Source organism: Eubalaena glacialis, chromosome 14 (assembly GCF_028564815.1).
Source record: "Eubalaena glacialis isolate mEubGla1 chromosome 14, mEubGla1.1.hap2.+ XY, whole genome shotgun sequence".
NCBI classification, from domain to species: Eukaryota; Metazoa; Chordata; class Mammalia; order Artiodactyla; family Balaenidae; genus Eubalaena; species Eubalaena glacialis.
The window spans coordinates 31,192,852-31,337,030 of record NC_083729.1 but is presented as its reverse complement, the minus strand read 5'-3'; the positions used below and the strand labels follow the sequence as shown (position 1 = coordinate 31,337,030).

The following is a 144,179-nucleotide window of genomic DNA, read 5'->3' as shown; positions in this document are numbered from 1 at the left end:
CATGTTCGTGATCATTTCTGAGATGTCTTAGTAAAAAAGTAAAAATCCCCCCCCCCAACCCTTCCTTTTTCTCTAAGCCGGCATTCCAGCCAGGCTGGGAGGGGAAAGGTCAGCGTTTAGCTGCCTCTCCCCTCTGGGACTTGAGATTTTATTCATTTCCCCTCCTTTTCAGGAATGCTGCTCCCCCATTGCACTTGTGGCAGCAAACAGGTTTTATCTGCTTCATTTCTCCGGCATTTATTTAACTTGTCTCAGCCTTCTCTGTCTTCTCACTCTGTGGGACTGTTTTGTAAATTTGCATTTGTCATGCTTATCCCAGTTATTAAAGAAAAAGGACGTTAACTACCATCCAGTGGATTCCCAACCTAGTGCCCTCCTGGTCACCAGAAATGACCTCTTCTCCTCCTTTGGCTTTTAGTGAGCTGCGGACTAATGACTACATGCAGCAACAATGCAGATTCTTCTTCAGACATCTTTGGTGAGATAATTCACATATTTTAAGAAAAAGGCACCTCCGAGGACACAGTTATCTTAGCCCTCGGTTCTTTCAATAGTTATAATATTTTTAGCAAGATGATCAGCTTTTCAATGAACTTGATCCTTTTCTGAAGAAATTGCTCAACACGTGCAGCGTCCGCAACGCCATCTTCCACGGGAGGGCAACAACCGAAGACGGACCTCACAACCTGTTTTTTTGTGGGGTTTTTTTGGCCACTCCTCATGACAAATTTTTTCTGTTTGTTTCTGTCGTAAAAGCTTTGCTGAATCTAAAATCACCTTTGCGATAACATAGCTCTTCCTTATCTCTCTACCACTGTGTTTAAAAGCACTGCACCTAAACTTCTCTTAATTAGGCTAACGTTTCGAATCCTCATTCATCTTAAAATGAGAATCAGGTTTTCTGCAAAATCTCTACTTAGTAAAAACCAAGGAATTTGCTTTCAATTAGAATTTACGTTCAGTAAGGAAAGACAAACCCACACAGAACTTGATGCCTCCAAACAGGACTTTACACCAAAGGCAACAAAGGCAAAGGTGCATTCAAGGGTCCACCGTGGAGAAAGAGTAGGGCAGATGGAGATGTTCAAAAGAAAGTCACCATGTGCTGGAAGAAGGAGGAGTCTGGGCAAGTACAACTAAAGAGCAATTTTTTTGTAAGGTTTCAGAAAAGCTCCCAAGTAATTTGAGTTGGGTGCTATTTACAAAACACGCTGACAGGAGGGTCACCCGGTTGGTTCTAAGCCTGGCTAAAGAGAAGGGAGTGTGCAGCCCCTCTTAGCAAGTGAGGCGAGACCAACTTTGCCCACCAGCAAAAAGCCAGCTTTCTCCTGGGACCCTCAAGCGTTCCCCGGGCCCTCAGCTTCCCTCTGGTCATCAGCCTAACTGGGCTTCCTTGGGGGATGGGGATCTGCGCTGCTCGGCTCTGGCTGTGAACTTCTAACCCAAGGAGCATTCTTATCCCATTATGATGAAATCCACAGGGTTCCACAATTTAATTCCTCTATGACCACTGAATGTATTCCAGGTGCTGGGGGAGGGGAGGAGGAGAGCAGGGAGACTGGGCTGTACACGTGACCAAGTCCCCACTTTCCAGGTCCTGAGGGTCTAGCTGAGCAGAGATATATTGGATATGAAACCAAAAATAACACCACATAGAATAAAGTCAATGGAATAATAGTGCAAATTGCTCAAGGGATCCAGAGGGGAAAAGAATTCGTTCCATGTTGGGGAGAGGAGGAAAAGGGAATGAGAATTTTCACAGCAGAGAAAGGGAGAGGGCATTTTTGGCTGAGAGAACAGCCTTGAAATGGAGTCTGTATTTAGAGACCACTTTTTAATAGTCTGGCATGGCTGTGGGGGGAATTCGATAATTCGATGGGGGGTGAGACAGACACAGAACCTCCATATCAAATCCTATGGGGGGTGGGGTGGAAGGCAGTGAGTATCCTCCATGGGACTTAGGCAAATAAAAGTTTTGTTTTTTTTTTTTAATTTAAAAGAAGATTTGCCTGGCTAAGGAAATCTTTGGAATTAGAGAAGGGAATCTATAGATAATAATAATAATAATAGTAATAGTTATAATAATAATAATGGCGGTTATTTGGTCAAACTGGAAGTGATTTAGGACACACATAGTCTTTTAGAGCTGAAGGAACTTTGAAGCCCATCTCCTCCAGCTCACTTATTTTAAAAACAGATGAGGAAATTGATGCCCAGAGAAAAGTCCCTTGTCTCAAATCCACAGCTAGTTCGGGGCAAAGCAGGGTTGGAGCACAGATCTCTTTCTTCCTAAACCAGATCACTTTGCACTATAATGTGTCAATCTGCACCCTGCCAGCTATTTTTCAGAGAAGGAAAAGCAGTGAAGCAGGCATTGGAGTTTAAGAGGGCTGCCTGAAGTCCCACAGCCACTGGTGGCTCAGATGGAACTCAAACCAAGGACATTAGAGTCATCAAGCCAACACTCTCCTGTAAACATTCTTACTAAAATTAAACCCATTCACGAGGGATGAAGCACGAGACAGAAGAGTGAGTGTGGTGATTAAAGCCCAAGAATGCACGTTTCTCCAATCACGACCTGGGTGAGAAAGACAGGGGCTGCAGGAGTCTGCTTTGCCTCAGCTGCCATCCGGCTCCACCACGCACAAGCCAAGCTGCAGGGAGCTCTCTTTCTCCATCAAAGGCTTAGCTGCAATATGGTTTAAATTAGACATTTCTTGCCTGAGTAGAACAAATCACTTAGGTTATACGCTGACAAAAAAGGAACAGTCTGCATGCTTGGAAAGCTTAGGGGGAATTAAATTACGTGCTGTCACTTCAGAGTTGTTCCTCTGTCCTCTCCACCACCACCTCTCAATTGCCTGCAGGAGTCCTGGAGCCTTGCGTGCAAGCTGAGCCATAACCCAGGGGCTTAACATAAACTTCGGGCTCTCAGGTCATTGGGAAATAACAGGTATATCCGGTTGGGTCTTTTGTGCTTGTCTGCACGCAAATTAAAAGCTCGTGCAAAGCTGAACTCCTCGGAGCCGCTGGTTAGGGAGAAGGTATGATGCCCTGGAAGAGAATTCTCACACAATCTCTGTGTTTACTTTTTCAGGAATGGGGGTGGAGGGTTGAGCTTCTTATGGGAAGTTCGCACCTCTGGGCAGCTGAGCTCAGAAGGGGCAGGATGTGGAGGTGGCCTTGTGCCAGATGATCTGCTGGGAGCAGGGCTCTGCAGGACTCCAGGTCGGAGCTTTGAAGGGGTGTAGTTCTCGTAGACCTTCAGGGAGGGGAGTAGAGGTGGGCATGCCAATGCCTGCACTTCCTGGCTGGTGGCAACAATGGCAAGAAGGCTTGCGGGGGCAGAGTTGGATGGGGAGGGGCATGGGATGGGGCCTGAAACTAAGGGGAGGGGCCGTGCACCAAGAGCTGTCACCTTGGCTCCCCACCTCCTTCACTCTTTTGAAGACCCCACTACAATTCAGCTTTGAACCCTCCAGAAGGCTGGTTGGAGTGGGAAAGGGTGTCCACTCTGTCTCCATGCTTCCTCTAATGGGAAGCAGTAATGTTCACGTCTCCTGCCCTTAGGATTTTGCTTACCTGGTCTGACTGGGAAGTAGCAGAGTGTTTCTGGAATCCGGTAGACCTGAATTCAAATTTTAGCTCAGCTACCACAGGAGCTGTGTGACCTTGGTTGATAATGCCAACTCCTCCTGTCTTGCTTTGTCTGTAGAAAAGGGATTATGGTTAATAGTTACCTTAAAGGTTTGGTTGTGAGGGATTAATGAAATGATTCATGTCAAGTGCTTGGCACACTGCCTGGCTCAAAGTGTTCAATAAATGGTAGTTCTTCCATTATTAGCTGTATATTATTACTGTCACGCTTGTTATTATTGGCAGAGCTGCTAACAAAAGAGCCGCTGCAATTTCAGGATGTGTCTCAGATGCCCTCCTGGCCCTACGCCTGAGCAGGATCTCTCCAACCTCTTCCCCTGAGCCATGCTCTCCCAGCCACTGACTCAGACGTTGCCTGGGCTCCGGGCAGCAGAGATGTGGGTACCACTCTGCTTGCCTCTTCTTCCTGGCCCTCCTTGGGGGTTAAGGTGCATCATCCCCACCAGACCCACCATCTGGGGGTGGTACCTCTGTGACAGTCCAGCAGGGTTGCAGCACTGTTTGAATGTGCCCACATGTGTCTAAGGGGCTTTCCTCCTAAAATCAGTCGCTGGGGCATGACTGCCTCTGAAATCTGCCCTCACTCCCACCAACTTCCTACATCAAGACCATAGCTCTTTAAATACTTCTGGAAGGATTTTTCTCAAAAAATCGTTCTCAAAATGTGGTCCAGGGACTTCTTGGGAGGGTGGGTGGTCCCTGAGACCCTCTCAGGAAATCCACAAGGTTAACACCATGGTCATAAGATATTCTTTGCCTTTCTCCCTGTTCTTCTCTCACAAGTTTACCAGGGGTCTCACAGTAAGTGATTAACAAGAATAATTAATAATAAAAATAGAACAATTATAACAATATACTGTAATGAAAGTTATGTGAATGTGAAAAAAAAAAAACAAAACAAAACCAAGTTTACCAGGGGTCTTTCAGGGGCTACATGACATTTGATATCACTACAGATTGGATGCAGCATCGGATATGAGTATTCATCTGTCTTCTGTTAAATCAGAAATTAAAGAGATTTGTAAAAATGTAAAACAATGTCACTCCTACTAAATATTTTTCGTTTTGGAAAATTTAGATATTTTTCAATATGCTATTTCTGTTAACATGTATTAGGTTTATTATTTTTTAATGAATAAATATTTAAAACTTTGTTCCATTTTCATTTCTAAAATTGTAAATACTGTTAGATATAACTTAGACTAAGCAATAGCTCTTTGGGTTCTGTAATAATTTTTACGAGTATAAAGAGGTCCTGAAAACAAAACGTTTGAGAAGCACTGAGCTAAGATTTTGGCACTGGGCCTGTGAAGTCATCTCTTTGCTCACTTACTTCTAAATAAAACTATCATTTCTGGGAGTTTGGAATAGTGTGAATTTTATAGTAAGATCAATATAATGCATTTGAATGTAGCAGATCTAGTCATGAAGCCCATGTGGAGGCTGCATTCCAGCTCTCTGCATGTTCCAGCCACTGTTTTAAAGGAAATTTTTCGAAACCCTCTCAAGACTGGATTGTAAATTACAGAGATTGAACTGTGCAGGACAGATACCAGAGGTACTCTCCACCGGGAGGGGAGAGGGCAGGTTTGAATCGCATCTCTCACTGAAACCAAGATGGCTTTGCCTGTTGGGGTCCTGGCCTCCTGGGGAAGTCGGGGAGAGGGGGAGAGGCTTGGGATCACCCAGCTCCTTAACAGGCATGCTAGTGCCAGAGAAGAGTACACTTAGTGTAGAGTTAGAAGGGAGGGGCTTCTGTACAATTCATGACGATAGGCAATCAGTTAAGGAGTGTTTACCGCTGTGGTCTGGATAGGCTTTGGAGCCTGTTGACTTGAGTTCAAATCTTGACCCCTTCACTTGCAACCCGTGAGACTTTTGGCAAATAGTTCCTTGTCCCTGAACCTTAATCGTCTTATACATGAGGTAGGCTAACAATAGCAATACTTTTAGGATGATCAGAAGTAAATGAAGCAGTAGATGTAAAGCACAGAATACACTGCCTGGCGCTTGGAGGGAATATCAACTCCTTTCCTCTCTCTGTCCCAACTTGCTTTGTGGTGTTCGGTGCTTTAAGAGGGTAGAGGAGTAACATCCGAGGGGAGGATCGTCCTCCCGTTTTGCTGGGCATGGCGCCCTGCACGTGGCACTCAAAATCGTTGGAGTGGTTATTCCTTGTTAAATGAAATGATACGTGTAACCTGATTTTCACCTCTCTGATCTGCCTCAGGGAGCCTCAGGTATCGTACTCAGAGCCCAGCGGTAGGAGAGCCCAGAAACGAGGATTCCCGCTAGTCCGGAGCCTCTCATGTGTTCTTGCTGGGGAAGTAGATTTCCATTTTACCCCAGAGCCCCAGCTATTCCACTGGGTAACCTGGCAGCCTGGGAGCTCAGGTGACTGCATCAGATGCTCCCTGAAACAGTGGATAGAGAGCAAGGGGTCTGGTAAGAGGCCCCAGTGCGTGCTTCCACAGCTCAGAACCTGATAAGCCCCTCCTTTCTTCTGCAATCAAACCCTTAAAATAAATAAGCCACCAGGGACTGAGCACAACGTGTAAAGGAAATAGGAACGTTAGTCACCTCCAAAAGTACACACGATTGAATTTGACTTTCCACAGCGGATAGGGGAGCATTTCCTCCCTGGCAGTTAAGAAAGAAGAGCCCAGAGGCTCCTTGCCCTGCCTTCTGGTCCAGGCTCCCCAGATGGCCTGAGCTTCTTCAGTTATTAGCTGTTCCGGACGCCCCTGGTCTGACCCACAGTCCACTTTCACCCAGACTTGTACTGGGAGGAAAGAAGGCGGTATCTTCTGGGAAGCGAGGGAGCATTTCTTCATTTGTAGGAATCCCCGGGAGGTCCCACGACAGCACTCCCTTGGGTCCTCTCCCATTTGCACTCTGTAGAGCGGTGTTTTCTCAACTCTCCTTGGCAGGGAGTTGCATGAGTGCTGTCCCGGAGCCTCATTCCTGCAGGAGGGACTGGCCCAGAGCCTGGCTTGGAGGAAGGAACCCAGCAGGGCCTCACTCAGGATCTTTTGGGCACATGGCATCTTCCTGCCTAAAGAGCTGCCTCTGTACTGAGGGTCCTGAAGTGGAGCTTGTCCAGGTGAGGTGAAACGAGGTGAAGAAGAAGTACTGTGTGCCTGCCATCTGGGAGCTGGAGGAAACGCACACTGGCTGTTGGTGCTGAGGTCGACCTTTTAAAGGCAGTAGCAAATGGCCTCCCCCAGAATAATGATCATAGCTGACACCGTCTGAGCCCCTCCCGGGTGCCAGGCACTGTTCTGAAATCTTTACATGTATTAGCTCGTTTAGTCCTCAAATAGGTCCCGGTATGGTCTCCGTTTTACCTAAGCGCAAACTGGACCCAGAGCTTTGCAGCGCTGGAGTCACTCAGTCGTGGGTGGTAGAGGCGGATTCAGACCCTGGCAGGCTCTGGAGTGGTGCTACTAACCACTCAAGTGCTGCCTCAAAAACACAATGAGTAGGTGGTTCATGTCACCTCAGGCTTCCAGGAGCTGGCAGGTGGGTGAGGGCGTGTCAGCCCAGGGGCCTCACACGGAACCAAGCAAACTATGTTTATTCCTGTGAGGTCCAAGTCCTTGTGTGACTCTAATTTTATTGGACAGGAATAAGGGTGCAATAGTAGTACTAGCCCTAGTAGTAATAATAATTACAATAATCATAATGGCTAACATTTTTCTTTTAACTTTTCATTTTCTATTGGAGTATAGCCGATTAACAATGTTGTGCTAGTTTGAGGTGCACAGCAAAGGGACTCAGCCGTACACATACCTGTATCCAATATAATGGCTAACTTTTATTGAGAGCTCAATCTTTGCCGTCAACCATGCTGATTGGTATCCTCACAATATCTCACTTAATTCTCACAACAACCCTATGTAGCCTTATGCCTCTTGTACAGATGAGGAAGCTTGGGCTCAGAAGAGTTAACTAACATGGCCAAGGTCACTGCTGATAAGTCAGAGAGCTGGGCCTCACACCCAAGTGTGCCTGGCTCCAGAAGCCAAACTCCTAATGATGTGTTATGCTGGCTTTACTGCTTTTAATCTCCTCTGGAGGATTAGACAAGCCCAGAAGGCATTTGGGCCTGGGCCCAGGGGCCTGTAAAGGACTGTCATCCTCTCAGAGAGGATATCAAGGCAGGCTGAGGTCACTCTCCCACCTTGGCTTCTGTGATGTCTTCCACAAGGATGTGAAAATCCGGAATGTTCCCCCCTAATGTCTTACTGGCTTTAATCTGGGGATTTCCCTCATCTGTCAAGAAGAGGAGACGATCTGAATACAAGCATACATATTCTTTAAAGTAAGGTACAGGTCTGAAAGACAAGTAATATTTTTGTTTTGTTTTCATTCTCCATTTGCAAAACTAAATTACAGCAACAGTTCTTTATAGAAGGAAAAGTATTTTGGCACGTGCTACTTGGTACAAAACCCCAGGTTCAAGATGCAAACTGGCCACCTTCTTGGAAGGCAATGAGGTGGTAGCAAGACACTTTAAAATGCACATCCCCTTGGTTCAAGCATCTCCACTGGGGAAACACTTGCAAATGTATAGAGAATTTGCAATGCACGGAAAAGTGAAGTCACTGCAAAGGAGTCTACAATAAGTTGGAAACAACACAAAAGGCCATCGAAGAGAAATGGTTAAATAAATTATGTTACAGTCATATTACGCAGTAGTTTAAAAGCATGCAGTAGATCTATACCTTCTGTTGAGGTCACCAAGACAATTGTTAAGTTGAAAAAAAAAATCACTGAACAGTAATTTTGGTATGATCTCACTCGTATTAAAAATACATACATATGTACAAACATATGCTGTACATAAATGGAAGACACATGGTTCCTGTGGCTACATCTGAGAAGGGGTGGGAGTATGGGCTTTCCTATTTTTCTGTATGTTCTTATATACTGATTGAATCTTTTGCAACAAGAGTCTGTTTATATACTATATGTGTGTGTTTTAAGAATTTACAAAAGAGAAAAATAATATATACAAATTGTATAATATATAACATTATATATTAAATATTTAAATATATGTAATACTGTGGATGTATAATAATGTGGATATATAATATAAACCATAGTCCAAAGATTTTTGGCCTAGAAGTAGTCCAGAGTGGGCCAGTGGTCACCTGGCCACTAGACTTGTTTCTACATATTGTTTTCCTGCTCCTGTTCTGGTCTGTGGCCCTCAGAGCCCATGACAGTATCAACATGGCCTCCATGGGCTGGAAGCTTCAAGATATGTTTAATAGGAATAAATGTAAAATCTCATATTTAGTTTTTTTAAATCAGTTGCATACGTGCAATTAAAGACTCAGAATGGTATTAAGTCTTAAAAGATAAAGACTTTAGTTCATCACAAGTTTGGTACAACAGTGGATGCAGATACCTTAAAATAGTCCCCAAACTTAGTCTGCATTAAAAGAAACACTGTGGGGCTTCCCTGGTGGCGCAGTGGCTGAGAGTCTGCCTGCCAATGCAGGGGACACGAGTTCGAGCCCTGGTCTGGGAAGATCCCACATGCCACGGAGCAACTAGGCCCGTGAGCCACAACTACTGAGCCTGTGCGTCTGGAGCCTGTGCTCCGCAACAAGAGAGGCCGCGATAGTGAGAGGCCCGCGCACCGCGATGAAGAGTGGCCCCCACTTGCCACAACTAGAGAAAGCCCTCGCACAGAAACGAAGACCCAACACAGCCAAAAATAAATAAATAAATAAATAAAATTAAAAAAAAAAAAAAAAAAAAGAAACACTGTGGGAAGTAACCACATCTCTCTGGGCTGGACAGGATGTCACCTTTTGGGTATTGTGTTTAGTTTCAGGTACACACTTAGGCATATTGAAGAACTGCTTTGTCTAGAAGGCACAGATAAGCTGGGTTAAGTACTAGAAATCAAGTTATTCAAAGAATGATTGAAAGAACTGGGGCATTTCTTAGTTGATGGGAGGATGGCTCAGTGGCAGCACAAGAGCCATCTTCAAACACATGAAGGGCTGTTGCGTGAAAGGGAAACTAGTCTTGGTTTATGTAACTTCAAATGGAAGCTTTAAGTTCAGCAGAAGACAAGAACATTCACTCCAGATTCTTTCTTAATGTTGGAAAGAACCTCCTAACATCCAGAGCTTTCTAACCAGAGCAGTCCAACAACATGACAGAACAGTGTTGAGAAATCAACACTTCAATAGTAGGACGGAAAAATCCTGCTGGGGGTTGATGGTCAAAAAGCCAATGTATAATTATCCAGCCCTCATGTTCTCTTTCGGGAATGTGTAGGGTAGGAATAACTGCTTTTGCTATTTAACTACCAATTATTTTCTCAAGCCCTGGATGTGACTACAGTTTTTGACCTGAATTTTTGTCCTTTTGTGGAAAGAGAAGAAAACCTGTAAGGGAATATAGATCTAACCCTAAAAAATAAGAGTTAATGGAGAGAAAGAAGACTGGAATCTGGACCCTCAACCAAGAATCCATCCCAAATCTGGAAGCTGTACCAGTCAACATGTCCTGGCTAGATACTGTGATTTAGCTGAACCCAAATGTATATTCTGTTTATTATTTTTTTTTCTGGTACTTATTGTTGCTTTATGCATTTTCTTGGTAACCTGGTAGATATTTATTTTTGTGAAATAAAATGAAAAACAACATCCTTTATCTGTGTAAAGATTTTCTGTGCTTGATCAAAGAATTACGAAAGTAAAGTTTTTCTCTGTTGACCAAAGTAGAGGACAGCAGCCCCTCAGTTCCACTGTTACAAAGGTGAATTTCAGGAAGTGAATGGGGGTGGTAGTTGGAGCCTGTGGAACAGATTTGCAAAAGCAACCACAGACTTGGCATCCCCTCCCTTCCTATAGAAACAGTGCTGTCTATTATTATTATTTTTGAGTGTCATTGATGCCTTATTTACATGTGTCACCATCTTTTTACAAACTAGATTGGGGTTTTAAAGGGAATACATATGGCAATATCTACAAACACCAAGAATATTAAGTACTGCATCTCTATTTCATTTGGAAAGGAAAAGATTCCCAAATCAAACCGGTTTTGATTCTTGAAAGGAAAGGTGGGAGAGTTAATTCATGGCAGCATATGGTTAGACAAAATCCTCTGTAAGAATGCAATATGATGGTGTTCGCTTTGAAAGAAGGGATGAAGTGCTTCAAAGCAAAGCATCAACTGAGTTAGTGAATGCTTCATCCACAAATATGGAGCAGGAGGGACTCAGATGGTGGCTGAGAGACTAGACTAAATGATCACTGAGGTTGTCTTTCAGCCTTGGTGTTTGATATTTTGCCCCCTTTTCTTTCCTTAGTTGTTCTGGCTCCCTGACCCCTGTTCTTCCTTTCTTCACTCCCACTTCTCTTGTCTCCTTTGCCCCTACTCTTTACTCTTCTGTGAGAGAGAGAAGGTCAGCAGGAGGATGGAGAGAGAAAGGGAGACAATGGAAAGCAGAGAAAAGAGTGGGGGGTCTCCCAGCCAGTGCAGGTGAGGAAGAGGTAGAAGTGGACTCCAGGAAAGGGAGAACGAAAGAGAATGGGAGACAAGAAAGAAGGAAGAAGGAAGAGCCAGGGGAAGACAAAAGGCAGGGAAGGAAGGAAACTAAAGGAAGCAGGAAGAAGCCATTAGAGAACAGGACCATTTGCTACATTGATGAAGCACCTCAAACTGGAAGTGGATTATCTCCTTAAAACAAGGACACAATGAAGCTAAAGGGCAGGTACTGTTTGCATCTTATATTCCTCCTCTTCTCAAAAGGAATTGAAGGAGGCTTACAATAAAAGACAGATACACTTGAACCATTCCAAGAGCAAAGGCAACAAAGAAGGTAAAGGTGCTACCAGGTAGTGCTGCGGAAAACTACTGTTAACTGAGCACAGACTTTTTCTTAGCCTTGAACTCTAACAGCAACATATCGTGGAGACATTGAACGACATAGCAATCCAGATTCTTTCCATGGTCCTTTCTTCTAAGAGACTCTCAGTAAAAGGATAATGAAAGATCATCATGTTATGAAGATATTTCTTTCTTACGCTCTTATTTTTTTATTTTTAGTAACTTTAATTTTGATATAGTTTCAAACTTACAGACAAGTTGCAAGAACATCACAAAGAACTTTCATTTACCCAAATTCTCCAATTATGAACATTTTACCACGTTTGCTTTATCATTTTCTTCTCTCTCTCCCTACCCCCACTTTGTCTTTTTTCCTTGAACCATTTGAAAGTACGTTGCAGACACTGATGCCCCTTTACTTCTAATAAATACATATGAGAGTATTTTGGTGGGAAACTACAATAATACAATATAGCTTTGTGGCTTTCACTAATACCAGACTATATGGAAAGAGCTTCATGGGGCAATCAGGTTGGAAGGGGAGGAGGGCTAAGAAACTTGTCTTAAGCTACACTGAATTAGCAAAAGACTATCTTCTTCTTAGATTTATTGGGTTGGCCAAAAAGTTTGGGTTTTTTCCATAAGATTATGGAAAAACCAGAAATAACTTTTTGGCCAACCCAATATTTAGGTTGATAAAATTAGCAAAATCTTCCAAAGCTACTTCTACCCACACTTTACATAGGATTGAGAAAACATCAATTATCCATATCAAATAATATAAAAGGCAGGGGAGATGGCTTTGGAAGGTCACGCTCCTGGGACTACCCCATCTGAGAAACCTCAGGACCACCACTGCTTAATACAAAGGCAGAGAATCCAGAGGATCATTGCTCGCATGCATTGTGCTTTGTTGACTCTAAAACACACTTTAAAAAAAACCCATTTTAACATGTCTGAAATCAAAATATGTCTTACAATCAATGGTGTGATTACAATTGGCAGTCCTGTAGCCTTTATATTAGTACAGAAAATAATGGTGCATCCTATAAATGATGGCTCCTTAGATTAGATGAAATAAGATGTATTTTTAGCTCTGTGGTTCTCAGCCTGCGTATTACCAGGAAGAAGGATGCAGAAGCAAGTCAGCTGGAGCACAGAGTTTTGGTATCAACTCCTCTATCCTCTCAATTCCCCTTCACATATTTAAGCTGCAGGATATTGTAGCTGTGCAGTATCCTACAGCTCTCCCCTCTGCCATGTTCTTAGTCACTGCAGCCACTTGGTGTGTCTCCTTATTCCTGTTTCTCTGCCTACTAGCATGTGTCTGATTACTGATTCTTGCCCATCCCACATGTCAGACTTGCCAGAGATTGCTGCTTCTACTCCACTGTAGAGCACATTGCTTAGCCATAAAATCGACACAGGGATTATGCTAGAGAGAAATCCCATGAAGAAAACCCATAAGGCTGAGCTTTCTTGGCTATTGGTTCCAGGCACAAGGTACCTGTCTCATATGCTAATTTATTATTATTTTGGGTTATCCTTCAATCCAAAAGGGACTGATGGACAGAAGTGGGATGCATGAGAACTGAGGGTACTCTTATCTTTGGTTTCCTAGCATGTTCCCCTCACCCCCATCTCACCTTTTCTGAAAACAGAACTAGCCCTTTGGCCACAAGGGAGGCCTGATGCCAACCTGGCACAACAGAGCTCTTCCAGGGGCCTGGGTCATGACCTTGAAAGAGACATATTCTCTTTCTCTTGGGGTGGTTAATTTGAGGCTGCCCATGGCCAGCTTTCCCGCTACATGAAGAGAGTATCTGGAATGAAGCCCAAGCAGAGACCAGCATACTAGACAGTGGGGCGAGCAGCCCCAGGTCCTTCCATCCTGTGAGGTACCACCATTATCCTTTCCTGCACATGAGCCAGTACATTCCTGTCCTGCTTAAACAAGCTTCAGCTGGATTTCTGTTCTATGGAATCAATACAATACAAGGTATTTTAAACCTCTGCTTTGAACTATCTCTCTAGCTTAGCTGTTCTTTTGAAAGTTATTTGTACCAAACAATTCAAATTTGAGTTTTGGGAAGGCAAAATCCCCGTATTGTGTGTTGTTGACTGAAAGGAGATCCCTAGGCCTTAGACACTGGCTTTGGTTGAGGAACTGAGATAACTTAAAAGCCTGGTGTGGATTTTCACTAGAGTGAGGGCTCCACCATGAGCTGGATCAGGGGTACCCACAGGCTGCTTTGGATTTACCCTGCGTTTTCATCAGGTACCAGATGGACCCTCCAACAGAAGTCTACACCGCAAAGCCTGGGAGAACCTGAGGCCCGGCGTTACCATAGCCAGTCATTTTGGCTTCGGCTTGTCATAATTGATAAGGTCTATCTTTCTGACAGAATTTGCCCAACTGGTTCCTCTGTCTTTTGAAGGCATGTCCTACAAGAGCTGAGCCCAAGGCATTATGGTTTGGAGGAGGGTTTGCTTGAACTATTTGCTGTGGCAGGAAGGTATGTATCTAGTTTACTAAAAACTATATGACATTACTCAGGAATTAAACAGGAGATCTTAGGAACAGCTTTGTTTGTACTTTTTAAGATAGAAATTTACTTGGTTTAAAAGCACCTCCATCCGTCTGATTCTGGTAGAGATACTGTGATAAAAGCATTCAGGAATGTTGATAGCTCAAAATTGGCATTAGCCCATACACAGTTCTTGTCTACTAAAGTCTAGTAAGAGACTGATACATTGCGGCAGTCTTGAATGATTAGACAAAGGTCATACTAAAGCTGGATATTGTAAGGTTGCTACAAAATTCATTTCAAAGGATATATATGCCAGCACAGCCCTGGGAAACCAATGCTTATTTACTCAGTTGCTCAAAAACTAACTTCCTTACGGAACTGAGTACCCCATCATGAAGTGTAAAATCATTTCCAGAGAACCTCTCAAAAGCTACTGAATGGAGAATTTTACAAAAAGTCATTTTCTTATCAGATAAGATATTTTAATGTTGGTTTCAACCTTTCAATAAGTCAGACTCTTAAGATGTCCCTTTATTTTTCTTTAAAATTTAACCAGTTATTCCAAACTCAGCTATGAAGCACAGGCCGTAGGCCTCCCTTATTCAAAACCAATTTACCTGCAGAAGGTTAGCATACTATTTCTTTAGGATCCTCAGAATCCTCAATTCTGTAAAACAAAACAAAACAAAACCCCCCAAAAACTATTTAAAAAAATCTGCCCAGCTGATTTTTTTTTTTTTTTTTTTTTAAGGCAGGTAGGAAAGAAGGCATTTGTGCCTTTTATCTGAGGATTTCCTTCCGCGTAAACTTGTATGATCGATCTGGAGTGCGACTTCGTGGGTTCAAATTCTGGCTCCACTTCTTACTAGTTAGCAGGAGGGAGGGTGGGAGGGTAGAAAACCGCCCCACTTTGCCCATGCAAGCATTTCAATCATTTACTTGGAAAGAGAAATCATTTAAGATTATATCGTTTGATTGTAAATGTATTACTATAGTGCGTGTGATCTTGGGTAAGTCATATAATCTCTCTGAACCCGTTTCCTCAGCTGTAAACCGGGAAACAATAGAGATTCGCAGCGCCGGTAAAGCTCAAAGAGCACAGGGCTGTCACGTGGTAAACGCCCAACTTCTTTACTTACACTTGATAACCCCGGAGGCTCGGAAGTACACTTCCTACCTGGGTAACTACTATACATCCCACCCTTTCTCCGGGCTCGTCCTTTCCCCAGCCTTGGGGAAAAGACCATTTCTCTCCAGGGTCTTTAAAACACTTTGTACTAGCCGACTGGAAAGGGCGCCGCGGCCGGGGAAGCTACCGCGGCCCAAGCGCCTTGGGCTTCCCCTTTGACAAGACAGTCCCCACTCCGAGAGCAACGCGAGCCCAGATCCAGCCTTCGGGTGGCGGCCCGGGCGGGCGCGGCTGTGCGTGCGCCGCGGAGGGTGGTGGCGGTCCGCGCCCCACCCTCGGCCACCGCCCCCGCCGCTGCCTCGGCGTGTGAGGTGCCGTGAGAAGCGCCGAGGGATATGAGTGGAGCCGACTTTCCAGAAGCGGCGCACGCAAGGCACAGCTCCGCACGCAAGGGGGAGGCGACAGCAGAAGAGATTTTTCAACCCAATAAAGTTCTTAGGCGCGCGGAGATTGGCCTCCTCCTCTTCTACCCACCCCCCCGCCTCCTCCCTCCAGGAATCTTCAGAGCGCCCTCCCTCCCCTCCTCTCTCCAGTGTTCGTCCCAGCTTGGCTCCCGGGCCGGGCGCCAGGGCCTCGGACGCGGCCAGCGTTGCCCCGCGCTCTCCAGTGGGCGGCGCCACCTGGAGGAGTTTCTACGCGGGAAACCTCGGGGCCAGCTGCGGTGCGCCAGCGCTGGCTGGCCTTTGTGTGCCAAGGACACTCTGGGCCCCGGGGCGGGGGAGCGGCGTCCTTCAGGGATTCTCGATCTCGCCGCGCAAGGTGGAAGGAGAACTTTGCTCGCCAAAGGGCCTGACATGACCGGCCGATTTGCTTGCGAGAACGTTAAAATAAAAATAAAACAATTCGGGATGCAGTAAGGCAAACCGCTACCACAACCGAAATTTCTTTTCCAAACTGACAGGTTTCCTTTCCAGGTTCTGGCGCCCAAGGATCTCGAGCGGTTTTCTCTGGGGGAAGGACGCTCAAGCCACGGAGGGAAGGGAGGTCGTACGCTCGGGGCGTGGAGGCGATCCCACCGAGAGCGCAGGGAGGTACTCAGGTTGTGTCCCAGGGAAACTGTGCGGCCTCGATCGGGGGTGACTGCGAGGAAGAGTGGTTTTTGGGCAAACGAAAAGTTCACACCGCTGCTTCCAGGAAAGCCGCCAGCTACTGCGCCAAGGCCGTCGGGGCGCTCCGGGGCCGCCTCGCGTGACCACCCGCGCGCGCGGCGACCCAAGCTGGAGTCCGAGAGGCTTGGACTGTCCCGGCGCGCCCCGCCCCCCGCAAGCCCCGCCCCCGTCAGGTCCCGCTGCCTCCTCCCCCACACAGACCTTAAAAAAGAGAGAAGCGGGATGGCGCGTTTTGACTCTCCCGAGTGACTGTGCAAACGGGCCACGCCTGTGCGACGCCAGCTGTCAGAGCCGTGCGGGGGGCGTGGGGGCTGGGAATTGACTCTATTCATCGACCCGCAGTCGCAATCCCCACGCACTGAGAAAACCCTGACTTTGCCGAGGCCCAGGTGCAGCGGGGCTCTGCAAAGAAGGCACCTTTCTCCGCCCCCATCCCAATCCAAGCGCCTCTGGCTCTGACGACGCCTAGAGACTCCAGAGTGGGCGCTAAAGTTCCCAGACCTGGCAACAGGTGTCCAGGGCGGGCCTCCGACTTCCTGGAGACACTTAGGTTGCGGTCTTGAATCCCACAAAGGCCCCAATCCGTCCTCGGAGCCGGCCGTCTGGCGCTGCTGGAAACCGCGCCGCCTTGCAGGTCAGTCTGTCGGCGGAGCCGCCTTCCTGCGGCCTCTTGTGATGGGTTCTCGCAGATCAGGGGTGACGGGGGGCGCAGGGGCCGGGGTGGTAGGCACTTAGAGGGAACTGAGCGCCACAGCCTTGATGCCCGCCGTGTTGCCCTTGAATTGCAGGAACCGTTACGCGGCTGGGGCGGGGTCGGGGGGAGTCTGGGTCACAGAGAGGTAGAAACACGACCCTTCCCTTCGCTTTTGGGGAATGGGTTTGGGATGGCAAGAGGCGTCTTCAGCGGCTTCTCCAGTGAGCTAGCCCTGACCTGACCTACGCACGACCCCCTCCCTACCCAATAGTGCACGGTAGCCCGAGGCCGGGGGTAGGGGCGTAGGGCGCCCGCTCCTTTCTCTGCCTACCTGAGTGTCACGCCTTCGCCCTTCTCTCCCCAGCATGGCCACCAGCCTCAGCCCGGACGAGCATCTGCCGCCTATCCCTCTGTCGGCCCAGCAGACCATGCTCCTGTTGCTGCTCTCGGTGCTGGCCGCGGTGCACGTGGGCCAGTGGCTGTTGAGGCAGCGGCGGCGGCAGCCGGGGTCCGCGCCCCCGGGTCCCTTCGCTTGGCCGCTGATCGGAAATGCGGCGTCAATGGGCCCGGCGCCTCACGTCTCGTTCGCACGCCTGGCGCGGCGCTACGGCGACGTCTTCCAGATCCGCCTGGGCAGCTGCCGGGTGGTGGTGCTGAACGGCGAGCGCGCCATCCGCCAGGCCCTGGTGCAGCAGGGCGCCGCGTTCGCCGACCGGCCGCCCTTCGCCTCTTTCCGCGTGGTGTCTGGTGGCCGCAGCCTGGCTTTCGGCCAGTATTCGGAGAGCTGGAAGGCGCAGCGGCGCGCGGCGCACAGCACGATGCGAGCCTTCTCCACGCGCCAGCCGCGCGGCCGCCGGGTGCTCGAGGGCCACGTGCTGGGCGAGGCGCGGGAGTTGGTGGAGCTGCTGGTGCGCGGCAGCGCGGGCGGCGCCTTTCTCGACCCGCGGCCGCTGACCGTGGTGGCCGTGGCCAACGTCATGAGCGCCGTCTGCTTCGGCTGCCGCTACAGCCACGACGACGCCGAGTTCCGAGAGCTGCTCAGCCACAACGAGGAGTTCGGGCGCACGGTGGGCGCGGGCAGCCTGGTGGACGTGCTGCCCTGGCTGCAGCGCTTCCCCAACCCCGTGCGCACTGCCTTCCGTGAATTCGAGACGCTCAATCGCAACTTCAGCAACTTCGTCCTAGACAAATTCCTGAGGCACCGTGCAAGCCTTCGGCCCGGGGCCGCCCCCCGCGACATGATGGACGCCTTCATCCTCTCGGCGGCAAAGGAAGCTGCCGCGGGCTCTGGCGACGGCGGCGCGCGGCTGGAGGAAGAGTACGTGCCGGCCACCGTCACAGACATCTTCGGCGCCAGCCAGGATACTCTCTCCACCGCGCTGCAGTGGCTGCTCGTCCTCTTCACCAGGTAAAGCCTCCAGGAGGCTTGGGATTGCCTTCCTCCCCTCCTCTGTAAAAGGCAGAGTGGAATTAGAATATGCTGAGGTCGCGCGACTAGCGCGCAGGGAGGGTTTGGGGTTTCGCTCAAGGTCCCAACCTCCCAAATCTGAGACCGCTTCCGGAAAGCGCGACTCAGGAAAGCACGGTGCTGGCCGAGATGGGCGCGCACGCCCGCCCCACCCAGCGGCGCCCGGATGGCTTCGCATCCCTGATCTTGTCGCTACCCGCTCCGAGTGGGGACAAATTTGTGTGAAACCCCTTGGAAAAGCAAGATTTTTTTTAAGTGCCCGCTGATCATCCCCTATCTCCCGCACTGGCACAGGAGAAGCAAATTTGGAACGGTTCCGAAGGAAAGGGCAGCGCAGTAGAAAAAAAAAAAAAAAAAAGTTAAATAAACACAGCAGCCTAATCGGCTCGGCCAGTCTTCAGCGCGGATCGGAAGCCGCCCGGCCCTGGAGCCAAAAGCCAACCGCTCGTCAGGGCTTTGTACCCCGGCAAAGGTAGCGATTGGCGGTCGGGCCTCACGGACGGCTAATCCGAAACTTTAGGAAAGCGGCCAGAAACCAGCGGATTGCGCTAGGTTTCTAAAACCGCCGCGCCAGAAGTGTCAGTGTAAAGAATGGGAGAAGCAGTAACTTTACCGAACGCAGAGCGGCATCTAGAAAGGCAAACTGGGTATGCGGGAGGCACCTGCAGCCCTCTAGGATCCTTGGGCTCGGCTCGGTTAGTTGGACCCCAGTCGCGGACCTCTGCTAAATTTGTACACGCACGAATTAAACAGGTCCCCGGTATCCCCAAGATTGAGCAAATAAAAAGTAAATTTTACATAGAACATAGTTATATTAAAAGATTAGCCGTTGTTTATCTGAAATTCACGTCTAACTGGGCAGCCTGTATTTTATCTGGCAACCTTACCCCAGGGGCAAATGTCTCATTCAAGGCAACTCTTGATTGCCTTGAGAGACCAGAAATCCTGGTTGTGCAATTTCTTGGCGCACAGGTAAGCGATAGGAGAAGCTGAATTTGCTGGCCCCCTAGAAACTGGAAGGTTAAAAACAACTTCTTTTGTTGTTAGAATCCACTGCATTAGAATCCTATATTTCCTTATGTAATGTACAACTGCTTTTCACAAATCCTTTTTCTTTTTCTTTCTTTCTTTTTAATTTTTGTTATATTTAAAATCACTTTTCAGTATTAATATCATGGAAACACATATGGGGGAGGGGCAGAAATCGAATAAAGAGAAGTCAATAATAACAGGTCAGGAAGAAGACAATTCCAGAATGGGATCAATAAGTCCTTTGCATCCCCAGAAAAGCATGTTATCTTTTGAAACAGCCTTTCTTTTTTTCTCTTCTTTTTTTCACTAGAAACCGAATTGTAAATCGTTCTCCAGGTACTCCAATTGGGCAGCAAAAAGAAGTAAAACAATTTTGGGATCACTTTCAATTCGGTATAGCTGATGAGTCCTTTTTTCTTCTTTTTACTGAAAAAATACGACAGGGGTTGACAAAGTACATTACCTGTTTTTGTATGTAAGTCTTATGGAAATACAGCTATGCCCATTCATTCATGTATGGTCTATGGCCGCTTTCACACTACAGCACAAGGCAGAGTTGGATAGTTGGGAGGCAGTGGGTTTGATCCGCAAATCCTAAAATATATACTATCTGGTCCTTTATGAAAAAGTTTGCAGACCCCTGAAGTATGAAGCTAAAGAAGCAATTTTTTAAATCACCCATAATTTCACCACATGTGTGCTTAATTTTTTTTCAGAGTCACAAGAATTATTTACAAATTTTTTGACTTCTGACATTTCCACTTACTGTAGTGGACATTTCCCTGTTTTTTAAACTTTATTTTAGTAATTTTTTATGGCTACATAACATTTTGCCATAGTAACGGATTGTTATATACAGTCATTTCTTCTGTTTTAATGTTGATTGCATTTTTAAAATTTCAGCTATTGTGGTTATGTTTTTGTACCTGCTAAGTTATTTCCTGAAAATACATTTCTAGATCACTGGGTTTTAAAAGGGTGGGGAGGAGTTACCCTTATAGATCTTGCTTTGTTTTCCAAAAGGATTGTACTGGTTTTATCGGCAACAGTGAATAAGTATTACAATCTGTATGGTAATCTCATGAACATTGGGGATTTGCTTTTAAATTTAGAAGTTGTGCAGCTTTATCTCTCAGGATACCAATTATCTTTGTATAAAATGAGAACAGTGTGTCTGCTGGAATTGTCTAGGGAGATGAGGAGAAAAGAAGAACTCACTTTGAGGGTTGCATTTTAATTTTTGTGGACCCCGGTGCTTTTGCCTTTGTAGACATCTTACTCAATAAAAATTTTTTAAATTAAATTTTATGACTACATTGGTATAAAGCTTAATATATTAAAATTATATATTGAAACATTTTCATTGACCTAAAAGTTTATTTTCTTCTGATTTTAAAAGAAATGAATTTTCATGAGTCCCTCAAAAGTACTGTGGGTCCTAGGCACTGTCCCTGCTGTGCCCAATGGAGAAGTCGACCTTATCCATTGTTGTGCTTTTTCAGGCTGAGAAAACTTAGACCTTTTTTTGACTTATGATGGGAAAAAGATCTTGAGCCATGGGAGACTTATTACAGGAAATATAACTGTTAAATTCCATCTTGTAATGCAGTGATAAATTAGGAAACCATTTTAGATTTTTTTTTTTTTTTTTTGCTGGAAATCTTCATTCAGTTTCTGATTCAGATAGCCAGTTTAAAGAACAGTGGTATTAAAATAAATTGTAATGGGCTTTCTAGATGAAAGAAGAATTAGTGTTCCTGACTTATTTTCTCTCTCTGCATTAAAAACGAAACAGGTATCCGGAAGTGCAGGCTCGGGTACAGGCAGAACTGGATCAAGTGGTGGGTAGGGACCGGCTGCCCTGCCTGGACGACCAACCCCACCTGCCCTATGTCATGGCCTTTCTTTATGAAGCCATGCGCTTCTCCAGCTTTGTGCCCGTCACCATTCCTCACGCCACCACGGCCAACGCTTCTGTCTTGGGCTACCACATCCCCAAGGACACGGTGGTTTTTGTTAACCAGTGGTCCGTGAATCATGACCCAGTGAAATGGTCTAACCCAGAAGACTTTGATCCAGCCCGATTTTTGGACAAGGATGGCTTCATCAACAAGGACCTGGCCAGCAGTGTGATGATTTTTTCAGTGGGCAAACGGCGGTGCATCGGGGAAGAGCTTTCCAAGATGCAGCTGTTTCTCTTCATCTCCATCCTGGCTCATGAGTGCAATTTCAGGGCCAATCCAGACGAGCCTTCGAAAATGGATTTTAATTACGGCCTGACCATTAAACCCAAGTCATTTAAAATCAATGTCACTCTCAGAGAGTCCATGGAGCTCCTTGATAGTGCTGTCCAAAAGTTACAAGCTGAGGAAGACTGCCAGTGAGAAGCCAGAGGCAAGCAGAAATTTTATAGGTACACAAGTCTTGGGGGATGGAGAGTAAAATTAAGGTTTTGTTTTTTTTTTCCTAGCTCCTCCATGCCACTTTCTCAATTAGCCTCTAAAGTGAGCATAAACCAACTGACCCGCAGATGATGTGCTTTGCACACATGTCCTCAGAACGGCACCTCATGAGCAGTGGGCTGTGTAGGAGCTCCAGGAGATATTTTGAGTCAAAGAATTAAAGGACCCAAAGAATTTTTATACATATATTGAATGTTGGTAATAATAATTTCTTGAGGGAGCATTCTTTGGAGTTAAAACACACATGTGCATATATACAGAACTACCTAATAAAGAAGCATTTTAGTAACCATGCCTTGTCGGGTGGGATCCAAGATTGATGTTCTGTGTGCTGAAGTCTGCTCCATAGAAAACCGTATTAAGCAAAGTTTCAGGAAATATTGTTGAATATGCAAAGGCAAATAATTTCAGTGTAAGACATGTGATTTGGGGTGATAAGGGAAAAAGTAAAGACCAGAAATTCCCTTCTCACCTTTTCAATAAAATAGCTTAGTTAGGCTCTAATATCTGTGGATGGATTTATCTTTTTGCCAACTGATGTGCTTCCTGTTACTTTTCTGGATGAGTCATAAAGTTATTTGCTTGGAAAGAAATTAATAGCAGTTGATTTAGTGGGTTTCAGTGATTTCATGAATTTTAAAGTGTAAATTGTTAAATTGTAAAAAATTCCAAGCTGAAGTCATACCGCTCTTGGTTGCTGAAGTACAGAATTTCAATCATGAGAAAAAAAAATTTACCAGCTTAGCTAAGCTTTAAGTTGTGTGATTGTAGTGTACTGACTTCAGTAAATCTCATAGGTTAAAAAGTCACCAAGTAGTTTTCAATATGGGTACATATATTACATAATTATTCAGAAGCAATATGTATTAGTTATTTTATTATTAAACAGTTAGTATTAATTATTTTGGTCAAGAAAGGGTTGAAAAGTGTCTTTTATAACGTCATAGCAAATAGAAAAGTACAACTAATTTAACCAATTTTGGTTCAAATACATGGTATGAACTTGATTAAATCAACTGTTTTTGACATCATGGAAACCAAGTTGAAGCAAAGTCTCTTCTCTCATCCAAAATTTGAATGAAAAATTAGATCTGCAAGATGTGTTCCTCATCACTTTACAACATGCTTATTAAAATTATATTCACCATACAGAATCTTTTTTTGAAATTGATCTAGTTAATATGTTTTAATTCCAAACTCTTGACATGCTTAAATTTTAATTTTATTTTAAAGCCATTCTGATTATTGAGTTCTAGGAAGTTACTGGAAATCTGACCATTAGCCTGTGGAAGGCAGAGAGATCGAAGCTGTGTCTGCCTGGGGAATAATGAAAAAATGCAATGAATTATCTGGATGTTCTTTATTAAATAACAAGGGGGAAAATTCCCATTATAATGGACCTAGTTTCTCTTTTAAATGATTTTTTCAAAAAATAGCATTGGTGTTTGTGTTTTGGAAAGTCAGAATCAGTCTTGGGAAGTTGTTTGGAGGATTGCATGGCATTTCAGTGGAGCCAGTCAGATCAGTTGTGCTATTTAAGATGGCCAACCCAGCGAGAAGTCACTTTGGTAACTGTGAAAACATAAAGCTTGAACAAAATATATATGTTCAGTTTGTGTAAATAACCTGAAAACCTTTTTTAAAAAGTGATGGAATATTGACAATGTACAAAGTGAAGTTTGGGGTTTTAAGTTTTTTGCTCGCAGACGTCCAAAAGAAGTTGTGCAGTGTCCTAAAAGCTTACTGCTTGTTACATTTCATGAAGCTTTTAGGAAACTTTTTATCAAAATTATAGAGGGAGGAGTGTATGATGGTTGTGGGGTCTGGTAAGAGAAAGGAGTGGAAAAAAAAAGAAAAGGAAGAAAGATGGTTAGACATTCTCCTACTCCTTCAAAATTAATTAGTTTGCAGTATGAATATTTAGAGGAAAGATGTTCCACGTGCCAGTGTTGAATCCCAAATAGATTTTTAAAAATCTACAACATAGCAACTCTATTTTATAATTTGGAATTTTTATTAATAAAAATTTTATATAATTTTAATTAATAAAATCTCACAGCTGTACCTCTTGAATATGAAAACACTGTGCCAGTATTTTTAAAGGCACTGAAGTCAACTGTAGAAATCAGGCTTACCCAATACATTTCACTTTGGGGGGTACTGGCCATTCCAAAACATTGTTACCCACCCTTCCCTGCACCCCACCCCCTGCAGGGCTGAGACAATAATTTGGGGCTGCCCTAGCCTGCTTACTCTGAGAGATGTGTGGCAGCAAAAGCGATCATGTACCAATCTGGATGCCTGCTTAAGTCAACCGGGTCCAGATGTCCTGTAGCCGGTTTTTATGTCCGTAGGCTTGGTTCATCTGGCACTTTCGGCAGTGGGCTGAGGTAGAAGAAAGTAAGGTGGGAGATTTCCTGGTTTATTTAATATGTTTGTAACCCAGTTAAAGGAAGGAAAGCAAAACCAAAAACGAACACATAAAAATAACCAAATTTGGGGGCTACCGTAATCAGGTTACTAGCTTGATCAGAAAATCTAATTGTATTTCTGCCAGAGAAAGAATGTATTTGCTGGTCACCATTTTAGTCAGAACATCTACTCCAGGTTATTACAATAGTTAAAGTATATTGTTTATTAAATGCTTCATTTATATATTAAAGCTTTGACTTTGTAAGGAAACTGCTTTTTTTCCAAAACAAGAGGACGATGTCTCAGGTTTGTTTTGTGGATTATCTAAAAGCTTTCATGTCTCAGAACTTAGCCTTTACCTGTGAAATGCTATTATGGCCTTAATATTTTCATATCACATCTATATTAGATCAAATAGTGGCACAACATTATGTATTAATTTGTATGTTTTTTAGCTATGACACAACTGTGTAATACAAAGGTATACTTTAGTAGATGTTTATAATTCAAGGATAACTTCTTATTTAACCTTTTCTTGTTTTTGTATTTTATCACGTATGCTTTCCATCTGTACATAGCAACTGTAATACATAGTTGTAACCGAAATAGATTTGGGGGACACAGCATTAATATGTGGCTTTTACTGTTTGATATACCAAATTTAAAAAATTCTATACTTGTAATTACCTGTAATAGGACACCATTACCAAAATAATAAAAATCACTTTCATAATCTTGTTAGGAAGTTTTACTTTATGTTATAGCAAATACAGTCTAATGTACTTATTTATTTCAACTACTATTTATAAGTGCTTGGCTTAAAATGTTGCATTGTAAGTATTTTCTTTGGCCATGCTACATTTTAGGCAGCTTGCCTTTTTCTTTTAAATAGGCTTTCAACATCCAGTCTCCTACCAAATTCTTGATCTCTCCTTATTTTTTAAAATTGAAATACAGTTGACTTACAATATTATATGAGTTTTAGGTGTACAGCATAGTACATAGATTCAATATTTTTATAGATTATGCTCCATTTCAAGTTATTACAAAATAATAGCTATATTCCCTGTGTTGTACAATATATCCTGTACCTTATTTATTTTATACACAGTAGTTTGTATCTCTTAATCCCCAACCCCTATGTTCCCCTTCCCCCCCTTCCTTCTCCCCACTGGTAACCACTAGTTTGTTCTCTATGTCTGTGAGTCTGTTTCTGTTTTGTTATATACATTCACTTGTTTTATTTTTTAGATTCCACATATAAGTGGTAACATTTTTGAATTTATAAGAAGCAACTCAGAAGTTAAATTTCAATGGCAAACACCTGGCAAAGTGGCAATTAATTTCTAATTTTGAGAGACTGAATAGATTGAGATGTTAAGATTCTGACCTTATATTTCTGCTTCATCTAAAAAATGCAGGACATATTTTTCCCCCTCAGCAGCACACCGGTCCTTTTCCTTGAGTATTTCATTCATTCGTGTTTTTTCTTTTGACAGGAAAGCTTTTGTTTTTAATTTGGTTGGTAAACATTCATTCATTTATTTTGTAAGGGACATGTGCCTTAATTAATAAGTGCCATTAATGTCCAATAAAATAGAATGGATGAGAGTATTCTTTAATATACTATGTGGAAATATTTTTCTGCTGACTTTTTTAACCTGGTAAAAGACTTGACTTCCCAGAGCCCCTGCTGGCACTCCCAAGCTTTCACTGCCCCACGCTCACAGATGGCAGGGCCATGCAGTAATTTGGGGCTGCCCCTTATTTCTTCCAGAGTTTAGCTCTCATTATTGTGAAATCAGGAACAGTAATTGTAAAGTATAATTGCACACAATGTCATTGATCCTTTGACTTGAGAACATCATTTTGGAAGCCGAAAGGTATAGTTAGGAATTGGTTTAAGAGAATACTCACTTGTTTTCCAGATGTACTAACTTAGGATCTTGGAAATGGTCATAAAGGTTCAGGATGAGTGAAATAAATATTTTCGTAGGAAAAATATTTTTTAACAAAATTGTAATTGGGGTCAGGTGTTTGCAAAAATGTCAAGCAGAGTTGAATTCCACCCAATCAATCTGGTAGAATATAAGACTAGAATGCAGGGTGGGGCATGAAAGCAGCTTTGGACATAAAACAGGCGTGAGTGTTGCAAACTCATAGAGATTGTTTCTATAACCTCAAAATCAGTCAGTTTTCCTGCACAAGTGCTACAGAAATTTTGGCTGTTAACTTGCCCTTACTTTGGTTTAGTGACTCACATACTGTCTGCTCTCGTTTTGATCTATTAGTTATAATTCTCGGAGAAGGGAGGAGAAAGAAAAGAAATTAATATATCCAAATATATTTGGAAGCAATTATTTTTAATGGGAAAGATGGGAGGAAAATAATCTAGCTTAAACAGGTAGGAGCAAGCTATGGGTAAACAACAGATTTGTTTGTAGCTCCTTTATTCACTCACACACAGGCTATGTGGTCTTCAGTAACACTTTTCAACAGGGGCCAAGTACGAGGGGAAGAAATGAAACTCAGATATGTTTTAAACTAATACTATGTTTCATCACCCTGCTAAGCACGTGGATGCATCATCACGCAACAGTCCTGTGAGGGAGGCAGTAATGTCACGGGCCAAAATTCTACGTTGAAAAGTGTCAGTGTCTGGATGTTCCCTGGAGATGAACTGACTGCAAAGCCTGCTGTCTTTGGACTAGAGAGCTTGTCACTTACCAACCTGCCCATGTTTGGGTATACAGGCTAGTCCGTCTGTTTTTCAGCCCCTGTGATCCCTGGAGTTTCCCCAACAGTGCCCCTTCTTTGTCTCGGCCACATGCCACAATGACAGTGTGAAGTGCCAGGAAGTCTCACAATACTCCTTCCTTCTGAGAGAAGCATCCTCAAGCAAGAAAAAAAGAAGGGGGTGTGTGTCATGCTTTGTTTTATAATATTAAAATTTCTCTCCCATAATCTGTGCACCAGGAATTTTTGCCTGAAGGCCATCCATAGGTTGGACCAGATGCCTGATTTGAGAACTCTCTCTGATAGGAGTGGAGGAGTGCACCACACTGGATATTGGCTCATGTGACTAATCAGAACCTTTCCTGCTCTCAGAGACCTTGAATAGGATTAAATAGGATACTCTCTGGCCAGAGAGAGAGAGTGCGCAAAACCAAGGCATGAATGAGACAGGTGTGTTGACGGGAAGCCTACCTTTGAAAACAGTGTGACTGGAGCTGCTGGAACTGGTTTCGGACCGCTTGAGATCCCTTTAGGTGATAGAAAGGCTACATAAGCTAACTAACTAAATATATTGTGTTAGATAAACCACACACTATTACACAGATTATGCAATATTCCAGCACACACCTAACAGCCCCCGAGAGCCCTGCAGGTCAGGGGTTCGGAGTCGCTCCACCAGCCTGAAAAATCTTCCAGCTTCTTTAAAAGATTTTTAATTCTGCTTTTATTACTATTTGCCTACTTTTGTTTCTTTCCCTCTCCATCTCAATACTGCCTAATGTGTACTTTTATTTGTATGCGTTCCAACGAAATGTGTAGGATTGTTTTGTATACATTTTTTTTTTTTAATTTTATTTATTTTTGGCTGCGTTGGGTTTTGGCTGCGTTGGGTCTTTGCTGCTGCGCGCGTGCTTTCTCTCGTTGTGGCGAGCGGGCGCTACTCTTTGTTGTGGTCTCCCCGCCCCCCGTTCACATTTCACTGCTGCTCGCCTTCAGTAGGCACCTGGGGTCTTCCACTGCCCTTCCCAGCAATCACCCTTTCAATTTAAGCCTCTGCAGTTCCCACAGCCCCCAAGCAGATCCAGTTGGCACTTCGCTTTCCTAGCACTTGGCATGGACATTGAGGGAGAAAGTGGGGAAACACAGGCTGGATAAAGAGGTGAGAGAATAAGGCTGAATTTTCACTGTCGTGTTTTCCAATGTGGTTTCCAGAAACTTATTGCAGTAAAAAGCAGGGTGAGCCTGTCTGCCACTTAGTTTTAATTCCTAACTTCAAGAGATGGTTCTGGAAACTGCTATGGAAGCTTGGTTAATATAAACCAACAACAAAAAAAACTGTTCTCCTTCCTCATTGCCCCACCAGGCTCATTTTCTTTGTGACAGCGTGTCAGGCAGTTCAGTTCATGATATAGATTTGCCGTTTGGCTCTGCAGAGTTTAGTACCTTTTTCACTTTCTTTGCCCAAACTTCCCATCACCTCCCTGTAGTCAGAGCTCAGGTTTCATCTTAATAAAGACTGTCTGGAACTCTCTGTTTAATACTCAGCCTGGCCCCTTCCCCAGGCACTCTCAACTCCCTTACGTTGCTCTACTTCTTCTGTTTTTCTTTTTTATAGGACTTATCTCCTGTTAATATAACATAAAATTAATCTTTTAATTTCATTCATGGTTCATGGTTTATTGTCTCTCTTCACGAGATGCCACTTCCCAGGGTGTCAAGTGGCAGGGGTGGGCATCTTTATGTTGCTTGGCAAGTGGAATATCCAATCATCCTGCTGCATTTCCTACCCAATAGCCCCAACAAATGATTTGCACTATATTTTAAATTCAGATGGTGTGATCACTGCCTAAATAATCCACTCAGAAAAAGAAATTACTTATTGTCCTATAGACCTGTGCTACCCAATAAGGTAGCCATTAGTCACGTGTGGCAATTTAAATTTAAATTAAATAAGATTAAATAAAATTGAAAGTTCAGTTCCTCACTTACACTAGCCGTATTTCTGGAGCTCAGTAGCCACATGTGGCTAGTGGCTACTGTTGTGGACAGTGCAGATGAAAAACACTTTCATCAGAGCAGAAAGTTCTATTGGACAGCCCTGCTATAGGTGAATCAATTTGTCAACTTAATGGATTTTTACTTTTACTCAATATTTAGTATCTACACTGAGTAAGGCACCGTGATAGCTGTGCAGGGAAGATTCAGAAACCTTGCTTCCTTCAGCAAGTGTGTCTGAAGATAAATATAATATGAAGATACATATCAAGAGCCTTGAGAAGAGACGGATAAAGTGCTGCAGAAATTCAAAGGAGGGAGAGATTTGTATTTTCCAGTTCAAGGGAGAAAATCAAGGAAAGCTTCTTGGAGGAGGTGAGTCTGAAACAGGAAAGTGTCTATAACCTCAGTTCTGAAGCACAACACACTCAACACCTCAAGATGGCTATAGAAGAGAACCTGTACCAAGTAATATTTTGGTGGAAAAGTTAACTCCAAACAAGGAGATTAACGGCTATGGTTCCATGGCTTTGGAGTTCTGCTTTTACTTCTCACTCACCTTCACTTTGGGACAACTAGTCCCCACATCTGCAGAAATACAGACTTCTGGTCCTGACATCCTCTGCTTGTGCAGAGCTGAGAAAAGCTGGTGGGGCTACCAAAATTTGGATGGTTGCTTCTCTAATCATTCCCTTCTGTCTGGAAATTCCAATCCAAAGAGAATCTTCTCCTAATGCTGCTTATCCTTGTAGGACAAAGCTTGACATCTTCACCTAAAGAGTTATATTAAGGGATGATGAATGATTGAATGTGAATTTCAGACACCTGAGATTCTCCACCTGGGCTCATGTATCCCTTCCCCTGAGCCCACAGGGGCCGACTCATATTAACCTGACCTTCACCCATAGTTGGAGAACCCAGTACTCTCAGTGCAAAATAAACGCAGGTCGCAGAAACAACGCATGTGAGGAGCACAGTTATTTTCATAGAAAGACCTTAAATTGCTGAGAGCTAGTGTGGCTTTCCAATGCCACCATTACAAGTTCAGTATCTCTTAAGTGTTCTGATGCTGTTCAGATAGTCTCAGTGGGCTCTGTTGGCCACTGGTCATCTTGGTAGACGACTCTTCCATGGTTCACAGCAGAGATCAGCAAACTATGGCCCATGGGCCAAATCTGGCCCACTGCCTGTTTTTGCGCAGCTATGTGAGCTATGAATGGTTTCTACATTTTTTTTTAATGGTTGGCAAAAATCAGAAGACTGATATTTTGTGATACGTGAACATTTTATGATATTCAGATTTCAGTATCCAGAAATAAAGTTATGTAGGAGCACAACCACATGTATTTATTTACTTAACATCTATGGGGCTTTCTTGTTACAATGGCAGAGCTGAGCAGTTGTGACAGAGACCACATGGCCTGCAAAATGGAAAATATTTACTCTCTGGCCCTTTACAAGAAAAGTTTGCTAACCCTGGTCTATACCCTCAGCTTCTCAAGGCACTGACTAATAATGACAATAACCTTCTCATGCTTCTCCAGCACTCATGGTTGACAAAGCTTTCCCCATGTCCCTTCCACCTCTGCCTTGAGTCCTCCTGGGCTGTGCCAGGGCCCTGGCAGGTTGACGCTGCCTCACAGAGGGACGCGAACCCACAAAACCAAAACCCTAAGTGAGGTCATTAGGAAGCAGAAACAGGTCAGAGGCATTTTTCACAAAGGCATTATTCCCGATTGTTTGAAAAATGGAGGCGTTTTCTCATAGACTGGAGAACACAGCAGTTAAATTCAGGCAAAATTCAGACCCACACAGTGTAATAACATCACTAAAACAAAATTGAAAAACAGATTGTGGCTTCAGAAGCTGAAGTCTTTGCTGAATTATTTTCTCCTTCCTGAACCATTGGGTCTCTGTAATTTTATATTGTTTGAGGGTGTGCCATAGTTTCACAATTCTTATACATAGCCTAAGAAAATGCAACAATCAAATAAACAAATTCATCCTCTTATATAGTCACAGGAGATATTCTGAAATGTGTTTTTGAAGAGTTTTTATATGTTCTTAAATGCAGAGCACAGTAGATCAAGTATAATTTCACGTACATTCAGATCAGCCAAATCATTTATTCAGCAACTGATTTATGTTTCTTAAACATTGTTAAGCACCGTTAGACTGTTAAAAAATAAAACTGTTATAAAAACAAACACATTTCCTGATTCAGAGGCATTCATTTTCTCTTTGAGGAGAAACACTCAACTCCCCTAACACAGCATGATGGATGCTGTAACAGACATACGTGTCAAGCACCATGGGAATAAAGATTAGGACATACCTGATTCTTCTAGAGAACGTGGGGAGATGAGGATCACGAAAGGCTCCACAGAAGAGGTGCCATGTGAGCTGGGCCTAGGCGGGTGCTTAGGGGTTGACCAGAGAGACACAGAACTGGGGAGAAGGGATGAGAAGATCCTCGACAAGGCACTGAGGTACGGAAGGGCGTGGCCATCTGCCTTGTTCCTGCTGGAACCCCGTGCACAGTCCAGCGCTGGCATCTCATAGCTGCTCAGTAGCTATCAGTTGAATGAATGAATATGATGTGCTTGGGGGTGGCGATAATCCAGGAAAAGCAGGGGAATATGTGTATGGACACTCAATAACATGCTACTGGGGTACCATTTTAGGGACTAGACGAGATTGACTTTTAGTTTAATATTTCCAGTGTCTGTGGGTATATAAACGGCATTTCTTGGAGTCCTTGGAAATAGCTTGTACTCTTTCTTTAGCAGCATTGCTGAAGCTCTCTCCTGCTCTGATAGACAACGTGCACGAGCTTGACATTCCTGTGAAATCTCCAAAACTTCCCAGGACATTTAAGCTAACTGTACTGAAATACCCAATGGTTAATGATACGTCATAGTGACCACTTGTCGTTGAATGTTTGGTCTTAGGTAAGACAGGCTGTGGGTCTTTGGCAATTGTATTTGTAAGGCACGATTTTTTCTCTCACTAAAAAAAGCATATCTCAATTCATGGGATAACCTTAAATCGATCACTCTCATTTATTTTTAAGGGACATTATTTGTAATTGTTGGCTCTTTATTTTTGGTAACAAATGACTTTCAGTCTCACAATGAATTAAGATCCAAGAACTGGGATTAAGAAGCACTGCTTTGCGCTACAACAGTGCCTTGACATTTGCAGATTTGGCAAGCATGGAGTTAGTGACTTGGGATCCATCCGATCTTACTGAGGCACAAATTCGAATCCCGTGGATAACAAAGCCAGAGTATGGGCGTGAATCCAAAGTAGCATTAATGTTTTCTACTTGACTTCAGAGACCCTGTAATTCTTAAGGACTGATTTTTTTTTTTTAAGTCTGTTGAAAATGGATCCAGAAAAACCAGCAACTTTTGGCTATGGCAGTAAAAAGAGAAAGAAGTAGTTTGACAAAGACGGATCTTTAGGCAGGTTTGTAAATGCCTATGGAGAATCATTAAGAATACGAAGCTCACTGAAAATTTTCATATCCACTTGACTGCCTTGTAAGGAGGGAATTCAAAGTCCCACCACCATTCACAAACACCCCTGGACATATCCCTGTTGTTGTATATGAAGGGTTGACTATATCTTGAGCACTCCCCCTGCAAATTTGATTTTGCATGAAAGGACTGGCAAATCAAAGATAAACATCAAACCAGACTCAGTCTAATGGCATAAATTCCAGGTTAATGAAGCCTGAGCTAATGAGGTTTCATGCCCTCAAGTAAGTCTTAATCCTTGTCACCGGTGTTGGTGATGTCTTTCTTGAAGAGGCTGGTTCCCGGGGCCAAGCCAGCCTCACGAGGTCACATTACAACGTGTTCTCCCGTCTCCACAACTCCGATTCTGGCATTTAGAAATCATGTGCCGTTCACAATACTTTCCAGGTAATTTTTCCAGGTGGAAGGTTCTCAAAAGCAAAGGATTACCCAAGAGCCTTCTTTGTATGCTGCTTCGCTCTCTCATTTCCTTCTGATTCTCAGGCATCAACCACAGGGGGTGGCACAACTTGAGTTCTAAAGTTCAGTGAATCTCTCTTGTAGCCAGGAAGCTAGGCGCAGGTTAAGAATTACTATTCGGGCTTCCCTGGTGGCGCAGTGGTTGAGAATCTGCCTGCTAATGCAGGGGACACGGGTTCGAGCCCTGGTCTGGGAAGATCCCACATGCCGCGGAGCAACTGGGTCCGTGGGCCACAACTACTGAGCCTGCGCGTCTGGAGCCTGTGCTCCGCAACAAGAGAGGCCGCGACAGTGAGAGGCCCGCGCACCGCGATGAAGAGTGGCCCCCCACTCGCCGCAACTAGAGAAAACCCTCGCACAGAAACGAAGACCCAACACAGCAAAAATAAATAAATAAATAAATTTATAAAAAAAAAAAAAAAAGAATTACTATTCAATTTTGAATTGTGATGTTTCTGTTAGAGCACATCAGGAGGAAACCATAAGTAAAAACCATAGGAAAAATCACCCCACATTATATAAGAACTCATTTCAATTTCTTAAGCTCATGTCTTTTAAGTAATACCTTGCCTTCACAGAGTGCTCCCAACTTTTTAAGGTCTTTTTATTTTTATTGCCTGATTTTCGATTTATATAAATCCTACAGATAATAACATAAATCATCATAATTCAATAAAATGGAATGTAATTACGCCAATTCAGTCGACGAGGAGGTTAAAGTAATCCCTCAGAGCCATACTCTGAAATGGTCCTTTGTTCTTACGTTAAGAAATATGTGTGGAGTTCATGCAGAATCATGTTTTCTCTCAATTCCAAGTTCTTAATGACATGACCAGGAGCTCTGTTAGAAATTGAGCCATGATAGGATATCCGGGCCAGCTCTTCTGCCCAACTAAAGACTAGATTGCATCCCAGGCAGGCAGGGCATAAGCACAATGGACTTTTTAAGGCTCCACAAAAACATCTGAGATCTGAAAATAATGTGCTGGGCTGGTTATGTTGCTGGCTTTTTCAGGAAGATTCGAGGAGAATCAGAAAGTTTGAGGCTATATGAGGGGCTGCATGTTGTTAGGAGGTATATGGTAGAGGGAGGTATTTTTTCAAAGTAGGCGATCCTTAGGCATGTGTGTTTGCTGGACATGATGGTCCAACAGGGAGCGAGGAAAGGGTGAGATGGGGCAGAAAGGAGCTGACCGTCGGGGTCACTCCCTGACAAGGCACCGGGGGTGGGATGCACGGCCATGTATTAAAATCAATTGTTGTCTTTGATTTTTGCCAACCATTGAGCGACCTCAGGCTGCCAACTCATAGCTTTGTACTTCCCCCTGAATCTTAAGTTGCAATGGGTTTGGTGCTAATAAAGCCCCCTTTCCCCATCACCTATGTGGGTTGGCCAGGGTGTAGTCTAGATGTTTCTACTACTTGCTTTGTATGAAGATCAGCCCCAGAGGTAGCAACTTTCACTTGGAAGGATTTATAGCTACCCAGCGGTTCTATCATTTGTTAGAGATTTTTCCCATATGTGTAGACTCCAAACTTGAGTCATCAGTTTTGTTTTCGCAGCTGGAGCTCAGTTTCAGGCTTTTATAAATCAGTTCTGAGCCTTCTCAGTACTTCATTCCTTCTTAGTGCTGAATAGTATTCCATTGTATGGATATACCACATTTTGCTTATTCATTCACCAGTTGATGGACATCTGGATTGTTTCCACTGTTAACCTCTTATAGATACTGCTGCTATGAACATTCCCATAGAAGTTGATGTGTGGACACCTTTATATAAACCTATTTTTAAATAGGCATTTGCTTTTCTAGAACACTTTATTTATTCATGTGGACTTAAGTTACCATCTGATGTCATTTCCTTTCAGTCTGAAGGACTTCTTTTTAATATTTCTTGCAAGAAAGATCAGATAGCAATAAATTCTCTCTGTTTAACTGGGAATGTACTTCACCTTCATTTTTGAAGAATAGTTTTCTGGATATAGAATTGTTGGTTAACAGTTTTTCCATCTAGGACTTTGTCTATGTCATCCCACTTCCTTCTGGCCTGTATTCTTTCATATGAGGAATCTGATATTCATCATTGTTACCCTGTATGTAATGAGTCTTTTTCTTCATGCTGCTTTCAAGATTTTTCTCTTTGTTTTTGGTTTTTAATGGTTTGACCAGGATGTGCTTAGGTGTGGATTTCTTTGTGTTTACCTTGAGCTTTTTAAAAAAATATTTATTTATTTATTTATTTTTGGCTGCTTTGGGTCTTTGTTGCTGCATGCAGGCTTTCTCTAGTTGCGGCGAGCAGGGGCTACTCTTTGTTGCGGTGTGCAGGCTTCTCATTGCCATGGCTTCTCTTGTTGCAGAGCATGGGCTCTAGGCATGCAGGCTTCAGTAGTTGTGGCTCGCAGGTTCTAGAGCGCAGGCTCAGTAGTTGTGGCGCACGGGCATAGTTGCTCCACGGCATGTGGGATCTTCCCAGACCAGGGCTTGAACCCGTGTCCCCTGCATTGGCTTGTGGATTCTTAACCACTGCGCCACCAGGGAAGTCCCTATCTTGAGCTTTTTAGATGTGTAGATTAATGTTTTTCATCAAATTGTGAACATTTCTGGCCATTATTTCTTCAAATAATCTCCCCTTTTTTCTGTTGCTGATATTTCTGCTTAATTAAAAAATATATTATTCTTATTCTTATTTTTATGCTTAAGCTTGGTTTCCTTGGGGTTTTCCCTGTGACAACATAACGTAGTGGTAAGACAATGATGCGTTAGATATTGTGCTCAAATACTTTGGGTCAGACTATCTTATATTCTTTGCTGGTAGGAATGCAAAATGGTGCCGCCACTTGGGAAGACAGTTCATCAGTTTCTTATCAAACTGTCTTCTTAATCACATGATCAGCAACCACATGCCTAGCTGTTTATCCAAATGAGTTGAAAACTTTTTTTAAAATAAATTTATTTATTTATATTTTATTTTTGGCTGCATTGGGTCTTCGTTGCTGTGCGAGGGCTTTCTCTAGTTGTTGTGAGCGGGGGCTACTCTTCGTTGCAGTGCGTGGGCTTCTCATTGTCGTGGCTTCTCGTTGTGGCTCGCGGGCTCTAGGTGCTTGGGCTTCAGTAGTTGTGGCGCACGGGCTTAGTTGCTCTGCGGCATGTGGCATCTTTCTGGACCATGGCTTGAACCCGTGTCTCCTGCATTGGCAGGCGGATTCTTAACCACTGAGCTACCAGGGAAGTCCAAAAACTTATGTCTACATAAAAACCTGCACACGAGTATTGATAGCAGCTTTACTCATAATTGCCAAAGTGAGAAAATGCATGTAAATGGCTTACTGCAAGGCCCACTACACAGGGCATATAAATGATGGACGCTATTATTATTCTATTGTTATTATTCTCTGGTATTATAATTTGTTCCATTTTCCACCTTAAGTCTTCTGCTCATTTGATATGAAATCTTGGACAAATTACTTAATATCTCTAAACCTCTATATTTTTTAACAAGTAAAATGGGACTATTAACATTTTCTTGCATTTTTGTGAAAATTAAGTAATGTAGTAATGTAGTAAGAAATTAAGTAATGTACATAAAAGATGCACATTATGAAGCTTGGGACATAGTATGTAATCATAGTGGTCACACTAGCTGTCTGACTTCAACCAGTCTGTTCATTAGCACAGAATAATAATACCTCTCTCACAACAGTAAAGCATAAGATCATACAGGCCTAGTGAGTTTAATGACTGGTTCAAGGTCACATGGATGGTTATTAATGGGCCAGAACTCAAGCCTAGACCTAGATTATAGGTGTTCAAAAAAGATGACTATTAATTATAGCTATTATTTCTCTCCCTCTCTCTTCCCACCCACTCCCACATGAATCTCACACTTACACACAAACACACACACACAGTCATTCATATGCAGTGAAAAAACTAGATCCTGAATCTTCCTACCATTGCCTTCCCATCCCTGGGCTTTAGGCCTGGCATTCTCCGTCTTCCCAGCCCACATAGCCTTTCCCCCAAATTGAAACTGCTTCTTGGGAATTCCCTGGTGGTCCAGTGGTTAGGACTTGGCACTTTCACTGCGGTGGCCTGGGTTCAATCCCTGGTTGGGGAACTAAAATCCTGCAAGCTGCACGGCGTGGCCAAAAAAAAAAAAAAAAGAAAGAAAGAAAGAAAAAAAAAAAGAGAGAGAAACAGGAAAAAGAAAGAAAAAAAGCCTGCTTCTTTCTGTTTGTCCACTGTGTGCCAGAGCCCAGGGGTCTTCCTCCTGCTTGGAACATTATTCTGCATTGAAGAGAGGGGAGCCTGCTCGGGAGGATGGTAGGATGGTCCAGCAGAGAGACAGAGATGCTAAGAAGTGGGAGGAGGGGGCAAGTAGGGATTGCAGTGTGTGTAATCAGACACTGTGCTGGGCACCCTCGTGTCCCTTGTTCCATTTAATCCTCACCGCAAGGCCTGATCTTTAGCATCCTGGGGCAGATGGTGACACTGGAGATGTTAAGCCCATGGGAAGGCAGGACCAGCCCAGCATCCTTTCTTGCTGTTCTTCCTGAACCCTCAGGGAACCCATGGTTGAGATGCAGACACAGGATGATTTTCTGGTAAGGAAGGAAGAGGAATCTTCCCTCATCTGGCATCAAACCTAATTCCTCCCTGAGTGGAGGCCGCACCTTCTAGTTAACAATAGGAGTGAAAGGGAGGGTGAATGTTTCCATCAAAATGGAAATAATATATCAGAGGAGCAGGGTGTGTAGATAGGAGGGACTGTGCCTCTTAGTAAAGGAAGTCGGGGCTTCCAACAGAGAAGTAAGAAAATGCAGTGCCGCCAGGGGTGCTCAAGAAAAACTTGAAAGACTGCATGTCAGCCTCCATCCATGGCCAATCAATGGACTTTGAAACCAGACAGGCCTGAGTTAAAATCAAAGTTCTGTGATTCTCTAGCTGTGTGAGCTTAGGCCAGTTAATTAGCCTCTCTGGGCAATAGTTTTCCCATTTGTAAAATAAGAACAATCCCAATGACTAAAATCTTAAAACGCAGCTCTAAAGTGAAGATTGTCCTTTGCAAGATTAAAATGGTATATATGAAGTATTGAATAGCATCTGGCTTTTAACAGTTGCTTAAAAAGTATAATTATTTTCATCATCACGAAACTCAAGTCAAAGCTGAGCACAAAGGAACTCCACACCCTGTTTGGCATCCAGGGGGCTTACCTTAATGGGAAACATGGGCCTGGCGCTCCTAGTGCTGAGGAGGGGCAGAACCTCTCAGGGCAGGGCTGGTATGAGAGATGCCAAGAAATGTCCTTGGGTGTGGACTCCAGATCAGGGGACACCAAGGTGTCTCTCCTCCTACCTGTCCATGATGTACCTGTTGGTCCCAACCCTATGGGCTTCTGAGAAGCACCCAGTGTAATCAACTCACCTTCCATACTGATTCCAGAAGACTTTTACTGGGTGCCTGCTATGTGGCAGGTTTTATTCTATCGATAGATGCTGTGGATACAAAGATGTGTGGCTTCTACTTGGCTGTACCACAGCTCAGGAAGATGAAAGAAGGACACATACCCTGCCCCCAAACGCTGAGGCTCTTACACTAAAGGCTCAGCTGGCTCTGCGGCGCAGACAGTGGTAACCAGCCCTGCACCATGCAGGAGACGGTCCCGAATTTCCCAGAAAACAGTGTATACAACACGGGTTTCAGTTTTCTCCTTGGCTCTTTCCCCCACGTACCAAGACCACTGAACTGGTAACATGGAACTCAGCTTATTTGATTGTTGGGAGAAACAGAAAACACCCCAAGGGAGAGAAGGGCAGAGAGCCTTGTGCAAAGAAAGACTAGAATTAGCAGCCGCCTTGCCTCACCCGATGCTCCTGGCGCTGCTGACGGGTGCCCGCCACTAACAAGAGACCCTCCAGTTGGAAGTCCCCAAGGTCCTCCCCTGGGCTTGGGAGGGTCCAACTGGGGGAAGAAATGGAAGAAGGAGAAGAAGGGGTCGAGCGAGAGTAGAGATGGGAAGAGGGAAGGGAGGCAGGGAGAGTCCTGGACCGTCAGGCTTGCAAGAAAGTCAACAACTGCCAGGTTCCAGAGGCTTCTGAAGCTTACAAACACCTGAAAGTATTGCATTTTTATATTTTCTTAAAATTCTCATTCTCTCACCATCTCCTGAAAGTGCTGGACATGACCCTCAGCTGGGGCGGTCACTAGCCCTGTCACACTGTGTGAGATATTTAACCTCAGGGCACTTGTGTCTCATCACCTGTAAAATGGGCATAATGACCCTGTGGGAGGATTAAAAGAGCCAAGGGGTGCAAAGAATTTCACACAGTATCTTCTGTGAGCAGTTTGTGGGATTTCCTCCTTGAGTTTCTGCCAAGCTATCCAGACCCAATGGGAAACAGAAAATACCACCAGATAAAAATGTGAATTCAGGAAAGTCTCACCCGGGTTGGGAACTATGTCATAAGACCCAGTGAAGCCAAGAAAACTGGCACGTGTTCACCATTCAGTGTGTGTGCAGCACAGCATTGGGGCAATAAAACACGTGCAGGAATGAAAGCTCCTCTCCCAGGACTTACGAGAAGTTCCTTGGATGCTGCCATGCACTTCTGGGATTCTGGGCAGGGAGCTCATGGTGGGGCCTGCTCTGGAGACAGTCATTAAACAACCAGAATCGTCAGCCAGCACTTATCAAATTCTTATATGTGAGCAGTATCAGTGGCGCTGCAGGGATGTGGGGAGAGAAAGCAATGTGGAAACGTCTAGGCAAGATATAAAGAGCCAGAAGATTCTCTGTCCCTCCAGGAGGGAAGCTGAGAAATATTCTCCATTTCTACAGGCTCGTTATTTTAAGCACATTTATTTAATCTTCATAACAAAATCCTACAGAGTAGGAATTTTTATCACCATTTTACAACAAAGAAACTAGGGCTCAGAGAGCTTAAGTCACTTGCCCAAGTTCAGGCACGTAGTAAGGTCTGGATTTGAATCTGAGTCTGAATCCAGGATTTTTTTCTCTCTCCTGCCACCTTTCCCAAAAGCCTACATTTCTGGGAAATAAATGAACTCTAGTGATAAAGCAGTGCCTTTTCCATGTGCTGTGTGCTTGACCCCTTCCTACTCTTTCTCTAGAAATAGATAATAAAGCCACCAGGATCCCTGAGGCAGCCCTGGTTGTCCTTGCACTGCGGTCAGCACAGTGGATTTTTGGCCTAGTTGCTTTCCCTTCAGACTTTTGCAGAAAGAACACCGCATGTGTCAGCTCAGTACAGCACATCTTTCTGGCTCTGTTTTCTCCCCACAGGAACCTGAGAGTCTGTCTGTGTGTGTGTGTTATCAGACCGCTAAAGAGTTACATATGTCAGCACAGAAGAGCGCTTTGATGTGCCCTCCGCATCCAGGAAAGCCCTCGCTCCTGCCCTGTTCTGGCTTGAGCTCCGTATCTTTCATTAAGTTCCATGGGACGCCTTGCTGCCTGCCAAGATCAAGGCAAATGAAGCAGGGGGCTCTCAGGGTAAACGCTCCTTCCCAGGACCTGCATTTGGACAGCAGCAAGATGATGCTGATTACTCCATGGCTCTTAACCTTAACTTCCTTTGGGGGAGGGTATCTGGATTCTTGCTGGGTCCACATAGTCTGTGGCTCCTTTGGAAATAAGAGGTGACAACAGCGAGGTGAGTGCACGTCACAAGTAAGACTCAACTCAAAGTGAACAATTACCTCTGATCAAAGTTTGCAAAGTATACCCACATTTGTCATTTTACGTCCTTCTTATGTGAACCCTATGAGCTGGGCACAGCAGGGAGACTTATCTTGATCAAGATAACACACAGGAGCCACACTGGGCTCCTGGCGTGGATGTCTTGCAGGTGATGGATGGTCCAGGATGACACATCAGATCTCTCCGTGATGAGATCTCCATGGTTGTCTAGCATAGGCACCTCTTTATCTTCAAGTTGGTTCCATCGACAAGGGTCCCCTGGGTGTGTGCCCAGCTAGGCTATTCTCTCCCTCCCTTTTCCTCTCTTTTTCTACCTATCCTTTTAAATTCTGAGCCTGGGTTTCCTTCCTGGTTGGTATACCTTTCCCTGCTGTGGTATTCAGAGTGTATGGACCTTTCATGAAGAGTTACTGTGTGTAGCTCCAGACACAGCTGTGCACACTTGGACCGTAACCCTCCATGTAACAGGGTTGGTGCCCTGAAGTGGGTCTGAGCATCATGGTGCCGTGTGAGGACAGATCTCAAGATGCTGCTGCCCCCTGCTGGTTAAACTAGATCTAAAACAGCCGCTCAATTTTACAGTCTAGCTTCCCACCCTTCTTTTTCTTCCAGGGGCTCATTGTTTTTTTCTAATTGAGGTAACATTGATTTATAACATAATATTTCTATTGATACCCCTATCATGTGCTCACCACCAAAACTTTATTTCCCATCCATCACCATACAGTTGATCCTTTTCACCCATTTTGCCCTTCCCTCCTGCTGTCCCTTCTCCTCTGGTAACCACTACTCTGTTCTCTGTATCTACATGTTTGTTTTTTGTTTGGTTTTATTTTGTTTTTGTTTGCTTATAAGTTTTTTAATATTCAACATATGAGTGAAATAATATGGTATTTGTCTTTCTCTGTCTGATTTATTTCACTTAGCATAATACCCTCAAGGTCCATCCATGCTGCCACAGATGGCAAGATTTCATCTTTTTTTTTTTATGGCTGAGTAGTATTGGGTTATATATATCTCATGTCTTCTTTATCCATTCATCTGTTGATGGCCAGGGGCTCATGTTTGAATGATCCATTTTACACACCACCTTTATCACATATTAAATTTGCATGTGTATTTGGATGTATTTATGATATTTATATTCTGTTTCACTGATCTGTTCATCTATTTATTCACAATACCACTTTAATTATTATAGATTTAGAGTACATTTTTTTCATATCTGGGTGGTACAGTTGCCCTTCCTTACTTGACTTTTTCAGAATTTCCACAAGGATGCATGCTGTTTTTCCATTTGAATCTTAGAACACAATAAAGAATCTTTTTAGTACTTTAATTGGAATTACACTAACTTTATAGATTAACTGAGGAACTTTTGCTAACTTTTAGTATGCTGTCTTCTTAGTCAAAATACACTATGTCTTTCTATTTGTTCAAACCCTCGGAATTCTTAGATTTCTGCTTATCTGTCAGGCATGAAACTTAGGTTTACTGCTAGATTTTTTATTTTGTTTTGTGATTATGGTAAAGGAGGTATTACTTTCTATTACATCTTCTAACTGGCTGTTATTTGTATTTGTAATGGTTATTGATTTCTACACATTAATTTTTTACTGCACTATCTCAGTAAATTCTCTTATTGTTGAAAATAGTTTTGAAGTTAATTCTCTCAGGTTTTTTCATGCACGCAAGTTTATATACCTACATAAATAATGATATTTATTAGCCCTGTTAATATATTAGTTTCAAATGTTCTATTGTAATTGAAGTGTCTTTTCTAATTAGAGCTAGTACTTCCAAAACAATATTAAGTAATAATAGTGAAGTCATCCTTATTTGGTCGTGACTTCAGTGCAAATCATTCTAAATTCTGTGTTCATAGCATAATGTGCTCAGATAAATATATTTTATCCTTTTAAGAAAGTACCCCTTTGGGCTTCCCTGGTGGCGCAGTGGTTGAGAATCTGCCTGCCAATGCAGGGGACACGGGTTCGAGCCCTGGTCTGGGAAGATCCCACATGCCGCGGAGCAACTAGGCCCGTGAGCCACAACTACTGAGCCTGCGCGTCTGGAGCCTGTGCTCCGCAACAAGAAAGGCCGCGATAGTGAGAGGCCCGCGCACCGCGATGAAGAGTGGCCCCCACTTGCTGCAACTAGAGAAAGCCCTCACACAGAAACGAAGACCCAACACAGCCATAAATAAATAAATAAATAAGTAAGTAAGTAAATAAAGGAGTTCCTTTAAAAAAAAAAAAAGTACCCCTTTATTTATACTTTGCTAAGAATTTCTTTTTTAATCAAGAAAGGAGGTAATCTCACCCTTTAAAATGTTCTACATGTTGTGTGCTTTATCATGAACGTTTTAGTAGAATATATATGTGTGTATATATATATATGTGTGTGTGTATATATATGTGTGTGTGTGTGTATATATATATATATATAATTTATACATAAATAAATGTAAATATATTGGGAGATGCCAATTTTTAAAAGCTAATTCAAGCATGCAATCAAAGAGTTTGGAGACCAATGGGTTTAGAAGATTATAATAAAATAAGTTATATTAAAATATTAACATTTACCACATATGATGAACTCTTTCCTTTTTAATGCAGAAGGCACTTCTGGATCTTGAAGGCTTTAAGGATCATCATTATGAATACTGATTATCTTATCGGTTGATAGAAGACTGGTTAACTGAGGCTCAGTCATTAGAAGGCTTTAGTTCTCCTCCGAAAAAGTTTGATCTTTGTGGCCCTCTGAATGTCCTCCACTGTGTAAGACAGTTGTAGTGAAGCAGCTATATGCTGGGTTCCCCCAGGCCCCCAACTCCCCATCATGTAGGCACCACAGTATGACAGAGGCAGGAATGGAGCATGAGTCAGTGTGGCCTGGGTCCAGCCTCTCTGGATCACACCTGGCACAAGTAGAGTGTCCCGACTGAAAGATCCTCTTTCTGGCAGAGGCAGGGTGGGAGTTGACACACCTATGGGCAGAGCAGTCAAAGGGCGGGAAGGAACCAGTCCTCATAAAGACCCACTGCTTCAGCGCAGTGGGACTTCCTGTCAGGGCCGCTGCCAGAAGTCTTCCTGAGTAGATAATTCTGAAAAGTAAAGAAACACCAGTGTTCTCTGTAGTCATAAAAAGGGAAAAGATAGCTGGAGGGATAAACATCCCAACCAACAAATTCTTTTTATGGGATGTCTGGCTTTCTGCAAATTTTTACTGAACCAAGACATGTGTTCTTTTAAAATTAATACATGCAGGGCAAAAACTCAAAACAATATGCTGATTTATTTCGTAAAGATAATTCCCAGGCTAACTGTGGTTTGTTTTACATTGTCAACAAGAGTAGGGAGTGGGTGGGGAGGAATCTTGTAAAGTCTTAGAGATGAAAAGTTTGGGTTCACATGAAATGACTACTCTGAAATCGACTAAATTCAATCTCTGTCTCTGTCTCTCCCTCTCTTGCAAATTTAATTTACCTTTAAAAGGATTTATTGAGCACCATGGAAACACAGAAGCAAGATAAGATGAGGTGTCTTTTAATGTATTTAGGGAATGAATACACGTGCATATGAAGTAGTTAGAAATTCAAAGAAGTATAGAAATGAATAACAATATAAGTAGCATAGACTGTGTTGTGAGAGGTCAGAGAACTCAGGACTGGTCATTGGGATTGTATCAAGAGGGGCTCCTATAAGTGGAGAAGAGCAAGGGAGGAAGAGGGAAGGACACGTGGTTAACAGCTCCCTTTTCCCAGCAATGTTCCAATGTCACAGGCTCAAATCTACCTGCTCAACTTTCGATGCAGGGGATGTCTGAAGATCTGTTTGGATGATCTCACCATGGGACAGGGGGGAAATCAGAGCTTCTGTCAGATTTTTTTTAATGTACTGCCCATGTTAAGGCAAGAAAGAAAAAGTAACAACTTGCCAGCAACTGACAAGGATGCTTTTGGCTGTGGGATTATTGAATTTAGTGTCATGGAACTAGTCAGAGCAATTGAATCACAGAAGGAAGACACCCAATGAGCACATGAAATGATGCTCAAATCATTAGTCATAATTAAAACCACAGTGAGATGCCACTACACATCCATTAGAATGGCTAAAATTAAAGACTGAGACGGACCATGACAAGTGTTGGTGAGGATGTGGAGAAGTGGATCTCTCAGACATTTCTGATGGGAATGCAAAATGGTGCAACTGTCCGAAAAACAGCACGGCACTTCCCTGTAAAGCTAACATACACTTACCAAGTGACACAACAATTCCTCTTCTAGGTTTTTACCCCACCCTCCAAATAAAAACATGTCCTTAGAAGGAGTTGTACATGAATAGCCATATCAGCTTCATTCATAATAACCCCAAACTGCAAACAACCCCAAACAGGTGAATTGATAAACAATTTGTTGCACATTCCAGCTATGCAATATTACAGCAACAAAGTGGAATGAACCATTGATATACCCAATAAAAATAGATGAATCTCCAAAATGTGCTCAGTGAAAGAATGAGCTCATTTATTCATTAATTGTTAAAAACAAGTAACCTATAGTGACAGAAAGCAGATCTGTGGTTGCCTGACCCTGGGGTGCAGGTGGGAGATTGAGTGGGAAGGGACACGAGGGAACTTTCTGGAGTGATGCACATATTTTATACCTTGATTGTGGTAGGGGTGACACTGGCATAAACCTTGGTCTAAACTCATCGAACTGTACACTTGAAATGGTTGCATTTGGTTGTGTGTAATTTATACCTCAATAAAGGACTGAGGCTGACGCATAGGCTGGCAGATGTGGTGCACAGTCTGCTTGCTTGGATGATTCTTTTGAGACCTGACTCAATTCACTGGCTCCTCTCTTGATCAAGAACTTCAGTTGGGGTCTAGCTAACTGTGTTCAGGAGCGCATTCCTCCCGGGGCCCATGTGTCCCAAGGAGGGTCCCTGCTCTGAGAGCATGTCCAGCCTGAGACGGGGGAGATAGGTCAGGAGGGGATGTGCAGCTCTCGCTTCCACAGCCCCAGCAAGCTGTCTCCTTTGTAAAGAAGCCCAGTGTTGACCGTACCTAGCTGAGTCAGGGAAAATCCAAATAAACTTTCCCCTCACACTGCAATTTTTTGGCCAACTCGGTGAGCCAAATAAAGCAGTCCATATTTTGGGGGGATTTGCAATTGTGAGATAGATCATAATCTCCATTAAGTATGTTATGAAACAAATTATAGTTACGGAACAGTGGAAGTTCACATAATTACAACAAAATTAAAAGGGAAACAAAGTATGACTATGAGCAACATCTTTTGGAGAAATTACCACAACCAGATGTAAGTAAATTGTACCCTAAAGGCACCTTTCCAGGCCATTCCCATGAATTTGTCTTGTACAGATCCTAAACTCCCTATCCAAAGCCCATCTTATTTATTTATTTATTTATTGGGTCTTCGTTGCTGCGCGCGGGCTTTCTCTAGTTGTGGCATGCGGGCTTCTCATTGCGGTGGATTCTCTGGTTGCGGAGCACAGTCTCTAGGCACACAGGCTTCAGTAGTTGTGGCACGTGGGCTTCAGTAGTTGTGGCTCACGGGCTCTGGAGCGCAGGCTCAGTAGTTGTGGCACACGGGCTTAGTTGCTCCGCGGCATGTGGGATCTTCCTGGACCAGGGCTCGAACCCGTGTCCCCTGCATTGGCAGGCGGATTCTTAACCACTGCGCCACCAGGGAAGCCCTCCAAAGCCCATCTTAAACACTGTTTTCCCGTCCAATGAACCATTTCCCCCACTGTGGGAAATGTATAATGTTGGCTAAGTTGACGATTATACAAATTTCAAGAAGTCTATCTTTGTTTGTAGAAGTCTAGCGTTTTAGCTGCCTTAAGCACTTTTTAGGTAAATGAAAACAAAAGAAAAGGAAACAAAGAGTTAGTTCCTGAAGGACATTAAATCTTACATGGTTTAAGATTGATTGTATGGCTCTGAATATGATTTCTTTCTTCATTGCACAGGTCGCGGGCTGGGAGTCAGGACACCGGGGTCTGGTCCCTGCTCTCTCATGAGCTAGGTATGTGACCTCCAGCAAATCTAACCTTTGTTCCAGTCCCCTCGATGGTCAGAGAAGGATGGCAGCACTTTCTCAACCCGTCTCAGCAAGTAAAAAGCGTTCATTGAAATATTAGGCATGGTAACACTTAGAAAAATTAAAAGTTTAATATGAATATAAAGCAGGCTTTATTTGGTATTTAAAAGAAAACTTTTAAAATGTTATAAACATGATATATGTGCTGTCATTATACGTATACGTTGTAGGACCAGGTCTCTAAAGCAATAAAAATCTTCGGTTATCTTTTTATTTTCCAATCTGTTAACAATGGGCGCAAGGGCTAAGTATCCCCCAAAAGCAATACTCACCCCTACCAGGTTGCCAGGGATGGGCCTTTAAATCATTTTAAGCTTCACACTAGAGTATTGCAGGAGTTACTTTATTGCTAAAACAATAGACTGAACACTAAAGCCTAGAAATGGAATAAAATTAAAATTTCAAAATAAAAAAAGTAATTGAGTCATAGAAATGTCACAGTGACTAACCCTAGTGTGTGGTCTGTATTTCATTGAAGGAAGGCTTTGCCAACAAGATAATTAAAATTAAAAAAAGACATCTGTATTGCTTTTAGTCAAGTAAGAGAGCATCTTGAATTTGCAGTGGAAGGGCTGGTCTTCGCATTGCCTCAGGCTTGCTGTCTCTCTTCTGGCCCCTGACCTGCCGGGCTTCTCCATCTCCTGCTCTGCCTCTCCCTTCCCTTTGCTCACTTCTCCTCTCTCTCCTTCTCTGCTCTCTCCCTGTCACATCACATCTGAGGATAGAAATGACTCTCTCCGTTTTCTCTTTTGGGAACCTTGGGAATATGAGAAGTGTTTTTCTCTTTCTTGAGGTGTTTGATTTAGCTGAACACTTGTTACGTGAGTCCCTACAGCTAGACAGCCAACGCGAAGGTGAGTGATGGATGGTCCTTGCCTCGCCTGGCCGAAGATCTGATGGTTGGGCTAAGAAAGAACCCCAAAAGTGCCCTGCTATTTTGAGGAGGGAGAGAGCACATCTAGTCATGTGGCTCAGGAAGGTTTGGTGGCAGAACTTCCATCACTTGAGCCAGGCCTGGAGCGGCGGGGGGAGATTTCCACAAGTGGGCACGGGGGAGGGAAGGTGGCCCTAGAGGATGGAAAATCCCAAGCCAGAGGGCAGAAGAGCACCAGGCAGGTCTGAACAACAATCAGTCCAGTCTGGCTGGAACACAGTGCATGTATGCGGTGAGGGGTGAGGGAGGCCTGCTGGAAAGACAGACTAGGTGGGAGCAGGGGGGCAACAGGGCCTTCTTGAAGGCCTGGCTGAAGACTCTGGCCTTTATGCTGTAGGCAGTTGGAAGAATATGGCGAGATGCTGGTATTAGTCTGCTCTTATGTAGGGCACTCACTTGCCTGGCTTTATGCCCACCCCCTCCTGCTCCTTGTCCTTCCCCGCCCCCTAAGAGCAGCCCAGCCCCTGCACAGGAAGGCGTGAAGAGCCGCTCAGCCTGTAGTGGATGTGGTGGGCAGGATGATCAATGGCAGCTTCCAGCCTCCACATCAGTGGCCCCAGTGACAGCTCGCTCCTGGGGCCTGCACTGAGCTTTAGACCCTGACTTGGACTCCGAAGAGAAGGACATGAACAAGGTGCTGCTTGGTCCCCTGCTCAGGGCCCACCACGACCCGGGCCTCCAGGCTTTCTGGGACCTCCTCACGGCTGGGGTGTGATGTGGCTGGGAACTGGAGGTGACGAGGCGGGGCAGAGCTGGACCAGCCACTGCAGCAGGGCTGCCCAGCCTGGCTCACTGTGCTCTAGGGGCTGGGGTTCTCCCAAGGCTCACTCACCCTGGGGAAGCAGCGCAGCCGAGGAAGTCACCGCCCACCATTAGGAACAGCAAGCGAGGCTGAGAGGAGCTTTTCTAAACCATTCGAAATGAAAACTAAATGTCAGTCCATCATGCTAGGGGAAAGACCAATGTATCTATCCTATATCCTCTGTATAGAAAATGACGTTAAAAAAATTAACGTCTTAAGATGAAGTAAACAAAGAGTATGTGAGAAAACATAGGAAAAAAGTATCCTAGAGGTGTGCCTCAGAGTTAATAAGTAATAATGATGTTATTTTTCTCGATTTTGTAATATTTGTGGCATTTGTCAGCTTTTAAAACTTTATAATTGGTTGTGATGTCTCTCATTCTAAATAAAGTTACTTTCATACCTAATTTTGTATTCTTCTTCTTAACCAATACTCCAAATTGTATAAGCTTGAGGCTCACAAACTTGGATCAGTCCTTGGATGACTCCATATTAGCTCAATATACATGTGATTAATTACGACTGCTGGGTACCCTGAGCTCCTAGGACTGAAGAACATTAAGGAAATAAAATGCATTTCAAGCAAAGAGACAAAATAAATAACTGAATTGGTAGCTTGGCTGGAAAATCACTATCTTCATGACTGGAACCTTTTAAAAATTAGGACAGACAGTGTTAGGCGCCAGACGATTTCCACACTACACCACAGTCTGCCCGATTGGAAGGGGCTGTGCAATGAGGGTTCTGCCAGAGGCACAGTATGTAATGCCATTTCTACCTGTAAGTTTCAGCAGACTATTTTCCCAGTCAGGTTTCCCAATTTAAATTAGTTAGGATATGGCAATACAAAGTATTTAAGAAGGAGGAGAGATATACTTTAATTCTCCATATGCAAACTTTATTGGCCAAAATTTAAGAATGCTATATAAAAACAAACAAAAAAATTATCTCAGAGTTCTAACCAAAGTCCAATTAAGTAGTTAATTTCATAGTGCAATTGCTCAACTTGCTTTATTTTATAGAATGGATATATTTGAATATTATAGAAACTTGTTTTAAAAACTAAACTCAATATGTTAGAGTTTGCTACATGCAAAATCATGGTTTATGGGGCTGGAAAGTCTCGCAGTTACAACTCTCCAAATTACAATTTCTGTCTTTCAAAATCCAAACCATGGACAGTGTATATGAATCAATTGTTTTCAAGATATTGGTCAGCAGGAAAGAAAGGACAGTGATCCCTGAGAGACAGGTAATGAACAAAGTTGAGCCCTACAATTGCCCCAGGTCACTGTCTGGAGAGAGTTTCCAGGCAACGGTGCACAGCAGGGAAACCATAAAGGAGTCCCACCATCTCCTTGAGTTGAGGAGACAAATTAATCAACACAATGTCAATCAAAATCCCATCTAGATTTTTTTATGTTAGAAATTTAAAAACTGATTCTAAAATTCATATGCAAATGCAAAGAACTTAGAATAGCCAAGAGGGGTTAGCAAAGGAACACGCCTGGAGGAATACCTGATTTCAAGACAGTAGGAAACTAAAGTAACCAACAGAGTGTGGTATTGGCATTATTACTGATAATAGATCAATGGAACAAAATAGAAAGTACATAAATAGACCCACATATATATGGAAAATTGATTTTTGACAAAGGTGCAAAGGCAAGTCAGTGGAGAAACGATACTCTTTTCAGCAGATGGTGCTGGGACAACTGTATATCCATATACACAACAAATGAACTTCAATCCATAACTCAGACCATATACAAAAATTAACCTAGAATGGGCCACAGATTTAAATGTAAAACCAAAAATTATAACACTTTTAGAAGAAAATATAGGAGAAAATCTTTATGACCTTGGATTAGGCAAAATATTTAAATACAGCACCAAGAACAAGATACGTGAATGTATGAATTGTTTTATCAAAATGAAAAACATTTGTCCTGTGAAAGACACTGTTAGGGAAGACAAGCCACATGGAAAGAAAACATTGGCAAATTACACATCTGACAAAAGACTTCTATCCAGAATATATAAAGAACTCTCAAAATTCAACAAAAAAGAAAACAAGTATCCCAATTAAAATAACGGGCAAAAAAAATGAATAGAGACTTCACCAAAGAAGATATATGAATGTCAAATAAGCACATGAAAAAATGTTCAATGTAATTTGTCATTAGGGAAATGCAAATTAAAATCCCAAGTAGATATCACTACACACATAGACTAGCAGCTAAAATGAAAAAGACTGACTTTATTGTATAACAGAGAACTACATTCAATATCTTGTAATAACCTATAAGGAAAAATATGTAACTGAATCACTTTGCTGTACATCTGAAACTAATACTATGTTGTAAATCAACTATACTTCAATTAAAAAAAAAAAAAAAGACTGACCGTAGCAAGTGTTGTTAAGAAGGTGGAGAAAGTGGAACTCTCATACACCGCTGGTGAGAATGTAAAATCCTACTTTGGAAAACAGTTTTGACAGTTTTTAAAAATACTAGACATAAATCAACTATATAATTCAGCCATTCTACTCCTAAGTATCTATCCAAGAGAAATGAAGGCGTTTGTCAATTTGAATAATTTATATGAATACTCATATATTTATTTGTAATTATCAAATACTGAAAACTGCCCAAATGTTCATTAACAGGTGAATGGAGGGAAAAAAAACTGTGGCGTATGTAATAAAACACCCCTCAGCAATAAAAAGGAATGAACTATTATTACACACTATGACATGAATGAATCTCAAAATAATTATGTTGAATGAAAGAAATCAGACAAAAAAGAGAGTGCATAATGTACAATCCAATTATATAAAAGTCTAGAAAATTCAATTGCTAGTAACAGAAAACAGACCTGTGGTTGGAGATGGGAGGTGCAGGGAGAGTCAGGAAGAAGGGGTTGCAAAGGGGCAAATTTTGCTGTTTATTTGTGGTGATAGTTTCATGGAGATATATACATATATCTCAAAACATATCAAATTGTACACTTTAACTGTATATTTTTTGTATGTCAATTATACCTCAATAAAGCTATTTTTAAAACGTATGATTTGACTTTAGGCATCTAGAGCAAAATATAGGTTTGGGAGCTGCAAAAATCATAGAACATCAAGATATTAACTATATTTGGTTCTAAAATGTGACCTTGTCTTTACTTGTGCAGTGAAATATTCTTGTTAATTGCCCAATCAGTAGGTCATATAGTCCATAATGAGGCTCTCCCTACACACACAGATCAAGTGGAACAAGTCATTTACAACAGGTTTCACCATCCTCCCTTTTTTCTCTTTCCTTATCTTGGGGGAGAAGGTGGAAATATAAAAGCAGATTTAATACAAGGCAAGATACACAACAGGTTGTTGGGAATTTATGATGTGAAAACAGAAAATGGGTATCAATATCCAAAAACACAAGGAAAGATTTTTCTTTGCTCTCTTCTTTTCCTTCTTTCCTTACTATCCCTCTCTACCCCACCCCCCCATTTTTATACCATTTCTGCCTTTCCCTTCCTTCTTTTTTTCCCTGCTCTCCTTCCACCTTCTGTCTCTTACTCCCCACATCCCCCCATTTGTTGGCAGGATTGCATGGTGGTTCAGACCACAGCTCGGACTCTGGAGCCGACTGCCCAAGTTCAGATCTCATGCTGTGTTAGGCATGGTATTTAATATCCTGTGCTTCAGCTCCCCTACCTGTAAATGGGATAATAACAGAAGTTCCCTCCTCATAGGGTTGCTGTGAGGATTAAATGGGCTAACATAGGCAAAACACTTAGAACAGGTAGAACCATGCAAGTGTTACCATTCTCAGACTTCTTTCCCTCCCTCCCATCCCCCTCCATCTATCTATGCCAAACACATTGGACTCCACTCGGTTAAACGGAAAGGGCCCTGGGTTCAAAGACGGGTTCCAAAGGCATGAGATTCCAAGACCCGGTACCTCGTCCTGGCTCAGCTACTCACCAGTTCTCTTAGATATCAGAGATTAAACTGTTTGCCGGTAAAACGAGAAGGCTGGTCTAGAAGATCGTCTCTACGGTCCCATCCACCTGTTTATACGGCTTTTTATAATTCAGAAGTATGCAAAAATTATCAGATGAAAAGCTTTTTGACAACTTTCAGGCACAACAGAGATTTTCATGTTACAATGAAGGATATTCAGTACTTAGAAAGATAACTAACATTGCAAATTACATGGACATGACAATTGTTAAAATTTTAGTGGAACACTACGTTACTTCTTTAATGTTTTATGAGAAATTTTAACACGGACCTTATTATCTTCTGAAATCAAACACATTCAAGAAGTTCTGGATCGGAACTCCCCCTTCCCAAAGCCATGTGCGAACTCTCTTGAAAGTTTAGGAGTTTGTGTACTTTGTCTGTGGTGCAGGCTGTACCACTGGCTTGGCCTCGGTGACCCACCAGGAGAAATCGTTTCAGAAACACTCGGCAGCTATTCTGTCTTCTCCCAGGTCAGCAGAATGAGTGGTGAGTGAAGCAACTACGGAAGGAGTTCACAGTGGTTCACTTTGTGTGAAATTCACTGGAGTAAGTGAAATAATTTACATATAATGCTGCCATCCGAAAACACTACTCAGCTTTTAAAAGGGGGGGGGAGGTGGATTTAATGTGGAAACCGTCTTTAGCTGGCTTCATCACACATAGATGCTTTGATTTTATGACTTGATGAAGACTAGCTATGACCAGGCGTGACCCTGGAACGGAGCACAGAACAGGGCTTTGATGTTAATTTGAAGGGGATATGGTATTATCATGGTGAGGAGGGAGATTTCCTCCATTAACCTCCTACTGAAAAATCTGTCCAATGTGTCAGAAATTAACAAGATTTTAAAGATTCAAGTAACTTTTAGAAATGTTACATTCTTATTGGGTCAAGTCCTTATTCAGAAACTGATCACTCAATCAAGGGACATCAGCTTGTCCACTGAAGACACATTGACTACAGGGACCAAATGGGAATTCTGTTAAAACAAGATTGATTAGGTCTTGTTATGTTTCACTTATGATCCCAAGTCCCACCATCACCAAAGAGCGTTCCCGCTGTTTCTCATAATTCTTAGCAGAAGTCTTTGTACCACTCTGCTGGAATGAGCTGCTCCTACAAAGCCTACAACGTGGTTGATTCTACATTATTTTCTGCTGCTAGAATCACCTGTCTCGACTTGCACATTCACCTAGCTGTTTAGAGATAGCCAGAGGTAGCCATGGCCTTGTGGATACTGCGTATCCATGAGGGTACCTGTAAAACTCCTGTCCCTTCCAGCTAGTAGTTTCAGTGTTAGACCAATTGTCAGAGTTTGGGCAAGAATCAGTTGGATTGATTTAGGTATCTCGATGGGCCATTATAAAAGACAAGAGGGAGAAACTAGCTCAGTTTGATTAACTGGTATCACTAAGTCAAGGCTTGAAATTGAGTGCGTAAGTGTGTGTGTGTGTCCATGCATTTGGGATAGCAAACAGTAAATTTAAGCTTTGACCTGATTTCCAGGATAAGGCTGGTTAAAGGGTAGTGGGGGATCTATAAATCACTGCTAGGTAGGTTCAATTTAAAAATCCTTTTAGTTTAATTATTAAAAATTGGGAAATATTAGAAATCAAACACAACTCCACAGAAATATGAACAACTACCAGTTTAGTGTATTTCTAATAGATGATTTTCTACTCACATTTTCATATAGTTGAGATCATGTGCGTATACTAATTTGTGTTCTACTTGAACTTAAGATTGTCTGTGCATTTCCCTATGTCATTTTTGAAATTATTTTTAATGTCAAAATAATATTCTATTACAGTTTTATTCAAATATGGTTAACTGCTTTCTTACTGCTGGACACAGTGTTTTGCTGTAAAAAATAATGCTGTTATGAACATTTGTGCATAAGTGTACTTTCTCTCTTTAAGATTATTTCCATAAAATGAAATTACAAGATTAAAGTTTATATATTTTTAAGGTTCTAGGTACATTTTACCAAATGTTTGAGTCAAAATGCCCTCCCAGCAGCAGTGTATGAGAATGGTCCACCTCATGGCATCATTGCCAACATCGAACGTTTCTTTAAAGAAAAAAAGAAATCCTTGCTAATTTGATGGTAAACAGTATCTTATTGTAATTTTCTTCACATTTTTAAAATTACTAGTTATATTTCCCCTTTTGTTTTTCCTCTCCTATCAACAACTTGTTCATGACCTTTGCCTTTTTGTCCATTTTTCATTCACATTAATGAAATTATTCTGTTTTGTAAAGTCACCATTGAAGCAGCACTAAAACACTCACTTGAGTTCATTTTATTGAATTGACTTAAATATTTTATTTAAAGAAATATTCTGAAGCCTATAGTTTAATAGGAAAAATATAAACCGTACATGTTTAAAGATCATTTTGTAGTGACATTACAGGAAATAGATTCCTCCAAATAACATGATTAGTTTTGTAGTACTACTAGTGGAATGCATTCTGCAGAAACGTGGTTTTGCCTTGATATCTGAGCACATTACCCTTACATCAAAAAAGAAAAAAGGATAATAAAAAAACACAACTTTGATTAGTTTAAATTTTAGTAGACCACATCTGATTTGTTGAAGAGCAAGTTCTTTTATTTACCTCTTCAAGGAAGTGTTTATTTTTTTCACCTCTTTCTGTGCATCTTTATCCTATAAAGAAAATACAAATACACAAAAAGATTTCACACATTCAACCTCATACTCTAGGTACTTTGAGGTAGACTTTTGTTGAATGAGGGAATACTTTTTTGAAGACCATTACAAAGAAACTGTGCATTTCTTAGGACCAGGCATGATTCAGATCTCTGAAAACGTAAGTGATGTGGAGAGTGATTTCCAGGCTCTTCCTCCAGCTGGTCTGGAGTGGTGGATACAGGAAGGGGAGCCCCTTCTATAGAAGCTGACACACTGGATCCACCAGCATGTTAATGATAACACTGTTTTCTTCTTCAACTATAACATGTGAAGAGGTCCTGGCCCTAGCAGCAGAATTTGAAGAAATCTGAGATTCCTCTGTAAGATCCAGACAAGATTCCACTGCAAGATCCAAACTACCTACCTTATCAGGTAGTTTATATTTAAGATTAAAAATCATGTAATATGTTTTATAGGACTCCACATGTGTTATTTCCTTAAAACAAGTGTGGAAGTTAGGAAGAGTGGAAACAAATTCAGATGGTAAGGTACTCCTATGTGCTTTTGTGTTTAACAGACACTTACTGAGCACCTATCAGAAAGGATTTAAGGAATGTAACACATTTAAAATAAACAGATGAGGAAAACTGGACAAGGTAGATTTTGGAAGTAGTTGTTGGCCAGATTTTTTTTAAAACTGTAAGTTCTTCAATAGTTTTAATCATAAACATTAACACACTGATTCTACTGTAGTGTCTGATCAACTAGAAGTATACCTTCTATCAAATCAATATTTTTGAAGGTTATAAGAAAATATGGTTAATGAATCTATGATAGTGATGCATTATTTAAAAGAACTTATAAAAAGCCATAATTCATGTTTATCTTTGTAATCCTAGGGCCAGCTCAGTGCCTGGCACCTAGAAGACTCTAAATAAATGCCTGTTAAACAAGTGGTTAGACACCGGAGCTCAGTAACAATTTCCCAAATCTAGGAACCAATTTCTTATAGACGATGTAGATGTAGATGAGAGACTTATTTCAACTAGATGTCTAAAGAAATGAATATGCTCAAACTACAATAAAAGATTTAAAATTAAGATCATGGCTTAGCAATATTTGCCCTCAGGCACCACACAGAATTCCTTCAACTCCCACCCAATCCAACTGCTAACACACACACACACACACACACACACACACCCCCCTCCCATTTTACCTCCTTCCCAGGGCTTCCACCTAAGTCTTTAATTAATTTACTTTTTTAATGGTTAGAGGACACTGGCAGTGCCTTTTAGCTTTAAAAACACCCCCGCCAACTAAAACCAGCACCTCCAGTCATGCTTTCCTCCGTCACTGCCCAAAATGTACCCCCTTCAGACCATGAATCCTCTTCGGCGCTCACCCCAAAACCACTCTTCTCTAGTCTCTCTTCCCTGACTCAACCTCACACTCCTCCCCTTTTTCCAGACAGAGCTCCCTGGAACCCCTGTTAGAAGACTTGTTTTGAAGTCATTTCTGCATAACCAGCAATGTATTTGCTAAAAGAATATTTCTGAGGGCCTCGGGAAGAGGATGAGGGAGTGGTTAGAGCCAATGGTAGAGGATAATTGCTCTCGACCATTTCTTATAGCTGTTAACAAACTCTTGGTCACTCTCCTTTTACTTTTATTTTTTATGACTTTGGTGCCTTGGTCTCCACACCGAGTTCTGCCACCACTGTCGGAGACTTCACTGTTCCCATGGCCCGTGTATCCCAGCCTTTTAGAAGGGTGTCTCCTCATCTTCCCCACCACCCCCGTGAGTGCACCCTGGGCTGTGTCAGACCTAAAACTGCTCCACCTCTGAAATAGGCATCCTGTTCTCTGAACACTGCCTATCTTTTGGGGTCATTTATCCAATTACGCTCAATACATCAATTTTTCAACCTTCAATAGGTTCATGGAGCAATTTTTTCCTTCTTGTTCTCTTTCAGCTTTCTCCTGCTTTGACTTATTTTCTACCCACCTTAGGTTCCACACCCGCCTACTCTCACTCAAAGACTAAAACCCTTTCTCCCCTGGGGCACTTACCCTGGTTCACTACAAATCTACAAACGCACAAACCCATCGATTCCTCTATCTAGCTTGTGACAAAAGGACAGGACCTTAATGTGCTTTGGATCCCACCGTCTCCGGCTTCCTGGTGACCTAATTCTATCAGTTATCTCCCTCTTCTCTAGTCTTTCTTGAACCCTTCCTTCTTTGCTGGCTCTTTCTCATTACTATTTAAATATGCTCCTAGATTTTCCATCCAAAACAAAACTATTTCTCAATTCAAGCACTGCTTTAACTTCTACCTTACATCTCTCCTCTCTTTCCCATCAAATTATTGGAGCAGTGTCTGCACGTACTGACTGGATTTTCTCACCTCTAGTGCTCTGCACTCTGTTGCCTCCTATACTGTTCCAGTGAAACAGTCTGGGTTAAGATCACCAATGACATAGGCATCATTAACTTCATCCGCTCATTACAGTCTTGACTTCCCTAGAGTGTCTGACAGAGTTGACCACTTCCACTGTCCCTTGGATTCTGGAGTCCTGTCATCTTTGGCCACTTCTTTCAATCTCATTTGTAGGTTTCTTTTCCTCCCACTACACTGGAGTTTCTCAGGGTTGATCCTTTACCCTCTGCTTTTCACACACTATATAACCTCTCAGGATGATCTCTGCCACACTTGTGGTTTCAGACATTTATATGCCAAATATGGATCTGAAAATCTCACAAACACAAACTCCAAATGTTCAAAACTGAACTCTCCTTGTCTACCAAATCTGGCTCTCCAATACTCCCTGTGTCCGTAAAGGGTACTGCCACCTGCCCTGGTCAGGTTCCCATGCCAGAAACCGAGATGTCATTCTTGAGTCCTCCATCTCTGATATCCAAGTCCTGTAGACAATACTACCTACAAATCTGTTGAATCAGTCCTCATCTCTTCACTCCTCGCTGCCATCATCTTGGTCCAGGTCATCACCTCATGTTTGTGTCATTGCAGAAGTTATCTAAATGGTATTCCAACTTCCAATTTTGCTCCCCTCCCATCCAAGTCAATCTCCACATGGTAGCTATTGTGTCCTTCTAAAAATCTCATTGTGTTACTTGCTGCTTAAGACCCTCTAATGGTTTTCTCTTGCTTTTAAGAAAAAGGTATACAAGGCTCTCATCTCTTCTCTCTCAAGAATTCAACATTTCAGCAATACTGTACCCTTGATACAGTGCTTTTTCACATATTTCTCAACTCCAAGCCTTTCTATTTATCTTTCTATTTCTATTTAATAAAATATGGTGTGTATACCACCCGCATCAGTATCACCTGGGATATTTGAATCACTTATAAACTGTGCTTATTTGTCCATGTTTCCATTCACCCTTGCCATGTGGGTACATATTTAAACACAAATAGAATAATTAGAACACATGTTTTGTATTCTACGTTTTTTCCGTTACATTAAAAGGTATTTTCTGATTAAACAAAGTCCTTGTAAATACGTTTAGAGCTGCGTACAAAATTGAAACTGATCAGCTGATCAACAGCGATGCAGTAAAGGAAAATGCCGCAATTACCATAATGTTTCATGATTTTTTTAAAGACAAATACCCATGTATTAGATTTTTCATCAACAACTCTTATTAATCTACTGAGGGGTTATCACATTGTTTATTACATCTCACCAAAATCTGCATTCAACTTTTCTAAGAATGCATCACAGTTCTACATCTTTACATGGCATTATTTTCAGTAATATGTCATTTGGCAGAAGTCTAATTATATGTTGAATTGTGTACTAAAGGGTTCTTCTTGATAGTTTTTTTTCCCCCGAGTACGAATTTTCTTATATAAAATCCAGATGAAGGCATTTCTACATTGACTTGAGGCCTAAGGAACTCCCAAGTGTGAGAATTTAAGGCTGACTAAGGTGAGATCATTTCATTCATGACACTGAGAGTGTCTGATACAGTAAAAGTCCTCACATGCCCTGGAGTGCTGCTCTATGAGTAATGGGTTTCCCATGTTTATTTCACTGAATTGCTTCTCCAGCATGAATTGTCTGGTATTTCCCAAATGGCTTCCTCCTCCTGGTAAAGACTTGCTGCGTCCCTTCCTGTTTGACTCTGAGTTTTCTGTGCAGACCAAGGCTTGAGAGATGGCTGAAGGCTGCAGCGTTTCTCCCCTGCGTGAACTCTCTGGTGTCTATAAAGGTTAGAGCTGGGACTGAAGTTTCCTCCAAATTCATTACGTCTCTAGGGTTCCTCTCCGGTGTATGCTGTTTCATGGCTAAGGTTAGAGCATCAACTAAAGGCTTTACACACAGATGATATTCTTATGGCTTCTCTGCAGTGTGATTCACTTGTGTCATTTGAAGGATGAATTATTACTGGAGGCATTTCCGTAATGATCACAAAGGGTTTGTCTCTGGTGTGAACAAAAGGTAGCTCTCTGGCTCAAGTGTTTCCCACATTTGTTACATTTACGGGGTTCCTCTCCAGTGTGAGTTAACACTTGTTGAGTCAATGTGGATCTGTGAGTGAATATTTCCCCATTCTCATTATATTCAGAGAACTCCTCTCCAGTGAGAAATCTCTGCTACTGAGGAGATGAGAGGCTGTTAAAGGTTTGTCCACATCCATTCATCTATTCATTCTTCTACATATGAATTTTATGCTCATTCATTCAGTGATAACCTCTAGTTAAAGTCTTTGCCACACTGGTTACTTTCACAGGGTGTGTGACTCTCCTGCAGGTACAGAAGTTTTCTCCTTTGCAGCATGTCCACTGTGTAGTTATCTGAGTAATTTTGAGGCCTTCATTATGTTTCAAGCACTTGATGTTTGACCATATTTATGCAAACGTCCTCTTATAAGAACCCAGACTATGGTTGTGAGCTCAGGTTACTCCTTTCTTCCCCAGATTCAAACTATCCAAACCTTTCTGCTGAGACAGCACACTTTCACCTCAATCTGAAGTCATGAGATTGTTCTGCATTCCTCGCTTACCCCACTCGCGGATCAGTTCTAATGTAGAGAAACAGACCTCACCCTCACGAACTTATCGTGACGTTAGATGGCTCCTTCCAGCAGACATTCTGCAGGGGAGTTATGTCCTATCTTTTAAGACTTTCCAGCCTAGACTCTGCCCTTGGGGAAATCTTCTCCCTCCCCCACCTCAGCTCTTCCCCTTGAACCAACTGGGAAGTCACATCTGATTTTCTGAGCTCATACCCAAGGGAGACCCAATGACTGATGTTTTCTAGCATCATGTCTCTGTATGGCTTCCCCTGAGTTGGGTCCGGCAGGCCCATTCTTTCTGAGTAAAGTCCACAGCCATGTCCTCAAAGGTCATCATTTCCTGTGGTTGCAATGCCAAGAACCCAGCTACCACCTGCCTTCCTCTGTTTTCTTACCCAGGGACAGTCTGAGCACTAAGCCGGCAGAGCAGAACTCAACGGACAGAAATCTGAGTGAGTCACATTGATAGTGAGGTTGCTGTCATCACACTCTGCAGCTCAGAGATTCTTTCTCTCTAGAAAAAGGACAGGAATCCATATTTTTAACAAGCCCCCCATACCCAAGAAGGTCTTAAAGATTTAAACCATTGGGTTTAAATTCTAATTTCCTTAGAATCTCAGGTTACCTATCAAAACCTCAGGAAGGCCTTTCTTAGCCCCCGGTCCAGGTTGCAGTTCCAGTTTTATTTTCTCATAAATCTCTGTGCTTTTATTTCCATTACACTCATCACACTTTACTGCTATTACTTGTTTAGTGCCTGCCTTCTCCACTAGACTACAGAATTCATGGTGGCAAGGACAGGATCTGTTTTTTTTCTCACTGTATCCCAAGCCTCTGGCAGAGCATCACCATATTTGCAAGATAAACGAATAAAGGTAATTTTTTTCACTCACTCAAACACACATTCAAAAACATGGATTTATTTGATCTGAAAGAGTCAGAAAATACTATGTTTTGATTAAATACATCAATGCTCTCTGCTAGAGAGATAAATAAGAGAGAGACTCATTTATATTAAATCATTATGCTCTGAGCATTTGGGTAATGATTTATCAAACATCAACTTTACTAGACTGCATACTGGTTAAAAATAACTGATTCCAAACTGATGCTACATCATCAGTTATTTTAAGAAAATTAATTACAAGGAAGGCTAAGAAATTTCTTTAAGGTATTTTAAAGATCAACTTAAAGAATACAGCTAAGGCCATTATATACTGAGAAAGCTTAAGAAATAATATATTTCAAATGCAGATGAATAGAAGGTAGGAGACAAAAGAGTAGAAATAGGAGGGTGTAAACAGAGTAACATTGCCTGCCTATAATTCACGAAATGTCTGTTCAGACAGTGGGAAAGTCCACTCTGTCCACTCTGAAATGGCTTTATTAATTTTTTTTAATGTATAGGAAGAATTAATTCTCCAGGCATGGATAGCACAGATGAGTTAATGCATAAGATATACATATAAACCAGAAAGAAACAGGCAAATATGAATTTCTAACAAATGAGACCCTGGACAACATTGCTGGATTTTGGTAAGTGATCCAGCCACCCCTCTGAGTTGTAGCATCCCTAGAACAGGAAGACAGGTGAAGAGTTGTGGACTAACTATACTTTCTAAACTTACCTGAAAAACCGATGTCTTAATTAAGATAATCAAATATGAGGTCTTAATTAAGATAGAACATTTAAAATAGAATTAGGATTTTAGGGAATTCCCTGGTGGTCTAGTGGTCAGGACTTGGCATTCTCACTGCCGGGGCCCTGGGTTCGATCCCTGGTTGGGGAACTAAGAACCCACAAGCTGCGTGGTGCAGCCAAAAAAAAAAAAAAAAAAAAAAAAATTAGGATTTTTATTATTAAGAGTGCTTACTGCTCTGAGTCAATAACTTGGACTCTTCCTCCAGGCAAACAATTTTCAGGCTGCCAGGGTTGTCGTTATTTCACTCAGTGATCATTCTCACACTGCCTTAGACACAGGAATCCCTTTTATTTTAAAAGAAGGAATGTTTCTCAGGAGCTGACATTACCTATCTAGGGTCAAGAAAAGTCCACATGAATAATAAAATACTGTAATTTCAGATTCTGGAACTGCAAAGTGGCTTATGTGCATGAATCTGGGCTCTAGAGGCCCAAGGGCTGACATTCCCGACATTAAGTGCAGTATGATGAGCTCCAAGCTCCTTGATAAGGACAGAAGTCACGTTCACAAATGACTGCGATGCCAGGAAGAGGGTACGAGTGCCACAGAAAGAAGCACAAATGTTATGCAAGTTCACAGGAGGGAGAGAAAACCGATGGCTGGGCTGCCTTCGCTGTAATGAGTGCCAATGCTAGATATTTTGGAAATAAATAAGTGGGTCAGCAAAATCACTAATGGGATATACTTCAACCTGGAAAACCTTTACAGAGAGAGTGGGTACTATAGATAACTTGCCTCATTCTATTTTCTAACTGAACAAGAAATTGAGATATTCCTGACAGTACATTAACCACTTGAAAAAAAACTGCTAGGAATACAAATCACTGGAAAAAATAAGTAATGCGGGAAATATCTGCTAAAGCTGTTTTGCTTATTACATAAATAGTTCCACACTGCTCAGCTTTCTTAGTTACATTTATTACCAGTTCTATTTATTATTACTATTAGCACTATTATTGGGTCTTCCTACCAGTACTTACTGAGTCCTTGTTATATGCCAGGCAATACATTTGGCACTAGGAAGAGAGTGGTGAATGAAACACACCTGGTTGCTACTTTCATGCACCAACCACACAAATAACTATATAATCACAACTGTGCTAAATGACATGAAGGAAAAGTATGAGGTACTTTCTTGCCTGGGAGTGTCAAGGAAATCTTTCCTGAAGAAATGACATTTATGGTGAGGCTTGAAGGATGAGTAGGAATAAAGCTGGTGAAGGGAATGGAGGGTTTGTAGGGGAATGTTTCCAAAAGAGGGAACACTGTGCCCCAAGTGCGCAAGGCGGGAAAGAACACAGCGTAGAGGAGGGGAGAGAGGGGAACATATGAAGCTTTAGAGATTGGTAGGAGCTAGATCAGAGCCCTGAAGGGCATGCTAAAAATTTTGAACTTCATCCTAAAAGCAAAGGGTTTTCAAGCACGGAAGTGACATGTGAAGTTTATGTTTAATCTGTGGCTTTGGCTGATAATGGGAGCCAAGAATGACTGGGCAGGGGGCAAGAAGCTGTGAGACCAGGTGGGAGGCTCTCATGATCGTAGCACAGGTGAAAGAGGGTGGTGCCCTGCTGGAGTGGTGGGTGGAGAGAGAGAGAGAGTGAGAGAGAGAGAGAGACAGAGAGCAGTTGGATGACTCAAGGCATGTATTAGAAGAACTCCGAGAACTTGGTGACTGGGTAGACATCTGGGTTTGGGGGCTGAGGGATAAGGATGTGTCAAGGATCATTCTCAGCTTTTCTAATTGGGTGGGTGGAGGTGTTATTTACTAAGAGGGGCAGATGAAGGAAGAGCAGATGCAAAGGCCTGATGACTAGTTGAGTATGAGATGTCTATGAGTCATCCAAGCAGAGATGTCAAGCAGGACGTTGGATAATCAGGTCCAGACTCAGAGGAGAGGTCTAGAGACGCAAATTTGAGGACCCCTGGCAGGTACGTAGTATTTGAAGCCATGGAGGATAGGTTTGGCAGGTAGGGAGGAGGAAAGGGGAGAGAAGACTTAGGGACCAAGGATCAAACCCTGAAGCTGGTCAATATTAGCCCTCCTGTGAGAGCGCTAAATGTCATGCATAAACATTGGCATATCAAACCAGGTACCTCACTATCATATTGTACTTTAATCTCATATTCTAACAAGCATGCATAGACACTCAGTTTAAAATGACTGCATGTAACCCAAACTGGCATCGCTCAGGAGAGATGTAAAAGACAGTAGGGTCCCAACCACTAACACGGAGCAAGCAACTAGAGGGACAAAATCTGTTTCCTGCTGAAAAAGTTACACAAACTGTCTTTTAGATAAAGAGTGCTGTTTTATATTTCCTATTCACCAATGGAGCCAACTAGGGATTAGAGTTAGAAGGATAATGAACCCCGTAGGAAATCCCAAACATAGAAGCAGGCCAAGCCCTTGCGCAGGTGGCTGCTGATGAGCCCTGTATAGAGACACAGGCATCCCTGAACCTGGAAGCTCCTGGGCAGGTCTTGTTTCACTTCCCCTTTCCAGACTTATTTCCCATGACTGCCCTGAATACTCCTTCCACTCCAGGCAAACAAACCTTTGCTTTTCCACCTCTGTACTTTTGTTCACGACCCGTGACGTGCTTTGCCCACACCTCCACGTTATATATGTCTTTCCAGGTCCACCTCTGATGCTATCTGATCTCTTCCAGGTGAAAATAATTTCCCCCTTTTCAATATGTCCATAACCAATTATTTGTACCTCTCTGAGCACTTCATGCTTTCTACCCTGAGCGCCCTTTATTTGGATATATACCTTATGTTCCCTTCTAGGCTACAAGCTCCTAGAGGGCAGTGGGCATGTCTTACGTGTTTATGTTCCAGATCACAACAAACGCTGAAGCCTGTATTGCTCCAACAGAGAAGAGGAGGAGTACTTATTTCTGAGGCATTTCTATCCAGTTGCGATTCACAGGCTGATAATGTTTATGTGCTATGAGAAGGGAGCAGGAAAACATTTATTTATTTCCTTTTGTTCCCGCAATTCCAGTATACAGGAACACAGGCTGAATTGCTAATGCTGTGAAACTCCTAAAACTTAGAGCACATCCAGAATTCCGAATTAGCGGGAGAAAGGCAAGAAGCAATGCGACAGCTTCTTTTTCATTAATGGTGTTCAAAGACCAAGAAAATGTTAGTACATATTTTTAGTCCTCTTCACGGCCTTGGACAGCCACAGCCTGCTGTGCGCTGGGGACTGACAGTGGCAACTGCACAGAGCCTCCTCCTGCTGTAAGGCGGCAGCCTGTCTAGCTTGTTTGCTGCCTACCCCAGTTTAATCAACAGCTCCCCAGAATTATGCTGTCCTCCATCCTTCCTCGGGGGGCTCATCCCACTCCCTGCTGTGTAACACCTAACATGCATCACAATGTTTTAACTGCTAGCCCACGATTTGTGTGCTCCTTAAAGATACAAGGGGTCTCCTGGGGAAGGGTTACCTATAGCAATTTTTAAAAAGTCATAGTACATGTTAAATCCAAGTCAAAATGTTTTAGGACAGCAAAAAACTCCAGATGTATCTAAGCCAGTTGTTCATATTTGAGGCTGGAATCATACTAATAAAATAAAAGTGCTCCTTGTCACCGTGTGGACTTACCTCTTTGGTAACACAAGGAAGCAACACTGCCATATTACAGAACTTCACAGCAGTATCTGTTTGTTCAAGATCAATATAACACTAGAAATGAAAAAATAATCAATATGAAGCGTAATCACATTTTTTGTGTAATGAAGTCAAAGTGATCTTAAAACTGTGGTCTTCATTACCTTGGCCAAGAACATGTAATTGGACTTAGAAAACCCAGGGTGTAGTTCTTCGACCTGATTTTCAGAGAAAACAGAAAAGAGAATAACAGGGAAATACTAAAACAATAAGTAAAGAAGATATATTTCAATAAATCAGACATTAACCAAATTGCCCTAAGAATTTAGGATGGTTGTGTCACATCTGAATCATTTTATTAGCTCAAGTATCCTTTGGGCGGAAATATAGCTTTTGAGCTTATCCATTAAAATAGAATTATTATTGTGGTCATAAAGCTTACAAAGCAATGAGGTACTTTAAGATTTTGGGATTCCTTTGTATAACCATCTTCCTCATTTCCACTTCTCTATCTTTTGCTTTTTTTCTTTCAGGGACAAAACAACTGGTGATACACTCTCCCCAGGACAAGTCCCTACAATCTCTTTGGGAAGCAAGAGTAGAGCGTGACTGGTATCCCATGGCAAGCATCTTCCACTACATTAATATTTGATTTCTTATGATTTCAACACACTCCATATGAGCTGAATAATAACTGAGGTCCATCACATCAAGTTCTTTTAAAGAAAACGCAGATGCTTAAAATAACTAGTCGAAGTAGCAGACCTCCTTGCAGATTTTAATAAGTGGGTATTATAAAGATACTTTACCCCTCATCTACTAATGTCTTACGTACCAGTTCCTTTTCTCTATCTCTGGTAAATAAGAATTCCGCCAGGTATATGGTGTTGCTACTAGAGAGCTCTTCTTAGAACCTAAGTCAATCTTTGCATTGGAGCCAGGTTTTGCTGTTGTAAAGGTCTGTGCAAGGAAGCTCCCAACCCGACCCGGCCCCCAACACAGAAGGTCACAGAACCCAAAAGAAGGATACTTTAAAAAATTTATAAAAATATGCTTGTTTTACAACACACTAATAATCCAGACATTTCCAAAATTAAAAAGTAAAAGTTTCTCTGTTAGAATTTTATTCTCAATTACAATCTCAGCCCCCAGGGGTAACCACTACCAACAGTTTGACAAATGCATCCTACAGACCTTTTACCAAGCAGAGGAATCCGCCCCCTCCAAAGGGAACTGATTTTTGAAAAAAAACTTTTTAATGGGACCATTTCCTACATATTGGTCCAAAACTTTTTCCCCACAACATACCACAGATACATTTTTGTGTTCACACACAAGATCTCCCTCATTGTTTCTAAGAGCTGCATTTCATACTACACATATACCATAATTAAATTAAGCATTCTCCCTTAGACATTTAGACTTATTTTTCACTATTACTAATAATGATCAGCGAACATACTTGCTCCTATACGCTTGTGTGCATGTGATTACTTGTGTAGGAGAGATTCCCAGAAGTTGAATTGCTGAGTCAAAGGATACATACATTTTAAGGATGGATACTAATGGAGGGGAAAGCAAGACCTAGGGTGCTGGGGAGCGTTCCAACACCTTACAGGAGCACATCCCTTGTAAAGGCCATTTACTCTCTACAGAACCCCAAAGAGAAGGGTCCTGGGAGGAAGAGGAGGACAAAATCTCTTGGGTTGGGAAGCCAGACTGGGTGTACCTCTTTCAGACCTAGCAGATGAACAGCATGTGGATCTGGCCTAGAACCTGCTAGTGAAACAGCAAGGCTGCGGACAGACTGAAGGAAGTCCAGTCCTGGCCAGAGTCTTGAAAGTCCTATAGAGCCATCCATGGTGCTGATGGGTTCTGGTTCTCACACTTCGTCTCTTCTTGTCCGGTTATTTCCATTGTAACTCTTTGAGTTTACTAAGTGCATTTCTTGAGCCACGCTAATACCATTTTTGCATATTTACAAAATAAATAAGTCACAGGTATGAAATGTATGGTGTGGGGAATATAGTTAATAATTATGTAATATCTTTGTGACAGATGGTAACTAGACTTAACGTGGTGATCATTTTGAAATGTATAGAAATATCGAATCACTATGTTGTGCACCAGGAACTAACACAGTGTAGCAAGTCAATTATACTTCAAAAACAAACAAACTAACTCATAGAAAAAGAGATCAGATTTGTGGTTACCAGAGGTGGGGGTGAGGGTGTTGGGAGGGGAGAGGAATTGGATGAAGGCAGCCAAAAGGTATAACTTCCAGTTATAAGATAGATAGTACTAGGGATGTAATGTACAACAGGATCAATATAATTAACACTGCTTATGTTACATACGAAAGCTAAGACAGTAAATCTTGAGTTCTCATCACAAGGAAAATATTTTTTTTCTATTTCTTTAATTTTGTGTCTACATGAGATGATTGATGTTCACTAAACTTACTGTGATAATCATTTCGTGATGTATGTAAGTCACATCATTACGCTGTGCGCCTTAAACTTATATAGTGCTGCATGCCAATTATACTTCAATGTAAGTGGAAGAAAAAAAAAGGACCTAGAGTAAACTTTATCCGATTGTACCTTCTATGTCCAGTAGTTGCCCCAGTTCTGAACAAATCCTATCTAAATAACTTGCCCCAACATATGCACATAGCAGCTTCTTATTTCTTTAATGTTGGCATTTTAATTCTGCATATACACCTTAACACTTATGTCTAATTAGCCAGAATGATCATAAATCAGAACATCTCTTTTTGTACTCATGGTTAAAAAAAAAAAAAGAGGTCCAAAGGAACATAGGCAGGCTAGTAACAACACCTAAGTCCTAAAACGGAGCAGATCCTGACCTTTGCCAAAGGCCTTAGCTGAATAACAAGGAAGGCAGTGTTACTCAGCACAATGTTCTGATTAAGGGGCAGTTTCTAGCTACGCTCTTACAACACTATCATAACACCTGGCAGAGAATACTGTACCTGTTTACTTCGTCTTGGTTGTCCAAGTTCCCGGGAGGCAGGAGCTGTGTTGGTCATTTCTGTGTTCCCTTCATTCGGACTAGGTATGTGCTTAATAAACATTGCTGAATAAATTAGCTTTGTTTTTAAAACATCTCATAACCTCGTGCAGCAGCCCTCTGTCATATCAAGGCACAGGAGACAGCTCTGCAGCTGGTGGAACCACTAAGGAAGATTCAGGGATCGTGTGACTGCAAACAGTGAGTGACATCAGGGTAGCCAACATTGCCACACCTGTCATTTACTACACACACCAATCCAGTGGTTCTTAACCATGCCATGGGCTGCACATGAAGGACCTTGAGAACTTTAAAAACGCTGATCAAGCTTTAAAAACACTTACCATATGACCCCACAATTCCACTCCTAGGTATTTATCCAAGAAAATTTAAAACATGTCTACACAAAAGCTTGCAAATGAATGTTCATAGAAGTTTTATTCATAATAGCCCCAAGCTGGGAACAACTAAAACATCCACCAGTAGGTAAATGCATAAGCAAATTGTGGTATATCCATATGATAGAATATTACTAGGCAAACAAAAAGAACTACAGATCCACTCAATAAAATGACTGCATCTCAAAACATTATGCTGAGCAAAAGAAGCCAGACACACACAAAGTACAAACTCTAAGATTCCATTAATACGAAATTTTAGAATAGGCAAAACTAAGTTATAGCGACAGGAAGCAGATCAGTGGTTGCCTGGGGCACAAGGCAGGGGTAACTGACAGCAAAGGGGCAAAGATAGCTCTTTAGGGTGATGGAAATGTTCTATATCTTGAAATGGAGATGGTTATGTGAGTATACAAATTTGTCAAATTTCACTGAACTGCACACATAAAATGGGTATATTTGATTGTATATAAACTATACCTTAATATATTCAGAGATTCTGAAATAATTAGTCTGGGTTGTGGCCTGGGCTGGCATTTTTTAAAGCTCTCCAGATGATTCGAAGGTATAGACGAGGTTAAAAACCACTGACCGAGGGAATCATGCCATAATTTTGGATGAGGTGGGAAGCATGCTATAGTTTGAAAAAAGTCCAGCAGGGAATTCACAGATGACTCCTGGTCTAAAACCACCTCCCTAGATGCTTTGAGACTGTGGAGGACCAGATTTCACCTGTTACACGAGCAAAATAATAGCAACATTTATTTTTAGTTAGAGCATTTAATGTGCTAGACTCTGGGCCAAGAAAATTACATGCATTATTTTATGTAATTTTCACAAAAACCAGATAAAGTAGGTATTATTATGCCTACTTTACAGATGAAAAATTTATGATTGGGAGAAATAAACATGCCCATGTCATACATATAGGAAAAGGTTCGGGTCCCAAACTGTCTGATTCCAAAGTCAGTGCTCTTGGCCTCTACAGGACTGAACTGGATGGCTCTGGGGACTCATTCCTGTGAACCCTCTTTGGAGGCATGGAGTGGGTGCAGAAGTTCTACAGTCTGGGTTCCAATGACATGACTCCCTGTTGGGACCAGGGGGTTGCAGACTCTCCTGGGGTGTGGGATCCAAGGTATGCGCTGTTTCCTTTTCCTCTCCTCCCCGTCCCAGATTTCTTAGTTTCTCCACAGCCTTAGCCGCCTCAGTACCCTCAGGTGTTGCAGTAAATACAGGCAGAAGCATTCCTGATGCCTTCTCACCCTCTTGACAAACACCATGGAACGCACTTCAGACAATCTAAGTCATAACTAAATGGTGAGGTCGCAAAGATGGTCTGCCAAGGTGTTTACATTTTAATGAAGTTAAAACTCTGTGAGCTTTTATTGAGCACTTACGAGTTGCTGGGCACTCTCTAAGCAGTTTGCTTGTATTAACTCATTTAATCTTCACAACAACACTATGAGTCAGGTACTATTACCTCCATGTTATTGATTAAATTGAGAGAGAGAGAGAGAGAGATTAAGTAACTTGCTCACTGTTAATCAGCCAGTAAGAAGTAGAACTGGGATTTAACCAGGTGCTCTGGTTCTAGAGTTTGCAATCCTTACCCTACATTATTGTGCCTCTTACTACTTTTATCTGTGTAATACTTCAGGTGCATAAGCACCTTAAGAACTTTCGTGCAGTGTCCTGAAAACCTGACCCTCCAGTTATAACTTTGATACTATGAAAAAATGGGTTTCAAATTCAAATAAATTTTTTGCTAATGAACATAGCACCTTTTATAAATCATTTATCTTAAATGCACCATGATCTCTATTCTTGTAAAATTTAACATGGGAGAACTAATTCTCAATGGTAGAAAAAAGGTGAAGTGATGATAATGCATTCCTATCTTTGACCTGCCACTGTGTGACACTGGAAAAAATTACATTCCTGAGGTCTTGTTTTGTTATAAAACAAAAAAGATCACACTAAATAAAAAATAAGAAACATACAGCCCTTGTACTTGTATTCCCATACTTTTTCCCATTGGGCTCACGCTTGATCTTAGAATACTTATTTTTTCACTGTTCAGAGAAGTGCAATGCAACATATTTGCCATCTTAGATTATATGATCTCTAAACTCTCTCTCAGTTCTACAAAATCAATCCCTAAAATATAACAAAAAATATTAGCCTGTACAATACGTCGGACAATTACCAAAATCAGAGCCTGATTTTGTCTATATTGTTACAAACCTGAAGTAGGCAGGTGGTGAAAAAAAATCTTAGTATCTATAAGATTCCATAATTGGTTCCAGAGAAAGATGAAGAGATTAGCCCAACAGGAAGTTGGTTAAATGGGTGGATGTATTACACATTTTCATGTGTGCATACACACACATTACTATTTAGAGTTTTATCAGCATAGCAATTGTACATTTTAAGACAGGAATGAAAATACTGGTTTGATCTGATGCCCCACGAATGTTCCATAGAACTGTCTGCAATTCATAGAGTGACTTTTTAAATAACTCCTCTTCTTGGCAACTTTTAATTCTTTAAGATTAAACTGGTTCTATATTAGGATAGTGAGGAGTATTTAGGACCAAGTCTAATAATCAGGGCATGAATGCTTTTGCACATATTCACACAACCTGGAAAGCTACACTGGATTTGGCAGTAAGGGATGCCACACCCAGGACCTAGGGCATAACTATGACCTAAGAAGTAGTTTGGACATGCCAAAATGAGGACTCAATCTGGGGTTTCAGTTAGAAAGCAACAAATGGAGAAGAGAAAGATTTCCTTGACAGCGAGAGTAGGAGAGCCTGGTGCAGATAGGAGCCAGTTTGACACTGAAATAATGGATAGACAAAATATACCTTAAGGAAATTTTGCAAAGCTTCTTGTACAGTTGCGGATGGTATTTTTCCAAACAGAGTAGCAGCCATTTTTTTCTCAATCCAGCTCAGTTTTGAGACCTGTAAATATAGAGCAAATCACTCTTAGAAAGTTGTTCACCTTTTGAATGAATAATCTCTCCCCAGTTAGATGAGTGTGAGATATCACCTTTATGGTATTAATATTTTGCCTTCCTTTTTTCATAATTCTAACAAACTGTGAGCTCTAAAAGCACTGGTTACCAAACCAATTTGAAATACTCATAAGGTTTGTGTCCAAGGAGGGAAAAAGGGGGTGGGGGTGGGGATTAATGCTGATCCCCTTTGTTCATGTGCTTCTTGATCCTGAGATGACGCATAGTATTTCTTTGCACAGGGTGTAGTAGCTACAAGACCCTACCTTTGCTCTCTTGCCACCTTTTCCATGCTGCCAACCTGACCCAGAATGCAGCATCTCAGAAATGTAAACAGAACGAGGATCCTCAACCCACGAACGAGGAGTGTACAGCGAGGGCCTGGTATAAATATTTATAATTCTGGAGAATTTTTTTTAAAACCAATCAACACCAAAATTAAACCTCATATTACCATTTGTTTTTTGCTTTCTTTTTAAATTTTTTCACTTTTCCCAAATATGAATAATAGATACATAACATAAAAGATTAAAAGGATTCAGGGGACTTCCCTGGTGGCACAGTGGTTAAGACTCCACACTTCCAATGCAGGGGGTCCGGGTTCGATTCCTGGTCAGGGAACTAGATCCCACATGCATGCCGCAACTAAGAGTTCTCATGCCACCACTAAGGAGTTGGCAAACCGCAACTGAGGAGCCCACCTGCCACAACTAAGGAGTCCAGGTGCTGCAACTAAGGAGCCAGCGAGCCGTGACTAAGGAGCACACGTGCTGCAACTAAGAAGCTGGTGAGCCACAACTGAGGAGCCTGAGAGCTGCAACTAAGGAGGCCGCTGGCCACAACTAAGACCCGGTGCAACCAAATAAATAAATAAAATAAATATTTAAAAAAAAGATTCCGAAATGAATTCTTAAAAGGGTACTATGCTCTCCCAATCCTATCAAGTGTCTTCCTTCCCAGTCCCATCTTCTAGGGTTCTAGGTAGCCATTAACCTCTATTTAAAAAAAAAAAAATTCCATCAATATTTTATAATAACTATAAATGGAGTGTAACCTTTAAAAATTGTGAATTACTATCTTGTACACCTGAAACTGACATAATATTGTACATCAACTTTAGCTCAATAAAAAAAAAAAGAGGTACAAACTACTATATATAACATAAATAAGCTACACGGATACACTATACAGCACAGGGAATATAGCCAATATTTTATAAATTTCAGTGGAGTATAATCTATAAAAACTATGTTCACTATGTTCTACACCTGAAACTAAGATAATATTGTAAGTCAACTATACTTCAAAGAAAATACGATCCCCCAAAATTATTCCCTGGCTTTTCTATATAATGTTAATTTATTGCTATGCTTATTTTTGCTTTTTTTGAACTTGAAAAAAAAGATATGTTGTTTATTTCCTTCTTTGACTTATTGTTTTCACTTAGCATTATAGTTTTAAGATTTCATCCAGATTGATGAGAGTAATTGAAGTTCAGTCATTTAAACAACTCTGAGATATTCCACCATTTAAACAGACATCAATGATTTTTCATCCACTTTTTTTTAATTGTTTACAATGACAGATAATTTATTATTCAACAAAAACTGAGGCAAAAGGACTCAAGTAAAGAAATTAACAGAAAATATTTTACAAGGGACTTTGAAGACAGAGCCCAACTAAAACAAAATTAATGCTTTACCATATACTACAATAGGGATTGACAAAACAAATTTTTCCATTCCACATGCATAAATACATTGGAAAAAAAATTTTTTTTTATACAGCAGGTTCTTATTAGTCATCAATTTTATACACATCAGTGTATACATGTCAATCCCAATCGCCCAATTCAGCACACCACCCCCCCCACCCCCCCGCCGCTTTCCCCCCTTGGTGTCCATACATTTGTTCTCTACATCTGTGTCTCAATTTCTGCCCTGCAAACCGGTTCATCTGTACCATTTTTCTAGGTTCCACATATATGCGTTAATATATGATATTTGTTTTTCTCTTTCTGACTTACTTCACTCTGTATGACAGTCTCTAGATCCATCCACGTCTCAACAAATGACCCAATTTCGTTCCTTTTTATGGCTGAGTAATATTCCATTGTATATATGTACCACATCTTCTTTACCCATTCATCTGTCGATGGGCATTTAGGTTGTTTCCATGACCTGGCTATTGTAAATAATGCTGCAATGAACATTGGGGTGCATGTGTCTTTTTGAATTATGGTTTTCTCTGGGTATACGCCCACTAGTGGGATTGCTGGATCATATGGGAATTCTGTTTCTAGGTTTTTAAGGAACCTCCATACTGTTCTCCATTGTGGCTGTATCAATTTACATTCCCACCAACAGTGCAAGAGGGTTCCCTTTTCTCCACACCCTCTCCAGAATTTGTTTGTAGATTTTCTGATGATGTCCATTCTGACTGGTGAGAGGTGATACCTCATTGTAGTTTTGATTTGCATTTCTCTAATAATTAGTGATGTTGAGCAGCTTTTCATGTGCTTCTTGGTCATCTGTACGTCTTCTCTGGAGAAATGTCTATTTAGGTCTTCTGCCCATTTTTTGGATTGGGTTGTTTGTTTTTTTAATATTGAGCTGCATGAGCTGTGTATATATTTTGGAGATTAATCCTTTGTCCGTTGATTCGTTTGCAAATATTTTCTCCCATTCTGAGGGTTGTCTTTTCGTCTTGTTTATGGTTTCCTTTGCTGTGCAAAAGCTTTGAAGTTTCATTAGGTCCCATTTGTTTATTTTTGTTTTTATTTCCGTTACTCTAGGAGGTGGATCAAAAAAGATCTTGCTGTGATTTATGTCAAACAGTGTTCTTCCTATGTTTTCCTCTAAGAGTTTTATAGTGTCCGGTCTTACATTTAGGTCTCTAATCCATTTTGAGTTTATTTTTGTGTATGGTGTTAGGGAGTGTTCTCATTTCATTCTTTTACATGTAGTTGTCCAGTTTTCCCAGCACCACTTATTGAAGAGACTGTCTTTTTTCCATTGTATATCCTTGCCTCCTTTGTCATAGATTAGTTGACCATAGGTGCGTGGGTTTATCTCTGGGCTTTCTATCTTGTTCCATTGATCTATGTTTCTGTTTTTGTGCCAGTACCATATTGGCTTGATTACTGTAGCTTTGTAGTATAGCCTGAAGTCAGGGAGTCTGATTCCTCCAGCTCCGTTTTTTTCCCTCAAGACTGCTTTGGCTATTTGGGGTCTTTTCTGTCTCCATACAAATCTTAAGATTTTTTGTTCTAGTTCCGTAAAAAATGCCATTGGTAATTTGATAGGGATTGCATTGAATCTGTAGATTGCTTTGGGTGGTATAGTCATTTTCACAACATTGAGTCTTCCAATCCAAGAACATGGTATATCTCTCCATCTGTTGGTATCATCTTTACTTTCTTTCATCAGTGTCTTATAGTTTTCTGCATACAGGTCTTTTGTCTCCCTAGGTAGGTTTATTCCCAGGTATTTTATTCTTTTTGTTGCAGTGGTAAATGGGAGTGTTTCCTTAATTTCTCTTTCAGATTTTTCATCATTAGTGTATAGGAATGCAAGAGATCTCTGTGCATTAATTTTGTACCCTGCAACTTTACCAAATTCATTGATTAGCTCTAGTAGTTTTCTGGTGGCATCTTTAGGATTCTCTGTGTAGAGTATCATGTCATCTGCAAATAGTGACAGTTTTACTTCTTTTCCAATTTGTATTCTTTTATTTCTTTTTCTTCTCTGATTGCCGTGGCTAGGACTTCCAAAACTATGGTGAATAATAGTGGCAAGAGTGGACATCCTTGTCTTGTTCCTGATCTTAGAGGAAATGTTTTCAGTTTTTCACCATTGAGAATGATGTTTGCTGTGGGTTTGTCGTAGATGGCCTTTATTATGTTGAGGTAGGTTCCCTCTATGCCCACTTTCTGGAGAGTTTTTATCATAAATGGGTGTTGAATTTTGTCAAAAGCTTTTTCTGCATCTATTGAGATGATCATATGGTTTTTATTCTTCAGTTTGTTAATATGGTGTATCACATTGATTGATTTGCATATATTGAAGAATCCTTGCATCCCTAGGATAAATCCCACTTGATCATGGTGTATGATCCTTTTAATGTGTTGTCAGATTCTGTTTCCTAGTATTTCATTGAGGATTTTTGCATCTATATTCATCAGTGATATTGGTCTGTAATTTTCTTTTTTTGTAGTATCATTGTGTGGTTTTGGTATCAGGGTGATGGTGGCCTCATAGAATGAGTTTGGGAGTGTTCCTTCCTCTGCAAGTTTTTGGAAGAGTTTGAGAAGGATGGGTGTTAGCTCTTCTCTAAATGTTTCATAGAATTCACCTGTGAAGCCATCTGGTCCTGGACTTTTGTTTGTTGGAAGATTTTTAATCACAGTTTCAATTTCATTACTTGTGATTGGTCTGTTCATATTTTCTATTTCTTCCTGGTTCAGTCTTGGAAGGTTATACCTTTCTAAGAATTTGTCCATTTCTTCCAGGTTGTCCATTTTATTGGCATAGAGTTGCTTGTAGTAGTCTCTTAGGATGCTTTGTATTTCTGTGGTGTCCGTTGTAACTTCTCCTTTTTCATTTCTAATTTTATTGATTTGAGTCCTCTCCCTCTTTTTCTTGATGAGTCTGGCTAATGGTTTATCAATTTTGTTTATCTTCTCAAAGAACCAGCTTTTAGTTTTTTTTTGTTTGTTTGTTTTTGTTTTTTTAAAACATCTTTATTGAAGTATAATTGCTTTACAATGGTGTGTTAGTTTCTGCTTTATAACAAAGTGAATCAGTTATACATATACATATGTTCCCATATCTTTTCCCTCTTGCATCTCCCTCCCTCCCACCCTCCCCATCCCACCCCTCTAGGTGGTCACAAAGCACTGAGCTGATCTCCCTGTGCTATGCGGCTGCTTCCCACTAGCTATCTATTGTACATCTGGTAGTGTATATATGTCCATGACACTCTCTCACCCTGTCACGTCTCACCCTTCCCCCTCCCCATATCCTCAAGTCCATTCTCTAGTAGGTCTGTGTCTTTATTCCCGTCTTGCCACTAGGTTCTTCATGGCTTTTTTTTTTTTTTTTTTCCCTTAGATTCCATATATATGTGTTAGCATACTGTATTTGTTTTTCTCTTTCTGACTTACTTCACTCTGTATGACAGACTCTAACTCCATCCACCTCATTACAAATACCTCCATTTCATTTCTTTTTATGGCTGAGTAATATTCCATTGTATATATGTGCCACATCTTCTTTATCCATTCATCCGATGATGGACACTTAGGTTGCTTCCAGGTCCTGGCTATTGTAAATAGAGCTGCAATGAACATTTTGGTACATGACTCTTTTTGAACTATGGTTTTCTCAGGGTATATGCCCAGTAGTGGGATTGCTGGGTTGTATGCTAGTTCTATTTGTAGTTTTTTAAGGAACCTCCATACTGTTCTCCATAGTGGCTGTATCAATTTACATTCCCACCAACAGTGCAAGAGTGTTCCCTTTTCTCCACACCCTCTCCAGCATTTATTGTTTCTAGATTTTTTGATGATGGCCAATCTGACCGGTGTGAGATGATATCTCATTGTAGTTTTGATTTGCATTTCTCTAATGCCAGCTTTTAGTTTTATTTATCTTTGCTATTGTTTTCTTTGTTTCTATTTCATTTATTTCTGCTCTGATCTTTATGATTTCCTTCCTTCTGCGAACTTTGGGTTTTGTTTGTTCTTCTTTCTCTAGTTCCTTTAGGTGTAAGGTTAGATTGTTTGAGATTTTTCTTGTTTCTTGAGGTAGGCTTGTATAGCTCTAAACTTCCCTCTTAGAACTGCTTTTGCTGTATCCATAGGTTTTTTTTTTTTTTTTTTTTAATCCCATAGGTTTTGGATCGTCGTGTTTTCAGTCATTTGTCTCTAGGTATTTTTTGATTTCCTCTTTGATTTCTTCAGTGATCGCTTGGTTATTTAGTAATGTGTTGTTTAGCCTCCATGTGTTTGTGTTTTTAACGTTTTTTTCCCGGTAATTGATTTCTAATCTCATAGCGTTGTGATCAGAAAAGATGCTTGATATGATTTCAATTTTCTTAAATTTACTGAGGCTTGATTTGTGACCCAAGATGTGATCTATCCTGGAGAATGTTCCATGTGCACTTGAGAAGAAAGTGTAATCTGCTGTTTTTGGATGGAATGTCCTATAAATATCAATTAAATCTATCTGGTCTATTGTGTCATTTAAAGCTTCTGTTTCCTTATTTATTTTCATTTGGGATGATCTGCCCATTGATGTAAGTGAGGTTTTAAAATCCCCCACTATTATTGTGTTACTGTCAATTTCCTATTTTATAGCTGTTAGCAGTTGCCTTATGTATTGAGGTGCTCCTATGTTGGGTGCATATATGTTTATAATTATTATATCTTCTTCTTGGATTGATCCCTTGATCATTATGTAGTGTCCTTCCTTGTCTCTTGTAACATTCTGTATTTTAAAGTCTATTTTATCTGATATGAGTATTGCTACTCCAGCTTTCTTTGATTTCCATTTGCATGGAATATCTTTTTTTCATCCCCTCACTTTCAGTCTGTATGTGTCCCTAGGTCTGAAGTGGGTCTCTTGTAGACAGCATATAGATGGGTCTTGTTTTTGTATCCATTCAGCAAGCCTGTGTCTTTTGGTTGGAGCATTTAATCCATTCACGTTTAAGGTAATTATCGATATGTATGTTCCTATGACCATTTTCTTAATTGTTTTGGGTTTGTTTTTGTAGGTTCTTTTCTTCTCTTGTGTTTCCCACTTAGAGAAGTTTCTTTAGCATTTGTTGTAGAGCTGGTTTGGTGGTGCTGAATTCTCTTAGCTTTTGCTTGTCTGTAAAGCTTTTGAGTTCTCCTTCGAATCTGAATGAGATCCTTGCTGGGTAGAGTAATCTTGGTTGTAGGTTCTTCCCTTTCATCACTTTAAGTATATCATGCCACTCCCTTCTGGCTTGTAGAGTTTCTGCTGAGAAATCAGCTGTTAACCTTATGGGAGTTCCCTTGTATGTTATTTGTCATTTTTCCCTTGCTGCTTTCAATAATTTTTCTTTGTCTTTAATTTTTGCCAATTTGATTACCATGTATCTCGGCATGTTTCTCCTTGGGTTTATCCTGTATGGGACTCTCTGCACTTCCTGGACTTGGGTGGCTATTTCCTTTCCCATATTAGGGAAGTTTTCAACTATAATCTCTTCAAATATTTTCTCTGGTCCTTTCTCTCTCTCTTCTCCTTCCGGGACCCCTATAATGTGAATGTTGTTGCATTTAATGTTGTTCCAGAGGTCTCTTAGGCGGTCTTCATTTCTTTTCATTCTTTTTTCTTTAGTCTGTTACACAGCAGTGAATTCCACCATCCTCTCTTCCAGGTCACTTATCCGTTCTTCTGCCTCAGTTATTCTGCTATTGATTCCTTCTAGTATAGTTTTCATTTCAGTTATTGTATTGTTCATCTCTGTTTGTTTGTTCTTTAATTCTTCTAGATCTTTGTTAAACATTTCTTGCATCTTCTCAATCTTTGCCTCCATTCTTTTTCCGAGGTCCTGGATCATCTTCACTATCATTATTCTGAATTTTTTTTCTGGAAGGTTGCCTATCTCCATTTAGTTGTTTTTCTGGGGTTTTATCTTGTTCCTTCATCTGGTACATAGCCCTCTGCCTTTTCATCTTGTCTATCTTTCTGTGAGTGTGGTTTTTGTTCCACAGGCTGCAGGATTGTAGTTCTTCTTGCTTCTTCTGTCTGCCCTCTGGAGGATGAGGCTATCTAAGAGGCTTGTGCAAGTTTCCTGATGGGAGGGACTGGTGGTGGGTAGAGCTGACTGTTTCTCTGGTGGGCAGAGCTCAGTAAAACTTTAATCTGCTTGACTGCTGCTGGGTGGGGCTGGGTTCCCTACCTGTTGGTTGTTTGGCCTGAGGCAACCCAACACTGGAGCCTACCTGGGCTCTTTGGTGGGGCTAATCGCAGACTCTGGGAGGGCTCACGCCAAGGAGTACTTCCCAGAACTTCTGCTGCCAGTGTCCTTGTCTCCACGGTGAGCCACAGCCACCCCGCCCCGCCTCTGCAGGAGACCCTCCAACACTAGCAGGTAGGTCTGGTTCAGTCTCCTATGGGGTCACTGCTCCTTCCCCCTGGGTCCTGATACACACACTACTTTGTGTGTGCCCTCCAAGAGTGGAGTCTCTGTTTCCCCCAGTCCTGTCAAAGTCCTGCAATCAAATCCCACTAGCTTTCAAAGTCTGATTCTCTAGGAATTCTTCCTCCCGTTGCTGGACCCCCAGGTTGGGAAGCCTGACATGGGGCTCAGAACCTTCACTCCAGTGGGTGGACTTCTGTGGTATAAGTGTTCTCCAGTCTCTGAGTCACCCACCCAGCAGTTATGGGATTTGATTTTACTGTGATTTCGCCCCTCTTACCATCTCATTTTGGCTTCTCCTTTGTCTTTGGATGTGGGGTATCTTTTTTGGTGAGTTCCAGTGTCTTCCTGTCGACGATTGTCCAGCAGCTTGTTGTGATTCTGGTGTTCTCACAAGAGGGAATGAGAGCACATCCTTCTACTCCACCATCTTGGTTCAGCCATCCACTCTTTTTTCAGTGGACATTTGGGACTTTTCCATTTTTTGCTCTTAGAAACAAGACTGCTACAGGCATTCTTGTACATGCCTTCTAAAGCACATTTGCAAGAGTTTCTCTAGGGTAGGCACCATTGTCATACGGTAGACAATCAAATTTAAGAGATAATACACAATTGTTTCCAAGCTGGTTGTGCTGATTTGTGCTCCCACAACAATGTAAGAATTCCTGTTGCTCCATATTTTTACATCTCATGCTGATAATTTAAAGTTTTATCAAATGAGTAGGTATAAAATGGCATCTTGTTTTATTGTCATGTCCTATTATTTCTAATTCAAGATTTATGGTTTTTAAGCTGTTTTGTTTCTGAATTTCTATTACAATTGCATTATGATCAGAAAACCTATAGGATATCAATTCTTTGAAATTTATTAAGACTTGCTTCATGACCTCCTATATGGTCAGTTTTGTAAACATTCAACATATGCTTGAAAATGTGTATCCTCTAATGGCTAGATACATATTTTCATCTATGTTTATTAGATCAAGGTTATTAAATGTAAGGCTCCAATCAATGTTTTACATACTTACTAATGCTTTTTTTTGTCTTTTGTTCTATTAATTACCAAAAGAAGGAGATAAAAATTCACCACTATGTGGTATCCTTACTTCCCTTCCATGTCTTTTTATCTCTCCTTCATATTTTCTATCTCTTTGCTCCTCTGTGCTGCTTCCAGGCAACATTTTCAGATTTGTCTTAAAGTTTGTTAATTCTCTCTTTAGTGGGGCCTATCTACTACCAAATCTTTCCATTGAGTTTTCTTTTAATGACAAATAATATACTTTTTATATCAAAAATTGTTCCATTTTTTGAAATCGACCTGGTCATTTTTGTAGTCTCATGCTCCTCATCCATTTTTCCCCTAATTCATTTTAATTTTAAAAACACATTATGTAGGTAGCTGTTTAATATTCTGTATTCCATGTTTCCAAAATGTGAAGTCCTTTCAGATCTACTTCTGTTCTTTTTTTGTTTCTTTTGACTGTCATTTATGATGGCTTGTTTCTTTGTATATATTCTATTATTTTTCACTGTGAGCTCAACTCTGCAAGAATGTTCTAAGGCTTGTGTGTGAAGGTACAATCCTCCAGGAAGGATTAGCATTACCTTCTGCCATTTGTCTATGGCATGAAGATCAGGTTCCATTTGGAATTAAAATTTCCTTCTTGGGCTTTTAAAGCCTAACTGTATAGTGTACATTCAAGTTCCAGACTCATGAGGTTGGGTCAATGGTTTTTAAATCTTAGGGGAGTCCTCTATCTTCATGAAGACTCAGATTCTTAATATTTAAAACTGGCATAATAAAAACTGCTTAGAGTGTTGTTAAAAAGATGAAATCTGATAAGAAATATAAAGTATAAAATGCCCATCTGACATATATAGCAGGTGTTCAGTAAAAGCAAACCTCCTGCTTCATCCCTAATCCTCTACAAGCCACAATTAAAAAGCTTCCTCTTTTGCCTATCCCAATTTTCTCATTCAGAAAGAGCAGTTCTCTTCAGGGTAATTTTTTTATGCAGCTGTTAAGATATATTTTCACATTCTGTTAACTTTCCATAAACAGGTGTCACTTAACACACTGGGTCTTAGACTCACCAGCTGCCTTTATTTATTTCTATATGTCTTATGTCCCCTTCTAAATTAAGTTTCTTGAAGAAAAGGACAGCGAGCACATAATTTATGCTTAATAAACTCTGATAAAGGAAAAAAGTTCTCCCACAAAACAGAGCAGTGCACCAATACAGGGTGCATGGGTACTGGTGGCTGATCACCATCTGAGAAAAAGCACATTTAAAGGGAGACAGTGTGACTGCCGCAAGGGGAAATGGAAAGGCAGTAAAGAAAAAAATACATGCATTTATAAAATCATATATTGTATGTAATTCAATATATAATTATAAAATATATAAATTTATAAACTCAAACTATGTACTGATTTCATCATTTTCTCTATAGCAGGCACTAGGTAAAACAATAAAAAAGTTAAGTCACTGAAAGTATATCATATAATCAGAGTATATTCAAATAAGCTTTACAGATAAAAGCTTTCAACTTACAGTGTAACAGTATCTTCCCTTGAGGTAATACAAAAAGGGTTCTTCAGGTAGAAATTCGATTGCTTTATCTAGATGCTCCTGAAAGAAAATCCAAAAGAAATATCATCTCCCAAGTTTCAGGTAGTGTTGAGTGGAACTCTGCCTAGTTAATTCAAAGGGACTTTATAATGTTTTTTGTCCCCCTCCTCAATCTTAATCATTAATACAATTAAGCTTCTCAATAACTCAATCATCAAAATGCTCACAACTAGAACCAGAACTGTGATTATGATTTAATAAGGCTACAGAAAACGTCACCTTAAAAATAGAAAACATCCAAGTCACATTTTTGTCTGCCCATGACTTGCCTAGCTAATACTTATTGATTGAGAGGCAAACTTACAAATGTCATATGATGTGGGTATAATGGAGAAAAGAATAGCAGAACTAGGTGATAGAAGAATCTACTCCCTTGACATTGTCAAATGGTTATAGGGAGCTGGAAAACAAAGAACTCTCTGCCCATTCCTAAAATTATTGACCCTGAGGGGTTATTTACTGAACGATTACAACTACAGGCACATGATAAATGATGAGTATGCACATTACTTATTTTATTCATCTATCATGGCAAATTTAAGCCCTAGATTGAATTCTACTCCTCCCAGCAAATCAATATGTACTAAATGTTAACTAATTAGTGCCAGCCATGTTTATGATGTTGGTGAGCTCATGACTAAAAGGTTAAGCCTCTACCTTTAAAAAAATAATACTCATCTACTATGTGACTTCTTTCAGGATCTATAATAATAATAATAATCCTTAATCACCCAAAGAGTTTGTTTCTTTTTTGGCACAGTACTATTTAAAGACTGTCATTTCATTTAAGTAAAAAAGATAAATTCCTAGAGATAAATCTGTTGAATAATTTGATTTATACCTGTGAATGGAACATACAGCTACAGTAAAACATTTTTAATATCAAGAAATACCTTGAAGCGATATCCATAGTTAATTTTGTTTTGTAAGCCCTCAAACTCAGATACATAGCCACACAAAACCGCATACCTGAAAAGGATAAAAACAGTGGACATTGTGTAAACTTTTAATCAAATACCATGAAATTTAACATTTAAAAAAAATCTCTAAACCATTAATATTTAACAAAAGTATTCATATAGATGAATAAATAACCAATGTTTGACATTAACATGAAGCCAGTTTCCTCAGCTATACCTGGGGATACTAACACCATCTATCTCATATGTGTGCTATGAGGGTAAAATATCTAAAACGTAATCGCTTACAATAGTGTCTGGCCTGGAGTGAGTTCCAAGAAAGATTAGCTGCTGCCATCACCTTCATCAACATCAGAGTCACAAAGAGACCCTCAGAAAAGTCTATTCACATAAGTATTAAACTGAAAAATACATTGTGTCAACAGATTCCTGCTTCTCTTTCGTAAAAATAAAAAGTTCAAGGCCCCCTTAATGTCATTTGAAAATTAAAATAAATATCATGACTAAAAACAAATACTAAAATCAAAGGTAATTTTAGAATATGTTTTTTCAAAAATTCCCCATGTCCTTCGATCCTTCCTTGGAAACACTGCATTCATTACTAGAAGAGTGCATCCCATGGATTCTTTACTTTTTTCCCTTGGGAATATAAAATTTACATAAATAATTATATGACTATAAATTGGGTACAATATTTGTTCAGCAACTTGCTTCCTCTAAAAATTGGGCACATATTACTTTTTACATTCAGACTGTTTCTGTCCATGCAAAAGTATTCAGAGTGTTTCTGTCTGAGGCAAAATATTCATTTACCTAAATAATTCAAAAGTAGGTCTTAATTTTCACTTGCATTTGTCATAACTGAAATGAAAAATGTAATTTTAGGTGTTATTTATCTTGATTGTTTCTGTGGATACACATAACTTTCAAAAATTGAAGTGAACAATTTTCTTAATTTGGAACAGACCATTCCTGAACACAAAAGATCACATAATTCACACAACTTATGCACAACCAATAAAATGGCCACTTTTCAGTTATAAGTTTTTTGACCTCTTAATTTTCATTAGAAAATCAATAATCTCCTAACAGTAGAAGCAAGAGTTATGACAAAAGCAACCTATTATGATCTGAGAACTTACCTAGATTAGGAGATACTACTTAAATTACTATCTTAAATACTATCTTAAATTACTATAATACATTTATCACAACTGTACCAATATTGATATACAATATTGAAAATTTTCAAAATGAACCAATATTAATATATTATTGTTAACTAAACTCCATGCTTCATTCTAATTTCCATCTGCTTTTCCCCTCACATCCTTAAATTTTGACATTTTCCTCTCCATCCCTCCTTCCATATTTATCCCTCTTAATTCATCTTGTTCAGTATCTCTTTCAACACGTGAAAATCTTTTAATTACTACTGTCATCCACCATACACCCTGTTCCTCCTAATTTTGTGTCACTTGCAACATTTATAATCATACCTTCCACATCTTCACCCACTGAAAAAAATTACTGAACACTAGTGTCTAAGATCTAGACCTGGAACTCTAGAATCATGATATTGTCAACAGTTATTCTTTTGAATGATTGAGGCTCAAACCCTTCTGCTAGCACGGGTAACAAAGAACCTTGCCCATATTTTAACATCTTGTCCCCAAGAATATTATGAGTGAACTTGCCTTAAAGCCTTCCTTAAATCCAGGTATATTAGCTCAATTTCCCTACTCTATCTACTAGCAAAGAAAAAACAGATCATGTCACATTTTTAGAAAAATCTGTTGAGTCTGCTTGAACTTCATCACTCACAGAAAACCCAACTAACTACTTGTGCTGTAATCAAAGGAAAAGATTCTATGTTCACTGATCTATAGTGGTGGAATCAATCTTCTATTTTTTGAAAATCAGAACAACTTATGCACATCTCTAGCTTTTACAGAGCTCTCTCAGCATGTTCTTTCCAAGTTACTCCGAGTGAAGAAAAAGAAAAAAGAAAAAAACGTGACTTAAGAAAACCATTATATTAAATATGTACATCTTCCCTTATAAATAATCTGTCACCAGAGTCTTATGTTTTTCGTAATCTTTTTTGAAGTCTGCTTCTTTCAAGTCTAAAGTATTATTTATCTTCCTACATATCATAAATTCAAAGTTTACCTGAACCGCTTTTCCTCAAAGGATCATCATTTCTTTTCTGGCAATCAATCCCACCTATATCTGCATGTATGTGTTGTTGTTTTTCACACTGTTTATCTTGGAAAATGTAATTTAAAATTTTATTTTGTAAACTCTCAGGTTGATGGGAACTATGAAGAAAGTTAACGCACAATATGGTCTATTACCTCCACCTAGAGGTTGTTCTAACTATGCGTTGACAAAAATTCTGTATTTTCTTTGCATCTATAGTGAATATTTTAATAACTGACAAGCATCCCTGTCTCAACAACTAGTAAACAACTACTAAAACAACTCCATTAGTTTCCCAGTAGCATTTTTGATTTAGCACCAATGCTATTTACACTGTGAAAAAGCAGAGGAAGAGTAAATAATAGATAAAATACTGGGTACATACAAATATAAGATCTGGTTTTTGTTTTTCCACTTATTGTATGACCCTTGGTTACTAATCACGACACCACACCAGACACACATATACTACACCACACACACAGACGGCCTTGCTTTCTATAAAATGGAAACAGGTTGTTCTGTGAATCACATGCTAGAAGGCATGGGGATATAATTTGTGAACAGTAGAGCACAACAAATATGTAAGACATTATTTATAATTAAGGTCAGGCCTATTTGGCTAACAAACTGCAAATCCATTGGTGATTCTGCTCTCTTGATTCTAGAAGTATTTTAGGCTGGTACAACAAAAACGACAGAATTATATAGAACGCTTATGTAGCCTGAAAGTTACAGAGCAATTTCATTTTGGAAAAGATGAAGATGAAAAACAAGTCTTTAAAATAATATTTGTTTTGCAATTATTCCCTCCATATCAACCCTTTATGATAATTATTTCTAATGATTGCATCTTTTATTTCAAACTGAAGGCTTATAAACCATCACAGAACCCTGTAAACAATGGGTCAGCAAACTTTCGCTGCAGGGCCAGGTAGGAAACATTTAAGGTTGTGGGATCAGAGAGTCTCTGTTACAACTACTCAACTTCATTGCTATGTACAAATGCACAGGTGTGGCTGTGCTCCAATGAAACTTTGTTTACAAAAGCAGGCAGCTGCATTTCGCCTAGAGGCCCTGTTTTGTCATTTATGCTGAATGAATGAGAAAAAGTCGTAACATATTGAAAAAAATTCCAGCAGGATTAGACATTTTCATGACATTTTATTACAATTAATTATAGAATCAGTTAACCTAAATTTCACACATTGCTTCTCAAGTCAAAGTCTTAATTTCTCTTTTTTCATCACCCTAAACCTCTACTACTGTATTTAGTTGAATGAGAATTCTTGTATTCAGTAGGTACATCATAATGTATTTTACGAATTAAGATAAAATCATGTTGCTGTACAACAGAAATCAACACAACGTTGTAAATCAACTATACTTCAATGAAATAAATTAAAAAAATTGACATTTGAATTTATTAAATTTTAGCAACTGATCAGATTTTAATTGTTTTTTTTTAAATTTATTAATTAATTAATTTATTTTTATGGCTGTGTTGGGTCTTCGTTTCTGTGCAAGGGCTTTCTCTAGTTGTGGCAAGCGGGGGCCACTCTTCATCGCGGTGCGCGGGCCTCTCACTATCGCGGCCTCTCTTGTTGCGGAGCACAGGCTCCAGACGCACAGGCTCAGTAATTGTGGCTCACGGGCCTAGTTGCTCCGCAGCATGTGGGATCTTCCCAGACCAGGGCTCGAACCCGTGTCCCCTGCATTGGCAGGCAGATTCTCAACCACTGCGCCACCAGGGAAGCCCTAATTGTTTTTTAATTAAAAACTGATACTGAATAAAAAATCATGTGAAACACAATTGGATCAGTACTCTGTGTGTGTCTGTGTGTATGTGAATAAGATTCACCCTCGGGGTTAAGTCCCACAGTTATAAACAAGGCAATTAGTACACAACAAAAAATGAAAAAAGATGAACAAAGGAGAAGTAGCCAGATTAGTGGAAGACAGGCTGGGAAACCCACTGAGTAAGAGTTAAGCATAATCTGTCCTCACAAGGTAAGTTTAAGGTGCTTATGAAGTCTTCAGAGAAGATTCAACATTGTTCCTTTATGGAAATTTGGAAGTTCACACTGATAAGTGTCCTCAAATTGAGGGTTAACATCAAATGTACATTTTTAATGTGATTCTCCATGGATGCAGATGCTTGTATGGGAGAAGGAAGAGGACAGCAGAGGAAGAGGAGGGGGAGGCTCAGAGTTAAGAGTAGGGCTTCGGTGTTCTTTCTGCGTCCAAATCGGGCTAACCAACACCCAAACATCTCCATTATTGAAAGAGATGAAGCAAGTGTAGCTTGATCAGTATAAATTAATTACAGTTATACTAAAAATGGAAGAACAGAAGTACTTTAACACATATTAATTTATTAATATCAGTATTATGCAAATTAGTTGAGGAAGGTAAAGCTGGCTATAGAAATAATAGCCAAGACCCTTACATACTGGAGAAATGACCTTAAAGATATCTACCAGGATGTTAATTGCAAAATTACCTTTCTCCTAGAGTTGTGGCAGAGGCACTAGGGCACAGAACCACACTTTATCTATTAGGTATACTCCGGCTCCTAAAGCAAGACACTCTACTACCCATGCATGACATATCAGTAAAATGATTCACAGGTTCTGCCAGGCTTAGCCCTTCACCCATCTCCAGGCTATATAAGAGAAGGCAAAGAGTTCGCTGAAGCAGAGAGAGACCTGGAGGGGGGATTTCTGCGAACAGAACTACTAGGGTACTTGGGTTCCACCTCCCACCTTCTCATGCGAGATGGAAGGGGGTAGCCTTGTTTCTCTTTTTAAGTGATGGCAGCTTCAAAAGACCTATTCTTATTTTGGCATGTCCTTTAGAGTTTGGGGGACATAAAGAATGTTATCTGATTCCTGCCCAGGGAAGTTTTAGGATGAGAGTGTGTGAGTGGTGCTCCCCCTGCTGGTGGCAGTGTAAAGAAACAGGTCTGCTTTGGAAAAATCCTTTGCACTTTTGAGTTGGTGGGGCAAAAATGAATTTCCTGGAGGATAAATGTGGACCTGCAGAAAAGAAGTCATTTTGAGAGAGATTTGCCTAAGACTATCCCAGAAGAATAAAATAATCCCAAAGAGGGGTGGATTTCTGACAATCCAGGTCTGAGAGAAGGGTCAAAAATAAATTTATTACTATGTCTTCCTAGCACTTAAAGTACCAATATTACTGGGGAGAAAAAATAACTAAGAAACTAAGAAATGCTATAGAAACACAACTATGAGTAAAATGAAATGTTAATTAAAAACAATATTTTTCTTCTTATTTGTGTTTTATAATTGTAAATATACAAAGGATCCAAAACCAAACATACTCAAGAATAAATGTTTTTGTCCCAAGGATATCCACCTATACCCATCCAACTAATTAGATTTCCTTTGTTTGAGCTTTCTTATATTAGAAATGGCTTTCCTTTGACTTGTGGAATTTGTATACCTTGACTCATCAAGGTATAATGGCTGATGTGCTTTTATTCTTTTATTCTTCTCTCTGCATTTCATTTAGAAATGTGGCATCACTTTAGTATTTGTTTTCAAACAAAATGTTATATGAAATTAGATTTAATTAAATTTATCATGTGCACAGTTATTGGACTTGGTAGACTCAGTTATGAATTCTTCAATGAAAGTTTATCTTAAATATATTTAAAATATATATACTGAAAAATACATGAGAATAAACAGAACAAGAACAGTTACTGTGCTATATACTAAATATTCTTTTTAGTGAATGCGACACGTGAAGTGGGTCAATAATATTTTAAAAATCCATTGCAATTTATAAAGAGGCATATTAGAATTTTTTAAAGACTGCATAAATTCTATGTACTTACCATAGATGACAATGTCCATTCATGGGTGCTCTAGTAATAGCTTTTTCACCTAATGTCTTTCCTGAAAGATAAATGCACTTACACTTATCACCTTCATCTGAGTTGGTGGGAGGTAAATTATTGAATTAAGCCAGTAGTTCCCAAAGTATGGTCCCAAGACCAGAAGCCATCACCTAGAATCTTGTTACAAAAGCAAATTTTGGACCACATGAGGGGCTTGATCATAAACTCTGAGAGTCAGCAATCTGCGTTAACTAGCCTCTAGTGATTCTGATGTATGCTCAAGTTTGAGACTCACTGGGTTAAGTGATTTAACCAAGTGCAGGAGAAGTCATTCAATCATTATTTAGAAGTGTTAATAGAAATTGTTTTGTAATTAACTCAACCAACATTTACTGAGTGCTTTCTAAGTATCATATTATGTGAGCCTCTGGGAATAAAAAGTCAAATAAGACACAGTTCTTGACTTCCAAGGAGTCACATTTCAGTAGGCAGTAGGTATATAAACAAACGAATTATGTGCAAAAAATAAATACAAGGTAAAAAAAAGAGTATAACAGAGAACAGAGAGAGCAACTCTATCTAAAGGGGTAAGGGAAGATGTCCCAGACAAGCTCTTGTCTAATCTTTCACAATAATGAGCAGGCTCAGTAAATAAATAATTCCCCTAAATAATTTTACTTAGTTTTAGAATAACTTTTAATAACCTATTAATTTTTGGATAGAGGTTTGTCTAAACCAGGGGTCCCCAACCCCCAGGCAGTGGACCGGTACTGGTCCGCAGCCTGTTAGGAAGCAGACCACACAGCAGGAGGTGAGCCGCGGGCGAGTGAGCAAAGCTTCATCTGCGGCTCCCCGTCGCTCCCCATCGCTCTCATTACCGCCTGAACCATCGCACCACCCCCGCCCCCACCCGCCCCGGGGGGAAAAATTGTCTTCCACGAAACCGGTCCCTGGTGCCAAAAAGGGTGGGGACCGCTGGTCTAAACCACATTCTGAAAATCTTTCTCAAAAAGTGGCTGTTTTATTTTATACCATCTCCTTTTCCCTGCTCTAAGTTTTTTTTTTTTTTTTTTTTTTGCTTGAAGAGACTATCCAATGATCTACAAAATGCCCTTCTAAATAAGTAGTTTAGATAATTTTTATAAATAAAGATATTTTATTCTAAAATCATTCTCCTATTTGCTAATTTGCTAAGGTGGTACTTTATAGCTCTGTCCATTAAGAGAACTACCCTGTATAGAAATCTACATAAACTGGAAAAAAACTAAAAGGAAGTATTTTAAAATAATAACTGATAGTACATTGTGGACATATATTAAAAGAGTTAGTAATTTGGTAATGAATGATCGAAAAACATAAATACTTTTAAATGTACAGACTTTAAGAACTAAATCAACATTTTCCCTACACTGCCAAATGAACAAAAATAGCTTTTAGGGCACTGCCACAAGCTTAAAATAGAGGTGATTCCATCGCTCTGAGAATATAAAATGGAGCTGGGTAGTATACAGACTGGTTTCGCAGCCTCATTTATGCAGCTTCAGCCTGAAAGGAAAGCTATTTCCCTTACAAAATTGTATTTTGTGATCTATTTGTGGCATTTGTATCAGTCATTTAATTCTGAAAATTACAATAATGTTCTTTTAGATATAAGATTCATATTTTATTTGGAAGACAAGTATGATCAATCATAGTACGTCAACAGATGTACTGCATAATGGTATATACCCCAGTTGGAGGTTCAGGAAAGAATTCTGTACTCTTCAGTGATCCAACCTTCCCTCGGCACACAAGTTCAAATGTACTGTTATGAGCAATAACAGCGCTCTTCCTCCCTTGTACTGGGTGCCAATGCTCTTCAACTCCAGGCTCCAATGTCTCAGCTCCAGTGTTCTTTGCCATCACCCTTGCCAGGCACTTACTACCTGTGCATTGAATTACAATTGCCTGTCTCCATATTGATCTTGTCAGTAAGTTCCTTAGTGTAACACTGTCTTGATCATATTCATGTCCCTCCTTCTCTTCTTCCCTCACCCCTCATTTTAACTTTGTTCCTAGACACGGTGATTTCGAATAAATATTTTGAATACATAAATAAAAATTTCTCATAAATATTTCTTGGATAAAAAAATAGGAATTCTGTTAAATTTATTTCTATAACTGAATGAACACATCTGAGGCGTCACTGTTTTTTCTTTGACACTATAAACTTTTCTCTTTTTTGAATATATCCTGTCTCAATCCATGCTCCTTTCTTGTACTTGGGTACGAGAATTTGGATTTCCTCCAGCCTATTTCTTTCTCCATTTTCACCATCTCATACATTAACTCAGTTAAACTCTCACTCCATTTAAAAATACAGATCCCAAGTGATTTTACTATGTGAGACTTACTTCCAGAAGAAAGAGTTCCCTGCATCAACGTTCACCCCTGCCATCATATCCTCCTTTCTGTTACACCCTCTCTTAATATGCCACATTCTTCTTTACTAACAACTTACTTCAGTGTGTTTCTTTATATGTATGATTATTTTAGTAATACTATCTTCCCCACAAAGCCATAAGCTCCTTGCAGTCTGAGAACATGTCTATTTTGCTATCATATTTCTACCTTCTAACATAGGAGGAGCCTTAATGCCCAGGGCAGGGCAGGTACTTAAAAAATATATACATTTTAAAAAATTATTTAATATATATTTAATATTGATGGATGTTGGAACAGTTTACATAGATATGCTCTGACTTTCTCAGTAGATATTAAAAAAAGTCAGTTTGTTCTCTTTGGCTAAATTTTTATTTACCTTCAAGTTAATAAATCTCTTCCCTAGAATTCCATTCTGTTTATGGTCTGCAAGAAGGATTGCTACAGAAAAACTGCCCCACAAAGCTGATGATGAATATGTAAAGAACAAGAAGGGGAATTCCTTTCATCCTCCTCCAACTAAGAATTAAAGTACAGAGGCCACTTCGCAAAGAAACCTACAAGCGGAAGAAATGTAATTTCAAGGAACTTGGAAATGTTTCCTTCTTAAAAATAAAAGTGACAGGGAACTAGACTGGAAGGAGATTGGCAGTATCATTATCTTCTTGCTGTTTCTTCCTCATGCTATCTCAGAGAAGGAAAGCTTGGAAAAGAGAAGACTTTGGAATAAAACAAACAAACAAACAAAAAAAAAACTAAAGAAGTTTTGATGTCAAATTACCATCCTGAAACTTAGGGGGCTTTTTGCAAGAAAGAGTTTGATACTCAGTGAGAGCCAAGGTTTATATATATATCAAATTTGACATTCTAGCTGTTTTTCTTTTGTTGTTGTTACTTTGGAAAATAGAGGACAGTATAATGAACAACTATGGACTCATTGCTCAGCTTAAACAATTAGCGAAAACAAGGCTTAAACAAGATTAGCCTTAAAACAAGGCTAATCTTGTTTTATCAAGATAAATTTTGAAAAAAACTTTAAAGTATGAGTAGTTATTTCTTTGTGTTACCTGGAGTTCTGTGTTACAGGGAGTAAGGAGGGTTATTTTAATTGTGGTGAAAGACTACTGCTATTATTGCTTCTCATATTATTACCACTTAATGTCTCATCTTTCTGTGATTTTATAAACTTTAAAAGCTGGAATTTGAGTTTTTTCAGTTGCCTGTTCTAATATGCTCAAACATGTTTTAAGAACAGGTACTTCTATTCTAAAGAAACCTTTCTGTCCTTAGACTATATAAGTAATAGGATATGTTGAAATAGATTAAACATACTGGTTTTAGCTAAGATAATTTAGCTTTAATTAAAATTCATTAGTGGTTTACTATAGATAATGATTACTACTTGAGGATAATTAATATTTACAAAATACTTACCAATATTAGCATAATGCTTCTTTTCTTGTGCATTTGTAGATAGCTCATACATGTCTCCATAAGCACGAGCAAACCGCCAAATAAACTCTATTTCATCTCTAAACTGAATAGACAGAGCTGCACATTAGATAAACACAGAAACGTGACCAGACTGTAAGTGTTTTCCACTGCAACTTTAAAAAAATTAGGTAAACTGGTACTTAGAAATGACTGTATCTATTCATGTGCATATCGCACTTTAAGTTCAAATATTCATGGCTACAAAATGTGATGTAATGTAGTGTTACATTTGGATCTTAAAATCAATGAATATTATGTAGACACCAGCTCCACACCTACAAAGACGAGAAACTTGGTAGGTGTCAGAATTTATAAATTCTCTCTGGGTTGTAGCATCTTCTCCTTGTTTTCCTTTCTAAGTTATCTATTATTAATATGATGCTTCAATGGGCATTTCAGATAATATCTGTAAGTTATTAGAGATTACATACATTCAAAAGAGGAGTCACATTTTTTACCTAAATTACCTAAATACAATCCTGGAGATTAAAAAACTTTTAGGTAATGCATTTAGAGTTGCTAAATCCTCAAAGGTTAGACTTAAATCTCTCATGGGAAAGAAAAAGATTTATTGATCTTTGTGATATTGCAAAACCCACCGTTTTTTTTTCCTTTGGTGGTGGTGGGAAGGATGAGCTTTCCCAATTCAGCCCAGCATTAAACACTGGAAAACGATTACTAGTAGGACACAGTGAAATACTAATGGCTATTATATTAGTAACTGTAAGATAGCGAGCTTAAAATGTAGCTTTTCCTCCCTCCAGAGAAGCAGTATGTCTTATTCTTTATCTGTTACAAAATATTTACGAAATATATCAGATTGATAAAATCAATGTCAGTCTGTATAATCATATCTCTGCTTTTTATTTTTATGACCTTTGAGCCTAATAAACTCATATTTACTTTTAAAAAATTGTAGTGATATAAAAAAATTTACATCAATCGTTTGGCTTGTGTAAACTGTGACACGACTGTTATGGTCATAACATGAATGGGATAGTAGATTAAATAAAACATTAAAACTATACAAGCATGTTATTATCACATATTTCTTACCTTTTCTTTGTGGTCACAAAGTAGTTCAAAACTCTCCATTTTGCTGGACTCATTCATACGTAAATTATCAGCCGTCTGAATAAGGGCATCTAAATTTAATTCCTCTACATGAGTGTTAAATGCCTTAGGGAGTGGGAAACTCTGTTCTTCGGTATCAGTATTAGCTGTAATATACCTAAAATTGCAGAAATAATCATCAACTCTCTGTAAAGTTATACTATAATGGACAGAGTGATCCTTTTAAAATGTAAGTCAAATCATTTCACTCTTAGGCTTGAAACCCTGTAATGGTGCCCCTTTTCACTCAGAAAAAGCTCAAGTCCTAATAACAGTCTACGAGGCTAGATGAGATTTGTCTCTCCCAGCTCAGTCACCTCTGACCTTGTTTCCCACCACGTTTCTCACTCAGTCAATTGCGTGCTGGCTGCCGAGCTGTTCCTTAAACAAGCCAGGGACACTCCTACCTCAATACCTTTTCTTGCTGTTCCTGCTGATGGAATGGCTCTTCCTTCAGAAGGGGACATAACTCACACCCTCACCTCCTTCAAGTCTCAGTCAATGTCATCTTCTCAATGTGACCCATCCAGACCACTCTATGTAATGCTGCGACCACCACACTCCAACCTCCCTGTATATTTCCTTCACCTCCAATCTCCCTTATCATGCTTGACGTTTTTTTCTGTAGTACATACTGTCTTCTAATATACTTTACTAACCTACTACATGTGCTATTTTTGTCAGTATCTCCCCCACTAGAATGCATGCTCCCTGACAATAGGACTCTTTGTTTTATTAATTGATGTCATCAAGTGCCTAGAACAGCACCTGACACATAGTGGATACGCACTGAATATTGCTGAATGAATGATACAGAGTTGTAGGAACTCAGCAGGCACTCAGGTATATATATTAAATATATATATAATATACATCTATACACACATATGTATGTATTTATATATATACGTATGCACACACACACACACATATGTTAATTTGTAGTTCAAGACGATGTTCTAACTCTTAGCTTAGTCTTTAAGAATTCATGCTACCTCCCACATTTCCTTTTTGGTGGCATACAATGCAAACTATTTGTTTTCATTTATTTACACACTGTTCTGTTTTAAAAAGATTTTAAGGAGGTATATAAGGATATATAACATATAAGAGAACAAATCAGAAGTGGTAGGAAAAGATAAAAACAAGGCCAAATGTGAATGAGGTCAATAAAAAAGTACATATACTTTAGATATCTATACCCTTGCTACAAGGCACACAAATGTGGTTCTACATCTTCCAGCAGCTAAAGCAGTCACAGTTCCCAACAGATACTAACAAAGATAGAAATGAAGCAAGTTCTTGAGAGAAATTCACTTTTTTCCAATAATAAGACTCAAATTTCCTTCAAAGTCCTTACAAAGAAGACACTATGTGAAATAATGCTCAACTTCAACAACACTATCAGTGGCAACTTCATTCTTCTAATTGCTCAAACCAAAAAACTTAGAATCATCCTTGACTTCTTTGTCTCTCCTAAGCAACATTCAGAAATTCCTGTTAGTTCTACTTCAAAATATATCCAGAACCCAGCCACCTCTCACCACCTTTACCCACTACTCCCCTGGTCTAGACCACCATCACGTTATCTGGATTATTGCAATGGCCTCCTATCATGTCTCCCTGCTTTAGTCCTTGACCATTGTAGTTTATTCTCAACATAGGAGCCAGAATGGTCCTTTAAAAAGCTGAATCAGATCATGTCACCCTTTGCTCAAAACCTTCCAGTGGATGACCAAATCAGAGTAAAAACCTAAGTCCTTAGAGTTGTCTACATAATCTAGTCCAATACCTCTGACTTCATCTCCTACCACTCTCCTGCTTGCTCAGCACTCCAGGAACTCTGGCTTCCTTGATATTCCTTGAACACATCAGTCATGTTCCTGCTTTAACATCTGTATTTGCTGTCCTTCTGCCTGTTATGTTCTCCACTGGATATCCACATAATTTACTTCCTCACCTGTTTCACACGTTTGTTCAAACGTAACCTTCATATTATTGCAGATGATACGATTATTTACATAGAACATATTAAAAAAACCCTACAAATTATGAGACTAATAGAGTTTAGCAGGTTGGCTGCATATAAGATTAAAATATGAAAGTGAGTTTCATTTTTAATATATTAGCAGCCAAAAGCCTAAAAAACAAAATTATATAAAATACTTTACTTACAATCATCTCAGAGAATATCAGACACCCAGGAATAAATCTAATAAAACATATGTAAAAATTCTATGGAGAATATCATAAAAGATATATTAAAAGCTGTTTATAAAAGAACCTAAATTCATGGAAAAATATATCATGTTCATGGCTGGAAACAACTGATATTATAAATAAGTAAATTCTCTCCAGATTAATTCAATGTAATTCCAATTTTATAAACCTCACCAGAAATTTCATAGAATTTAATAAGATGATTCTAAAAGTTACATGAAAAGGTAAAGAGCCGAGAATAGTCAAAGCACTGTTAAGAAAGAGAGCAGGGAGAGAAGACTTACCTCACCAGATATTAGGACCTATCATGCAGCTATAATAATTAAAGACAGTGTGCTATTGGTACAAGGATAGATGAGTGACTGACAGAACAGAACAGAGCCAAGAAACAGCCTCATACACAAATGAAAGTGTGATATATGATAGATGTGGCATGTCAGATTAGTGAGAAGTTAACAGACTGAGCTGGAAAAAAATGGTTATCTCTAAGGAAAAAGTTGAAATTGAATCTCTGTCTTATAATATTAAAAAATAACTCTAAGGTATAAGGATGGTATAAGGAATTAAGTGTTAAAAATAATTTTTTAAACTCTAAATGGAAAACATAGGTGAATAACTTTTAGTCTTTGGGGCAAGAAATCTTCTTAACCAAAATACAAAAGCATTAGCTATAAATGATTATTAAGGATTATTCGTTATGAATGATTAACCCATTTGACTATATTAAAATGAAAAACTGTTGCTAATCAAAAGATATTTTCAAAAATGCAAAAACACAAATTAAAAACCAGGAATATTTTGTAACACGTACAACTGGAGAACATTAATATCAAGAATACATAAATATTTTCTAAAATTCAATGAAAAAGACACAATAAATGCAACAGAAATAAGCTCAAAAGAGGTTTTCCCAAATGAAAAAATACATATAGCCAATAAACATAAGAAAAGATGTTCAACATTCACTAGTGATCAGAGAAATACAAATCAGGACCACAGAGAGATATTATTGACACCTGCTTCATTTACAAAATTAAAAAATCTGACAATACCAAATGTTGGAGAGGAAGTCAATCCACGGATCTGATGTGAATGTAAACTGGTGAAACCAGCTGGGCAAGCTCTTTGGCTTCATCTATTAATATTGAACTTTCACATATCTGAGGACTCAGTAACCAAGTCTCTGGCACATGTACAAAAGGAGGTAGGTGTAAGAACATAGATAACAGTACTTTCACAATAGCAAACCCCAGGAAACAACTGAAATGCCCAGTCAAGAAAGTGGATGAATATTACCCAACAGTCAAAATGAAAGAAATCCAGTGATGTGCAAAATAGGGAAGACTCTTAACAAACTTACATTAAGTGGAAAAATAAGCTCTTAAAATTATATACAACATGATCCCCTTTCCATAAAACAATCAAAATTCAATGTTATTTTTAAGGAATACACACATATGCAATAAAATTATATAAAAAGGACAGCAAGGAATGAACAATATAGATTATAGACTCAGGATGATAGTTACCCTCAGGTGAGGGGAGGCAGGGAGGCAAATGGTTTCATAGATGCTTATTACATTATTTATAATAACAAACTAAATAAATGAGTAAAAGTGACATATGCATGCACCAGTAATCAGTGTTTGCATGAGCTAAAGACAGTTTTTAGTCCAATTCTATGCACCTGAGATATAGTAAGAAAATAATAACTAAAAGAAAGTAACTGGTTTAATATCAGACAATATTATTTAAACTAAAACCCAATACATTGTACAATTTAGAAGGGTGATTTTATGGTATATGATTAATATCTCAATAAAGATGTTATTGTTATAAGAAAAAAACTGAATATTCCTATAGCCATTAAATAAATTAAATCAGAATTTATATATATATTCTAGTAGAGAGAGATAGATAGAGAGAAGGGGGGGGAACACAGATAGCTATATAGTGAGCTCTATCAATATATGCAAAGAATTACTCAAATTCTTCTAAGGAATTGAGAAAGAGGAAACATTTCTCACCTCATTTTATGAAGCTAGTAAAACTAATAACAAAACCGAACAAGTATAGTATAATAGGAAATGAAAATTATAGGCCAATTTCACATATAAACATAGATGCAAAAATCCTCCAAAATATCGACCAAAAAACTTCAACACACATGAGAGAATGCATTGTAACCAAATTGAGTTTCTCTCACTAATTACAAGCACAGTTAACATTAGAAAATTTCTCTAGCATAACAGATAAAAAGAGAAAAACTATATGATCATTTTAGTGGTTACCAAAAAAATTTTTTTCAGTAAATCAACACCATTTCAGCACAAAAGAAATACCAAATGCATAAACAAGGAATAGAACTTCTTATAATAGAACATAAACCAAAAACCATGATACAGTTCATATGCAATGATGAAACATTATAAGCATTCTCCTTAAAATCAGAAATAGAAAAGGATGTCCAACATTGCTGCTTCTACTTAGCATGGTACTGCAGGTCATGTTAGCACAATATTAAAAGAAAAACAAAAAAAAATTTATAAGAATTGGGAAAGAAGAAACAGAACTGTTATTATTTGAAGATTACTCAGTAGAAAGAAAACCTAGCTCCCCTTCCACCCAGCAAGGACACAGCAAGAAACTGTCTATGAACCAGAAAGTAGGTTTTCACCAGATACCGAATCTGCTGTAACCTTGATCTTGGGCTTCCCAGCCTCCAGAACTGTGAAAAAGAAATTTCTGTTGTTTATAAGCCACCCAGTCTATGGTACTTGGTTATAGCAGCTCAAACAAAGACACTATTCAATATTAAAAAAAAAAAAGAAAAAAAAAGAAAGAAAGAAAGAAAATCTAACAGAATTTACAGATAAGTAAATAAAACTATTATTTATGATCAATTATGTTCCTATATCTATAGAACAAGTTACAAAATGTAATTTTATAAAATATAGCATTTACATACTATAGGAATATACACAGGAAAAACACACAGTGCCTAGGAAAAATTCCACAAGAGGTTTTTAAGACTTTTTTATAGAAAATTACAAAATATCATCTGAGAACATTAATGTGCCTAAATAAATGGAAAAAGATATCATATCCACTGACAGGAAAACTTAACATTAAAACAATTTCATATGGCACTAAATTAATCTACAGTTTTAATGCAATTCCAATCAAAACCACAATGGTGTTTTTCTGTGGAACTTACATGACTCTAAAATTAATATGGAAGGACAACTGTAGGAAGAACCAAGACACTACCCAAAGCAATATACAGATTCACTGCAATCCCTATCAAATTACCAATGGCATTTTTCACAGAACTATAACAAAAAATTATAAAATTTGTATGGAAACACAAAAGACCCCGAATAGCCCAAATAATCTTGAGAAAGAAGAACAGAGTTGGAGGAATCATGCTCCCTGATTTCAGACTATACTACAAAGCTACAGTAATCAAAACAGTATGATACTGGCACAAAAACATACACAGAGTTCAATGGAACAGAACAAAGAGCCCAGAAATAAGCCCTCACACTTATGTCAATTAATCAATGACAAAGAAGGCAAGAATATACAATGGAGAAAAGACAGTCTCTTCAATAAGTGGTGCTGGGAAAACTGGACAGCTACATGTAATAGAACATTCTCTAACACCATATACAAAAATAAACTCAAAATGGATTAAAGACCTAAATGTAAGACCAGATACTATAAAACTCCTAGAGAAAAACATAGGCAGAACACTCATTGACATAAATTGCAGCAATATTTTTTTTGGATCTGTCTCCTAGAGTAATGGAAATAAAAACAAAAATAAACAAATGGGACCTAATTAAACTTAAAAGCTTTTGCACAGCAAAGGAAACCATAAACAAAATGAAAAGACAACCTATGGACTGGGAGAAAATATTTGCAAACAATACTACTGACAAGAGATTAATTCCCAAAATATACAAACAGCTCATACAGCTTAATATCAAAAAAAAAAAAAAACCTAATCAGAAAATGGGCAGAAGACCTAAGTAGACATTTCTCCAAAGAAGACATATAGATGGCCAACAGGTACACGAAAAAATGCTCAATATTGCTAATTATTAGAGAAATGCAAATCAAAACTACAATGGGATATCACCTCACACCAGTCAGAATAGCCATCATTAAAGAGTCTACAAATAATAAATGCTGGAGACATGGAGAAAAAGGAACCCTCCTACACTGTTGGTGGGAATGTAAATTTGTGCAGCCACTATGGAGAACAGTATGGAGCTTCCTTAAAAAACTAAAAATTGAGTTACCATATGATCCTGCAATCCCAGTCCTGGGCACATATCTGGAGAAAACTCTAATTCGAAAAGACACATGCACCCCAATGTTCAGAGCAGTATTATTTACAATAGCCAAGACATGGAAGCAACCTAAATGTCCATCAACAGATGAATGGATAAAGAAGATGTGGTATATATACATACAATGCAATATTACTCAGCCATAAAAAAGAATGTAATAATGCCATTTGCAGCAACATGGATGGACCAAGTTAAGTGAAGTAAGTCAGACAGAGGAATACAAATATCATATGATATCACTTATTTGTGGAATCTAAAAAAAATGACTCAAATGAATTTATTTACAAAACAGAAAAAGACTCACAGACATAGAAAACAAAGTTACGGTTACCAAAGGGGATGGGGGTGGGGGAGTGAGGTAAATTAGGAAGTTTGGGATTAACATATACATACTACTACATATAAAATAGGTAAACAAAAAGGACCCAATGTACAGCAGAGGGAACTATACTCAATATCTTGTAATAACATACAATGGAAAAGAATATATATGCATAACTGAATCACTTTGCTGTACACTTGAAACAACCACAACATTGTATACCTCAATATATACAATATATAGGTAAATATACCTCAAAAAAATTTTTTTTAAAAAAAGAGAGAGAAAAAAAAAAAAGAAGAGCCAAGACAATTTCAAAGAACAGATATCAGGACTATAGTATAAAAGATAAAACAATGGTAAGTGAATGTGGTATTGGCATAACAATAGACAAACTGGCCAACAAAATGAAAGACAACAACTAGTTTAGTCTCTTCTCCACATTAAAAAAAATCCAAGTGTGGAAAAATTGTTCTCCTATTTTGAACATGAATCTTCTACTTATAATTGGGCATTTATTAAAAATTATCAGAAAGTTTTAAAAGCAAACTTTAAAAGTAGGGCATACCTAAATATGCCTGGGAAAATTCACAACATATGTATTAACTTTGTGCTGAGCTTAGATTTGTACTGGGGCCAAAAAAAAAAAAAAAAAAAAAAGGCATTTCATAGGTTATCTGGTGTCAATCTTCCAACACTCCTTCAGCAGGCCAGGAAAAGTTCGCCCTCAAATGTCAAATTTATCTATACTTACAAACATTCATCTCCTAGTAGACTTTTCTGGCCTATCTTCTGCTCCAAATTTGACTAAGAACTGTGCCATTTTTCCATCTCTCTTCATTGCTGCACAATCAATTACTTGCCTTAATAGCAAAAACAGCATATCTGCAGGCATAGTTGCATTATTTAAAGACAAAATGACTTTATTTACTGTGAAAATAGTGTATTTATAGAAGTATATTGGTAGTGAGTTGCATCAGAATAGGCGAAAACATGCCTGGCTACAGTACTGTGGCCTCTCTCCATATCAGGCATCCTGATTTAGTTCCCTTTGCCTAGCCTTACCTAACACCTCATTCTTCCCACTTTTCTTTTTTCAAAAGATAGATACTGAGAGATAAGAGAGACTGATGTCAGCAAGATGATGGACTAGGAAACTCTATGCCCTCATTCCTCCATGGAAACACTAAACAAACAACAACAGACAGATTGAAACAGTTTTGTGGGAGATCTAAAAGGTAGTCAAGGATGTGCAGCAACCAAGTAAATGCCCAATCAAGAAAAATCCATATTCAAAATGGTAGAAAACTTCATGGTGTTTTTTCCCACCCTTACCTCATCCTTCCCTGGCATGGCACAGCATGGCTGGGAAGAAGTCATGCAATTCTCGGCTCCTCCCCTGGGACAGAAGGAAAAGAATGGATCTTGTTTGCAATGTTCTGGGATGTTGAGGGGCTTCCCAGGAAACTGGTGTCTGTTTAGCTTGACTTAGAGCTCAGACAGAAATGAAGGCATAGTACGGACATCAGCTTGGAGGCCACTGAATGCTGTGGCAGTCACTATGGCATGTTAGAGCTACAGGGGGACTGTAGACTCATGGGTGCCTAGGTGCAAGAGATTATGGGGAGAGGAATACTATAGGACACCTAAGGCACCAAGAAGAACAGGAGTCAGATTCTTATTGAAAAAGATATTTAAAAACAGTTATGTATGGGGGAAATTGGGGGAAAAGCACATATACAGGCCGAGGGAAAACTAATGCCTAGAAAAGACCTGAGAAGCCCTTAAGCCTTCACACTGGGCTAATTAGTGGGTCTTCCCTGCATAGAGTCAGTCTACAAAGGCTAGGATAGATGGCTATTTTTTCAAATGTGCAATTTTCAACAAAATATCACAAAGTATACAAAGAAACAGGGAAAGATGACCCATTCAAATGAACAAAATAAACTTCCAGAACCTGACTCTAAAGAAATACAGGCTTTGGACTTACTGAGACAACAATTTTAAAACAATAGTCTTAAATATGCTCAAAGAGCTAAAGGAAAAAATGGAGAGAGAACAAAAGGAAATCAGGAAAACAAGTACATGAACAAAATGAGACTATCAACAAAGAGCTAGAAATTATTAAAAAAAAAAAAGAAGCAACAGAAATTTTGGAGCTTAAAAAGCAATAACTTGAGAAATTCACTAGAAAGGATCAACAAAATACTTGAACAAACAGAAGAAAGAATCAGCAAATTTGAAGACAGAGCACTTAAAATTCTTAAGTCTGAAGAGTCAAAAGAAAAAAGAATGAAGAAAAGTGAATAGAGCCTAAGAGACTTTATGGAACATCATAAATAGGGCCAATATATATATTATGAGAGTCCCAGAAGGAGAAGAAAGAAAGGGGCAGAGAGCTTATTTTGAAAAATAATGACCAAAAACTCCCCAAATTTGAGGAAAGACATGGATATACAAATACAAGAAGGTCAATTAATTCCAAATAGGATAAACTCAAAGAGATTCACACCAAGACACATACTCAGACTGAAGAAAGTTCAAGATAAATCTTAAAAATCTTGAAAGCAGCAAGAGAAAAGCAAATCATTATAAAAAAGTGATCCTTAATAAAATTACCACAGGGTTTCTCGGGAGAAACCTTGTAGACCTAAAGGCAGTGGGATGATATATTTAAAGTGCTGAAAGAAAAGAACTGTCAACCAAGAATTCTATATCCAGGAAAACTGTCTTTGAAAAAATGATACAGAAATTAAGACATTCCCAAATAAACAAAAAAATGAGGGAGCTCATTACCTCTAGACCTGCCTTACAAGAAATGTTAAAGAGAGTCCTTCAAGTTGAAACAAAAGGACATTTGGCAGTAGTAACTTGAAGACATATGAAAATATAGCTTTCTGATAAAGGTAAATATGTGGTTAAACATAAAAATCAGTATTATTGTAATTCTGGTTCATAACTCCACTTTTTATTCTTTTACAGTATTTAAAAGAGAAAAGCATAAAAATAATGAGAAATCTATGTTAACAGTTATAAAACATAAAAAGATGTAATTTGTGACATCAATAACATAAATGGGGGAGTGGAGCTGTAAAGGAGAAAGCTTTTATATGCAGTTGAAGTTAAGTTGGTATCAGTTTAAAACAGATTGCTATAACTTTAGGATGTTATACATAATACCCATGCTAAACACAAATATCTATAGAATACACGTAAATGAGAAAGGAATAAAAAAAAGTGTCACTATAAAAATCAAGTAAACACAAAGGAAGGCAGTGAGGGAGGAAATGAAGGACCAAAAGGTATAAGACATATGGAAAACAAATAATAAAAAGGCAACAGTGAGTCCTTCCCTATAGTAATTACTTTAAATGTAAATGGAGTAAATTCTCCAATCAAAAGACACAGATTGGTAGAATGGATAAAAAAAAAAATCAGGATCAACTGTATGCTGTCTATAGAAGACTCACTTTAGAACTAAGGACACATATGGGTTGAAAGTAAAAAGATGAAAAAAGATATTCCATGTAAATAATAACCAAAAGAGAACGAGGGTGGCTATACTAATATCAGATAAAATTAACTGTAAGTCTAAAACTTATACGAGACAAAGAAGAACATTTTATAATTACAAAAGATTCAATTCAACAAGAATATATAACAATAATAAACATATATGCACTAAACATTAGAGCTACTAAATATATGAAGCAAACATTGACATAATTGAAGGAAGAAATAGACAGCGACATAATAATAGTTGGAGACTTCAATATCTCATTTTCAGTAATGGTTGGAACAATCAAACAGAAGATCAATAAAGAAACAGAGGACTTGAATATCATTATAGACCAACTTGACCTAACAGACATATACTAAATACTCCACTCAACAATAGCAGAACACATTTTTTTCTCAAATGCACATAGAACATTCTCCAGGATAGATCATATGTTAGGCCACAAAACAAGTCTTAATAAATTTTAAAAGATGAAAATCATACCAAGTATCTTTTCTGATTGTAATGAGATGAAACTAAAAATCAACAGCAGAAGGAAAACTGGAAAATCCACAAATGTGTGGAAATTAAACAACACACTATTAAACAACCAATGGGTCAAAGAAGAAATCACTAGGGAAATTAGCAAATATCTTGTGTCAAAAGAAAATGAAAACACAACATATCAAAATATATAAGGTGTAGTGAAAGCAGTGCTAAGGGGGAAACTTATAGCTGTGAAATGCTTACATTAAAAAGAAAGGTCTCAGATCAACAACCTAAATTTACACTTTAAGGAACTAGAAAAAGAGCAAACTAAACCCAAAGCTAGCAGGAAAGAAATAATAAAGATTAGATCAGAAATAAACATAATAGAGGGTAAAAAAACATAAAATCAATGAAACCAAGAGCTGGTTCTTCAAAGATTAACAAAATTGACAAACCTTAAGCTAGCTTGACTAAGAAAAGAGGAGAGGAGAATCAAATAATTAAAATCAGAAATGAAACAGGGTATATCACTACCAATGTTACAAAAATAAAAAGGAGTATAAGAGACTACAGTGAAAGATAGTATGCCAACAACTGGATAACCTAGATGAAATGGACAAATTCCTAGAAACATACAACATACCAATACTGCATCAGGGAGAAATAGAAAATCTGAACAGATCTATAACTTCCAAAGAAACTGAGTCAGTTATCAAAAACCTCCCAGCAAGGAAAAGCCTAGGGTCACATGGCTTCACTGGTGAATTCCACCAAACATCTTGAAAAAACAAAGTTAGAGGTCTTACACTTCCTGATCTTAAAACTTATTACAAAGTTACAGTAATCAAAATGGTGTGTAATGGCATAAAGTCAGACATATACATGAAAGAAATAGAATAGAGAGTGCAGAAGTAAACCCTCACATACACGGTCAAATGACTTTTGACATCGGTGCCAAGAGCAATCAATGGGAAAGAACAGTCTCTTAAAGAAATGGTGCTGGGAAAACTGTATATTCACATGTAAAAGAATGATGTTGGATCCCTACCTTATACTATATACAAAAATTAACTCAAAATGGATCAAAGACCTAAGTGTAAAATCTAAAACTATAAAACTCTTAGGAGAAGACATAGGGGAAAAGCTTCATGGCATTGTATTTGGCAATGATTTCTTGGATATGACACCAAAAGCACAGGCAACAAAATAAAAAGTAAACTGAACATCAAAATTAAAAACTTCTGTGCATCGAAGGACACAATCAACAGTGAAAGGCAACCCACACAATGGGAGAAAATGCATATCAAAACCACAATGAGATACCACCTCACACTCATTAAGATGGTTATTATCAAAAAACCAAAAAACAAGTGCTGGCAAGGATGTGAAGAAATTGGAATCCTTGTGCATTCTTAGAGGAATATAAAATGGTGCAGTTACTATGGAAAAAAGCATGGCAGTTCCTCAAAAAATTAAAAATAGAATTAACATATAATTCTGGGTATATAACCAAAAGAATTGAAAGCAGGGTCTGGAAGAGATATTTATACACTCACGTTCATAGCAGCATTATTCACAATAGCCAAAAGGTAGCAGCAACCAAAGTGTCCATCAACAGATGAATGACTAAGCAAAATGTGGTATATACATACAATGGAATACTATTCGGCCTTAAAAAAGAAGGAAATTCTAACACATGCTACAACATGGATGAACCTTGAGAACACTATGCTAAGTGAAATAAGCCAGTCACAAAAAGACAAATACTATATAATTCCACTTATATAGGGTACCTAGAGGAATCAAATTTACAGAGACAGAAAGTAGAATAGCAGTTGTCAGAGGCTAGGGGAAGAGAAGATTGGGGAGTTATTGCTTAATGGGTGTAGAATTTCACCATTACAACATGAAAAGAGTTCTAAAGATAGATGATCATGATGGTTGTACAACAGTATGAATATACTTAATGCCAGTGAACTTAAAAATGTTTAAGATGATAAATTTTATTATATGTATTTCACCACAACTAAAAAATTAAAATAGAAAAAAAATTATGATACATGCTAAAAGGAGGAGAAAAACACAAAAGTAAAAATATCTTAGTACAATGATATAAATTTAGGGGGCATTTTATTATGACAAATAATTGAAAATAATACAAATTTCTTTCCTCTACAAAAACCAATTATATTCTAAGTATTTTTAATTGCTTATATGCATTTTCTATTTGTTATTGTGATAAATATATTTATAAACTTCGCTTAATATAATGGAAAAAATTTAAATTTTCACATCAAAAATAAAATTTTGGAGACACTTTTTAAAATAAAAATTTTATAAAAATTTCGGAAAAAAATCTGAAAATTTTCACTTTTAAAAATAAAAAGGCAAACTCTGATTTCAGAGTTTTCTGAATTCTCAGACATATACATAAACAAATGTGTATTAAAACTAATTAAAATATCTGGTTTCAATATATTCTGCCTATTTCCACTACAACATGTTTTTACTTATGATTTGATCCTTGTACTAGTAAAAACATTGTCTATCAGTGGGATGTCTGGCATGAGCTATAGCTAGCAAAGCTGATATAAATGGGAATTTGTGAACTGATGAATATAGCTCTATAGATTATAGAGGAATACTATTTTAATGATTAGAGTAGAATAAAAGAAGATGTTAAACTCTCAAAGACTGTAATACATTTAGAAGACCTAAAGCTTGATGTTATTTTCAGACCACAAAAGTATTACCATAGTCACTCAGAAATTTGGGACTAGTCAATCTATAAGCAGTAAATCTGTTAAAAGCCTGAAACAGATGAATAATCTTTGATTTCCATACTCCAATAATGTTAATAAACTATCTTTCAAAAAATACGGAAATTAAAGTTAAATTTAGACTGCAATGTAGAGCTCTTTTTCAGAATATGCAGTGAAGTTTCGTAAGGGAGGAGACCTCTATGAAAACTGAGCAGTGATTTCTACAGACTATATAGTATGCCTGGTGCGAAAGCTTCTGATCTGAGCTGCCCTTCTAAGAGAGGGTAAAGTCTGAGGTGACCTTATTTTAGGAATTTCATTAGGTGAAGATTTGTCTTCATCTTCAGATGAGATAGCATTGTTTTCATCTTCAAAGGGATCTGAGGTAACTCCATTTTGAGATGGGGTAAAGCTTCTAGCATTTTTATAAAACGAAGTAAATCCAACATTATGGAGAACAGGGAAAGTTACACTTTGAGAGGGATGATGTTGCACCATAGCTGGAGAATTATTTCTACTGCGACTTTGAAAAGCAGGAAGAAAGGAATTGCTCCTTAACTGGTCTCTTTCTTGAATATCACTGGCAACTCCATGTTGTTGAGAGGAATAGGAAGTAATAGTTGAAAGAGTAAGCATGGTTGCTGTGCTTTGATAGATGCTAGCAACAGTGTTCCGACAGGCTGAGGAGTTAGCTTTTGTTTCAGAATTCATAAAATATTTAGTGTTATATTCAGGAGAACAAGAGCTTATATATTTTCCAGCATCAGTAATACTCAAGTTTTTAGAAATGATTTCAATTTCATTTGGATTAAATATGCATTGACTTCCTGATTGAGGATCAAAAAAAGTACTAGCACTCTCAGAACAGGAAATTATATTTAGTTTGGGGGCAGAGAAAAGACTTCTGGATCTAAAGCGAAAATGTTCCAAGGGCGATTTTAAATCACCGAAGCTTCTTTTTTCTTCAGAATCAAAGTTAGCTCTACTTTGTCCAGAATGAAGGGAAGCACTGCTTTTCTGAAATTTAGCAAATAAAGAATGTCTTCTTCCAAAGAAAGATGAGTAAGAAGATGTATTTGCTGAAGAAGAGGAAATTTTACTTCCTCTAGGTGAACTGCCTCTACGCATGAAAGGAGGATAAGCTGCTTTAAAATCAAGAGATGCTGGTGGTTGCATAATAGAAGAGGCTCCAGGGTGCAGGGGCTCTGAAGAAACTTGATCTGCAGCACATTTTGGTTCGAAGCTCTGGTCCTCTTTGCAGCAGCTAGAGTGAGAAAAGTGTCAAATGAGGAAAAACAATAGGGAGTACAGGTGGAAACCTGCCAAGCCTCCTGAAGAATAATGGCCACCTTATCAATATGGAAACAACATAAGAAATTAAGACAGCTGAAGTTGGTAGCCACATAGATGTATCCAAAAGAATGCCTAAATCTCAAAGATTATTTCTAACTACCTACACAGTACCTGCCCACTATATTAAACCTTGGGAAGATAAATTGAAAGACTCAGGGAAGCAGGCACAAAGAAAAGTAAGGGAAAACATACGAGAGGGCACCAAAACAAAAGGATTCCCTGAAGGTAAAGGTAGAACTTCCCTGTCTTGAAAATAATTACGTTATAATATCTGTTTGAGACTATTAAACTACTATATTTAAAGGGGTTAATAAGTACAATAAATTTATACCCTGCTGACTAACACGTTTTAAAATATTAACCATGGATAAAGCAGAACCTCTCTGGAGAGAATATTTCAGATAAATATCCAGATATTCCAGATATTCAGTTATTGTGGGAAACTAAAGGAAACATTAAAGCTTGGTTTATGAGTATTTCAATGTTCTTTAGCACATGAAACATATGGAGAAGTGTTTTTTTATTTTTAAAGGCTTACCTTAAGTATTGTCCCATACTGAATTTAATCCAAAGTAAATCTCTCCCTTCCTTTCTAAGCCATCATCTTTAAGCCATAAAATGCCCTGTGTAGATGGAACAGGTTAGAAGCTGAATGTTTAAGCTGCATGTAGAACTAACATGGCAATAACACAGAATATGATGAAAGCAGATTCTAGAATCTAATGACATCAGTTTAGATTAAAATTGTTCTGTGGCTCATCTCTCTGAAAAGCTGCAATTCATGTGACAATGGAATGTGTATTCTAACTTCATTATGTTCAAGGAGACAGCCAACAAATCAAGGGACAAGGAAACAGCAGGATGGAAGCAGTAACCTATATGATCTCTGTACAATCCTTTACTTGGAACTCTCTAACTAGCTGCCCTCCACACCCCTAGCCTACTAACTCATTCTTCTTTCACTTGAACACTTTTTACCCCAGGGTTTTACACCCTCCCGTGATATGGAAAAGTTACTGTTACAGACTTTGGTCTGAAGATATATTAAAAAGAAAAAAAAAAAAGAAAGCCTAAATAGCAAATGTCACTGCCCCCCAAATGAAACAAGCTAAATTTACCTTGGCAGTAAAGCGTGCCATCTGATTACATGGGCCAGTTGCACAGATTATGGAGATCTGCTGTGCCACTGTTTATAACCCCTTGAAACAACTTAAACCCATTTTAAGACAAGATTAACACAGCTATTAGAAAAGGAATATTGCCCTCTCCTTTTCCAAAACAACTTGGAGAACTGTCTATATAAGAGGTATATGCGTATAGCCACCTATGACATAAAACATACCCTCAAATATATATATTTTAACTTCTCAATATCCTGTACACCCTACTACAACCCCCTGTTTTTTGTTCCCTTTCTAACAACCTTCTTTGGGAAACCCTTGAACAAATCCCCCTTCAGAGGCTGAAAGCTCTCTAATTCTCACCATACAATCGTCAGTTTGTAATTTGATTTTACCCAACATACAAGCTAATGAATTAATCTGTTCCTGTTTCATGGTTGCTGGCAGAAGACACACGATTCTTGTGTAAGAGACCGAGGACTTTATTACTCACAGCAAATTAAGCAATGTGATCACCAGCTTATTTATGTTGGTTCTCCTTGACCTCAGGACCCACAAGGGCAACACAAAGGGCCCAGACACTCTTACATTCGCAGTGAGCTGCATTTCAAAGAAAGCAACACTGAGCTTAGGGAATCCCCCGCTTTTAGAGCAAGCAGTAACCAAATCTGCTGTTGGTCCAGAAGGGAAACATTACCTCATTCCTCAAGGCTTCTCACCACAAACCAGAGAAATGGCCTGGATAAAGAGTGGTTACACAGACCTTACCCCCTTCACAAAAATTAACTCAAATTGGGTCACAGACCTAAATATAAAATGTAAAACTATGAAGCTCCTAGAAGATAACATAGGAGAAAACCTAGATAAATTTGGGTATGGCAATGACTTTTTAAATACAATACCAAAGGCATGATCCATTAAAGAAATAATTGATAAGCTTCTGCTCTGTGAAAGATAATGTCAAGGAAATGAGAAGCTACAGACTGAAAGTATTTGCAAAATACACATCTGAAAAAGGACGGTTATCCAAAATATACAAAGGACTCTTAAAACTCAACCATAAGAAAATGAACAATCTCATTTAAAAATGGGCCAAAGACCTTAACAGATACCTCACCAAAGAAGATATGCAGATGGAAAATAAGCATATGAAAAAATCCTTCACATCATATGTCATTAGAGAAATGTAAACTAAAACAACGAGATACCACTACACACCTATTAGAATGGTCAAAATCCAGAATACCGACAACACCAAACACTGGGGAGGATGTGGAGCAACAGGAACTCTCATTCATTGCTTGTGGGAATGCAAAATGGTACAGCCACTTTGGAAGACAGTTTGGAGGCTTCTTACACAACTAAACATACTCTTAACCATACCATCCAGCAATCAAGTGCTCCAGTATTTCCCTAAATGAGATGAAAACTTATGTCCTCTCAGAAACCTGTACATAGATGGTTACAGCAGCTGTCTTCATAATTGCCATAAGTTGGAAGCAACCAAGATGTCCTTCAGTAGGTGAATGGATAAATAAATTGTGGTATATCCAGACAATGGAATATTATTCAGCACTAAAATGAAATGCGCTATTAAGCCATGAAGAGATACGGAGGAAACTTAAATGCACATTACTAAGTAGAAGAAGCCAATACAGGCTACATACTATATGATTCCAACTATATGACATTCTAGAAAAGGCAAAACAGTGGAGACAGTATAAAGATCAGAGGTGTGGGGAGAGAGGGATGAATAGACAGAGCACAGAGGATTTTTAGGGCAGTGAAAATACTCTGTATTATACTGTAATAGTGGATACACGTCATTATACATTTGTCCAAACCCACAGAATGTACAACACCGAGAGTGAACCATAATGTAAACAATGGATTTTGGGTGATTATGATGTATGTATCAATGTATGTTCATCAGCTGTAACACATGTACCACTCTGGCTGGAGCTGTTGATAATGAGGGAGGCTATACATGTGTGAGGGTAGGGATTGTATGGGCAATCTATGTACCAACCCCTCAATTTTGCTGTGAACTTAAAACTGCTCTAAAAAAGTAAAGTCTCATTTTTTTTTTTAAAATTAGGGGAAAAAAAGGGTGGTCAGGGCCTTACATTCTTGATTCTTGGCATACCTAGCAAGATGTGTAAGCGAATAGGAAGCCCAAGGAGGACTGTCTCTCACTATAGCAATCTATTATTCGCTTCCCTTTCTTGTGAGATTGTCTATTGTTCCTAAGTCACACTAAGATCTGTGAGTACCTTTTCCAAAAGGACATCTTTTGCAACTGAAACAATAGATTATATAATGCTTATAAAGTTTCTATTAAAAACTTCTCTTTCCAAAAGTCGACCAGTTTGTTGTTTAACATTCCCACTAAAGGCCTCTAAAAGAAGCACTTGCCCACTGGGCTACCCCAAAGGAAATGATGAAGTTATGACAAGATCTCAATGCTGACAAATACTTCTGCCCAAAGGAGGTAATGAACGAGGTCAGGTCACTCCCCTCCTCACCCCACTGAATAAATCTACAATTGTCAATTTAAAAAAAGTATTTAGGTGTGCATGTCTGGGGGGGTGGGGAGGAAGGTCCAGATCTGCATAGACGTTTGAAAGGAAAAGAAATTGCATACTAGCATGAGTAATATCTAAAGGTTGTGTAATGTTTTTCTGGATAGAGTACTTACCTAAATCTCTAATGCTAAAATCACCCCCTCATTGCTTATTTCTAAGAGAACCTTAATTAGACACAGCCCAAAAGAAGTTAGTAAACTGTCATAACAGTAAGCATTTAAAACACGCTTCTCCTTCAATCCCTTCCCAATTCTCTTTATTCTATCAATTCCATGTTCCCAGGTACCTTCTGCATTCATCATGTCCTATGGTTACCTAAACTTCTTCCTTTTTTACCTCAGCCGCTCTATTCCCATCAAGACTAATACCTCATCATTATATTCCTCACTATGCCTCAAGGACATCTTATTTATCTATAACTATAATTGCTAGTAATTAAAATTATAATCCTGTCATGATATCTCAGCTGAAAGTTAGAAAATCTTCTAGAACAAAGCTTCTCAAACTTTAGGGTACATCAGAGTCACCAGGAGAGCATTTAAAAATACAGATTCCTGGGCACAATGCAGAATCCCAGAGATTCGGATTCACTAGGTCTGGGGCTGGTCTTGAGAATGCAAATTTCCATCAAGCTCCCAGACTAGGTGGGATATGGGTGCTGCTGGCCCACAGACCACACTTTGAGTAGCTCTGATCTAGATCATCTTGGTAATAAACAAACTCTAAAGTGACGGTTAAAAGGAACCTCACAGCAGCTTCCTACCTGAGCTGAAGTCCAATAAGGACAAGGACAGTGAATGGTATCAGGACTGAATGTCCCTCCTTTCTTGGTGCCTAGATGCTAAGTCCCTTTAGGGACCTCGCTTACACTTGAGGAGAAGTAAGAGGGAGGAAGAAGGGGGAACCCTGAATGTGACTGAATCTTTAACACAAAATAACTGGCTCTAAACTAGAATTGACAGAGTTAACTTGAATTGGCACATTCAGATTTTCCCACATCACCCAGATTTTCCCACATCAGCGATAGTGAGCTACTCTGAATTCAGTTATAAAGTACAGTTACATGTTTAGCTGATCTGAGTGTAGTGAATGTAAATTATTCAATCTATTACATGATATGAATGATAGTTATTTGTATATTTACCAAATATACCTAATTATGCAAAATAACAATAATGTTCATCACTAAATTACCACCAGGTTAATTATTTTCTTTCATTACAATATTAAACTCTAACCACATAGGTTCACTGTTTGTAGTTTGTTACTCAGATAGCATGATTATCTATGTGATTTGAAAGGTAGAAAAAAATATGGCTTGAAGATCACCAAATAATTTCATAGGTTATTTCTATAATTTCCTTATCCACTATTAGTTTCTTTTGAAAGAAAGGTTAATAAAATTAACTCACTAGACAGTAGTTACTAAATACAGTCTAGTAAAGAAACACTACATCGTCAAGGGTTTGAACTGATCTAATAACAAACAGGAAGTAGTTTTTAAAACAATAGAAGCAAAAAAAAATACATATTTTAGGTCAAGAAGTAAACACAGATGTGTTCCAGCAACATTAGAAGACTTATTTCCTTACCTATACTCTCGACATCCTTAGCCTTTTGCCTCTCTATCACACTCACCCTGCAAATCTCCTAATTTGAATCAATTAAGCCCTCTGACTCCTCCACTTCTATATATGAAATGCCAAGAACTAGTGAAAAGATGCACGCTACAGTGCAAACTGGTACACAGTCTTGAACCTCAGTTGGAACAACGGTCTGCAGGCTAATCCTTACCCATGTTCCTAGTTAACGTCCTCATCCACTCCCCACAACGTCTCTTCAGTACTTTCTTTGGTCATGTGTTCATTCATTTATTAATATAAATATGTAACGATCATCTATAACGTGTCAGGCACTGTGCTAGGCACTGCGGACATCACAGTGAACACATCAGTGCAGGCTCTTAGGAAGGCCAAAGCCCTAAGACTTGGAAATTGACAGAGGATGGGAGAGGATGGTGGTATGGGGAAGAGGGGAGTCAAGAATCTCAATCACCTTCCTCACATGCCTCAGTGTACTTTCACCTCCACTCTAGAAGATGACCTACGGTCCTTCCCTGAGAAAAGTAGGGTGATGAGGCAGGAACTCTTTCAGCTTCTGGCCCTTACACCCACAAAGGTATCTACCCCATATTTCATAGAATCAAAACCACCATCAACTGCAAGAAAGGAAAAAATGTTGCCAATTAAACTATGACACAGTGATATGATCTATTAATTGGTGGTAAGATACATCTTGATTTAGGAGATGTTAAAATGTGAAAGATGGTTCATCTTATAGTCAGTGACATACAGTATGTCTGACCCCACACACTCCTCCTTAGGTTAGGTTAGGCTTCAAGGGCACTCAAATGGAACTGAGGTGACTGTTATGGTACTTCGGTAGCCAGGCACCTTGGGAGGTAAAGTCTGAGTTCCGCAGGCACTTCACACACATATTGGCCTTATCCCCACTCCCTTTATCTCCTAGGATAATGTTTTTAGAGCACTCTGACACCTTGCACTTTCTTAACTGGGGATGAGGAAGAAAAGAGGCAGTGTGGCACGGTGTATAGACTCTGCCCTTTACCAAGGAATTACCTAATCCTTCTCAGACTTATCTCTAGAATGAGGATAATAGTATCATCTTCCTTAGAGAGTTATTGTATGGATTAAACGAGATAACGAATATAAAACATTTAGAACAGGATCTGGAACAAATTTTTGATGGAGTTGACTTTCATTTTCTTCTGTAATATCTGTGCACAGAACTGGGATCTTTTTCTTTCCCTTATATGACACATAGAATTACTGTAATATTTAATGCATTGTATCTATTGGTCCTGGGCATTGGAGAGGACACTTAAAGATCTAAGTTTTATCGTTGGTCCCAAGAATCAGGGGCACCCAGATTCACCTGTGGACTCACTAGCAGGAGGAATGAACATAGTGCGATTCAAGTTGTGAACAAAGCACAAGAAGCAAGATCACTAGATGAGGCTTCTATAGACAAATGTCTCCAAATTGGAGGCAAAAGCCAAGAGAATGTAAGTTCGACAGGTGCAGGGACTTGTTTGTTGCCACTGCACCACCTACAAGAGTGTAACTCATAGTCTGTGGTCAATAAATCTTTATTTTAGAAATGAATGATTTTGCAAGCTTGTTCTACCTGTCTTTCTTAATAACCCACTGGTTATTATATATATAAATGTTATGGTAATAGAAGCACTGACCAGGAATAGTGTACTGTAATGTAATAATGTAATGTAGAATATGACTTAAGCTATGTGACATTTTTTCCTAAGCTAGAACTATCTTACTTGGAGTGGGAGTTTTAGAGATTTTATATTGTCAGTTCCCATTTTTACCAAAATACTATCTTGAGGTTAATAAAATGTCCCTGGAGTCTACAAGTGATGCTGTTCTCTTTCTTCAACATGTTAGCTCAATACCTAAGCTGTACTGCTGCTAACAGGGTCAGGCACACCTTGTTTCATGGGTTATTTCCTGTATTTCCCCTTTGTTTTCATTTCTGACTTAATTCCTCTCTGGTATTTTTACTCACTCTCTATATTGGCTTCCTCTCTGCAGCCTAAAACTATGCTCAGGGGCCGCCCCCAGCCCTCACCCCAGCTTGAAACAGGAGGGTTTAGCATCTGGCTCTAGGATGCAAGAGTACTCGGCACTTATTGTTTGTTCTTGGCCTTTGGGGCTCTGGTTGAAATAGACTGAGAGCATCCCTCTTTAACACTGTGTCACATTTTGTTAAAACTCTGTTCTACTTGTGAGACTTTATCTTATGCCCTGCTGTATTTCGAGAGCCTATACCGTACCTACCACAGAGAAGACACTCTCATCGAATGAATAAAAAGGACTTCAACTGTTAGTGCTACCCTTCCTTTACTATCATTTTTTTTAAAGAAATTCATAGAAGAAAAGAGCTAAATGGCAAATAAACTATGAAAAGATGCCCAATCTTACTAATGCTCAGGGAAATGCAAACTGAAATAATGATTAGTTACCGCATCATCACCATCAGGTTGGCTAAAACTAAAAAGTCTGACGATATAAGAATCTGTATGGAAAAATAAGAATTCTCGTACACTGCTTATAGGATTACAAATTGTTATACTCTGAAGGATAATTAAGTAATAGAAAATAACAGTGTATTTAGTCTATAACTCAGCAATTCCACTTCTAAGTATATACTTTCAAATTATTCCACATGTGCCTAAGGAATTATGAAGAAAGGTGTTCAATAAAGCATTGTTTATAAGAGCAAAAAAATGGTGACCTAAACATCCATCAGTAGGGAACTAAATTTTTTTTTGAATTTTATTTTATTTTTTTATACAGCAGGTTCTTATTAGTTATCTATTTTATACATATTAGTGTATATACGTCAATCCCAATCTCCCAATTCATCCCACCACCACCACCCACCCCCGCAAGAGAGAACTAAATTAAGGCATATTATTCATACAGTGGAATGCAACATAGCAACTGAAAAGAGTGAAATAAGTTTACATATATCAATATGGAAAAATTTCCTTTAAAAGTTGATGCATAAGCCAATTACAAAGTGTTATGTACCCTACAATGCCATTTATGTAAAATTTTAAAACCAAAGACCATTTATTCATTGTTTATGTAAACAAGTGCATGTAGGAGTGCATTAAAACCTTCAAAGGAAGATTGCACACCAACTTCAAGATAATGGCTACCTCTGAAATTAGTACAAGAGGATCTCAATTGTATGTGTAGCGTTTCATTAAAAAAAAAAAGATCTGAAACAAAAAAAATTTTTTTGCAAATTTTTACTTTTACAACATGAAGGGATACAGAATCACCACATACTGAATATCTGAATTTGTCTTTCTCTCAAGGCCTTGAAAAATTGAAGTTCAACGCTAAACCTGACTTGGAGGAAGTAGATAGTGGTAAAAATAAAAATGTAAATGAACAAAAAGCAAAGTCTATATTTTGGCTCATGAAAATTAAAGTCTAAGAAGTTTTAAATAAAACCTCAAAAACCTGTATCTGCCTGTGGTCTTGCTTTCATGACCATCTTGTATTATTTATAAAGTAATATCATCTAAGGTACTAGGTATTATGGCTTGTATTGTGCTGGTGCTCTTTGTGGGTAGATTTCTGGGGTTTCTTTTTCTTTTCAAATAATCAGCAATGTGTCTGTTGATACTATCTGAAGGTATCATGTGAACTTAATACTAAAATGAAAATACCAAGTCAAGAAAAAAATCAAGAAGGCCCATAAGGTGCTATACAACCTTGCTCACCTAACAGAATTATCTAATTTTCAAACTCATGTATTCTCTTAAAGCCCACATGAAATGGAAGAACAATGAATTTTATTATGGGGTAATACTTTAACCTAAACTGGAATAAGATTTAACTTCTGAAAGGGAGGTTTCTGAAGCTTTATATACCATTGTGATATAAATAACACTTTTAAACCCATGGTTTGATAGAGCAATATAGCTAAAAGGTTGACAGAAGAAAGAAAATTGGGCAGCTTAAAAAAGAAAATGAACTAAAAAGTTTTCAGAAATAGGGAAAGACTTAAATGTAAACTGAAAACATCAATGTGAACTAGTGACTTAAAAAATATTTAAAATGATTTTTCTTTACCCTGTCCCTAAAGGGGCCAAAACAGCCTCTGGTATCATCCTGCCTAAAAACAGTACTCCTCTACACCTCCGATTTTGGTATCTAGTACTATTTCTCACAGAAATGAACCAATGCTGCCAGGATGGTAGCTGATTCCAAGTCTTGGAGCAGGGCCCAAAACCAAAGTCAGTCGAAACAGTATTACCAAGAAGCAAAGATGCCTTCCAAGATGTTCACGCTAGCTCTAAGAAGGGAAAAGAACCCTGGCAGGCCCACTGATGAGCCTGCCAGGGTCATGAGATTTTGAGCCTTTAGTCATCATCACCTCCACAACTAATTAAATGAAATTAGCTGAGACGAAATAAGGCATAAATCCGTAAGTCCATGATGATATGAAGAGAGGCATGCAGAAGATTCGAATAATGTTTACAGAAAATGCATTCTACTGATCTACCCACTCAAGTTTTAATCAACAACAAAGAATATAATTAGATTTTTTTCTTTTCGTGTGTAAAACTAACAGTATCAGCCAATTGTGATTGACATCTATTTTACTAAAAGAAGTCAAGATCTCTCCGTGCCTCTTGAAAAGGATAAAATTTACATATGGAACATGTAATTGTCATTTGCTGTTTTAACTTTGCTATCAAGGACACTATGTATCAAGGCTACAACCCATCTTAAATGTGGTTGGTAATGGGATTATGACTGTATCTCACCATGACCAGTTGTTTCTGTCCCAAGCAGGTTATAAGAGGACATGCAATCTAAAATTTAAACAAATATATTTTATAAAACCTTACTTTCAAAAAAATTTTTTACTTATTTAAAAAGTTTGTTTCTAGGTGTTTATTTAGAAAGATGTGTTAGATCTTTCTGTATCTTATTCCTTTCAAAACAGAAAAAGAAACAAATTGTTTTCGTTTCTTTGCTTTTGTTTATTTTTCTAAAGTAGAGCTAAGGAGGAAACAGTTTCTCTCCCTCTACTTTATTTTTTTTTAATTTTTATCTTATTTTGGATTATAGTTGATTAACAATGTTGTGTTAGTTTCAGGTGTACAGCAGAGTGATTCAGTTATACATATACATGTATCTGTTCTTTTTCAAATTCTTTTCCCATTTAGGTTATTACAGAGTATTGAGCAGAGTTCCCTGTGCTATACAGTAGGCCCTTGTTGGTTACCTATTTTAAATATAGCAGTGTGTACATGTCAGTCACAAACTCCCAATCCATCCCTCCCCCCACCCTTCCCCCCTGGTAACCATAAATTCGTTCTCTAAGTCTGGGAGTCTGTTTCTGTTTTGTAAATAAGCTTGTTCATATCATTTTCTTTTAGATTCCACATGTAACCGATATCATATGATATTTGTCTTTCTCTTTCTGACTTACTTTGCTTAGTATGATAATCTCCAGGTCCATCCATGTTGCTGCAAATGGTATCATTCTTTTTAATGGCTGAGCAATATTCCATTGTATATATGTACCACATCTTCTTTTTCCATTCAACTCTCCCTCTGCTTTCAATGCCGTTCATTGCCCATTATTGTCTAGTCCATTATTAGGGCTCTAGTACATCTACTCTCGTACTCTTGCTAACAAAGGCACCCAGGATCAAGCAAGAAAAGGGGATGTCTTACTTGACATCAATCTTAAAGTTTTGATATGTCTAGTTTTTATTAGTGGTATGTGACTACTATTCATAGATTTCACAAATCCCTCTTGAACCCACATAAAAAATTTATGCCTACACCATTACTTGAAATTAATTAAGTCCCATAATTATCTTCTTTTTATTTGTCCTAAACTTATCCTAATCTTATCAAAGGTTGCCTGTCTTTCTAGAATACTAGAATTTCTTGAGCAAGCCTGTGCTCAGCTTAACCAGGGCCTTTTAAGATTAAGGGCCATTGATCCTTTTGGCCTAATCTCCTTCATCAGGGCTGCCATCTCTTCCCTCAGTCTAGTGGATCTTCTCTGGCTAGTCTTTAGTTCCATTATGTCCCTTCTAAGATGTGACTGCCAAAACTGCACATAGGACTCCTGGTGAGGAAACACCACAGATCTACACAAGGTAAGATAACCATCGGTTTGCCTTCAGTAACTCTCAATGATGAGCAATGTTATGGTCGGATTTTTATCATTATCAGAGTCCTAAGCTGCTGTTCTCTATACCCATAATAATCAACAAGTGTCTTTTCTGAGTTACAGTTCTAAATTATTTAGAACTATTTTAGATTCCTTTTAAACATTTCATTGCCCAGACTTCCCTGGTGGTGCAGTGGTTAAGAATCTGCCTGCCAATGCAGGGGACATGGGTTCGAGCCCTGGTCCAGGAAGATCCCACATGCCACGGAGCAACTAAGCCCACGTGCCATGACTACTGAGCCTATGCTCTAGAACCTGTGAGCCACAACTATTGAGCCCGCGTGCCACAACTACTGAAGCCCATGCACCTAGAGCCCATGCTCCACAACAAGAGAAGCCACCGCAATAAGAAGCCCACGCACCGCAACGAAGAGCAGCCCCCGCTCACCACAACTAGAGAAAGCCTGCGTCCAGCAACGAAGACCAAACGCAGCCAAAAATAAATAAATAAAAATTAAAACAAACAAACAAACAAAAACCATTTCATTGCCTATTTTAAAACCAGTCTACAACTTTTCCTGTTGTTCAGGAACACAAATTTTTAAGACCTTCTTGTTATCTAGATCTAGCATTTGTGGCTCTTCTCTCTCTGAAAGATTTTTCATAAGTTATTTCTCCAGTTCTATATAAAGATGCTAAGTAATTCCAGTCCTAGCTTTGATCTCAAAGACCTCATCAACCATTTACACTTCTTTATCTATGAAATCACCCTTAAATCCCTACACTTCGTTTCCTCTTTCCAGATCCCTTCTCCTTCTTCCAATTCTGTAGTTATTTAGCAGATCACTCATTAATTCAAGAAATAGTTACTGGCATCTACTCAGTGGTAGGCACAATAATAGGTGTTAGGAATATGATGATGAAAACATAGGGTCCCTGCCTTAAAGAATTTCAGGCTATGCTACATTCATTGGTGCATCTTTATTTACTTGCCTATTTTACTCCTTAGAAACACTAGTCAGGCACAATTCCTTTTTTCATAAATCATTTGTTTTTCCCCTAAAAGAACATTATTTATGTTCTTGATTATAGAATTCAATGAATTACCCATGCAAGGATGGAACTGAGTCACTTGTACATTCTCAAATCTTTTTAGGTCTGCACTGCCCAATTCAGTAGCCATTAGTCCCATGTGGCTAATTTTAAATTAATTACAATGAAATAAGATTAAAAATTCAGTTCCTCAGTTTCACTAGCTACATTTCAAGTGCTTAATAGCCACATGTGGCTACTGGCTACCATATTGGGCAGCACAGATTTAGACCATTTCCATCATCACAGAAAGTTTTATTAGACAGTACTTTTTGGACAGTTCTTATGTAAGGGGTCACACAGTGGTCACATGTAAAAACAGGTTACACATTTTGGCAAACAATCACTGTCTTCCTCAATACTCATGTGATGCCACCTAGCACTAGAATAAGTTACATTCTTTTTGTCATTGAGGTCTAAACTAAAATACTGACCTGTATGGAATAGGGTTTTAATTGTAACATAAGACAAAATAATCACTCCTTTTTATGCCTTCTTAGTAACAGAATATATGACTGGGAATGTATAATGAAAGTACCTAAGTAATAGCAATAATGCAATAAATAATCAATTCAACATGGGAAACATCTTAAAGAATCTTACCCTCCTTCACTTTCCGCTTCCTCTGAACTATTACTTGTTGCTGAACTTTGAACTGTGGCAAGCCTTCTTTTTCTAGCTCTGTGCTGAGGACTTATCTTGTGAACAGTTATCTTCCCTCCAAGTTCACCTTGGATATATTCCTCCAGCTTTGGAATGGCTTCTTTAAGAACTCTGATTTCCTCTTTGAGTTCTTCCATATTTGTCAGTAATTCATTTAACTTCTCCAATATCTGAAGTTGCCTTCCTTGAAAGATCGCTGTTGTTCCTTGGCCATTAGGCATTTCATCTTGCAAAGGCATCAAATCAAGTGAATTACCCAGAGAAAGAAATTTAGGTAAATCCATTGCTGTCCTTGGTTTACGAACCTTGTGGTACCACAGAAGCAGCAAGCTGATTCCAGTAGTTCCCACCATGATGCCAAGTATCATTTCTTTGTTTGTGGAACGAGGCATTTCCTGGTTTTTGTTTCTAAAATTAAAAGTATAAATGTAAATGAACATTGTTTCTGTCTTTCCCAAGACAAAAATATTAGGGCTTTTTCAATCAACAAAAACCAAGTCTACCTCATCACAAAAAAATTTAATAACACTTGATAAATCACAAACTAAAATAAACTATGAGTAATTGCCTCTATAATGTATGTGGCTGGGTAGAAATACTACCTTTATGGATATTACTGACAACCAGTGTAAAGTATCAACTTTAATTCAGAATTTGTATCCTACTTCTGATCTGAAATTTACTCTTTATCATGTATTTTTAAAGGGTATGGTAGAGGTAAAAGCATCATTATAAATTTCTGAGAAAAACTATTTAAGAATTCAAATTATGCTTAACTGTGTCTGAACCTTTTATTTGTATAAAATTAACTAGTGTGCTAATGTCTGGGTTTTATCTAATGTTTAAGGAAAGCCCAAGAAAAAGCTCTTCCTTGGCATCTAGTTAACATTTTGTACTCCAATTCAGAGTGATAAACATTTTTAAATGGGCTTTGAGATATAAAATATACAAAGAGTTTTGGCAAGTTTGTAACCACCTCATCTCTTTTATTCAACATGGAAAGCAGAGATGCTAATGTATGTGCAGGCTTTACCTCCTTTCTTCTTCTGACCTGGAATTCTTCTGCTTCTTACATTTCTATTTCTGTCTGAGGTCTTAATGTTTTTATTTTCTTTCAAATGTTCACTTACTTTTAAAGTAACAAAAAAGTAATTTCTTTGACTCCTTTCTCCTTCTGAACTTTCACCATTTTGCATCAAAGACCCAGGCTTTAGGCTACATGGGCCTAAGCTTCCATATAAACTTATAAACTTCCATATAAACATAAACTTGTTGCATATAAACTTAGCTACTTTGACAAAATGCACCATAATCTTTCTTTACTTCATCCCCTCTTCACTAGTTTTATTGCTTATCGCTGTTCTTAAAGAAGGCCACTAAAGGAAAACAATAATATAAATCCCCCTTTCTTTCTGAGACTTTAAAATGGCAATGAGTATATAAATACAATGATAAACTTTTGTAATGAGAGTAAAATACAATAAGGCTTTTACACAGACTTTGAAGTTTCCAAAATTGTTTTCCCATCAATTTTCCCTATTTTATAAACAGGTAAACACCTGTATTAAATTTTGTTTGCAACTTGGGAGAAATGATACAAATAATGGTAAACTGTCTGTTACAGGAAATTAAATTTGCAAATATTTCGGTTTGTTTTTCCTGACACTTTCTCAAGGAGCAAATTATTATAGCACTGCCACCCTTAATCTCTGATAAAAGGGAAACAAAGAGGAAAGTACTATGATCTCCCCAGGTTTCCAGTTGGAGGCAATTTCTGGGCTATGTGGCACAGGGAAGGGAAAACCAAACAGAGCCTGGTAATCTCACTGAGTTGAACAGAGATCAGAGTTCAGAGAAACTGAAGCACCCAGAATTTGTGCCCACTTAGTACTGAAGATGAGGGACTTATGCAGTGAAAGAGTTGCAGAAATATGCATAGGGCTATTCTTGAGTCTTTTTTTTTTTTTAATTTTAAAAATTATTTATTTATTTATTTATTTCGGCTGTGCCAGGTCTTAGTTGCAGCACGCGGGATCTTGGTTGTGGCATGCAGGATCTTTAGTTGTGGCATCTGGGATCATTAGTTGCAGCATGTGGTGTCCTTTTAGTTGCGGCCTATGGAATCTTTAGTTGTGACATGCAAACTCTTGGTTGTGGCATGCATGTGGGATCTAGTTCCCTGACCAAGGATTGAACCCGGGCCCCCTGCATTGGGAATGTGGAGTCTTAGCCACTGGACCACCAGGGAAGTCCCTCTCCTTGCATCTTTAATTGAATACCAATCCGTACATGCATAGAGTGAAACCCCACTGAGCCAGGCAAAAAACAATTTCAAGGGAAAGAACAATTACCAGGGAGCTGTAAGCTGAACTATTCCTAAAGATTACACAGAACTGGTAAGTGTTCAAGTGTTTACCATCCAGAGTGTAGAGTGTGTATGAGTTACTTGCGACTTTCAGTAGAGGCTTCAGAAGGGTAATGGCTTGCTAATGCAGCTAAATTAACACTAGAGTTAAGGCTATTTAGACCTGCTCTAAAATAGATTAAAAATGAGCCTTCAAAGGATCAAACTGATTCACAAGTAATTTAACTGCCTTCAGTAGAAAGTCCAACACTCTTTATAGGAATAGAAAAAATCCAGAACTCAACAACATAAAATCACAATGTTGACCATCTAATCAAAAATTACTAGACATGTAAAAAAGCAGGAAAATGACAGAGGTGATATAATTAGCAGATAAGGGTTTTAAAACAACTATTACAGATATTTACGTTCATTATTTAATAAATATTAAAAATATGCTAAAGGAAAACATAAACATGATGAGGAAAGTTATAGAAGGCATTAAGCAGAACCAAATAGAACCTCTAAAGATAAAAAATAAAATAACTGAAATAAAATTTTACTAAATGAGATTAACAGCAGAGAAACACTACAGGAAAAAAAAAATATCAGTAAACCCAAAGACACAGCAATAGAAACCATCTGCTATAGACTACATATTTGTGTCCCCCCAAATTCATATGTTGAAATCCTAATCCCCAAGGTGATAGTATTGGATGGAGTCCCTTTAGGAGGCAGAGCCCTCATAAATAGGATTAGGGCCCTTATAAAGAGACCCCAGAGAGATCCCTTGTTCCTTCCACCACATAAAGTTACAGCAAGAAGGTGCCAGCTATGAACCAGGAAGCAGGCCCCCACAAGACAGTGAATCTGCCAGTGCCTTGATCTTGGATTTCTTAGCCTCCAGAATGATGAGAAATAAATTTCTGTTGTATATAAGCCAAGAGTCCACAAGATTTTGTTATAGCAGTCCAAATGGACTAAGACGTCATCCGAAATGAAGCACACAGATTTTCAAAAAAGACTAAAAAACAAACAAACAAAAAACCAAGTAGAGCCTACAGGGTAATATCAAGCAGTCTAAAACATATATAGTTAAAGGGAAGAAAAGGAGGGGTAACAAAAAAAATTTGAAGGAAAAATGGCTAAAAAAATTCCAAGTTGGACAAAATCTATAAACCCAGAGATCCAAGAAGGTCAACATAATCCAAGAGGAATAAACTAAGAAAACCAAACCATGGCAAAACATTATTAAAATGCTGAAAACCAGTGATAAAGAAATCTGAAGAGCAGCCAGTGATGGGAAAAAAAGACATATTATGTACAGAAAAAAAAAGATAAGATTACAGCAGACACTGTCTCCAAGGCATCACCTCAGAAACTATTCAAGCAAGAAGACAACAGAGTGACATCTTTAAAGTGCTGAAAGAAACTGTCAACTTGCATTTCTACACCCAGTAAAATATTTTTCAAAAATGAGGGTAAAATAGTGAATTTTTTAAACAAAGAAAAGTTGAGAGAATCCATTACCAGCAGCCATTCACTACAAGAAATGCTAACAGAGGTTCTTCAGGCAGAAGGAAAATAATAACACATAGAAACTTGGATCTATACAAAGGATGAAAAGCACCAGTAGTGGCAAACATGTGGCAAAATATAAAAATCATTTTTCTCATTTTAAGATTTATTCATAAAATATTTGCTTATTACAGCAAAAATGACAATAACATATCATGAGGTTTTTATCATATGTAGAAGTAAGAAAGTAGGACAACAATAGCCCAAAGGATGGGAAGGGAAAAAGAGAATATACTGTTGTAAGGGTCCTAAGTTATAAAGCAGTGTTATAATAAAGATCCACAGTTGTCACAGCAAAGGAAACCATAAAAAAGACGAAAAGACAACCTCCAGAATGGGAGAAAATATTTGCAAACGAAGCCACTGACAAAGGATTAAGCTCCAAAATATACAAACAGCTCATACAGCTCAATATTAAAAAAACAAACAACCCAATCCAAAAATGGGCAGAAGACCTAAGCAGACATTTCTCCAAAGAAGACATACTGATGGCTAACAGGCACATGAAAAGATCCTCAACATCACTGATCATTAGAGAAATGCAAATCAAAACCACAATGAGGTATCACCTCACACCGGTCAGAATGGTCATCCTCAAAAAATCTACAAACAATAAATGCTGGAGAGGGTGTGGAGGAAAGGGAACCCTCTTACACTGTTGGTGGGAATGTAAATTGATACAGCCACTATGGAGAACAGTATGGAGGTTCCTTAAATAGCTAAAAATAGAACTACCATATTGAAATATGACTTCAGAACTGAGAAAATCAACTGGGAAAAAAACTAAAATCAATGGAGCAGGTATTTGTTTTAAATAATCACAATTAGAGAATAATAGCTCAAGCTATGTTTGAGTTTTATATCAGTATAAAATGAATGTGCTTCTAAGCCAATAATTTGTAAAATGCCACTCATTAAAAATAGTAGTAGAGAAGAGTAATACATCAGAACACCTGCTTGCCTGCAGAATTTCAAAGGTTATATTATATTACATCATTTACATAACTTTAATACATTTAATTATCACATTAGTAGTAGACACTTGTACTTTAGTATAAAAACACAGTAATTTAAAAATATATTGACTAGGGAATTCCCTAGTGGTCCAGTGGTTAGGACTCAGTGCTTTCACTGCTGGGGCCCTGGTCAATCCCTGGTCAGGGAAGTAAGATCCCATGGCATAAAGAAAGAAAGAAAGAAGGAGAGAGAGAGGGAGGGAGAGAGAGAAGGAAGGAAGGAAGGAAGGAAGGAAGAAAGAAAGATTGATTCTTGGTTTAAAAAAAAAAAAGTATATATATATAGACTAGATAATCAGATACTAAGTATTATTCCTGTCACATTTCAATTTGTAAGGTGCTAATAATAATGTAAAATAATAGACATTATTTTATTATAAATTATTGGCATCTAAAATTAATGGGTAATACATAATTAAAGGTTGTTTGCAGAGAAGAGAATTAAGAATTCTGCTGAAATAGTAAATCATCAAAATGTTGACTCTACTGAAATTTCTACATTAAAATTCGTTTGTAGAGCCTGTCATAAGACATTAACTTCAGAAAACATTTAATTTTCATGTTCTAGTTTTAATTAAAATTAATTTTTAGAAATGGAAATTATGCTTTACCAAGTGACTTACAATGCTTTCAGCAATATTTAGCATATATATTCACTTAATTCATCAGCAGATTCGTAGGGGGAAATACATAAAATATAGAACTCTGATAAACTCGGAAGATGGATGAAAATTTTTGCAAGGGTAAAGGCACAGTATGGGCTATAAACGATCCTGCGTTTTAAGTTTCCCAAGGGAATTGCTCTGAGCCCTTGAATTAGCGATTAGATTCTCCACAGCGACCTGGATAACTTGATACTTTCTAAGTGAATTCTAATACTCATATTTCTTTCGGTTTTCATTTTTTTTTCCTATTTTATAATTTCTTTTTCATTTAGGGCTCCCTGATGTTTGGCTTATTTGCAAATGTTTGTCCCACTGAAAATCTAGCCTTCATTTTGTGTAAAACAGGTGGAGAATCTGATCAAAACAAAGCAAAACAAAACAAAAACGTGTGCTTAAGTTTCAAAGGTAAGAAAGACCCAGGGAGCCCAGGTGAGAAGCGAGCAAGTGTCTCCGGCAGAAACTCATCGGGGTTCGCAGGGACCCGCCGGGCCGAGGCAGCACGCTGCCCGCTCCCCACGCACCCCACGCCGGGCGCCCGCGCGGAAATACTGGCGACCTCCGGGGTTGAAACTTCCCAGGCACCGGCTGGGCGAGGGTTGCGCCAGGGTAAACTTCTGCAAGCCGGCTCTGCCGCCCGGAGGAGGATGCCCCCCAGGCTTGCGGCCGCCTAGAGGACGCCCGCACGACCCGGAAGTGCGGTGGCCGCCGCCGGAAGTGCTGCCTCGATCCTCGGCCGCGTCCCACCCTGGACAGCCGAGATGCCCGTTGCTCACCTGCGCAGCACCAGTTCTCGCCGCGCCGGCCTCTCTGCTGTCGGACACCGGGGACCTGCCGACGGGGCGGCTGGGAGCGAAGCGGCGGGCGGACAGTAGTCCCAGAGCCAGCGGGTCCAGAGGTCCGGCGCCGCGGCCGTCTCGTCCTGACCCAGATAGCCGAGGCGCCGGGGGAGGAGCCCGCGCCGCTCGCCCCACGGTTCCCGCCTCTTCCCGCCGGGCGGTCAACTCACCGGGGCGGGCGTCCTGAGCACCTTTTACAAACGGAGACAAGTGCGCTCCGCCGGGCGCCTTGGCCCGCACCGGAGTTTGCCGCCCGGTTGCCGCCTCCCTCAGAGCTCGTCTCCCCGCCTCGACCACCGCGCCCTGGCTCAGGGCCAGCGCGCCCGGCCCGGCGGGAGGCTCGGCGCGCGCTTCCTGCCTCCAGCGCGCTTTCTCCCATCACTGCCGCTCCCGAAACCCACCCTCCCTTCGGTTTTCCCGCCCCAAACCCACCCCCCGCCCTAGATTCACCCTTCTTCTGTGCCCCTTTCTATACACAACCTTGAACCCTCCGTACGACAGAGTCAAACGCGGACGTCTTGCATCAATTACTAATCAAGTTATCCTAAGTTCACTTTAACTCACTTTCTCTTTTAATGAGCTAAATCCCCAGCCTCGCCGTCCCCCCCTCAACCCCACCACCATTCAGAGTTGCCTTTAGGCGGAAACCACTATCTTCTCAGATGCTTAACATTCGAGATTTTACCCAGCTTCGCTTTCTGTGGTTTGTATAATGAAAATAAAATTCTGCCAAATGAACTCTTAAAAACTGCACATTCACTCCCTTCTGTATTGTCCTCACTTTGAGCTTTAAATTTAGGCTTGCAGGAAACAGCCTTGAGTACTAAATTCCCTACCAATGTGCTGAATGGAATTAAAAACGGATGCATTCCTATTTATCAAAAAACAAAACAAGCAAAAGAACTCCTCTAAAGAATCAGAAGGCTAATTTCACAATCCATACCAAACTATTTACTAATGGAGATTCTACAGGATCTTTAAGACTATAAAACGTTTTTTGAGCTTTAAGCAAGCTGCATTGAAGAATAAGTAAGCCTAGCCACGTCATTTTATTAAAACTAAGTTATATTTTGGAAGGCAGCAGACTAATACTTAGCCTCTAAGATTTGAAACTATAAAGCACTCCTAAGAACCACTTTCATTCACACTTTGTTATGGTTTACAAAGATATTACAATATAATGCTAATGTTTGCTTTATTTAAACAATACAACATAATATAAACCTGTCTGGCAGGGTGATCTCTTTTAATGAGATTTCTTTCCAAAAGAAACTTTACTGTCTCTTCAATAACACTTAAAAGAAGCTTGAAGCACCTTGAGATTTAAGCTTGTCCAGAAGGAGTCCACTGAGTTGTTCACGGCTGCATCCTCAGCACACAGCACGGAAGAGGTCTGCAATAAAAATGTGGAGGGTGGGCTGAGAACAGGGCCTTACCAACCCTCTGCTCCAAAAGAAAGATGTCAGCTGGTACTGACTTGTTCTTCGAGTTCAGGGAGGGGGGTAAAATAGCTGGACTCTTTCTGTATGCCTACGTAACTAACACCTGTTCCCCTTGATTCTGTTTCTTGATCAGTAAAAATTATCTGCGAGGTAGAAACTCACAGAGCGGTGGCCATTGATCTTTGGTAAAGTTAAAACTAAAAAGTAAAGAAAGGAGCTATATTCGCCAGGCGCTGTTGTAGGGATGACACAAAAAAGAAGGAATGATTCTACCTATCTCTACTAGGAATGTGGTCTCAAAGGAATGTCTGAAGGGGGAAAAAAAATCACTAGGAATCCCAAAGATGCTGTTTGTCATGGACTGAATGTTTGTGTTCCTCCAAAATTCATTATATTTAAGCCCTAATCTCCAATGTGATGGTATTTGGAGGTGAGACCTTTGGGAAATAACTAGGTTATGAGGCTGGAGCCCTCTAGAATGGGATGAATGCCCTTATAAGAAGAGACCAGAGCTCTTTCTTTTTCTACCATGTGAGGATACAATGAGATGCCAGCTGTCTGCAATCCAGAAGAGGACCCTCACCAGAACCCAACCCTTCTGGCACTATGATCTCTGATTTCCTGCCTCCAGAACCATGAGAAATAAATGTTTGCTATTTAAGCCAGCCATTCTATGGTAATTTTTTATAGCAGCCCTAACGAAGACACTTGTATTCATCACAACTAGCACAGCATTACAGTCAGCTGACACCTCTGGTGTACAGGCACTTCACAATTTGTCCCCACCTACTTTTCCAGCTTTTCTCTACCATTTTCACCAGACATCAATCCTTCACTTCACCTATAGGCAAACTACCTTATTTTCTTTCCATAAATCACACGTTTCCCCAGTCTCTGTGTTTAGACTGCTCTCTGTGTCTGGAATACCCTACCCTTTGCCACCTGTCAAAAAACAATTCATCCAGTTTAATCTGCTTCCCTTGAGCAGCTACTCCACACATTCTCCTCCTCCCCCAAAGAAGAATTCCTCCAGGCCCCGCCAAAACTCGGCAGAAGGATAAGGAGATTCCATGAGTAGAAACCCCCTCCCTGCTGGTTTTCTGCACCCCGCTCTCATGTACACTATTATTACCGCTTGGTCAGTGACTGTTGTGCCCTTGAGCTGAACATCTTCAAGGCAAGGATGTATTTCTCTTTGTATCCCCAGTGCCTGGCACAGTGCACATACAGTATATTAGATAAGTTGAAAAAAAATTCTTTGAAAGTATATGTACACTCAAGAGGAAAGCATTAAGAAATCTGCCGTCCTTTATATGGTAGGAACATGAGAAGTGAGTGTCAAGTGTATGTTGGAGAGGGGGGTTTGTTTTATTTTTATTTCTTGGCTTTTATCTAACTGGTTTATATCCAGGAAGAAATTGAATGACAAAGCTGGTGGAGGAAGGAGCCATCCAAGCATAACTGAAGCTCCAAATTGCCCAAATTAGGTCTGTAAACTGGAGGGAGAACCAACAGCCACAGCAAAAAGATTGATTAACTCTTATACTCAGTTCCTGCTTCATTCTTTATATGAATTATCTTATTCCATCTTCCCAACAGTCTACTGAGGTAAATTACATTACAGGTGAGGGTTTGCTGCCTGTGGTGGAACATTGGAAGGGGACTCTTCATAGCACCTTTTGTAAGTACATCATAGCACTTCTCAAGTGATAGTGTTCTGTCTGCATCTCCTACTTCAGTTACTTGGGGTTCAACCTTCTCTGCTCCCTCTATGGGAACTGAACCTCCAGACAGAGCACTTATCGCATGGAGGGCTTCCTTGTAGGGGTCTGCCATTATCTCTAAACCACAGCGTATAAAATTATGGTGGGTCTATCATGTTCATTGTAGGCTAGGAATAGAGTTTGGGGAAAAATAATCCTGTGTCTAATATTAACAGTTTTGGGCTTATTTTAATTTTAGGGGATCCTTAGAACACAAGAAGATTATTCCCAAAATTTCTGAAAAGATACCTATGACTAAATTGGACCTTCCAAGGGAAAAATGCCTTCTTTGAGAAAGGTATGAGGATAAGTTTATTAACTATTTCCACAAGACTAAGCAATTAGTGTAATAAATTATTAATCACATGAATACAATAAAATAATTGACCCAATATTCCTGTACTGAACGAATCTTAAATGGTATTTTAAAAAGACATGTATAAAAGAGGTTAGAAACAATATTTATGTAATATAATTTAGCAATTCAATGTTGAATCAATTTGTTAAAAATATAACTACCTCATTAAAGTATAGAATTCTTATAAGAAACTTTTTGTTTTGTTAGAAAAATTAAGTTTTTATTCAATGTCATGTTCAGAAAGGCATATACATTGCCTGATTGATACTAACCTTGGTCAATGATTATCAGCAGTTTTTCCATGACACATAAAGATAGGAATGAAGATTCTTCAGATATTCCAGGAGATTTTGTAAGTCACGTTCTTACACTGAGTTTCTGAAGTCAACCTGTTAACAGCTTTGGATATTCTCTAAAATGGAACTCAAGAAAGTCATAGCAGAAGTCACTTTACCCCTCCCTTCTGCATTCTTTCTTCATCTTGAGGGAAAATGTTCAGGGATATCTTTGACAGTATGTGTGTCAGCATTATAAGTCAAGGTCAGTTTCATTGTTTGTGGCAGATTGAAAAAAAAGTCAAATGTTGGTCAGTTAGACAAAATATTGTTACAATATATGCATGTATAAATTAGTTAAAATAACTGAATAGTTTTAATTATATATAAAAATTAGAAAAAAAGATTTCATTTAGGACTTGGATGGCAAGTCAATTTTGTGTAAGGTTCTCCAGGGAAAAAAAATTGGAGTTAGCAGCTTTCCAGACCCACTGTCCTCAGACTATCCAAAGAAAAGTTATTTTCCCCTAGGAACAATATCTTTCTAGAAATTGTTCAGTAGATAGAGGCAGCCTCTTGGTAAGCAAATCAGTCTATAAAGATGGTCACTCTTCTGATGCAATAAAGACACATTAATTAATCAACCATTGTTAAAACTTTTTCCATTTCATAAAAGTTATATTCCTATCTTTATAATTAAGACATATATTTGGACTCTCATTGAGAGAAGTGAATCTAGAAAGAGATGAAATTCACCACTATAATGATTTTAGAAGAAAGCTTGTCTCATAAAGCAAGTGACCAAGCCATTTGTATTGTAATAGAAAATAATTGTGGTTTGTTCAGAACTGAGAACATATCTTATCATAAAGTCATGCTATATAAATCGTGGTTTGTTTCCTAAGTAACCCCATAAAATCCTTCGTAATCCATAGGATAATATGCTCTATGGTTTTCAGCTGAATTCTAACTCAGAACTGCTGATGTCAGGAAATCATCTATCTGTGCTATGGCCTTGGCTGCTTCCACTTAAAAAAAAAAAAAGTAACCTTGACCTTGCCAGCTGCAGCAGCTGATAACTGTCCAATGAAAAGAGAGACCCATCCTCCAGCTGCGACGTCTGCTTACCAGCTAATGCAAAAAACTCCTACCACCAGCCACAGCCTCTGCCAGGTTTCTAGCAATAAAGGAATTACCCATTCAGCCATGGGGCTCTTTGACTTCTTCACATGAAGCAAAACAACCCTTCCAATCCTCCTTAAAACAAAAAAAGACAATTCTGACAGTAATGACATTTACTTTCTCTCTTGGTAACAGAAATCTCCCATTTCTCAAACAGAAGGGTACTGAGAGGAACTTTTCTTCTGGACATAATGACATTGTACAGGAAGCACAATTCAGGAGGTGTCTGTATTTCATAAATGAAAGACTGTTAACAAACTAATATGAATAATTTAGTTATTTACATACAGACATTTTACAGAGTGAAAATAGCTTCAAAAATTTTCATAAAGCATTTAATTGTGAGAATCCAACTTTAGACATAAAGGCACTTCCAGTATTTCCCTCTGCTAAATATTTGCTATTATGGAGACATGACCATAATTAGGTATCATGATTTTTCTCCTCTTTTTAAGAAGTAGAATCTGTAAAGATCTTTCATCAAAATAATTTATTGCTACTGTGGCTTAAGTTATGGCTTAAAAGGCATCAAACACCTAAGTAAAAAATGAAAATAAGAGAGAGAGAGAGAGAGGGAGAGAGAGAGGGAGAGAGAGAGAGAGAGAGAGAGAGAGAAGTAAGAAAATAGTTCCTTTTCTTTCAACACGAGAGGAAACGGGCCCGCTTCTCCAGCGTCTTCCGACAGGTGCACCCCTGGCCCTGGGGCCTGTTTGGCAGCTCTCAGCTCACGTGTCCTAGCAAGCCTTCAAGAGATGAGATGAGGCAATGATCACATGAGCAGCACCTGCTCTTTCGTTCTTGGCCAACGGGTTTAGTGCTGTCACCCAGATTAATCATTCGTGTCACAGTCGTTCTCTGCTCGCCAAATTCCTTCGCTCCCACCAGTTAATTCTCAGGATGCGGATAACCAGTGAACACAATCCAAGATTTCATGCACGAGGTATGAGAATGCTTTCTGCCTCCTTTTATCACACACATAACACTTTGCAATCATGGGGCACTTGGGAGCATTCAAAGTGCTTCCACGTGTTTGTGTTATTGTCACCCCAACCTCTGAGATGGACAGAGCATGGATTTTCATTTTCACCTCGCAGAAGAGGAAATAGGCTCTCAGCGATTAAGTCACACAGTAAATAGAAACTCAGCGCTCTGGGCTTTCCTGGTGGCTCAGTGGTTAGGAATCCGCCTGCCAATGCAGGGGACACGGGTTCGAGCCCTGGTCTGGGAAGATCCCACATGCCGCGGAGCAACTAAGCCCGTGCGCCACAACTACTGAGCCTGCGCTCTAGAACCCGTGAGCCACAACTACTGAGCCTGCGCGCCACAACTACTGCAGCCCATGCGCCTAGAGCCCGTGCTCCGCAACAAAGAGAAGCCACCGCAATAACAAGCCCGCGCACCGCAACGAAGAGTAGCCCCCACTCGCCACAACTAGAGAAAGTCTGCGTGCAGCAACGAAGACCCAACGCAGCCAATAAATAAATAAATTAATTAATTAAATTAAAAAAAAAAAGAAGCTCAGCACTCCTCACTTATGATGGAGGGCTCTTTCTTGCCTCTCCTGCTGAAGCCTAGTTGCTAGTGTGCATTTCTGCAGTGTGTTGGCTGGGCAGTGAGAGCTAGTGTAAGCTCAGACAATGAATGTGCAGAAGGGTAAGGCAGTGTTAGTTTATGTTTAATACACAAAATAATAATAAGTTCACTGAAGTTTCCCCCTTGTGCATTACTTATTTTACTTATAGGGAAAGAAAACTTTAAAATATTAAAGAATAAAAATGCTACCCCTTAAGCTGGGATGAAGTGAGAGGGTGGCATGGACATATATACACTACCAAATGCAAAATAGATAGCTAGTGGGAAGCAGCCGCATAGCACAGGGAGACCAGTTCGGTGCTTTGTGTCCACCTAGAGGGGTGAGATAGGGAGGGTGGGAGGGAGACGCAAAAGGGAGGAGATATGGGGATGTATGTATATGCATAGCTGATTCACTTTGTTATACAGCAGAAACTAACACACCATTGTAAAGTAATTATACTCCAATAAAGATGTTAAAAAAGAAATGCTACCCTTTATTACTAAGTGACTAGCAAAATACTGGATGCTGTTTCATAGTTTTTTTTTTTATGAAATGTCTTCCAAGTCTTGACCTTAAAGATGATAAAGCATGTTCATTATCTTCATCTAGCACTGATTTCCAGTTTCCTTAAGATTATTTCCAGTCCAGTGTTTTTGTGGAAATCACAACTTGTTAGATCTTTGCTATAAGGTTTTGTAGTGTGTTTGAAAATTCATAGACTTAAAATTAGAAGGGATTTAGGGAGGTCACTTAGGTGACATCTAAAGGAGTATTTCTAGGGTTCTACATATAAAGTCAGAGGCCTTGTTGGGGGTGGGTGTGCTTGTGACCTTTATGAGCACAGCTTGGGGGAAAATCTGTTGCACTTCACCCAGCTAGAGCAAGCACTTACACTTTCAAATGAAAGCTTGGGATAACTGACAAGGATGATGTAAGTCTGCAGGTTCAAAACACTTGAGCAATTGGAAATTTACTTTTCAAAACATTGCCTCAATTTCTAGCAACCGTTCTCACAAAAAGGAGGGCCTTTTGAAGTATATCTCAGGAATAAAAGAGTGATAAAATTTGGCAGCTTTTGAACTTTTGTGATAACCAGAAAAGATAAGGCAGGCCCACATTCACTACATGAATCGCTGAGAAACCATTCTCATGATTCCAACTCAAAGGGAATGTGCCTCTCAGTACTTTTTGATGATCCCGAACACTATGGTTTTATTAGACTTATTAGACTGGGTTTCTGCGATCATCAATTAGATCACTGAAGAAAATCACACGGGATAAATTCATTAAGAGTTGTTGTAGGAAAAGGAAAATGTAAAGAATGAAAATCTAGGTGGAGATGGGATCACAAAACAATAGTACAGAGGCCACATACTCTGTCCACACGTATTATATGTTTACAATATCTAAATATCCATGATAATAAGTCTTTTGTTTGATCTGTCATGGTACTATGCAAAAGCCACGTAAAATCACTGCAAACAGAGAAACCCATATCAGGAGTGGAACTAGAATTGGAAGCAAGGCACTAAGAGGTTGGTACTGAGAGGATAGAGCCTTCTCTTGTTGGACATAAACGACTCACGGAACATCTAACTCAGAATAAGACACTGCAACACAAAATGCCAAACACACGTCTCTTTTGCTAAATGAGTAACTGCTAATTCTTTACTAGTTACAGTTTTATCTTACCTCTAGTTTGCCCTCCTTGTATGTGAGATTTATTAAGATACCCTTCCTAGAATTGCTCCCTCTTTCTGACAATGCACACTCTAGAGCATTCCTTATACCCTCCCGAAAATTACCCAACCCAAACCCAAATCCTATATGTTCATTCTAATAACCTCTTTCGAGACACCTCACCATCAACTCCAGGTGTGCTCCTGGTGGTCTTTGGCTGGAGAGCATTGACAGTTAAATTATTAAATTCTTTAGATGTCAATAGGTAGGTAAAATTTTTTTGTACTGGAATTCTTGGGTCAAAGGGATAAATGTTTGAAATTGTGATCAATATTGCCTAATTGTCCTCCAAATAATATTCAGTTTTAAATGCTTACCAGCAGTTTTTCTATCAGTTGTTAGCCTTTTCTTATGGTTGTGCAAGATTTTCTTTGTTACAATAACACTCTTTACAATAAACCAGACACTCTTCTAAGTGCTTTCCATGTTATAAACAAACTCTTGTCAATCCTCATACCAAACCTGTGATGTAAGTTCTATTATTCCCATTTTACAGATGAGAAAACTGCTGTGATTAGAGGTTATGCAGTTTGTACAAGGTCACATGGCTGGGAAGTGCTCGAGCTGACATTAGAACCAAGCAGTGTGAGTCCAGAGCCCCTGCTTATAGCCACGATGTCATGGTACTTTATTGCAGTAATGGTAAATGAGCAGCGTCCACATGAAGAAAAAGTTAAAGCCCTAGTGAGAGACATAAAAATAGGCTGGAATAAATGAAAAGCCATGCTATATTCCTGGATATAAAGATTTACTATTTTACGGATGTTATGTTTCCTCACTTTAATCCACAAAATTTCAACTCAAAACAGGCCATTCTGGAGTATTTTACAAAATTATTTTAATGTTCAACTGGAAGAACAAAATGCATGAACAATCAAAAAAAAAAAAAACAAAACTCTGAACAATAATAATGAAATTAGACCATCTCTACCAATTATTAACGTTTACTATAAAATGGATACAACACCACAGAACCAGAGTAGGAATAACGTAATTAGCCCTGACCATGGGCTTTTCACCTCAATAAGCCCTAGTGATTCTCAACCCAGTGACAATTTTGACCCCCAGGCGAAATTTGGCCATTTCTGGAGACACTTTGGTTGTTATGACTGGGGAGAAGCTATTAACATCTATGAGGCACCTGACAGGGAAGCTGCCAAACTTCTTTCAATGTTCAAGATGGCTCTCCATAACAAAGAATTATCATTTCCGAGTGTCACAGTGCTGAGGTTGAGGAATTCTGCCCTAGATGAATTTTAGGGGTAGGAGGCTGTGTCATAACCCCTGAAATCACATCATTTAGGCACCTATTTAAATTTGTCTTTACATCTAGAGTCACTTACTACTGGATCCTGTTCATGGAAATCATTTCCTGATTTCTTTCTGAAGACTTTATATAAACATATTCCATAGACGCCTTTGAGGGTCTCGAAAGGAAAAAAGCACGTTCACGTGACTTAAAAGATTTTGCTACAAGTCTATGAACTGAGGCTGTCTGTTTATAACCTATGCTACATCCAAGGGTCCACTGTGCACCTACTACGTACCTGGCAAGGTTCTGGAGTCCAGCAAGACACGCGGGGTGACTCAGGGCAATGACATTCTCATGGGGGAGACACGACAGACAAACCAGCAACTCTAAAATATGCTGGCAGAGCTAATGGCTATGGTAAGCTGAAATAGGGGAACGTGACAGAGGGGCAAGTTTAGACTGGATGGTCAGAGAAAACCTTATGAGGAGGAAGGCTCCAAGCTGAGATCCAAGCGAAGGACAATACAAACAGAGGGAACAGCTGGGCAAAGGTGTTTAGCTGGGGATGAGCTTGGCATGCTAGATGAACAAGTAGAAGGCTGGTGTAACTGCACCACAGTGATGGAGAGACAGTGGTACAGGATGGGACTGGAGGTGCAGGCAGGGACCACATGCTAGAGACCATATAAGAAGTTTGGCTTTCATTCTAAGTATAATGGGAAGCGGGAGAGTGCAAGGATCTGGTTTTCATTTTTAAAGAATTGGCCTGGATACTCTGAGCATGGAGTAGAGGACAAATGTAGAAGCAGAGAGTCCAGCTGGGAGGGGTTTCAGTTCATCCAGTGGAGAGGCGATGGTGGTGTGGACAGGGGAAGTAACAGGTGACGTGGAAAGAAAGTGTGCTGGGATTTGGGCGTGGCTGGGAAGACTCATACCAGGTCTGGCAGAGTCCTAAAATTCAGATAATGATGTGTCTTCCCAACCTGTGGGACTTACTGCTTCTAAGTTCAGTGGTTAGAGTACTTTTTCTTCCACCTTTGAATTCTGCATATGTAGGAAATTTCACTGGTGAAAGTCACATGCTAACCATTAGCAGTTGTAAGTCTCTAGATAAAGGATGGTGATACTAGAAGGGAGGGGGTGCATAAGGGTGGTAGCAAAGAATGTATTTGATATTTTGTGGGTTTGTTTGGCCACATGCTCTAAATGTAATAAGCTCTGAGAATTTTTGCCTGAAGGAGAAAAGTGGAAAATACCTATCACTCAGGAATGCTTTTAACCACAGGTAACAACAATAAAATAATCCAACTAACAGTCGTTTTAAAAAAAAAAAAAAAAAAAAAGCAAGTGGTTGCTGGCATTGATTCCCCAGTCAATGACGCCATCAAAGGCCAGACTCTATCTTTCTGCGCTATCATCCACAACATTGGCTCTTGGTCCTAATGCTTGACTTGCTCAAGGTGGGAAGAAGGGAGAGAGAGACATGGTGCCATTTATCAGGAAAGAAAAGCTGTCTCAGAAATCCTCATGAAACTTATGATTGTAACTCATTGGCTGGAAATGGAACACATAGACATTTCTAGTTGAAAGAAAAGCCAGGAAAGGGGATTTTCTGACCTCCAGAGTAGAAGAATGGAAGAGTGAAGGAGATTGTGAATGGTTTTGGGTTAATCAGCCAACGGGGTCTGCCACTCTGACCAAGTGGGAGGTGGAGTGTGTAACCCAGATCCAGAAGCGGAACTCTGCAGTACACAGCAGGGGATCTGAAGTCCTACTGCATGTACTGGCTGTTTTCTCAGTCTCTCCCTTGTCTTGGTACAATACTATCTTAATGTTTCATGTCAAACGATAACATATTAATGCAATTATTGAGAGATCTCTTGCACTGAAGAGTTTTTAAGCAATGTCATTGTCTCTTTAATCGCATATCCTAATTTTTAGGTGCAATTTAATGCTCGATTTTCATACACTATGGATTCTAAGAATATCTTCATATGAACTGACGATTGCTGGCAAACTCAGGCAAGATTTCCTTCTGAAATAAGAATTCTTATGTATTCTGTGGTTTATGTAAAAGCCTATGGTTTGAGATGCCTTCAGCAGGATGGAAGAAGTCGACAAGAAGAAAAAGAACAGGAAAACATAGTAACCAGGTGGTGAGCACTTTTAAAGACGAGAGCTCTCAGGAATATTGTCTTGAGGGTGTTATAGAAGGTAGATGCAATTAAGCTGTAAGGAAAGAAATTGGGCCTGGGGAGTATGGTTTTTGCAAAAGAGGGGAAATATAATCTTTAAAACTAGAAAGTTAAAACATTAGGAATCATTAAATGTAAACTAAAATTTATTTTTTATCTTTCTTTCTTTCTTTATTTATTTATTTTATTTTTATGGCTGTGTTGGGTCTTCGTTTCTGTGCGAGGGCTTTCTCTAGTTGCGGCAAGCGGGGGCCACTCTTCATCGCGGTGCGCGGGCCTCTCACTATCGCGGCCTCTCTTGTTGCGGCGCACAGGCTCCAGACGCGCAGGCTCAGTAATTGTGGCTCACGGGCCCAGTTGCTCCGTGGCATGTGGGATCCTCCCAGACCAGGGCACGAACCTGCATCCCCTGCATTGGCAGGCAGACTCTCAACCACTGCGCCACCAGGCAAGCCCCTATTTTTTATCTTTAAATGTTTAAAATAATTGTAATGAATATCTAATCACAGTGTCTGGATTCTCATCTGCCTGATTTTCCCTGTCCAATTTTTCTAGATCCAAAGAATCACAGCAGGAAAATTAGAATACAAACTAAAACATTTTTATTCCATCTTAAGAGCTTATAGGACTTAGTTCTGCCATGACTTTTAATGTATTGCTTGGACATCTCTGGCTGCAAGTAACAGAAAACCAACATGAAGTGCCTTAAACACTCAAGATTTTTATTATCTCACATCTTAAAAAGTCTGGAGGTTAGACTGATTCAGCATCCTAACACTATCATTAGGGGCCCAGACACTTTCCATATTTCCGTGCTGCTACCCACAGCATATTGACTTTCATCCTAGGCTTGTATCCTCATGGTTGCAAGATGGCTGCCACGTCTCTAGGAATCATGCCCTCTCACAACTGCCTCCAAAGGCAGGAGAGAAGATGGAGGCTCTCCTCATGCATCACTTTACTTCTGTGAGTGAAAAAGATTTCCCTAGATGTTCCTTATGTCTCAATGGCCTTAACTTATCATCCCTGTGCCATAGCTGAAAGGGAGCTATTTTAGAAAAATTAGTAACTGTTATTTGCACCTCTGTTGTGGGAGGCAGGCTCTTTCAAATGGCAAGAACAGGGAGGGAAATGGCTATTGTTCAGGGAGCCTTGTGGATAAGAAAACAAAATTACCTCATTAACAGATGTGGTATCTTCCCTCAGATGTGTCAATAAAAGTGAGTCCGATTTCTAAACCTGCCTTCAAATCAGAATAGTTCAGTCTCAGGTATTTCCTATCTTCTGAGAGTAATTCTAGCTCATTAACTGCCTTCAGAACATAGAATGCTGATCCTGAGCCTGAGCTAGCTCTCCTGCTAATACTTTTTCACTTTAAGGAGTAATGAATGCCTGTATTAAAAAGGAGGGTGTGTTCCAGCAACATATTACATTGCCAGAAACATCATTAACAGAGACCTAAATAATATAGAGGGTCAAGAATCCTTAATCCCTTAATCCTGGCTAGCAATGCGATGGGAGAAATCAAAATTGCCTGCTCAAGGTAACTCAGTTACTTCCAGATTTTAAGTCTGGGATTCTTCCCATCCCCGTTCACTTTCTCTCTCTGGGTTCATGCTCTGGCTTCAGCTGCTGGTGTCTCTGGTTATTCCCATGGCCTTTAGTTTCAAGGTCCAGCATTTTGTTTCTTTTGTGGCCCGATCATAGATCATGAAATTTTTCTGGTCTCCGGCCCTCTCAGCACTCAGCTTCCCCCTCCTACTCCATCCCTAGGGGTTTCAGGAACTCTAGCCTGCTTTCCTACCTGGGTCGGGTAGCAGAACTTTCTGAGACAAACTGGCCTATTCATAAAAAAATAATGGTGACACAATTAAGCTTACTTATCTAAAAAGAGACTTCCTGACCACGAGATTCTACAAAATCTCTAATTTCCTTTTGCAAATTTGCATGAAAGTTGCGATTATGACAGAGGAAAATAAGAAATAAACATTGCGTCACACATACAAGAACTGCTCTGGGAAAGCAGGAAGAATTCAGTCCTCTTTTCTTAGATAAGGGAACAAAGTCAGAGATAAGATGTTGCCTTGGGAAAAAAATGTTTGCTTTCAGTGTTTTTCCTCCTGGGAGCCTGACTAGTCTTCAGGGATTCAATACTCAGAGCTGAACCTGTGTGGGTTTCTGTGCCAATAAGCTTCACGTATAAAGCATTCAGCTTCTGAAATGAAGAGCTGTGAGATGCCAAGTACTGCCACGCTGAATCAGTGCTGCGGGCCCTGAGTGGCATGGGGGCTGTGGAATGAAACCGAATTTCTCGTTTAAAAAAAAAAATGGAAAGAAAAAGATGATTGATGTAGTTTCGCCACAATTTTTAAATGTTTCATGCGGTTTAAAGGAAGAGTTTTGAATGATGACAATCTACATGTTTCGATACACACCGTTTTGCAAGTTAAAATTTAAGTTAAAAAGAAGTTTCTCATGGATATCTATCTATCAAGAATTTTTCTATGGGTGGCGGTGGCTGGGATGTTTTTAGCCTTGGGCTGCCTTGATGGAATAAACCTGGGAGGGAGACTTGGGCTGCTGTTCTGGCCTCTGAAATCGATTTACTTTGTGACCTCAAGTAAGTCACCTTAAAGGATTTTTGTCATAGTGAGTCAAGGACCTATCCTTGACGTTCA

The 144,179-nt window shown here is 39.6% G+C and overlaps 2 protein-coding genes across 3 annotated transcripts; one reads left to right on the top strand and one right to left on the bottom strand.

Moving 5' to 3' along the window:
- The first annotated feature begins 16,572 nt into the window (after positions 1–16,572).
- On the top strand, positions 16,573–25,139 carry LOC133105219 (cytochrome P450 1B1). The gene is made up of 3 exons (XM_061211193.1): positions 16,573–16,980; positions 17,405–18,448; positions 21,336–25,139. Exons 2-3 carry the CDS (start codon positions 17,406–17,408, stop codon positions 21,922–21,924), a joined length of 1,632 nt encoding a protein of 543 aa, XP_061067176.1. The 5' UTR covers positions 16,573–16,980; position 17,405; the 3' UTR covers positions 21,925–25,139.
- An 18,734-nt stretch (positions 25,140–43,873) lies between these two features.
- Positions 43,874–129,976, bottom strand: RMDN2 (regulator of microtubule dynamics 2). 2 transcript variants are annotated; one of them, XM_061211109.1, is made up of 11 exons: positions 129,656–129,976; positions 123,220–123,687; positions 95,007–95,181; positions 93,891–93,993; positions 90,033–90,093; positions 83,942–84,017; positions 82,971–83,048; positions 72,092–72,190; positions 65,952–66,005; positions 65,782–65,862; positions 43,874–43,978 (listed from the first exon to the last, which is right to left on the bottom strand). In XM_061211109.1, the coding sequence occupies exons 2-11, from the start codon at positions 123,669–123,671 to the stop codon at positions 43,877–43,879; spliced, it is 1,281 nt and encodes a 426-aa protein (XP_061067092.1). In that variant the 5' UTR covers positions 123,672–123,687; positions 129,656–129,976; the 3' UTR covers positions 43,874–43,876. The 2 variants fall into 2 exon arrangements, with proteins under 2 accessions (XP_061067092.1, XP_061067093.1); XM_061211110.1 differs by lacking the exon at positions 129,656–129,976 and adding an exon at positions 129,404–129,549.
- Positions 129,977–144,179: the final 14,203 nt, after the last annotated feature.

What these genes read in the sequence shown, in the direction of transcription:
- LOC133105219 (XM_061211193.1), top strand. Translation starts at nt 17,406, where the DNA reads ATGGCCACCAGCCTCAGCCCGGACGAGCATCTGCCGCCTATCCCTCTG. An exon ending in CTGCTCGTCCTCTTCACCAG is followed by an intron (nt 18,449 to 21,335) that starts GTAAAGCCTCCA and finishes AAAACGAAACAG; the next exon opens with GTATCCGGAAGTGCAGGCTC.
- RMDN2 (XM_061211109.1), bottom strand. Translation starts at nt 123,671, where the DNA reads ATGCCTCGTTCCACAAACAAAGAAATGATACTTGGCATCATGGTGGGA. An exon ending in GAAGCGGAAAGTGAAGGAGG is followed by an intron (nt 95,182 to 123,219) that starts GTAAGATTCTTT and finishes CTGCAATTTTAG; the next exon opens with GTATATTACAGCTAATACTG. An exon ending in ACTATGGATATCGCTTCAAG is followed by an intron (nt 83,049 to 83,941) that starts GTATTTCTTGAT and finishes ATTTTCTTTCAG; the next exon opens with GAGCATCTAGATAAAGCAAT.